The sequence below is a fragment of the Sprattus sprattus genome, assembly GCF_963457725.1.
Source record: "Sprattus sprattus genome assembly, chromosome: 1".
Taxonomy (NCBI): domain Eukaryota; kingdom Metazoa; phylum Chordata; class Actinopteri; order Clupeiformes; family Clupeidae; genus Sprattus; species Sprattus sprattus.
This window is the reverse complement of record NC_137920.1, coordinates 37,554,402-37,698,580: the sequence shown is the minus strand read 5'-3', so window position 1 is coordinate 37,698,580 and position 144,179 is coordinate 37,554,402. Positions and strand designations below refer to the sequence as shown.

At 42.3% G+C, this 144,179-nt stretch overlaps 6 protein-coding genes and 1 pseudogene across 10 annotated transcripts; 2 read left to right on the top strand and 5 right to left on the bottom strand.

The window, feature by feature from the left end:
- Positions 1–270: 270 nt before the first annotated feature.
- On the bottom strand, positions 271–20,672 carry tab1 (TGF-beta activated kinase 1/MAP3K7 binding protein 1). Of its 3 annotated transcripts, none has more exons than XM_080839919.1 (11): positions 20,628–20,672; positions 19,703–19,833; positions 15,482–15,632; positions 12,880–12,966; positions 12,422–12,560; positions 9,870–9,986; positions 9,014–9,173; positions 5,480–5,624; positions 3,888–4,101; positions 3,482–3,638; positions 271–1,685 (listed from the first exon to the last, which is right to left on the bottom strand). In XM_080839919.1, exons 1-11 carry the CDS (start codon positions 20,658–20,660, stop codon positions 1,463–1,465), a joined length of 1,557 nt encoding a protein of 518 aa, XP_080696045.1. In that variant the 5' UTR covers positions 20,661–20,672; the 3' UTR covers positions 271–1,462. The 3 variants fall into 3 exon arrangements, with proteins under 3 accessions (XP_080696045.1, XP_080696046.1, XP_080696047.1); XM_080839920.1 differs by having other exon boundaries at positions 9,014–9,125; XM_080839921.1 differs by lacking the exons at positions 19,703–19,833; positions 20,628–20,672 and adding an exon at positions 19,235–19,367.
- Positions 20,673–36,764: 16,092 nt separating this feature from the next.
- Positions 36,765–47,257, bottom strand: LOC308369534 (annotated as a pseudogene). The gene is made up of 6 exons: positions 47,230–47,257; positions 46,307–47,089; positions 45,671–46,051; positions 38,349–38,591; positions 37,830–38,069; positions 36,765–37,060 (listed from the first exon to the last, which is right to left on the bottom strand). The product of its transcript is annotated as an uncharacterized misc_RNA (transcript).
- A 7,529-nt stretch (positions 47,258–54,786) lies between these two features.
- ntan1 (N-terminal asparagine amidase) lies at positions 54,787–58,217 on the bottom strand. Its single transcript, XM_080837014.1, has 10 exons — positions 58,024–58,217; positions 57,728–57,830; positions 57,569–57,634; positions 57,372–57,480; positions 57,108–57,181; positions 56,935–56,988; positions 56,795–56,848; positions 56,191–56,288; positions 55,859–55,972; positions 54,787–55,357 (listed from the first exon to the last, which is right to left on the bottom strand). The coding sequence occupies exons 1-10, from the start codon at positions 58,102–58,104 to the stop codon at positions 55,184–55,186; spliced, it is 927 nt and encodes a 308-aa protein (XP_080693140.1). The 5' UTR covers positions 58,105–58,217; the 3' UTR covers positions 54,787–55,183.
- A 3,160-nt stretch (positions 58,218–61,377) lies between these two features.
- LOC308371697 (putative ATP-dependent RNA helicase DDX17) lies at positions 61,378–72,446 on the top strand. 2 transcript variants are annotated; one of them, XM_080846684.1, is made up of 13 exons: positions 61,378–61,741; positions 62,104–62,260; positions 62,375–62,471; positions 62,565–62,698; positions 62,801–62,866; positions 63,565–63,706; positions 65,633–65,793; positions 66,124–66,296; positions 66,416–66,526; positions 66,829–66,890; positions 67,070–67,129; positions 70,349–70,585; positions 71,317–72,446. In XM_080846684.1, the coding sequence occupies exons 1-13, from the start codon at positions 61,686–61,688 to the stop codon at positions 71,778–71,780; spliced, it is 1,920 nt and encodes a 639-aa protein (XP_080702810.1). In that variant the 5' UTR covers positions 61,378–61,685; the 3' UTR covers positions 71,781–72,446. The 2 variants fall into 2 exon arrangements, with proteins under 2 accessions (XP_080702810.1, XP_080702809.1); XM_080846683.1 differs by having other exon boundaries at positions 62,565–62,866.
- A 294-nt stretch (positions 72,447–72,740) lies between these two features.
- On the bottom strand, positions 72,741–85,004 carry gga1 (golgi-associated, gamma adaptin ear containing, ARF binding protein 1; the record flags this gene model as incomplete). Its single annotated transcript, XM_080860857.1, has 17 exons — positions 72,741–74,653; positions 75,069–75,179; positions 75,619–75,788; positions 76,117–76,352; positions 76,956–77,143; positions 77,399–77,475; positions 77,620–77,757; positions 78,012–78,122; positions 78,402–78,483; positions 79,639–79,773; positions 80,188–80,268; positions 81,385–81,485; positions 81,866–81,989; positions 82,562–82,660; positions 83,329–83,404; positions 83,832–83,916; positions 84,962–85,004. The coding sequence occupies 17 exons, from the start codon at positions 85,002–85,004 to the stop codon at positions 74,543–74,545; spliced, it is 1,968 nt and encodes a 655-aa protein (XP_080716983.1). The 3' UTR covers positions 72,741–74,542.
- Positions 85,005–85,882: 878 nt separating this feature from the next.
- On the top strand, positions 85,883–112,718 carry micall1a (MICAL-like 1a). Its single transcript, XM_080833478.1, has 16 exons — positions 85,883–86,571; positions 90,098–90,146; positions 95,319–95,460; positions 95,637–95,737; positions 97,175–97,299; positions 97,618–98,237; positions 98,929–98,992; positions 99,140–99,555; positions 99,937–100,271; positions 100,568–100,702; positions 101,034–101,160; positions 107,770–107,860; positions 107,985–108,058; positions 109,603–109,717; positions 110,064–110,110; positions 110,213–112,718. The coding sequence occupies exons 1-16, from the start codon at positions 86,429–86,431 to the stop codon at positions 110,338–110,340; spliced, it is 2,712 nt and encodes a 903-aa protein (XP_080689604.1). The 5' UTR covers positions 85,883–86,428; the 3' UTR covers positions 110,341–112,718.
- Positions 112,719–115,853: 3,135 nt separating this feature from the next.
- Positions 115,854–117,737, bottom strand: cUnh22orf23 (chromosome Un C22orf23 homolog; the record flags this gene model as incomplete). Its single annotated transcript, XM_080843999.1, has 6 exons — positions 115,854–115,964; positions 116,250–116,350; positions 116,894–117,025; positions 117,187–117,363; positions 117,496–117,558; positions 117,650–117,737. 6 exons carry the CDS (start codon positions 117,735–117,737, stop codon positions 115,854–115,856), a joined length of 672 nt encoding a protein of 223 aa, XP_080700125.1.
- Positions 117,738–144,179: the final 26,442 nt, after the last annotated feature.

The window sequence follows — 144,179 nt, the reverse complement described above, 5'->3', positions numbered from 1 at the left end:
GCAAAAAGCATGTATAAGTAAATGTATATATGCATCCAACGACAATGGTATTCGCCTTAACATGCATAAAACACACCATTCCTACCTGTAATTATAAGTGTGCACACATGCATGTGTGGCCTTTTTAAATAACAACACGCCATAACATCCTAATCACTAATCACAAATAACATCCTAATATCTGAGACTAAATACTCCTAAAGCAGTGAAATTCTTTGCTAAAGGCTTATCTATCTGAACAAGAAAAAAGAGAGAGACAGAACACAACACTTCCGGTTCTAATACTTTACTTTGGCAAGGCACTAATGCTCGCGATACATAGGAGCAAAAACGACACACACACATTAACACAAAAACAGATATACATGTGACATTCGCAGATATACCCCGGTGACGTCAGCATTAGCTAAGGTCACACAACCCCCTTCACGCTCCTAAACCTCTGACCTCATTCTCTTTCTTTAGCATGGGTCCACAGGGTGCCTGAAGTAATGATCAGCGACGTGGGTAGCGTGTCAGCCATCAACTCATTGACGGGGGCTGGCATTTTAAACTTCACCACCATCCACCCACCCACCCATTCTGTCGTCACCACATTATTAAAAGAAAAAGAATGGTCAGATATGCTCGTGTAGCTTACCACCACATAGCCTTTTAAAGAAAAAACAATAATAATAAAAACAGCTGTGATACGTGCTAAATGACAACAGTCAACCGAGTGGTGACAGTTTTGCACCCAGCATGTTTCCTGCTGCAGCAGGGAAGATTTTTTTAGTTTTTTTTAAATGCCCCTTAGCCGTCCATTTTTTTGGCTCACAACTCAGTGAAGGCAACGGTTAAAAATGCAGAGGAGTTCATGTTTTCAGTTGAAGGATCAAGTGCAACAGTTCCTTTTCTTCAAGGTCTGGGTGTTTGTACAGTCCCCTTTCTTATACCTCTTTCTACAGCTACTGAACATCCATGCCCTGTATGTATTCTAGATGTTGTGCATTGAGTTTCCCCCCCACTTTTGAACACACTACATTCACCTTCAGTGATGGAATGTGCCAATCACACTACATCCCATTACTCAAGACATTTTCAATAATAGACATATGTTGAGGAAAAAAAGTAAAAATAACAGGGTGCAATGGACAAAGATCCTACACACAGAGCGAGCACAATCCTGAGGTCTGCCTACCTTGTGTGCATGCCTCAAAAGAGATCATAAACTTAAAAAAAAAGCCTAAATGCACTGCAGCCAGTCTTGGCAGATTCAAGATCTGGGAATTTGCTGACATCTGTGAGTAGTAACCTGGAGTTACGCATTAACATTGTCACTTTGCTGAGTTCATCATGGAGTCTGCAGGAGTTCTTCCGCAGAAGCCCCTGGCTTCAGGCAACCCCATGTGACCGACCATGCCACCCCCTCCAACCCAAAGTCCATTCCCTCCAATCCCGTGGTCTTCTCCCCCCAGGCTCCTCACTGAGGTCCCAGGCCGCCTTGTGTGCTCTGACCGTCGTTGTGATCCGAGCCCCAGAGCTGGTAGAACTCGGTGAAGTCCACGTAGGGGGGCACCCGGCCCGTCTCGTCCGGCTGGGCTGCCTGACTCCCCCGCTGGCGGAAGAGGCTGCCGTCACCCGAGCTGGAGCTGGAACTCTGGGTCTGGGTGTTGGTGGATTGCAGGGTGGCCGTGGGGCTCTGGCTGTGGGGAGGGGTAGCAGGGGAAGCGGGGAGGAGAGAGACAGGGTCAGGGTCAAGGCTTGGGTCAGGAGAGCCAAACTCAGGAATAGCATCAGGAGGGTGGGGGGGTTCATTCGGAACAGGGAGGAGAGGAACAAGATCAGGGTTACAGTAATGCTCAGGACCAAGGAAATCAAAGTTAGGAGAAGGATCATAGTTACAGCCAGGGTTCAGACCCAGATCAACATTAGGAAAATGATTGGTGCCAAGAATAAAGTCAAAGTTAGCAAGAGAGTCAGAGTTTGCCGCAACGTTAGGGCCATAATTAGAAATTAGGTCAAGACTGAGAACAAGCTCAGTATAAGCAATAGGTGCAATGTTGCAGACTGTGTTAGGACCAAGATCATGGTCGGCGTTAGGGATAAGGTCAAGACCAATAGGATCAAGTTCAGCAATTGGGTCTAGGTCTGGACCAAGAAGGAAGTCAAGATCGGGTAGAGGGTTGGGACCGCAGCCAGTTTGAAGGTTGGGGTTAGGGTTATGTTTAGGAGGATGAACATGGGCAGGGATCTCACTTATAGGCTGCAAGACATCCACTGACACTGAGGGCCGAATGGTTGAGACCAGCACCATGCTGTGGTCGTGGCAGAGGAAATGCATAAGGAAGGGGAGGGAGTCGGACAGAGAATGGAGAATGTGTGAGCGAGAGTGGGAAAGACAGAAATGGTAGAAGGTGAAATGAACGGAACGACGGCGTGTATAAGCCATGCACACGCTGATAGGAAGTGTGTGTGAGTACAGGAAATCAGTACAATAGACAGACACTAATGTTCCCTTTCATATCAGAGATCAATTTCAACATGCTTGTTTTTTTTACTTCAAGGCAATTTTTCAGTTGAACTGGACAATTTTCACAGCTTGTGGAGCATTCCCAACCTCACGATCAACAACCAATCAATCAATCAACTCAAACTGGTAAATCAAACCCGGTGGTATGAAATCCATTTGTTGACATTTTCTTGAATATAGAAGTCATCCTGATTTCAGATGTTAGCAGCTATGAGCAAAACAAATGACTCAAAGTTTTTCCTAACGTTTGAGTTGACTATTCTAGTCTCGACTAGTCTTTACTAGTGCTATAAGGCAATCACTCTAAATTCCTATGGTTTCAACCAGGATGCTAGGTAGGGACACAGAAAATGTTGAAACATACTTCAGTTAGTTACACACATTTACATACAGATGACAATTAAGGTTGATAAGACTAGTGCTGACAGGCCTTGCTTTGCCTACATGTGTATATGTGACAAGACTAGTACACACAGGGACGAGAGAAACTTGATGGCCTTACATACCTTTTACTTATTTATGTATTACCACTGACGCACTGTAGCTAATCATAATGTGAGTCAACACTTTACATGTCAGTCACTTAGAACTTGTGTATGAGGCAAAGAGGTTTGTGTCTGAATTTTAATCTCACAATGGCTTTTCATTTGCGGATGAAGCGGACATTGCCCACCTTAAAAGGCAAACAGCCATTAATCATTTGAAAAGACACATCCCTTGTTGACTAGACTGGGTGGCGACCAAGTCAGTTCCTCTCTTGTTACAACTAGAATGTATCTTATTGGGCTATTTTAAGGTGCAAGGCCCTAACACAAGCTCTCTCTTTGGTGTTATTGTTTCCCGGTTTCTTTATTTTAGAACTTAAAGCTACAACAATGGTGTAGACACAATAATGGAGACAGAGAGTTATGAGGGACTTGATCAAATATCTCCACACGCCAACTCAAATTTGAGAGGGAAATACCATACCCAGGTGTGGGGGTGCCTCCATCCAGGGTGGAGGCGGTGTTGGTCCCGTTGGTAAGTGTGCCGCCCTGGGATGGCATGACCAGGGAGAGGGTCACGCTCGTCTTGCTGGTGTTCTGGCTGCTGGAGTACGGCACAGATACAGGGTAGATGCGCCCACCTGGTGTTGACAGATGGAGATGGAGAAAGGATTTAGAAAAGTTCCATCCAATCCAATTTTAAAATCTTTATGTCCCATTTTGGATTGTTGCCATTGGTGTAAGCCTGTGCTAATGTTCAAAGTTTCCGATTGCACCAGTTTAGGTTTTTTGGAAGAGATGGTTGTTCCAACAGCATTTTTTTGTCGAATTCTTATTTTAATTGGATATATAAGGGCAGACCCGAATGACGACAGCGAATGGTGCCTCACCTTGCGTGGGCGTGAGCGTGCCATCAGGGAGCGGGTAATTGATGAGGCGGACGAGAAGGGTCATATCCTCGTGCCGTGAGCAGTGCGATGCCCGCTGCCGCCCACTGACGAAGGCGTCGTGGTGCAGCCGCTTGACCCGCTCCACCACAGACTGGGCCGCCGCCTCCAGGGTGCTCTGCTGGGCCAGCTCCGCCGCCACCATGGCAACCATCTCCTGCAAAGAGGGACAGGTTAGGGAAGGGAAGGGCTTAGTCTGCGCTAGATGCTAGATCACTACACATGACTGGATATATGCTGGGAGAGGCCTAAACATGCGTGGACATATGCTGGGACTGGTCTAAACATGAGTGGACATATGCTTGGAAAGGCCTACAGAGTATTTGATCATTTCGCTTGTGTTTTCTGAAGCCTGTGGCTCAGCTAGAAGTTGATTTCTCTCAAAACACATGTTCAATTAAGCCTACGCATATGCTGAACTGCACGCCACGCTAATGGACAATGGATTCACATTTACTAGACACGTCAACAACCATAAAGCATAAGTGGACACATAGTAAGATGACTACGTTGCATGTTGTTACAGAATGAGTGGCCACTTCTCAAATAAAGCTGAGTTCAGCTGTATTTGTTGCACATATTGTTATCGCACACTAGATTTAAGGAGCATGTTAACCTGCTCTAAAGGTCTCTTATCTGCAATGTATGACCCTGAAGTGCACATGATTCCAAATATAAACTTGGTCTTAAGGTCTCTGATCTGCATTGTATCAACCTGAAGTGCACGTGATTCCAACTGTAAACTTGGTCTAAAGGTCTCCAATTGGCATTGTAGGACCTGACGTGCATGTGATTCCAACTGTAAACTTGGTCTAAAGGTCTCTAATTGGCATTGTAGGACCTGACGTGCATGTGATTCCTACTCTGGTCTAAAATGACATGATTCCTACTTCCCCCTAACATCGTTTCCTACTTCTTCTTTATGGTTACTTCAAGCATTTAGGTGGGAAAATCTATCTGTGGTTCAGCTGTGCTTTTTGTTTGTTTCCTTGTGACTGGTAACCAATGCCAATTTTTGTGTGTGTGTGTGTGTGTGTGTGTGCGCGCACATGCACCATTAAGTAAGTGAGAGAGCGACATCTGTGTGTTTGAAACTTACAATAGGTTGTGCGGCTACATGCCATTATGAATAATAATACACTGGTGTTAACTCAATTATCATATAAACTGTGACAATAACATCTTCAAAACGTACCTCTCATACACCAGTCATCAGCCTAATTGGAAATTGAATATAAAGAAGATCTCTGACTCATTTTCTCTTCACCATCAGGATCCCAAGACCTCCCAAAGCAATTTTCCAATGAAACTCATGATGACTGAGGCTGTCTGTATTCTTATGACCCATTTAATGAACTGATGGTTTGAAGTACATTTTGCACAGTTTCCCTTTGATGTGCACAGCCTCCAGTGGCCCGTGGCCACGGTCACAGCTGGAGTCACTAAAGCTGAAGGTCACTGCTCGGGCTAAACTGGGCTGGGCTTTCAACTGCCATTGGACAGGGGGAGATGATTGACAAGTGGTGAGGCTGTACCTGATTGGCCTGCTCAGGTCCGTGAGCGGATTCCAGAGCTTTGATAAGCCCCTCGGACATGAGCAACAGAAAGCCCGTTACTCCTTCCAACGATTGGCCTCCGTGGATTTCTGCCTCGGCGATGATTGGCTTATTCTTGGCAGCGCTAAACAGGGAAAGGGGAGAAAGTTGGAACTCATGATGACTGAGGATGAAGAGGCAGAAAACTTGGTTAGAGGGAGAAGGATATCGGTGGCAAAGAACAGAACAAGAGACAGCGAGGGAGAAAAAAACAAAAAACGAGTGATGACATGAAAATATCACCACAAATTTCTCATGGTTTGGTCCGATGATGTTGCTTGTGACTCTGCATGACTGAAATGCCAGAGTCGCTTCCACAAAGAGGAGCAATTCAATTAAGTGAGCTTAAATTTTTTCTACTTCTTCGTTTATTGTGTGTGTGTGTGGATAATTTGAATCACATTCAAAGCTTAATACCTATTTACTGCCCAGCAGGGACAGGAAATTGGAGTTCTTATGTGTGCAGGTTAATGTAATTTAAAAGGACTCAAAGTGGTAATGCCAGACTTGGACCGCTGTCAAGTGGTCAGCCTGGGGAGCAGACCACAGGAAACCAAACCGAAAGCTCACGGCTCTGGGGGAAGAGAGCGGGGGCCCTCCTGCCAAATGTGGGAATCACACCTCCCGGAAATACTGATCCAAGATCCCAGGAGCCCAAATTCCAGTTCTAATCGTCAAGTATTTTGTTCGAAACAGTTGAGTTTTTTTTGTATGTGCAGAGAGGAGCCATGATGGGCCAGCCATAGAAACAAAACACACAATGATGATGATGATGATGACGAACGACTGACTGACTGATGCACTCTTATGAGGTTTAAAGTGACAAATGACAAAATTGAGGCAAATGACCCCTGAAAAATCTGCTCAATAAGCAGGGCCTTCACCTACACCGAGATTGGACTGTGTCTTTGTAATGAATTTCAATGCGGCATCTTTGCTATACTAATTCAACGAGCATTCGTGATTTTTGAACATTTATTTCAGAATGGCAAAAGAGATTCTTGTTATCCTGCTGCTTTGAGAACAAAAAAAAGTGGCTATTAGACCAGATTAGATCTTGACACGGCTGTCCAAACCTGACTGTTCATGTTCGGTTCAAGCGTCCTTCATCAAATACCTTTTGGGTTCGGGTCAGGTTTACAGGTCATCGTGACCTAGTTTTACCACAGGCTCAGTGGCCCCCAAACCTTTATGTTGTTTTGTACTTATTTCATTTAAGCTTTAAGCCAGTCCCTCACTACCTTTATTACTTTGGACATTATTTAATCTGACATGCCAGGGTTACATAAATGCTTGGCACTGGGAAACACAACATTTTGGTTACCTAAATCAGGGGGAAGGGGTCTCATTTCAATCCCTGGTTCAGTAGTTAAGCCACTTCCAAGGCTGTCCCTCTGTCAAAAACATGCCAGTGCACTGACTAATTCTGTTCCCTCCAAAATCCCAAAATGCACCTCTACGCTCACTGGCCAGACCAAAGTGTAATATAAAAAAAAAAGTGTCCAGAAACCACAAACATTGACTAAACAGGGGGTGTGAGCTATCTAAGATATCAGTGGTTTTCAAGCTAACTGTAAAAGGATGTTTACATCATATGCTGCCTTGGTGACGTGTCTAGTGCCACCTACACACTAACATCCCATTGTTTACATACTGTAATCATAGCAATGTTTGGGTCATATATAAACAGGTCCACATCTTCTCCAAGTTGAGCTTATATCTTGTACATTCACAGCTGCAATGCACTTCTGACTGGATGGATTTACAATTCAGAGGTCTAAACAGGTGCAGCATCATGGCATGTCAGATTAAATAATGTCCAAAGTAATTAATATAGGTAGAAGGGACTGGCTTAAAGCTTAAAATAACAAAAGGACAAAATAACATAAATGTTTGGGGGCCACTGAGGTTGTGGTAAAACTAGGCCACGATGACATGTGAGCCTGACCTGAACCACACAGGTATTTGATGAATGACGCTTCAACCGAACATGAACAGTCAGGTTTGAACGGCCGTGTCAAGATATAATCTTGTCCACTAGCCACTTCTTCTTTTTTCTCTCTCAAAGCAGCAGGATAACAAGACCTTTTTCCCATTTAGACAAGAGGACATCATGGCATAATATGAGGACATCATGGCACACTATGAGGACACCATGGCACAATATGAGGACATCATGGCACACTATGAGGAGGACACCATGGCATAATATGAGGACACCATGGCACAATATGAGGAGGACACCATGGCATAATATGAGGACATCATGGCACACTATGAGGACACCATGGCACAATATGAGGACACCATGGCACAATATGAGGAGGACACCATGGCATAATATGAGGACACCATGGCACAATATGAGGAGGACACCATGGCATAATATGAGGACATCATGGCACACTATGAGGAGGACACCATGGCATAATAAGAGGACATCATGGCCAGAGGCGGAGATCCCATTTCTTTGTTGGGGGGGACAATACATGGTAACATTTCAGAGTAGTTCCTGGGGGGTGGGACATGAAAAAGTTGCTGTCTGGCCCTATTGCCCTGTCTCTCTGTATGCTTTCTTTGAACTGCGTTTGCTACCTTGCAGGACTAGACAGCTAGCTAACACAGCTAAGCTTCAAAGATGATGAATTTCAAGTCTTTTTTTCTCTTCAGATCTGCACCGCTGAATCCGGGGTATGTTCCACGTGCTTCGTTACTGCACTTCACTGGAATAAGTATTGCGCACTTTACCGGAAAAAAGATTGCGCACTTTACTGGAATAAAGACAGATTGCTGCATCAACCACAAAAGAAACTCCCTTTTTCTTACAAACACACAGATTGCTACATGATTCACAAAAGAAACCTCCTTTTTTCCAAAAAAGCGCTGGCGGGCCAGAATTGGTCCGGGGGCTGGCTGCTGACGACTCATGGTGTAGGCTACTGGGCTGATTGACTGAAACAGGGAGCTGACAGTAGCCCCGCCCGTTGGAAACAGCATGTGAACCAAAACACTTTGAGGAAAAGGGGATCATGATTTTTCAAAACTTAAAAAACACATTGTTGTATGCTTATAATTAGCACCGCTTGTGTTGTCGGGCTTTTATTTCATATTACTAAATTATTCAAAATAATTTATTTGTGTTTACAATGATTGTTGAAGGGGGGACAACTTTATAGTAGGGGGGGGACACGTCCCCCCTGTCCCCCCCGGGATCTCCGCCTATGATCATGGCACACTATGAGGACACCATGGCACACTATGAGAAGCCTTATTAAGTAGTTACATTCCAGTGTGCCCAGATGGAGGCGGCAAACCTTCATCTCCGAGTTACATCGACACATTCATTAAAAACTCAATTCAGGTCATCAAATGAGGGCTGAGGCATTGCTCTGGTCATTGAAACCACCCATGGCAGCTGTTTAAACACATGGAGCAACAAGTGTCATAGTTTAAACAAGTGGAGCAGGCGCTCACCTCAGCACATCGATGTCCGTGTAGTTGAACTTGACCTTGTAGTCCCCAATCCTGCGGGTGCTACTCTGTCCGGCGATGAGGCTAGTCTGGCGCAGCCGATTGGTGTCCAGACCTGCAGACGCACACACAAGAGGGGGAGGGGGGGTCACCTTCAGCGAGGCTTTAACGGCCCCATAAAATGACAACCATTAAAAACTCAATCATTAAACTACATGACACAAAGGGCTGCAATCACCCCCCTCTGGTCATCAGTGAGCTTAACGTGCAATGAAACCAGCGCATTAACTCAGTGAGAGAAATATATAGAAAATTATGACATGAGGTGCTTCAAGGACAAGCACAGTAGATATAGGCTGCATGGGCAACCATCCACCCATCCTCCCATTCCCAGAATGCCATCAATCAATTCTGTTATTAAAAACAGCACAGATGAGAGCAATTCAGCTACACACTCTTGAAGATGAAAACGATCCTTACTGCCTTGATACCACATACCTATATACACCTTAATACACTATTAGAAGATGGGAAACCTCTGTCTGCTTTTAAGAAAAATGGATGGCCATTTTCTTCTGACTTCATTCTGCTTCACAGATGTAACAGTAAGTAAAAGGCAACCATCGCCTCTACCCCCTCTGCCCCTGTAAACCCCCCTTACCGAGCTGTACCAGTCTGGTGAGCTTCTCACCTATACCCCCTCTACCCCTGTGAACCCCCCCACCCCTTACCGAGCTGTACCAGTCTGGTGAGCTCGTCACCTATACCACCTCTACCCCTGTGAACCCCCCTTAACGAGCTGTACCAGTCTGGTGAGCTCGTCACCTATACCCCCTCTGCCCCTGTGAACCCCCCTTACCGAGCTGTACCAGTCTGGTGAGCTCGTCGTCGTTGTCCGTGGTGTGGGCTCGGCCGATCTGGATCACCTGGTTCTGGCCATCACTTGTGGACTTGCACAGCAAGGCCCGATTGGTCCCTGTCAGCACAAGAGCACAGGAGGAAGAAACACTATTTAGCACGGCAATCTGTTTGCACTACAGCAGTGACTGCATTCTCACAGACATCATCAAGACAACCAGCCTTCTTGCCTAGCAGCACTATATACAGAAGACGTTAGGCCTAGATAGGCTTGGACACTAGGAAGTTAAAGTAAGCCTAAAAAGTTTATGGATTTTTAAAGGGCAATTTTGGTAAGCTCATCGGTAAGCCCTTATTTTTGCTAAACTGGCAATAAACATGTTAGAAATCTATATACAAATACCGAGCATACAGAGTCTATAAAAAATAATTAGAGACTAAATGACCATGTAATATTTATTAAATATATAAAAATAGACTATTGGATTCCACACAACCCAGTCCATCAAAGGGACCAACAATAATAATAAAATGGACCACAACCCCTGCTTGAGAGATATGGTAAGTAAAGCACAGAAAACTCCCTAGCTCTAAATCTTTGGATGTGAGCTGTCCTATCCCCATATCCACTCACTGCACAAGAACCTCTGGAGAACATGTGTCTGCCTAAGGCAGCGCTCAACAGGCAGAAGTGCTGGTTAACAACCAGATGAAGTAAAGGCAGAAATTCCTTAAAGCAGGCAAAAAGAAGGACAAGCGATATTAAAACATGAACGTGGGCCTGTCGTGTCATGGGTTCCCATGCAGGCAGGTTCATCTACCTGTCTGAAACACTTAGTGTAACAGCACAGCCTTCCGTGTGGAGGCCCACAAGCTTCCTGACACTTGCCTTAACAGTTAACATCTTGCAGCTGGCCGGGGTGCTTTTTCTCTGTAATATAAATGACTCTCCTTCTCTGCCCTTCTCTGGCCTACAAAGGAAACCCTGTGCCCCCCCCCCCCCCCCCCCCTCTTCTCTTCAATGTGTCTAGTCCTGACAGAGACCCTTCGCATGAACCCCCCCCCCCCCCCCCCCCCCTCTTCTCTTCACTTTGTCCAGTCCTGACAGACCCCCTTCGCATGACCCCCCCCCCCTTCTCTTCACTGTGTCCAGTCCTGACAGACACCCTTCGCATGAACCCCCCCCCCCCCCCCCCTCCCCTTCTCTTCACTGTATTCAGTCCTGACAGACACCCTTCGCATGAACCCCCCCCCTTCTCTTCACTGTGTCCAGTCCTGACAGACACCCTTCGCATGAACCCACCCTCCTCCTCCTTGTCTGTTCTGTTACCCAATTATCCAATAAGGGGTCGTTATGGGAATGGATTTGCCCTACATCGACCCAGACAAGTTTGGGGGCAAATGGGAAACCCATCTCTCTTAATGCCCCTCCACACACAGATACACAATTTATGTGTTTGAATGTCTAAAACAATGGATGGCAATCTATATTACAAGTGACACAATGGGTAGGGTAGGTCAGCTCCCTTGCATGCAATAGAAATACTTTATATTCTAGATATTCTCTAGAAATACTACGATACCCTATTATTTGATATTCTCTAGAAATACTTCAATACCCTATTATTGGATATTCTCTAGAAATACTTCAAAACCCTATTATTGGATATTCTCTAGAAATACATTACTACCCTATTATTGGATATTCTCCAATTACATAATGATTTTACTAAAATGAAACGTACGCTAACTATATAACCCTGCACAAAAAGTGTAAGGTTTTATCAATGACTGCAAAAAAGCATGGCATCACGCACTTACGTAAAGAAGCAATGAAGCCAATACTGGTCAGTCTGTGCATTGAAGGCTTTTAGCAGACAGATTACGCATAGTAAACAGAAAACTGGTCAGCTCCACCCATATTTGGTTAAACTGTTGCCATTATTTTAGTTCCTTCTGGTGGCTTCATTTTTCACTGTCAATTTAGTTTTTTGAGTCTGGTCTACAGTAACACACAGCATTCCATTACTGTGGTTTACCTTGTTATATTACAGGTTATCTGAATAAATGTACATGTATGTTAACAATGTGCTTCCATTAAACTGTTTAAAAACAAGCATTCAAATTGGTAACTAGTGCACCCGTTGTCTACAAAACTGCAGTCTGGCACAGCATGTAGAAATGGCTGCCTGGGGAGGGTTAAGGGTCTAATTATGTCTGCAGCCCGTCAACTGAAGCAGAACAGCAGTTTTTTTTTTTACCAAGAATAACAACTCCATCACAAAATTTGCATAGCAAACATTTTCAGCATTGCTTCCGAGGTGATTGGCATTTTACCAATACGGTTTAAGCTGGAACAATGCTGACTGTTACAAGGCTAAGAAGTGAAAGACTGAAAAAAAGTTAAACGCTCTAATGTGCAACAGAATACCAGAATGGCACTAAACACAGTTGTGTGTGTGTGTGTGTGTGTGTGTGTGTGTGTGTGTGTGTGTGTGTGTGTGTGTGTGTGTGTGTGTATGTGTGTGTGTGTGTGTGGTCCATGTCACTGACCAACATTGGCGATGTAGAGTTTGTTGTTGAGGATGAGGGCCACCACTGCAGTGGCGCCTCCATTCACCTCCTGCTCCAGGACTGCCAGCCGATCAGCCAGCTTCTGACTCTGAGGGGACAGCTGGTGGAAGATCGCACCCTAGAGGGGAGAGAGAGGGAGGGAACGGCAGAGACAGAGAAGGAAACAGAGGTTAAAAAAGAAAATTCAGAATATTGGAACCACAAGGAAGGAAAAGATATGAGAGCATAAAAAAAATCGTAATTGTGTGCATGAATACTTCTCTCTCTTTTGCAATTACTGTTAGAGAGCGGATATACGCACAGTAATTTGAGTCTTCTATATTCGTTATTACTTTTAATAAGCCAAAGCCAAAATCACTGGAGCACAACATTCATGAATATGTGTAATTTGTCCCTGGTGTAAGTGTGTCTGCCTACTGCTGCATGCTCATCCTTACCTCGGGGAGCTGGGACTGCAGGTTGGCCTTCTCGGCCAGTGCGTCCCCAATGGTTTCAAAGTAACTCTTCTCTACGGCATCAAAGGCCTGCGACACAAGTAACATCAAATCAGCCTCTCTGCCAGAGACACGGACATGCTCTGTTAATTCCCTGAGCCATTAAAGACCGCACACTGTACAAGTGAGGAGTCAAACTTCCATGCTCATCAATAGATGAGTGGGCAACATATTGTTTATGAACACAGGGGCACTAATATGCTGTATGAAATGCTACCCGAAACGATCAACACCACTAAACGCATGAGAATATTCCACATGGACCTAATGCCTATGAGAGTGTGTGTGCTGGGGTTCACGTGTTGTAGGAGGTCTAGGTTGAGCCTCAGAGTGTGTGTGCTGGGGTTCACGTGTTGTAGGAGGTCTAGGTTGAGCCCCAGAGTGTGTGTGCTGGGGTTCACTTGTTGTAGGAGGTCTAGGTTGAGCCCCAGAGTGTGTGTGCTGGGGTTCACGTGTTGTAGGAGGTCTAGGTTGAGCCCTAGAGTGTGTGTGCTGGGGTTCACGTGTTGTAGGAGGCCTAGGTTGAGCCTCAGAGTGTCACGCTCTCTTGTTCACGGATCAGTTAGACATTTCTTCAAACCCTGAGGACTGTTTTACTGAAAGAGTCGTATTTCCATGTGTTACACTAACACGTTCTATTGGCGGTTACAGTCAGGTAACCAATCGGTTTCCTTTTCAGTGACATTAGGTGCGGGCTGTCTACACTAGCCCAGTGGGTTTTTTTTTTTTGGAAACTCTTAAAAAAAAAACTGAAAATCTTTTTTTTTTTTAGAAAAGAAAGCCCACAGCTTAGTAACTGTAAATGTTTTACACCGATCCCTCTGCTTCATTTCAGGACAGATATTCTATTTGCCATCCATTGCTACCAGTACAGCAGCACAGTTTAACATGATTAAAAGGGTCTACTTTCAGTGTCAAAGTAAAAGTCTATATATACAATGGGCCTCATTCTCGAAAGCAGTTGAGAAGACTTTGAGAAGGACTTTCTTCTGATCTCCACTTCGGTGGATTTAGGAAAGGCCATTCTCCCAGTTCTCATCTGGGATTTCTTCTGAACTTCAGAAGACTTTCAGAACGTGAAATAGCAGTCGTAACTTGGCCGTTGTGGCCATCTTGTAGTTATTTGAGGAATCGCATTTTTAAAAACTGGGTTAATGGCTGAATTTGTGAGAAACCATTGGTGATTGCGTTCACGTCAACTCTACAGACATCATCGGATTAAAATAATTATAATAATAATAATAATAATAATAATAAATACGAAAATATTTGTATAATTAACAATTACGTTTCACATTTATAGTCATGATTCTACGAGGCATCGTGATGTCATTAAATAAATAAAAGGACTACACCAGAATGCTAATCCAGACTATTCTCATTTGTAGATCCACGTTGGTGGAATGAACTGCCTCGTTTTTCTATTTCTTATGTAAAGTAGTATTTATTGTTACACTAGGTCTCTATTGCTCGTAGCTTGACTGTTCTCTCCCTTGTACGTCGCTTTGGACAAAGGCGTCTGCTAAATGACTGAATGTGAATATAAATGTACACGAACACTGCACATGTAAGTGAATAAATAAATACACACTAAACCCAATTGCGTTTAAATAGCCATAGTGGAATAGAATGGACACATCCTGCAGTACCTCCATGTCTGCACCGGTTAAGTTAAATCTGCGCTCTTTGCTTGCTTTACGCTTAGACATGACTCGCAAGGTGCTTTCGTGGATTCGGGAGATTCCGACAGCAAACGTTTCTACGGTTGCGTGCCCTAATATGGAGCTGGCGGGGCATGTATGTATGCAAATCCACTTTCACGAGAACGTGCATCAAGTTAAGAAACTAATCCGGAGGAACACAGCTGAGAAGACTTCGGCTGTTTATGAACGCATTTTCAAGCATGCGGGAATGCAGCGGAAGCGTTTCCCTTACGTTGTTTTTACGAAGTCGCGTAAGTAACATTTCAGAAGAAGTTCAGAAAACGAACGAGAATGAGGCCCAATGTTCTTTACCACCTCTCATATCCAATCAAAATCACTGATCTGTTTGAAAAGAGCGTGAATAAGTGTTGGGATTCTGCATCAAACTAAAAAAACCTAAAGATTTTAAAAATTGTCAGCCAACAGCCGATCAACAAACACAATTAATTACCTCTCATCCCTATGTGCTGTCAACTACACTATGTTTCCAGTTTGCTTACTCAATCACAGATAATGGCTTTCAACCTAAATTATAAATATACATTCACTATATTTTATAAATATTCATCTTAAAACAAACTAGTCAGACCCTGGACAAACTTGAAAAGGTCTCTCATTGGCACACCATATTGCTTGGGAAGTGGAAGTATTAAGAAAACTATGAATAGAAGACTGACCTAGAGTATAACAGTATGGCAAGGAACTGAATAGCTTAGACAACACCTGTGCAAACCCCAGCAAAACAACAATTAGGATAATGACACTATTGCCCAATATTTCCCGAGTTTGCCTCCTAGGAGCCAACCCTGTAATAGTTCACCTAGTGGACAGAAGTGGCACACCTGGGAGAGTATCCGTCGGACGTCTGCGTCAGAGTGTGTGGAGTTGAGCTGGCCCAGTAAGAGCTCCGCAGTCAGGCACTGAGACATGAAGTTGGCCACCCTGCTGCCATCGTAGCCATTAAACACCCCATAGAGGGAGCAGTCTTCACTTCTGATCAGACAGAGAGGGGGGGGGGGATAAAACATGCATAAGATTATCTGCCTTTTGAATACAAAACGGATAAATGATGGGCAGTAAAAAGGCTAAATGGAGCAAGAAAACCCTAACACCACATGTCTAGGTCTGACATTAGTCACCTGTCGTATTTTAAAGATTGTCTGAAAAAATGTTTCGCAGATATAGGTTAATCCTAACTCGTCATACAAAATTTACAAGAATGCAAACCAAGTACTTATATGTGAACTCACCAATTGAGTGGACTGTACCTACATTTAGTTGACAAAGGTTGAGCTCATCAAATCTGTGAGCTCAGTAGCCTTTAAACTATCGAATTACCTGTTACTTAACACATCACAGCCGCCTAATTCCAATTAATAGACCCACACTGGTACAACCGGCTATTATTGATTTTACAAAATTATATGATTTGCTGTTCTATTGAAAATAAACAAATGTGCCAAGAGAATATCAGGACATAGCTGAGCCCCCTGTAAGAAGCTAAAGCTTCAAAATCCTGATAACAAGGGCTAACAACTACCAAATGTATTCTGATACTTTTAGATCTAAAATGTTCTGTTCATTGATGTGTGTTGACTGTTGCATAATGGTTTGCCCTAAAATACCTTATGAAACACCTTCAGAATGTATTCTTCTGAATACGTTTGATTTTTATAATTCTGAATGAGCAGCAATTACTGAATTAGCAACACAGCCTTATTTTGTCATTTCAATCTACAACCCGAATTCCGGAAAAGTTGGGACGTTTTTTAAATTTGAATAAAATGAAAACTAAAAGACTTTCAAATCACATGAGCCAATATGTTATTCACAATAGAACATAGATAACATAACAAATGTTTAAACTGACACATTTTACACTTTTATCCACTAAGTGAGGTCATTTCAAATTTTATTCCTGCTACAGGTCTCAAAAAAGTTGGGACGGGGGCAACAAATGGCTGAAAAAGCAAAAAAAAATAAGAAGATTCAGCTGGGAGAACATTTGGCAACTAATTAAGTTCATTGATATCAGGGGCCGTATTCACAAAGAATCTTAGGGCTAAAAGTAGGTCATAAGTGGCGAATTTAGGAGAAACTCCTAAAAATAATGGGCGTGTCAGTCTTAAATGTAGGACTCCTAATTTTTTTTTACTAAGAGCAATTCACAAAATATTTTATCCCTAAAAGTAGCACCTAAGTCTAGGACAGCTTAAAACTCCTCATGAGGACTCCTAAGTCACTAAGACCTATTCACAAAAAATCGTAAGATGGCTGCAGCCGACATGGAATTGATAAAAGACATTGCTTAAACCGTGAAGGTATTGATATTGTCGTAGAATTAGCGCGGGATGCAATGACGCCTTTAAACAACGATGTGTCCCGAAGTGAAATGTTTGGAAACATAAAGATAGCCTATTTGGCTTCGCTTAAAACATCATTCAGCCGTTTAATTCATCAAACTATCAACGCACTGTAGACCCCACATCATCCAACAGTTGGATGTACCGATGACTTGTGCATTTCAACGGAGAGCGGTCTGCAGCAGGTTTTTGAGAACTTACCAGCTGGATGCCGCTGGGGTAACAGTGGCTATTGGTCCTGGGACCAGTAGGCTTTCGCTTAGGCTATACGTTTCACGTTCGTTTCGCTTTGATCAATTAAGATTGGAGGGCTTAAAGGGCCGCATGTGCTGATATTTGAAGTGGTCAAGGGCTGGAAATATAATAGCCTTACAGTTTGCTGGGTGCTTTAATTATTACTGCCTTGATTACATGCAATTGCCATATTTTATATTGATCGCTTTATATTTCTCTTAACGTGCAAAGTGTCATTCCCGTTGGATGCACAAACTTGTCATCATGCGTGTGCATTCTGCTAACTGCACTGTCCATAATTATTTAATATGACTTAATTTGAAGCCTAGGTTATTCTCTTATTTTCAGTCGATATAGTGGGATTGTTAGAGAGACGTCACGAATGAGTTTTTAATGAGAGAGCCTGTCAACAACCAATCACCATCCTCACCCCTTCTAAACTCGTGCATGAGAAGCGACGTCATCCATAGCAACGGAGTTTTTATCTTAAGCTTGGGAGTTGGTATTATCCTTAGTATGAGTAGGTCTCAGAGCCGTTGTGAATCACTTTTAAGAAATTACTCCTACATAAAAGGTTTTAGCGCGAGTTAGGAGCACTCCTAGTGGTAAGATAAAAGGCTTTGTGAATACGGCCCCAGGTTTGTAATATGATACGCTTTAAAAGGGATGTCTTAGAGAGGCAGGGTCTCTCAGAAGTAAAGATGGGCAAAGGCTCTCCAATCGATGTAAGAGTGCGTAAAAAGATTGTGGAATACTTTAAAAACAATGTTTGTCAACGTCAAATTGCAAAGGCTTTGCAAATCTCATCATCTACAGTGCATAACATCATCAAAAGATTCAGAGAAACTGGAGAAATCACTGTGCGTAAGGGACAAGGCCGAAGACCTTTATTGGATGCCCGTGGTCTTCGGGCCCTCAGACGACACTGCATCACTCATGGGCATGATTGTGTCACTGACATTACTAAATGGACCCAGTAATACTTCCAGAAACCACTGTCGGTAAACACAATCAGCCGTGCCATCTGCAAACGCCAACTAACGCTCTATCATGCAAAAAGTAAGCCATTTGTGAACATGGTCCAGAAGGGCCTTCTTGTTCTGTGGGCCAAGGCCCATTTAAAATGGACTATTTCAAAGTGGAACAGTGTTCTATGGTCCAACGAGTCCACATTTGACATTCCTGTTGGAAATTATGGACGCCGTGTCCTCCTGGCAAAAGAGGAGGGAGACCTTCCATCGTGTTGTCAGCGTTCAGTTCAAAAGCCAGCACCTCTGATGGTATAGGGGTGCATAAGTGCATACGGTATGGGCAGCTTGCATGTTTTGAAAGGCACTATAAATGCTGAAAGGTATATAAAGGTTTAAGGGCAACATATGCTCCCCTCCAGACGACGTCTATTTCAGGGAAGGCCTTGTGAAGTTCAGCAGGACAATGCAAAACCACATATGCTATTACAACAGCATGGCTTCATCGTGGAAGAGTTTGGGTGCTGAATTGGCCTGCATGCAGTTCCAGATCTTTCACCTAGATAACATGTGGCGCATCATTAAACGAAAAAAATACGTCAAAGATGACCACGAACACTTCAGCAGCTGGAAACCTATATAAGGCAAGAATGGGACCAAATTCCAACACCAAAGCTCCAGACACTCATAACCTCGATGCCTGGACGTCTTCAAACTGTTTTAAAAAGAAGAGGAGATGTTACACCATGGTAAACATGCCCCTGTCCCAACTATTTTGAGACCTGTAGCAGGAACCAAATTTGAAATTAGCTCATTTTGTGCATAAAATTGTAAAATTTCTCTGTTTAAACATGTGTTTTGCTTGAACAAAATATTGGCTCATGTGATTTGAAAGTCATATAGTTTTCATTTTATTCAAATTTAAAAAACGTCCCAACTTTTCCGGAATTCGGGTTGTACTAAAATAAAGCAAAACGCATGTGGCTGCAACTATCAAGCAGTAAGTCTTGCACCTGGCATTCAAACCCACAGTCAGTGCAGCAGCTGGGACTTTCAGGAACCAGGTATTCATAGGAGGAAAGTAACTCATGAGGAGATGACAGTCTCATGAGAGTCGATAAGGAAACCCTGAACACCCACGGGTGCTGGGAACAGACACAAATGAGCGGCACTTCACTGAAACTCAAACAAACACCTGCATGTAACAGCAACGGCTTTTCCATAGAAGAGAGCACTTATAACATTGTTGACATGCCACAGGTTTCACATCTCAAGCTTTGTAAGGTCTGCTGACATATGAAAATGAAAATATGCAAATTTGGCTCTCATACACTATTCAACGACCAACTGTCAGTAGACAATATCGCCACTAACCAAAGGAGGTATTACGGAAAGCAGTAGTTTGAGAAGATGTTAGAACACGACTACGATCTAGAGATGTGCCTGTGATTACAATACCCGATTTCTGAGATCCCCTCTCATCAAATAAAACGATTACCTGAACCGGAAATGACCATCCTCATATGGGTGGCTCTGGGCGCCCTTGCCATCCTGTCCGTACACACAGTTTGGTGAATTGCCCACGCCACACAGCTGGCAGAGGGGCAGGTCGTCAGTCCAACTCTGATGCTAAAAGGAAAAAAGACTGCATCACCGTAGATCTACCACAGGAGTGGCTAACTGATGTGTATGCATTAGTAAAGTAACATATTGTAAAGGGATTTTTTTCTTTGGAGGTAGCTAGCAACACTGTATCGTACAATTGCAGCTCACTGTTAAATGTTTGCTGACCTGCAACAACAATAATGAAATGCGATGACTGTCAAGCTAGCGTTTCACTTGGTGCATAGCCTATGCCATGCTCATGTAATGTAAAACATATGCACCCATCTGTACAACACTCGAGAAACTCGAGACCGTGAAGAATGCATTGTTTGTCTTGGGCTTACGGTAATACTTAAGGCACAAGTTAATGTTAAAGGTGTGAGCTTAACAGCTAGCAAAGTAGCCAATTTAACCCATAATTGAACAGCTAATGTTAGCTACAATAACAGCACAAGTTGCTTGGTAGCTTACTAGACTTCAGACCATCTTGTGTCGGAGCACTACAGTAAATATTGAATCTCCTACATATTGATTTGTTCAAATACACATTTTGCACAGTAGAAAAGATACGACTGAAATAATGACTGTTAAGACTGACAAACTAAAGTAAGCTAAACGGGCAACAATCCTAGCTATGTTGGAACTCATTTTAGAGGCACTGTTGTGATGCAAAGCACGTATTAGCAAATCTGGTTCGTTCATATATCGAAAATCATGCATGGTTCTATATGATAATCAAACTGTCATCTATTCAGCTGGTTAACTATGCCATGTTCACGCAAAAATCACAGAGAAATATTGCTCAAACTATTTCTTACGCTCTGCATCAGATTCCTCCGCTGCGCCGCCATCTTGAGCGGAACAGGATAACTTTGGTCTCTTCATGACGTCAAAACGCACGCACGGACCTATTGAAACCGACAGTTCTTGGGTGCACTCACAACATCTTCATGCAGTGTGGTATTGCTAGGTTGTCTGCTGGTCAACGACAGCAATTGCACTGTATCTGTTTGCAAAGCTATGATTTGGGCTCTTCACAACCCTAAGCTCAAACTGCTTCTCTTTTACGACTATAGGCTACCCTCTTGTGGATACTGCATAGCAGTACTTTTATATTCACCTGTTGCTCATAGTAGCGTTGTTGGTTTACACTTTCAGCAGGGCAAGGCTATCATCTAACTTACTTGTTATGTTAAGCTGTGAATTAAATTGTAATCTTAAATTCTATCAACTCTGTAAAATGACCCAGGTTGTTCCAGTGCAGCAATAGTCATATTTATAAAGATGGTTGTGAGTTATAGGTTGGTCTTAATTATCAATACATAATAAAGAGTTTTTTAATTAATGTGGTCATAATTTCATTCTTCATCCATTCAAGGTGAGTTTTTAAGGCAATGTTTGACTGCTCTAACTTGGACTTGAATCAAAAGAGGAAATGAAAATTCAGACTGCTGTGCAGTTTTATAATTTTATGTTTTTAATTATAAAATTAGATGTGAATGGAAATTGTAAACTTTAATTTTAAATATACACAGGCAAGTCATCTGCAGTTCTTCCCCTCCTTATTCCCCATGTGCTCCCTGTGCTGCTCAAGACGTCTGCGCATCATCCTCGTTCAGCCACCACTTGGTGTTGCTCAGCTTGATCTGAAATCTGACTTTTTTCTTCTCTCCTCCTTTCCGCTGTGTTCTTTCAGCTCCCACGGTCTCACTGATGTAGGAGTCATCTGATCCCACTGGTAGAGGACTCCAGATCCTATTGGCCTCGTCAACTTTTCTTTGTCTCTCCTCTTGCTTCTTCTCCTTCTCTTTACGTCTCACGTCCATTTCATCCAAAAACGTTGTCATGTCATCATCCCTCTCTCGGACTCTCTGTGCACTCCTCAGCATCTCCTCCTCTTTCAGTCTCTCCTCCTCCATGTTTCTCTCCTCCTCTTTCAGTCTCTCTTCCTCCCTGTTTCTCTCCTCCTCTTTCAGTCTCTCTTCCTCCCTGTTTCTCTCCTCCTCTTTCAGTCTCTCTTCCTCCCTGTTTCTCTCCTCCTCTTTCAGTTTTTCTGCCTGGTCTTGTCTCCTAAAATCCATTTCTCTCACCTCTACATGCATTTTTCCTGCTTCCATCTCTTCTTGTTTGTCTTTTTGTGGTTGGAGTTCTTGAGTGTCTGTTACATCAATGGCTTTCTCAAACCACAAGACACTGTTCTGGTCACCTACTTCAATGGATGCTCTTCGCCTTCCCTCCTTTCTCTGTCTCTGCAGATTGGTAAACACTGTGTCATCAGTTTCCAGTGGGGACATTTTCCATTGACTGTTTGACTTGCACTCCTCCGTCGTCCTTGCCTCACCCCATCCCTCCAGCCATTTTGGCTTAGGCTGTCCCATTTTGACCTCAGGCACCTGTGGATTTGTATCATCATGTTTACTCGGCACATTAACCAACTTAGCGTTGTCTCGCTTTTTCCCCTCTTTGTCAGTTGTCTTGGTCAGCCTCACTCTGGCCTTACTGCTGTCATTCTCCTCCTCCATGTCTTTCAGATGCATTTCCACCTCTAAGAATAGGTCATCATTTTTCTCATTCTTTAATCTAACATTTTCCATTTTACCCCCAGTCACTAGTTTTCCCAGTTCTCTTGATTGTCTTGATTGATCCTCATTCTTTATTTCCTTTGGCACCCCCTCAGTACTCTCTCTTCCTTGTTTTTTAGCCTCCCTGGTCGGCATTACCTTAACCTCTCTCTCACTTCCCACATCCATATCTTTCAAAAGCATATCCACTTCAAGGAACAGACTGTCATTAGTCTTAATTGTTCCCCTTTTGACAGCTGGTGTATTTTTCTCCTCAGTGATTGGCTGTGGCTCCTGTTCTTTCCGTTTCTTTTGATTCTCCACCTTCTTTCTTCTTTCCATCATCACCTCAGTCTCTGGCTGCTGAAGTGTCTTGTACTCTTTCAGGTTCTCCTGATCCCTTGTCACTTCTTGCCGTGTGTTGATCTGATGGCTCAGTGTTAACATGGCCTGCTTCTTTCTAGTCTCCTTCTGTGTTTCTTTCAAAGGCACATATGCTCCCAGAGTTCCCTCTTGCATTTGTGCCACAGCATTCTTTTTCTCCTCTGTCACTTTTGGGGGGTCTACTTCTAGTGGTTTCTCCTGGGTCACCTTTAGGGGGTCTACTCTTAGTGGTTTGAGCACCTTCCCTTTGCTCACCTGTCCCACTAGCACCACATCATGTTCCTGAAGCTGAACACTTCCATGCACCTTCAGCACCCTCTTCTCCACAACCACTTTTCCGTTAGTCTGAGTCTGGTTTTTCAAATTCCCACGTTCATCCATTGCTTTCTTTCTGTTCTGTTCTTTGTCCTGTTTTATATTCTCTCCAAGCTTCTCATCAGGCTGTTCCTTCCTACACTTTCTTTCTTTTCTCACTTTCCTCACATCCTTCTCGCTCTCCTGTTTGGGCTTTGTCTCATTTGTCTGTGCCTCAGTAATGCTTTTCGTCGGCTCTTGCTCTATCTTCATAGTCCCTGCACTCTCATTCAGCTCCTGTATCTTTCTGAGTGGCTTCAATTCTCTCCTTTCGGTTGTTGTGGTCTTGAGCCTCTTCTCCACTCGGTTGCCGTCTCTGAGCTCCCCTCCTCCCTCAGCCTTCTTGGGGACAGCCTTGCATCCATCTTGTGGAGGCTGAATCTCCACATCCTGTCTCATCACTTTTAAAGGCTTGATCCCTCTCTGGTCCTCCGACACGTGGCTCTTCCTCCCTCTCTCGCGCGATTCAGCCTGCAGGAGCTCCTGCTGTATCTCCACTTCTCCATCCTTCTGTCTCCTCACGTCTTTGCTCTGCATGTGACTCTCCATCTCCATTTGTGTTATCTTTGAAGTTTTTCTCCCCTTCTTTGCCATTGGGATGTCTTTCTGTCCTATTTCTCTATTTCCCACCATTTTCAAAGAGCCCTTTTCCACAATATTGGGCATTCCTTCCGCCTCCTCATTCTCTGGCTCCAGCATGCTCTCATTGGCAGCCCTGTATCTCTCTTGGAGGAAACGAATCTCCATCTCCTGGTTCACAATTCGTATGAGGTCCTTTCTTCTCTCTTCCTCGGATGGATAGCTTGCTCTCCCTACTTCTCGCAGCTCAACCATCAGTAGCTCCAGTTTAAGCTGCCGTGTCTTCTCTCCATCTCTCTTCATTCTCTTATCTTTGTTTGTTGCAACTACCTGACGATTCTTCAGTGGAATCCATCTACTCACATTATCAGCACTCTCCTCATCACTCACTAATTCATTCATGTGTTCTTGCTGCATTGATAAGTTCCTGTCTCTCATGCTGCTGATCTGTCCTGCCTCTAGCTTTTTCTCCAGGTTGCAGACCTTGTCCCTGACCTGGGTCAATGCTCTAGTCAGCTCTTCAAACTTCTCCATGAAGAAGTCTCTGTCTAGGGGCTGCAATCTCTTCTCCCTGTTTCGATCTCCATTTTTGCTCTCCATTCTGTTAATCTGAATTGATGCTGCAATTTCTCTGACTTGCTCTGGGTTACAGATTTTCATTTGACATGTTTGTGTAACTAGTCTGGAATTGGAACTTGGAATTGTCCGTCAGTGACGCAGGCTGTATGACCTCAACAAATGCATTTGTGACTCGAATTTTTAACGTCGCAACCAGCGTTCTACGCAGCGCGCGCGGTGGCGGATGAGCCAATTATGACATAACCGTTTTCAGCATTTTTTTTTAATTTATCATCAGTTTAACGGTTTAGCTAAATGTTAAAATCAAAACGCGTCCAGTAGGCTCATGTTTAAACGAGAACTATTAAGAGTTTTGTATCGCCCACGGTCACTGGTAATTTCAGCATTGAAAAAACGCACACAAAACGCTTTTACGATTCTATCTTGTAAATGGGAAGAACAATTGAATGTTCTCATCTCAAGAGCTGTTAATGTATTGAAAGAAAGAAAGAAAAGCCTTTATTGTCATTGTAGCATACAACGACATTTGGAGTGCTGCTCCCTTTGGTGCGACGAGGGACAACATATAACACAGCAATAGTACAACTGGCTAAACAAAAATATATATTAAGAGTTTAACAAAGTGCGGTGGTATAGATTAGAGATCTTCCCTGAGGAACACTAAATACAGCAACAGGTCTTCCCTGAGGTGCTTTACAATAAATACAGCAACAGTTTTGTTTATGCACATGTGTAAGGTGACTAAGATGGCAAATGTGATTCATGGTTTTGGTTGGATAGGTCCTTGTACAGTCATGAATGTTCACGGAGTATAGCTAGTAGTGGGCTCAACACACCGCCTCGTGGAGAGCCAGTGCTGAGTGTGATGGTGGAGGAGAGGTGGGGGCCGATTTTCAGTTTGAGAGAAAGTCTTTTATTATCCAGGTGCAGATGGAGGGGGAGAGGCCTATGCAGTTGGTTTGCTGAATAGTATGTCAGGGATGATGGTATTGATTACTGAGCTGTAGTCTATGAAGAGCATTCTTACATTGGTTCCTCAGAGTTCCAGGTAAGTGCAGTGTGGAGGAATGGCCCCTTCTGAGCCAACACGGTGCTTATCAGGTAAAATGGGCCATGCATTCAACTCAAATGGACCAATATGCATAATTGTTTAACCTGCTTCTTTGATATTGCGCGTTCTTGCACAAATAAGGTGGGAATCAGCATTGTTAGCCTCTTTGCTAACAATATAAACAGTCAATACGCCATTCTTATTTAGGATACAGGGTGATAGTATTACAATATAGCTGCACAAAATCAAGTTAGTAAATTTAAGGTATTTGGCATCACTTTTGTCCAAAGCGACTTACAAGACATATTTCAAAACATAATAATACAATATTAACAACAGTGCAATAAAGCATGTGCACAACACAAAAAAAAAACACAGCAAAGGTCCATAAGTACTGGCCCTATACACCAGTGGTTCTCCATCTGCTGCTGAAAGCACGTCTGATTGAGATCAGTATAATTATAATGCCCTTGATTAGATGTTCATGACGAGTTCTAGCCTTTTAAGCAGGGTAAGATTGAAGACATGCAAAGGAGGCCCATAGAGAAAAACTAAAAACCACTGCTATGGAGGATATGTAGGTAGGTACTGTATTTATGTATGTAGGCTATGTACTGTATGTATGTATTTATGTATGTAGGCTATGTACTGTATGTATGTATTTATGTATGTAGGCTATGTACTGTATGCATGTATTTATGTATGTAGGCTATGTACTGTATGTCCTGTATTTATGTATGTAGGCTATGTACTGTATGTCCTGTATTTATGTATGTAGGCTATGTACTGTATGTCCTGTATTTATGTATGTAGGCTATGTACTGTATGTATGTATTTATGTATGTAGGCTATGTACTGTATGTATGTAGTTATGTATGTAGGCTATGTACTGTATGTCCTGTATTTATGTATGTAGGCTATGTACTGTATGTCCTGTATTTATGTATGTAGGCTATGTACTGTATGTCCTGTATTTATGTATGTAGGCTATGTACTGTATGTATGTGTGTGTATGTAAGGTGCAGTTTTTTTTTTTTTTTTTTTAGCATTCTTGAACTTGTCTGTGTGAGACAGCACCAATCTGGCCTTCTAGGATTGGTAAAGGTATTTTATGTGTGAGGACACTAGGCTACTATTGTGTCATGTTCATAGCTAACAATAAGAATATGACATATATAGGTTTAACTCTTATGATAAGATTTTTATGTTTTTAGATTTAAAAAAAATAATCTAATTGTGTACCTGAAATTTAACACGATTAAGCTAGAATGGGTAAACATTTATTTAGTTTTTTATTAAGAACATTTTGTATTTTGTTACTATTATCATTCTTATCAGTTTTAGTCTCTTTAGGTGGTTCACTGGTTCCTTTACAATATGTCAACCTATTAAATTACTCTACTGCATATGTCAAGGCACTTCCGTACATTTTCACCCATCAGTGAATGCATAAGGATATTCCACATCCCTCCCCCAGCTATTTTTGACCGATTCATTTTTTTTGATGCATGTCAAGAACTGTTGCGTTAAAACTGAATAATAATGAAAACAAAAACAAAACAAAAAAGTCTCTCTAATGTCAGTTGTGACCATAGCCGGTGAAATAATGGAACACATGTTGACGCAAATTAAGTATTACAGATGACTTATTGTGTGCTGTTCTGTGTAGCCTGATCTCAAACGAAGGAGATGGGAAAGAGCTGGGAGCTTTCTGTGACTTTGAGGTTAGAGTGTGGCTTTTTTCTGTAGATGTGTGTTTTGGATGCAATTCTAAAAAATAGAGTGTGGTTCTTGCTAGCCGTACAATTTATATTGAGATTATCTAAAACATGTACGTTTAATTGTGACATGTTTTAAATTAAAAACAAGTTAAATTAAACACTGAGAGTGAATTCCTGTGCTCTAATCACCTGCCATTTGTCCCCTGTGATCTAACCATATTGATAAATCTGTTGTGAACCAATACATTAATGTCATCTTAATGTCATACAGGAATGTGCATACATAAAAAAAAATGACTCTTTATTTGCATGTAAAAGTCAGCAATAAGCGATTGAAGAGAAATGGATGAGAAATGAACCGTGTGCACTGACAAAATTGGTCATCAATGCTGTCTAATGCTAAAGTCACATTACAACTCAAGCATGCAGCATTGAACTGTGGAACTACCTTTGGAGAACATCTTCTCCAGGATGTAACCACACACAGTTCCCTCAGTGTGTCATGCTTAATGGCATGTCATGCGTGGGTTTGTTTGGTGTGTCTTAACCCTGTTGTCTGTATTTACCATCCAGAAGACCAAGACCACAAGAGCCACAAGACCAAGTTCTCCCCAGCGACGACACTCTTTTAACCAAACGGCATCTTCCTGGGGGACAACCATGTCATCTTCTATGGCTCTGAGGTACAAAGAATGTGCATGTGGCCATATGTAGGCCATGAAGGACATGAAAAATGAATGGAATCATGACAAGCTGTAAGTTGCCTTACAGTCCCAAGTAGCCCCCCCCATATTTCAGATGATCTCTTCTGAAATGGATGTTGTTTTGTGTGTGTGTGTGTTTGTATGTTGTTTTGTGTGTGTGTGTGCGTGTATGTGTATGTTGTTTTGTGTGTTTGTGTTTGTGTGTTAGTGTGTGTTGGTGTGTGTGTGTTGTTTTGTGTGTTTTTATACATGTATGTGTGTGTGCTTAAGTATGGTCATCCTCAGACTTTTACCTTTGAGAAAATCTTCTATCTGTAAGCGGAGGTGGTGACTGATGTGCTGAGCTGTAACTACAGCTGTATGTTGGTGCTGCTGACCAATCAGGGGAGTTTTTACCTCGTGAAAGGAGGTTAGTCTCTCTCACACACACCCACACACACACACACACCACACCACACACACACACCCACACACCCACACACACACACAAACACACACACATACACCACACACACACACACACACACACCACACACACCACACACACACACACACACACACACACACACACACACACACACACACACACACACACACACACACACACACACACACACACACACACACACACACACACACACACACACACACACCAAAGGAGAAATGCTATTCAAGCAGCAGAAAAGCTGTTGTCCACACTTATTTTCTCCAGTTCCTTTCAGTATAGTGCGCCATGTTTCTGGAGTTATGTCCCAAATGTCATTCTCTGCTACTACAGTCTTTGGCTCATATACTTTTGCAATGCCGCTGCATTCCTGCAGTAACATTTCAGCATTTCTGTATTTCTAGATTGACAGTTCATGCACAAAACAATCTGTACCAGTTTTTTGTACTTGACTGTTGAAGATGAAGTTATTGAACTTCTGCCATTGATCTATCTATCAATCATCATCATTATGAGTTCTTTCATTATGAGTGTTTTATAAGAACGATTATTTCTGGCTCAAAAGCATCACATGCACCCTTGGGTGTACAGAGTCATCTTTCAAGTATTGGCATCAATTGCCACAGATCTACTTGAGGTGAGTTAGTTTGATTTGCATGACTTTGCTGCCCCCTGCAGGTCCGGAGAGGTTTGCCTGGTTGAATGAGACCTGGGGCCGTATTCACAAAGCCTTTTATCTTACCACTAGGAGTGCTCCTAACTCGCGGTAAAACCTTTTACGTAGGAGTAATTTCTTAAAAGTGATTCACAACGGCTCTGAGACCTACTCATACTAAGGATAAAACCAACTCCTAAGCTTAAGATAAAAACTCCGTTGCTATGGATGACGTCGATCCTCATGCACGAGTTTAGAAGTGGTGCGCACGGTGATTGGTTGCTGACAGGCGCTCTCATTCAAAACTCAGTCCTAACATCCCCCTAACGATCCCACTAAATCAACAGAAAATAAGAGAATAACCTAGGCTTCAAATAAAGTCATATTAAATAGTTATGGACAGTGCACTTAGCAGAATGCACACGCATGATGAAGTTTGTGCATCCAACGAGAATGACGCTTTGCACGTTAAGAGAAAGAGAAATTGCCGAAAAAAACACGGAAATTGCATGAAATCAAAGAAGTAATAATTAAAGCACCCTGCAAACTATGCGTGAGGCATGGGAGGACATATGTGTTAACATAAATGCTTCATTCCCTGCCGTGTGTCGCTCTGTCGATGACTGCGAGAAGCGGTGGTATGCGCTCCAGTCACAATGTAGGATGGAGATTGCGGAGTGGACTTTAAAAGAGCCGTCGCGGCTACAGGTATTGTGTCACCAAAATAGGCCTCATGCGTATACTTGCATGTTGTCGTTCAACTGTGCTCCCGGTTGTGGATTGAGGAAGGGTGTCAAAAGCCATGTCTTGCATGGATAACCACTGTCACCCAACAAGTGGCATTCAGCAGGTACATGGTGCCGCTCAAAAAGGCGCAGACCGCTCTCCATTAAAATGCGCGAATCGTGAGTAGATCCAGGCCACTTCGCAACAATATCCATGATTGTGAAAAATCCAAAAATCTTAATGTTATCAAACATTTAATTTCCGGACTGATTGGGTTGTTTCGGATAGTTGGAGACGTGATTGCATCCCGCACTAATTCTAGTAAAATGTTGATGCCTTCACGGTTTAAACGATATCTTCTCAACAATTCAGAGTCGTTCATTGTCTCCAACACCTTACGTCTGGCTTCAGCCATTTTAAGACTTTTTGTGAATAGGTCTTAGTGACTTAGGAGTCCTCACGAGGAGTTTTAAGCTGTCCTAGACTTAGGTGCTACTTTTAGGGATAAAATATTTTGTGAATTGCTCTTAGTAAAAAAAAATAGGAGTCCTTAATTTAAGACTGACACGCCCATTATTTTTAGGAGTTTCTCCTAAATTCGCCACTTATGAGCTACTTTTAGCCCTAAGATTCTTTGTGAATACGGCCCCTGATCTCCAACACCTTTCTGCTGTGCGATCACATGGGGATCCTCATGGCTGTTGAGCTGGATTCAACTAAACCCAGCAGCCTGAGATACAGGATCATCTCCATCAACAAACATATCCAGGTTGTCATCTTTCTCCCTCTCTCTTACACACAAACACACACGCACACACACACGCACACGCACACGCACACACACAGAACAAAAGGCCAGTCATCACAGGTGAGAAATTCAGCCTTCTCTGCCTTACATAATATAAGACACAACACTCTTGTATACATTTTTTTGTGGTGTGCACCCGCTTATTTGTAAGTCTGCTTGCGTGTGTTGGTGTGTGCGTTTGCGCTGTCATAGGAGCATGATATGGCCTTTGACAGGCTAGTAGCCATACAGTACTCCAAGCCCACGTCTGTCCTGCTTCATGAGTATGTGCATTGGCAGAGCAGTACAATCACAACTTCTCCCTAGGGAGCCTCCCTGGGCTCTTCTCCCTCTTCAGCCTGAGGTTATTGACATGACCGTTGTTTCGGGACCACCATAACTAGGGGGACCAAGTCAAGTAAAGGACCAACAATAACATAACAGACTTTTTTGTCCTTCAATTAAAATCTTTTTTTAATTTCAGACAATCTGTACCTAGCACAAAAATGATTTAAATGGATCAACGCTTATTTGGTGTATAAGGTGTAGCCTGCTCTACAGACCACTGTTTGGGAGCGAGGGAGGAAGTGATGGCTGAGGATAACAATCGTCCTGGAGGACAGTGGTGCGCCTCCATCCTCCTGTGTTGGTCATGTGGCGCTGGCTGCCTTTGCTGCCCCAGGGTTGATGTTCCTGAGCTGGGGGCACACCCATGTGATCTAGCAAACGCCTTGGAATAATGCTTTTAAGCAGTGACCCCAGCCTCCAGCCGATCTACCGTCTTCTCGAGGGTGGTCATCTTTAAATCCCACTGATACCAAGGTAGCAATCACACAGAGCCAGTGATATATTTGGCCTCTATGCCGTTTATTACGAACGGGTACAACAGTCAAACACTGATACAGAATTGATGGCATGAGCATTTATTTATGGACTCACAACAGAGATCAAGGGTAGACCAGACACCAACACTACAGACACTAATAGGGCACAAATCATAAACACACTGGCTCACAAACAGAAAAATACTCATTAACAAAGGAGGAGAACCACAGACATTTGAAATTAGAGCACAAACTGAACAAACTGAGAATTGAACAATACTCAATCTCGCATTCTCAAAGCATTCTTGCAGACAACTGCGTTAATCACAAAAAACACACAACATCAACACAACATCAACACAACATTCTCCCTGCACACTACAATATTAAGAACACATAACATCATCACAACATGCTCCCTACACACCACTATTTTAAGCATAGGGACAGAGCACAAATTAAAAAATAACCACAGTGTGGCAGCAATTAAACCAGATAGATTGTCAGAGTAATAGGTTATTTTACAAGCTGAAAAAAGTGCTTATAGCGCTGGCATACTGTGGGTATGGGTTTTAGCACATGTACTGATACCCCTTCATAATGATATTGTTAAAATGTCAATTTTTCCTTTATGGTATTCACAACAACGTTTGTCTAAGTGAAAGTTTACTATTACTTATATTTTCTTTGCACTGTTGGTCACTTCTTGATTATTTCATCTTTTACCTTACACCAAGCCCAAACCGTCTGGCAGACTGTGTGGCCCGGAAACTAGCATTACCAAGTACCAGAACCATGATGCCAAAGACAGCCCCTAAACAGGCTCCATGAAATACAAACTCTCCAGCAATTGATCCAAGTAGGGCCCCCAAGCCAACGATCAGCATCAGAACAGCTCCATTGATCAGGTAAGGCAGTAGGACGCCAATCACTGAGGTAAAGAACATGAGACAGAGGGCTTCATTAGATAGCAGATTTTTTACACTTTTACACTAATTTGTACTGTTTACTCAAAGTGACCAAGAATGTCACTGCATGAAAAGAAGGGTTTCCTGGGAATGTGAAAAAACACACAAGCAAACTGCGTGTTAATTTCTAGTTTGGTGGAAATTCATGGAGATCTAGAGAATTTAACATGGATTTACACCACAGTTCTAAGCTGATGGCAGAAAGGATTCCCCAGGAGATGTTCATTATTTTACAGAGTTCCCCCCAATATCCCAACCTAGAGAGGTCTTTTTTCATGCAATGTGTCCATTGGTGCTAATGGTGTCTTGCAGAAGTCTCAAATAAATGTACTTTCTTTTTAATGCCAAACTTAATTTATACAAATTCAATTTCATGGTATTTTATTAATTTTCATACTAATGTATCCAAAGTGACTTCAAGTCTTAACATTAAGCTACTGAATGTTAATTATTAACTTAAACATTTAATAATTCAAATATTCATCCAATGCTCTAAGTTCATAGTTTCCTCTGAGAAAATGACTCAAATGTTGACAATAATGAAAACACTCACTGTTTGGGCGATCAAACTGTAGACTTCCTCTGCGGCTTATCCTCTCAACCCTGTGCATTATTGTGTTGTGTATTGCATTTAAAATGAAACTACAGTCTTTGTTAACAACACCACTGAGATTACTTTACTTATCAGACACATCACCATCTTGTGCATTATTTTCTGTCACCTGTGAAGTCCATTATCCCACTATGGCTATCACACGCTACGTTGGGTTCATTTTGTTAAAGGTACAGTGTGTAGTTTAGTTTATAATCACCTGTAACTATGAATTGTTGCATTTTCGTTAGCTTAGAATGAGACCTTCATTTGGAGAGGGTCCTCTATCACAGAGTCCGCCATGTTGTGCCTCCATGTTCGTATGGTAGCCCAAAACGAACAAAACAAACACTTGCTCTACAGAGCGCATTTTATGTCTGAGTGGCAGCTTAGCCGGAAGAAGAAGAAGAAGAAAGAAGAGGAATAATAGTTGCTGGTGAAGTTTGAGAATTTTGTGAAATGGAGGATCATTATCACAAGATAAGCCAAGGGAGCATGAATCCTCGTCATCAGAGAAGCAAAAACATGAATCAAAATTAAATTGGGACATGCAATGGCAGAAAACGTAGATACACATTTGGTGTGGCCTGAAAGGTTTTCAAAGTGATGCCTGAGTTGCCTGTTTTCTGCTTGACAGGTAATTCAGCCTACCAATCTAAATGGACTTTGTTTATTAGTTTTAGCTGGCCATGGGTAAAAAGGTAACTTTTTTCTCTGTGTCAGTGTGACCCTGTGCAGTGCCTATTTTTTACTTGATCCATTTGTGTAGAAAAAAAAGCCCAGCTGAGTATATATATAATGAGATACGAGAACTATAGATACGTACTACAAATATCAATACAATACTGAGTGGCTTAATGAGTAACATTACATTTCATAATATATTCTAATGTCATCATTAATTACCTTGAATGCACACTTGGTAAGGGAGGGGTGAGAGAGCACTATTCAATTGGTTGCAATAGGCAACCTTACCACTAAGTGGCACTAAAAACTGCACACTGTATCTTTAAGTTATTTTACTAAGTGTGTTTTTTTCAAGGCAACTTGGCAAGATAACATGCTAGTTTCAGACCAAAACACCATACTATTACTAAAATCTTGAACTTCAAATTGACAGCCTGGAAGTACTTCATAGGTCTGCAGTTGTTATTGACATTCACAAAATGGAATTGACATCCAAAAGAAAGTGGCACAATAAGGAATTTAACCAAGCCGTGGTATAATGCAGATCTGATAAGCCTACAGTACTTTATTATAATGTGTATTTGACAGCATACATCGAAATAGCTTCAGACTTACATTGCTGCCACACGTGTACTCCTTTATTCCAGGAATGACAAGTTCTTGCTTGGTATCCTGGACAAAAACAGTGTATTCCGCAATAAGGAAAGGTGGAAGCATCTAGAAACGAGCAATCTCTTAATTGATTTGTGAAGGTTTGAGGAATCAGTATGGGTCTGAAAGGTTAATTGAAATGTGTAACACCTTATCTAGACCAATCAGATTTGTTAATTTAAAGTTTGAATGACTTCAGCACTTTAAATGGTCAAAACACATAAAAGGTTATTTCACAAATCAGTCTGGGTCTGAAACAGGTAAACATAGAACATTTAGTCTTAACTTTTATAATTAGGTTAGTTCCAATAACCATATTAACAGACTACCAGATGAGAATGTGTTGAGCTCTTTCTGTGTTCACATAGCCTATTACAAGTGATTTGTTAAAAAGTTTTTATAATAGCCTGGTAAAGATATGACCAATGTGTGTTTCGGGCCAATAGTCCATTTATACCGTATACGATTCATGTCTCATGTTTAAATGACACGTTTTTAAAGTTAACAAACCCCACTGCCATAGTTAAGAGCAACTCTGGATATCTTTTCATAGCGCGATTGGCCTCTTAAACATTTTCACAGGGCCCATCTATTGTTATGTCATTTGGCAAGTTATGCCGTAAAAGGGATTATAAATGCTTTCACAAAACTATCAGAATTTGACAATAAATAAATAATACATTCTGTGACACTTAAAATTGACATTTGTCTGATATTTTATTGATAGGTTCAACAGGATTATTCAAAACTTTTACACAAGTCATTGTATTCAATCAATCAATTTTCAACTGAAAAATTAATCCCTAAAGCATAACTGTCGGTTGGTTGCACCAACCACCGTTATATTTCTGTATGGGAACATAACTCCTGAATAAAAAAGATGGGTTTGAACAGATTTCTAAAGATTATTTAAATCAGATTTGATTGATTTGTTTATAGTGAAAATGATTTGATCTTTTTCAGTAGGCCAGCTGGTTAGACCAATAGTATCTTTCTGCAGCACCCCAGAACCATGGTGTCAGACTAGCAGCTTTTGACAGCTACCACTGTTTTGTGCAGCATTTGGTTCTCCCAGGGAGCGTTTGAATGAGGTTAATATAACTCCAAAAATGTATCGTTTTGGCTGTTTAATCATTTCCACTGAATGTGTGGTATAAATGTACAATAAAACAATACAAATATTGCAAACACGTCTGAATTTTTAAATGGTGTTTGCCTTAAAAGTCCTATCCCTAGAATCCATGCAACAAATGGCATTCATTAACGCACAAAGACATTTTGTCTTGGAAGAACTAGCAGCCAGGTTAAAGGTGCTGTCCAACATTCTAATCACTTTTTGTGAAAATACAGTGATTTGCTCCTCATGATCCACTGGTTGTCCGTTATGTAAGTGCATCAGACCAGACACAAATTCACATTTAGGGGGGTGGAGTTACTGTGATGTCAGAAGCCAGGTTCTGTGCCATCTGAAATCCCCATGTTATAAAACAATGAAAACTATTTAACAAAAATGGCTGGAAAGCTTTGAAACAATCCAACAAAACTGGCTTGTCCCAACCCACTTATGAGACACTTTAAAAAAGATAACTCTAGTGGAGTTTTCTTATGTGTTGTGCCATCCATGTCTCATCTCATGCCCCATGACCCGTCCGTTACCTTTTAGCAAACCTGCTGCATGAGTCAGACAATAAGCGCAATGCTCCAACCCGCCACACGGTGGCTTTAGTTCATTCACACCAGACTTTCCTTGGTGCTCCTGAATGAATTTGGGGTCTAGCCTTGAATACCAGAACCCCATTTATATGTGCAGTGGCCTGCAAAAGTATTTAACCCCCGGAAAATCACATCATTTCCCAAATTAGTATTTTTTTGTTGTTAACAATTATGCCTTAGTATAAGTATTTCAAATGCAAAATGTCTGATAACATTGAAAATAAAAAATGTATCAAACCAAAATATACTACTTGCAGAAGAACAGCATAAACACAACAACCTTGACCAGCTAATACAGTGTAATTTGTTTTATAAAAGATGTTGGAACGACATGATGGATATTGGGCTATGGTCTTCCATTTGACATGAAATGAATCTGCATCTTATAACGGGAGTACAAAATAGAGGTGCAAAGGCTCAAACAAGCAATGGAGAAGGATCGGAATGAAGACCCTCTCCAAACTAGGTGACAAACAAGGTGAGACCGTTAAACCTACTGCTTTTTAGGTTTTTCAGTTGTTTTAGAAGAAAAAGATGAATCTTTGTCTCCACCTTCAACGAAAAAATCTACTCTTCCACTGCCTTACAAAAACCTGGTTAATCTGATGTATAAAATGGCCAACACGACACCAATAGTACTTCCAAATATCACACCACCAGCCGATCCTTGTACCCCATCAGTTGCCCCCACAATTGCCCCCACAAGAGCTCCGAAGAAGGCCATCATTACGACCCAAAATGGCTCATTTAAAGTCAAATGCTGGACTGCAGCTCCACCCTGGCTAGTCTCAGCCACTGTAAGAGAGAAAAATGGTTCAATCGATTACACAATTCATCATTAATTCATCCAACAAATGTATAAATCCATGTTGACGATTGGAACTACACTTGCTATGGACTTCAAGAAAACACTTGCTATGGACTTCAAGAAAAAATATCACTTTTATATCATCATTATTTAGAGAAAATACATTTCACTCACTGGTTGGGGACGATAATTCACTGCTGGCACTCCTCTTCACTGTTCCACCCGTTTTATAGTCATTTATCTCCTGCTCCAGTTTCCGAAGTTCCTCTTTGAAATCCAGTTCCATCTTCTCAGATTCTGTTTTGTGCTGCTGCTTGAGTTCCTCCACTATCTTCTCATACATCTCAGTTTGCTCTGCAGCCCCACTTGGCATTCTCTTCTCAGGTTCCTCATTTTCTGCACCACACTTTTTAACAGAATCCTGAGGCTCGCCTGCAGCTCCATCCTGGCAAGTCTCAGCCACTGTAAGAGAGAGAAATGGTTAAAACAATTACACAATTCATCATTAATTCACCCAACAAATGTATAAATCCATGTGGACGATTGGAACTACACTTAAGTTTTGCAAGTATTAGACTGCTTTAGAAAGGTCAAATTCAGGGATGTGCACAGGAATTTTGGAGGGCAGTTGCTCTGCCCTGGAAAAAAGGGGCAACACGTTTATTTTCGTCACTGCCACGCCCCTGTCCCCGATCACAAATTTTGCCAATATAATTTTAAACTCTCACTAACTGCCGCTGCCACGCCACGTCCCCTGATCGCACATTTTGCCAATATAATTTTAAACTCTCACTACCCGCCGCTGCCACGCCACCGTCCCCTGATCGCATATTCCGCGATTATATTATCTCGGCATGCATGAAGTTCTGCAGCCGTAATACTATTTTTAAAATATATACTATATATATTTCCTTCAGAGGGACAACTTCAGTTGAGGGGGGCAAACAGGCAGTTGTACGAGCAACCTTAGCCCTCTCCTGTGCACGTCACTGGTCAAATTGTTTGAAATTAATTATTGTTCCAATACAATTTCAGCTAAACTTCCTCGCACTGGTTCCTCATGCCCAGACATAAAATGTATACACATGTCTGTTTCTGTGAGACCAGGGCCAATGCTATCGATCGACACAACAAAATCCATTATATCACTATTCACTATTTAAAGAAAAGACATTTCACTCACTGTCTGGATGTAAGAATTCATTGCTCCTCCTCCTCTTCCTTGTTCCACCTGTTTTGTAGTCATTTATCTCCTGCTCCAGTTTCCCAAGTTGTTCTTTGAAATCCAGTTCCATCTTCACGCATGTTCTCGTGTACAGCTGTTTGAGCTCCTCCTCTATCTTCTCATACATCTCAGTTTGCTCTGCAGTCCCACTTGGCATTCTGTTCTCAAATGCCTCATTTTCTGCACCAGTCTCTTTAACAGAATCCTCAGGCTCGCCTGCAGCTCCACCCTGGCAAGTCTCAGCCACTGTAAGAGAGAGAAATGGTTAAATCAATTACACAATTCATCATTAATTCATCCAACAAATGTAAAAAAAAATCCATTTGATGATTGGAGCCACACGTCCTCATAATGGCTTGTCATGTCCACACATAAAATGTATAAACATATCTGTTACTGTGAGACCAGGGCCCATGCTATGGACTTCAAGAAGATCTAAATCAGGATTGATTGAAACAAAAGAAAAGACATTTCACTCACTGTTTGGATGTAAGAATGCACTGCTGGCACTCCTCTTCATTGTACCCACTGTTTTGTAGTCATTTCTCTCCTGCTCCAGTTTCCCAAGTTGTTCATTGAAATCCTGTTCCATCTTCTCACATGTTCTCGTGTACAGCTGCTTGAGCTCTCCCTTTCTCTTCTCATACATCTCAGTTAGCTCTGCAGTCCCACTTTGCAATCTCTTCTCAGGTTCTTCATTTTCTGCACCGGCCTCTTTAACAGAATCCTGATGCTGGGCTGCAGCTCCACCCTGGCTAGTCTCAGCCACTGTAAGAGAGATAAATGGTTAAATCAATTACAAAAGTCATCATTAATTCATCCAACAAATGTAAAAAAAAAAAAAAAAAAAGTTTTGCAAGTATAAGATTTTGAACTTAAAATTGTTCCAAAACACAATTGTTCCAATGCAATCATCATCCAAACTTCCTCATAATGGCTCCTCATGTCCAGGCATAAAATGTATAAACTGTTTGTATCTGTTTCTGAGGCCAGGGCCCATGCTATGGTCATCTATTACAACTATTTGAATTTGGAAAATGTATGGTTATTAATCATACTGTATATGATTTTTAAACTAAACATCTTCATAAAATATGTTTGTTTCACTTTATTTCTTATACACACCCGGTGTAGAAGAGCCTTCAGTCGCCATGACCACGGGACTGAGGTGGAGTGTCCAAGGAACTCAAACATCCACCTGAAACCTGAAAGAAATGAAGGGCAAAACACAACAATTTGTAACATTTTGTTTATTGTGAAGTAAGCAATCTGATGTTAAACAATCCAGCCACCACTATTTATTAGTTGATCACCATCATTCACTGTTTAGAAACAGTAGGAGTAGGATCAGTTTTGTCCTGGTTTAACTTTAAGAAATGAATACTCATCCACTTATTGAACGCCAAAAGACGGGAAGTTATGGAGTTTATAGCTGCAGCATAATTTGGTTCAGCAGAGATGTACAGTTTCATGTCATTTATGGAAACTATGGAAACATACATTGTGTTCTCTAATGATATCCCCAAGTGGCAGCATGTATAGTGAGAATAATAATGGACCAAGTCAGCTCCCTTGTGCATCCCCAAAGCAGATGTCATGTTTCTTAGGTGCCATGTCAATGTTCCGAAAGCCCAGTATTCCGAAAACTCTGTATTCCGAAAATATGCTAATTTGCGTGAACCGCTATAGCCCACATGCACATCTCAATGAATTGATTACACAATCATAAACATATAAATGCATTAATTTCACAACCATAAACTTTAATTCAGAATATTATTATACACACATGGCATTTGCATTGCAATGATACAAAAAACCTTTATGAAAAAAAACACCATCATTCTAAATAGCCTAGGTTATTAAAGTGGCATTATGCAGTAATTGTACTTCAGGCTTAGGGTAAGGATGAGCAGTTTTACCTTAAAATAACAGCTAAAAAAAATTGGGGCACTACAATTACTTTTTTAATATGGAGAATCGCCATACCAGGGTCCGTAGGCATATTACTGGGTTATGTAGGTTTGCCTGAAGCAACGGTTTGTGCTGTCTACCTAACTAGTAAGTAGCTTATTTGCATCTTGCTTTGTCTTGTGTTGCACTTGCTTGATGTTTGACTGTGTAAGGAGGACAGTTGTTAACTAACTAGTTTGTCATAGTGTCAAAGTAAGCACATTTCAAGGGGTTTCGCTAGTTTTAGCTGCTAGCATCTTGTTAGGATTAGCAAATGTTCCGTTATGCTGCTTTAATAATAATTACAATGATGATAATAATAATAGGCCTGTCAGTGCTTGACAAGATCTGCGTAATGTCCTGCGACAATCTGCCGGTGATACCTTCGCACGACCCTATATTCCAAACCAGAGTAGGCTAAGTTAACAAATATTGCCTAGGAAAAGTTGTGAGATAGCCAAGGACAAGGATTGAGACCTTAATTGCATCCAAAGCCTGATTGAGCCTGTTCTAAAGCCTGAGGATTTAGTTTTCTTTAAGAAAGGAGTTTATTTGCACTAAGACTGTCTTTTCAAGTATTTTACAAATAAATGGAAAATTGGATATCGGCCTAGAGTTGGTCCGTGCATTACCGTCTAGCAACCATAACATAACAACCATAGCTTTCTTTAGTAAGGGTTTTACAACAGCTGTTTTGAAGGCATCTGGGGAGATACCTGTTTGAAGATATGTATTTTTTTTATAATCTTCAGGACATGACTGGGAACACTGTCGAACACCCACTTAAAAAATACTGTAGGTACGGGGTCAATGCATGAGGTGGAGGAGTTGCAGTCAGTAATTCTGTCTTATGATGTCTTGGTTTCGGATACTCTTTCCTGTACATATATAATACAGCTTGATGTTGTTGTTGGCGACACTCAGCCCATCTGCCAACGGTTTTATCGGGTTGCACTGCAAAAACTAAAGTTTTTAGGTTTTTGCAGCCCTATAACCTAAATATTCGCCATATCAAGGGTGCAGAAAATGTTATGGCCGATACCCTTTCCTGTGACCTGGTTGGGGGGTTGAAAAACTCCACTATAAGAAAGGCCAAGACGCAGGGTGCCAGAGGCTCCCTCTCCTCTACGCGTTGTTTGTTATTGTTTGTTTGGACATATGTACACCCATAGACACCCATAGACACAACATTTTTATTACTTGCAATTAGACTGACTTTTTATATTATTCTTTAATTGATATTCTTTATTTGATTAAACCTTGCGTGTGGAACTCCATTCATGTTCATGCATCGAGCGATGCATATAGCACAGTCTTACAAAGATCCATCAATGTGATGCAGGTGAAATACCCATGGTTGCATCTATTTTACAGTGTTTTCTGAGGCCAAAACTGGCTCTAATTGAAGTTATTTTGTTCTTGAAGAGCAGTGCCAGTGCTTCACATGTTGATGCGGAGGACTGCATAGGTGTTGATGGCAGTGTGGAGTAGCTGGTCGATAGTGGAGAATAATATTCTAGATTTTCCAGCATTCCAGCACACCTTGGAAAAGTATTCCTGTCTTTCCAGGCGTATTTCTTTGTTATAGGCAGTCATGGCCTCTTTGTATATATTGCAAGGAACTGTGAGCCTAGTTTTCCTTCATTTGCTTTCAGCTGCCCGACAGATTCTCTTAATCTCATTAACACTGTTATTGTTTAACCAAAAGGAGATTCTGTCAGTTTACCTCTTTTTAGCCTTTAGTGGAGCAACAGTATTTAAAGCAGATGTGCAGAGAAAATGGCTGCAATCCCTCCTCCCTTCCTGTTTTCTCTGACTGACTGATACACACTATAGTTTGGGGGACAAGCCTCTAGTGTTGCTACGTCATTACTGCTTTTAATCCAAGTTTTTACTAAGAATATACAATGCAACTTCTCGTCAATTATCAGATCATTAACCAGAAAGAATTTGTTAGCTAATGATTAAAAAAAGTACATTTCAGCAATACTTTTTGATAGTGATAATTATGATAAATATATCAATATAATCAGTAAGCACTAATTTATCATTCATTAACATGAAAGTGCACACCATAAGACAGATATACAACACATAACAACACCGCCTATGTTGAATGTTTGTCATTTACCTTTGGCTACTGAGAAACGTTGTTGGGTAACGATTCTTGTTTTTGGTCAAAGCTATCAAGAGCAAGTGAAGACACGGAAGCAATACATAGAAGGATCTCCAAGAATTGGAATTAGGAATCATCCCCATTTTAGCTAGAAACAGGACTAAAAAATGTGCCATTTGCGACTTACCTTCAAGTTGCAGTTTGATACCTACATTGACTTCCTGTAAATCATGAGATGGCTGCTGAATAAGTGTGACCGGTTAAGTGACATACAGAACTTAGGGTTAGGCACTTTATCCAGGCGCAGATACAACTGGTCAAACTAGTTACACAGCCTCAGGCATTTGGCTGTGAATCAGCAGTGAATGAAAGTTACTATAGAGAAGAGAGTTAGACGTGTAAATGTAAATGGAGAAAACATGGACCAACACAGATTCTCAGTTGTATTTATTTACTACAGACACATCTAGATGAACTGATCCAGGTATTTTTTAGTAAATCTGAATGGTCTTACTTTAAAAAACATTTTTCATTTGTAGGCATTTGAAGATGAAAATAATCCAGGAGTTGGAGTTTCTTTCTGCTTGGCTACACTACATTGTATGTGAAAATGGTTCAGGAATTTAACTGAGAAACACTTGAAATGTTCAACCATGCATATTCAGCATGCATGTTCAGCACTGTTCTATGAGTCAACTAAATGAAATCCACTTATTGTACAGAAGTAGAGCTGCTTGCATTACCATGTTGCCCTCATGAATTGGACATCCCTATACAGCAGTAATACATGAAATGTTTCACAAGGACTCAAACAGTTTCTTTGTTAAAGTACACATAATGTGTTGCTTATCATAAGCCTCCGATAAAGGTCAGATACATTTAATGGTGCATAATGCCCAGGATTCTCTATTTAGAATCTGGGATATCTGATGATTAATCATGTACAGGTCCTCCTGTATTCAGGCTCACAGAAATGGTGTAAGTGAATCAATATAGTCGACACAAAGCACTTCCATTTAGAATGCTGGTTGGTCTTAAGGCCCAAGTAGGTGTGACATAGATGACAAAAGCCCAGAATTGGACATTCTAGAGGGCTTGAACATCAAGATACATTACATTCACATATACCAACACCACCTGCTCGAGCTACACCTACGAAAATAACACATCACCTGCTGGACTTCCAATTTCCAATGTTCCTATTCAATAGTTTTGTTGCCATGTAGTAGGAAAGAAATATAGAAACACACAACAAAAAAGGGAAAAGAAAATGTCCAATGTAATTTGAAGGTAAAGGTAAAGTAACTGACACCTCCTGGGTTGACTTAGCAAAAATATTGAGCAGTACATTTTATATAAATTTATCTAGCCTTGTACTTACTTGACTACATTAAATAATGCTTAGTGAGGCATAGTACCCTAGTCTGGGAAGTCCCGCCCCACTTTTTCCGGCCAAATTGATTTTGCCTCTGCAGTGGGTCTGGTCAACTTAGGATAGCCGTTCATTTCAAGATTTCCAGAATCCTTGGAGCCAATCACAAACTGGCTTTTGGCTACCTGGCGCGCCATTGGCGGATTTAAACTTACCACGGCTACGTTACAAAATCTACTGCACGGAGAGTTTATAAACATTGGACATGGTGGCCGCCGAAGCACCGCAAAACTTCGATAAGGCAAGTTTTCTTTGAAAACAGAACAGAAACTTGCCCTGGAACAATTCATACAGAAAAAATATGTGTTTGCTTTATTACCGATCGTTGTATCGTTGTATAGTATCGTTGGTCTGATTGGTTAAAGGCGTGTCCAATTACGTGAGTGAAGTGGATCGCTAATGAGTAGTTGGCCAGACCAACTGAACAAATGGAATGCAGTGAAGGGGCAGGGAATTCCCAGACAAATAGTACCCTGCTGGGAGTGTAAAAAAGATTCATACAATAAAATCTGTGACATTTGAAACTGATATTTTATTGATACGTTTCATGAGGTTCAACAGGATTATTCAAGACTTTTATATGTGGCATTATATTTAATTAATCAGTTTTCAACGGAACAATTCATCCCTAAAGTATGACTGTTGGTCGGTTGGTCTTCTTGTTAAGTAGGACTGGTTTTGTGACATTTTGTAATCTAGATACACCCAGTCCTGGCGCCATGGGGAGGCATTGGGGGTCCTGTGCCATCTGAGATCCCCATCATATGAGAAAATGTTGGATAATAATTTTTCTCTAAGAGAAGATTGGCAATATGGTGTGGAGTTCTAGTGGAGTTTTATCTTATGTGCCATCCATGCCTCAACTCATGCCCCATGATCCGTCTGTTACCTTTGAGCAAACCTGCCCCATCAGTCAGACAATGGGCGCAATGCTCAAACACGCCACAAGATGGCTTTAGTTCAGGCACGAAAGACTTTACTTGGTGCTCCTCAATGAAATTAGGGTCCTTAGGCTCTAGAATAGTCGTGTACCAGAACCCCATTTATACTGTATACATACAAATGTACCTGCAAATGTATTTAACCCCCCTGAAAATCATTATCATCACATCATTTCCCTTATCAGTATGTTTTGTGCTAACATTTCTGCTATATTTTTCTAGTTTTGCCTGAATAGAACAAGGCAAAATAAGTGATTTGTCTGGTAACATTAAACACAAATTAAACAACGAAATATAGTACTTGTAGAAGTATTCAAACCCCTGTGGTTTTGAGTTTCAGATGAAGGCAGATAACAAGTTATTCACAAATGATACAGAGGAGCCACTTATTTCACCATAACTGGTCATAATTAGGTACGGCCTATGAGTGGGAAAGTAGACATCTCCTTCTGGATATAAATGTTCTCTGTCTAAGGGTCATCAGCCTGGTTGTGAAACAAAAGGAATGAGGACTAAAAAGGCAAGGTGGTTCAAATGCATAAGTTAGGAAAAGACTTAAAGTGTTTTGATGTCCAATTGAGCACCATTGGGTCCATATGACTAAAGTGGAAGTTGCATCACACCTCCCAGATGCTGCTTAGAGAAACCTGTCCCCCGAAACAAGCATCCAAGAAAGATATTAACTGGTGACGAAGGCCACCACAGTCCACACATCACCCATCAAGTTCAGTGGCTAGAATTGGGTGGCTGGTGTAGGAGTCCACAATCTTAAGAGCTATCCATAAATCTGGACTTTATTGGAAAGTAGCACAAAAAAATAACAAAAAAAACATAGAAGATTCTCATTCAAGCATGTTTGAAGGTTACCTATGATATGGGCCTATCAAAAGGTTTTCATGGTGATATGAGACCAAAATAGAGCTTTTTGGACAATCTTCAAAGTGTATGAGGTAACCTCATGCTATGGGGATATTTCTCAACTGCAGGAAGTGAAGGGAGGATGAAGGTTAACAAAATCTACATAATATCGCAAGAAAGTTGCAGTCTGTTGTGAAAATAAGCCTTGGAAGGGGTATTACCTACAGGTAGAGTAGGACAAGGCTAAAGCAACACTGAAGTGGCTCAAAGACAGTAAAGTGACATTAGTGTTATGCAAATATCCAAATCCTTTACTATATTTCTTTGAGAAACATGGTTTTTAAACATTTCAATTATTTGCTCACATATTTGTTAACAAACTGGCGATCCTCGCCAATCTTTGCTCTTAAAAGACTAGGCCTTTCCTGGATGCTGATTTTGTACCAAATCATAATTACAATGACCTGTTGACATCACTTCATTATTTAGTTATTATACCTCATTACTAACCCTCAGTCAATTAGCAGTGAGGCCTAATGCTTTTTACGTTTATCAGTTGATTTAGAAGAATGAGATAAATCACTCCGTATAGATGTTTGGTCTATACCTTCAACGACAAAAGCTACTCTCCCACTGCCCATCACAAACCTGGTTGCTCTGATGTATAATATGGCCAACAAGACACCAATCGTACTTCCAGATATCGCACCAACAGCTGATCCTTTTACCCCATCAGTTGCCCCCACAATTGCCCCTACAAGAGCCCCGAAGAAGGCCATCATAACGATCCCAAACGGCTTTGAGTAATATCTCAGAATTGGCATGACCTCATCCCTCCTCATTGTCTGTATCGCCTTATTTTCTGCAACCATCTCTTTAACAGAATCCTGATGCTGGGCTGCAGCTCCACCCTGGCTAGTCTCAGCCACTGTAAGAGAGAGAAATGGTTAAATAAATTATACTATTCATCCAACAAATGTATGAATCCATGTGATGATTGGATGCAATTTAAGCCAAACTTCCGCATACTGGCTCCTCATGTCCAGACATAAAATATATACACATGTCTGTTCCTGTGAGGCCAGGGGGCATTCTATGGACTTCAAGAATATCTAAATCAGGATTGACACAGAAGATCCATGATATCACTAATCACAATTCAGAGAAAATACTTTTCACTCACTGTTTGGAGGTAAGAATTCACTGCTGTCCCTCCTCTTCATTGTTTCCCCTGTTTTATAGTAATTTATCTTCTGCTCCAGTTTCCCAAGTTCCTCTCTGAAATCCAGTTCCATCTTCTCACATTTTCTTCTGTACTGCTGCTTGAGCTCCTCCTCTCTCTTCTCATACATCTCAATTTGCTCTGCAGTCCCACTTGGCATTCTCTTCTCAAATTCCTCATAGTAGACTTGGGGCATCAAGAAATCTCCACGATTCTCTTCCACCATATTCGATATCTTCTACAGTAGCGCCGTTACCTTTGATTCATTCTGGAAGACGAAGTACCTCCCTTCACATTTGCCAATGAGCTTCTTCGCACCCTGCACTTGCAGATCAATGGTAGACGTGTCCATCTCATCCTTACAGACAAACAGCACTATTGTGTGTCTCCATGCCCTGTTGGACAGCAGAGCTACATGATGGGAGGATGATTTAATCTCATTTGCTGAGGGAGGTTGGTCATCCATTGATATGGGAAGTACCAGGAGTAGTGCATGAGGTCCCGGTAGGCAAAGGGTGGCACTTCGTATGATCTCTTGTTTAATATTTTCAGGTGTGCGTAAAACAGACGTCCTGTTCCAGCCTGGTGTGTCCACCACAGTGAGTTTCCTACCAGCATGTTCTCCCTGTCTCCTCCTACATAGTCCTATTTCTTCTGTTTTGAAAATTGCATGACCCAGGATTTTGTTGGCCAAGGAGCTCTTCCCAGCTCCTATCTTTCCCAAAAGCACAATCCTCTGGTCATCTGTTAATAAAAATAATAATTTGGAAAATTAATGGAATGTATTCATATATTATATGTTAACTAAACACCTTCTTAAAATAATTATAACCTGCATTGGCTCCAACCATAAACATTTGTTTGACTTTATTTCTTGTACACACCCTGTGTAGAAGAGCCTCTAGTCGCCATGACCATAGGACTGAGGTGGAGTGTCCAAAGAACTCAAACATCCACCTGAAACCTGAAAGCAATGAAGGACAAAACATGATTTAGTAATATTTTGATTATTATGAGATCCAGCCACCACTATTTATTTGTTGATCATCATTATTCACTGTTTTGAAACCAAACGTTACAGTCTATGACTGTATGATGTGCCTTTATTTAGCCTTGAGGTTAACCCCTACTTGATGGCACCAGCAAACCTTTTTTCGGACTTTAGAGGTCTATAATTCCTAGTGGTTTATTTTATTTGAATGTGCAGTCTGTGTTAACACAGAGAACAAAGAACATGAAAAGCCTGGGTTTACCAGTACATGAATTTACCTTAAAAATTATGATGATGGTAATGATGAAACTGATAGTAATAATAATGATGAATATAATTAGTAAATACCAATTTCTAATTAATTTACATGAAAGTAAGTGCACACCATAAAACAGATACACAACACATAACAGCACCGCTTATGATGAATGTTTAACATTGACCTTTGGCTGCTGAGGAACATTGTTGGGCAATGCTAAAAAAAAGAGATCAAAACAAGCAACTTACCTTGAAGTTGCAGTTCAATACGTCCGTGGATTTCCTGTAAATCATAAGATTGCTGCTGAATCAGTGTCAGTTTGCCTGAAAAATCCTAAACAGACATACAGCTGTTAAGCCTGATCCAGATGGCTAACCCTTGACTTTAGGGCAATAGTGATGCAGGAGGGAGAGGAGTTTTTCAACAATCGGAAGGTTGCTGATTCTATTCCCAATCCCTGAACCGCTCCCAATGTGCAAGCACCTTAAAACTTTACAAGTAATAAAATATCTCCAGTTGAGTACAAAGTACAGTGCTGTATGCTGCACATTTAAACTAGTTACTTATTGAAAAACACCTCACAGTGTATTGTATTACAGTTAACTGATATAGATATAGAAAGAAATGTAGCGAATTAACAAACCAAACCATAACCAAGATATCTATGTATATGCTGGCTAGAAAGAGTAATGGAATGAAATGTTTTACAGCACAACCCCTTTTCCAAACTTACCTCTTCTCTTCAGGTAAATCAATTAATCTGAAAACTCACAGTTAAAACAAAAAAGGTAATTATTCATTATGTCCACATTTAGATAACATCCTCATATGTAATGCACACATCCTAAAACAAGAATAAAACACAACAAAATTGTAACAGTTCTCCACAGCAGCTGATTTACCTATGATTGCATGCTTAATTTTGCTTAAAAGCTATCAGAAGTAAGGAAAGATTAGCAATAGACTATAAAGTGCAGTTGACAGACTAAAGATTTAGAGCAAATTAAAAATAAGAATAACTTACCTTCAGCTCAGGGTGCATAGGGTTATAGAGGCAGTGGGCACGGGTGAATGCCTGTTTCCTGTCATACATAAAATGGGCGCTGGGTGCTTGAACATTCACGCAGTTGTAAAATGAATGTCACATGATCATGATGAATTGAACCATGTTGGTGATGGCCAATGTTTTTCTGTAGCAATATGTTAGTATGACTGTCACACATTCCTTACACACGCTTTAACCCAAAGACCTAAGCTCTTACCCTCTTCATATGCAAAGAGCATGTGAAAACTATGTTTGTTACAAGTGAGAATATTAAACATGTTGTGAACAATTCCTTTTATATCAGAAAAATAAAGGCACTTCTCATCCAAATGAAATAATACAAAATTTAAAAAAATGTATGTAATGCTGACACAAATAAGTTTTAATCTTCATAGTCTGTAACTAAAATATTTTAAAAAACGATATTGTAGGCATTTGAAGATGCAAATAATCAAGCAGTTTGAGTTTCTTTCTGGTTGGCTACACTATATTGTATGTGAAAATAGTTCAGGAGTTAAACTGAAAGACTTGAAACGTTCAACCATGCATCTGTGTTCAGCACTGGTCTCTGAGTCAACTAAATTAAATCCAGTTATTGTACAGCTGCTTGCATTACACTACTGGCTTCATGCATTGGACACCCCTATACAGCAGTAATAAATCAAAATTTGCACAAGCACTCAAAATGTTTCTCTGTTAAAGTACACATAATATGTTGTTTATCATTTGCCTCCGATAAAGGTCAGATGAACTTAATGGTACATAATGCCCATGATTCTCTATTTAGAATCTGGGACATCTGGTGATTAATCATTTACAGGTCCTCCTTTATTCAGGCTCACAGAAATGGTGTAAGTGAATCAATATAGTCGACACAAAGCACTTCCATTTAGAATGCTAGTTGGTCTTAAGGCCCAAGTAGGTGTAACAGACATGACAAAAGCCTAGAATTGAATATTCTTGAGGGCTTGGACATCAAGACACATTACATACACATATACTAACACCACCTACCTTACACATACAAGTCAAAGCCCTGATCAGAATCCTAGAATCTGTGGCACTACAGTCCAGGGCCGCCATCCCATCAACCTAGATGTTCTTTATAAATTCTACTAAGAATAATGGGTAAAAACAAACATGAACAATGTGCAGAGCTGGTTCTGACTCAATTCAGAAGACACAGGCTGCTAATGCAGCAAGGGGTTCTGTACCAACTGTTAATATATAGAGGTTGAATACTTTCTCTTCCACTTAACAAAACACTATGAGATTGATACATTTGAGATCATTACTGCAGCATGTTTTGATTCATACTGTAACATGACAGTGTTCATTGACGGATAGAAAATAGAAAAATAAAACACTAATTGAGGCTCTTTTTATAAGGCTGGTTTGCTACTGCCTCAAATCAAATGGTGTTCGCAGTAGGAGCACAACTACATTGATTTAAAATCAACAACCTTGAGTAGCCCTTGGGTCAATACAGTGTAACATGTTTTATAAACGATCCTATGTAAACTCGAGAATATTGGGATATGCTCTTCCATTTGATATTAAATAAATCATGGTCTTATAACAGGCTGAGTACAAAATGGAGGTGCAAGCGCTCAAACAAACGATGGAGAAAGATCAGAATGAAGAGCCTGCACTCCAAATTAAGGGAAAAATACAGAAAAAAGGCTGACTAGTGAACGTTTGTAGTGTATAGATTAATTGCACTTTTCGCATGACTTGCAGACATTAAAAGTGTTCTTTTGTTGACTTTATATGTTGAATTGTTAAGCCCATTAGCAGTTAGACCTACTGCTCTTTAGGTTTTTCAGCTGTTTTAGAAGGACAAGATAAATCACTCCTTACAGAATGCTGGTCTCCACCTTCAATGACAAAAACTTCTTTCCCACTGCCCAACACAAACCTGGTTAGTCTGATGTATGATATGGCCAACAAGACCCCGATTATACTTCCATATATCAAATTAGGTAAAAAACACTGAAAAAATGTTGACAAGTGGACATTTATAGTGTACAGGTTAATTGCACTTTCAGCACTTTTTGCATGACTTGCAGACATTAAAAGTCTTCTATTTCTGACTTTATAGATGGAAATGTTCAGTCCATTAGGAGTTAGAGCTACTGCTTTTTACGTTTTTCAGTTGATTTAGAAGAATTAGATGAATCACTCCGTACAGGTGTTTGGTCTCCACCTTCAACAACAAAAGCTGCTCTCCCACTGCCCATCATAAACCTGGTTGCTCTGTTGTATAATAGGGCCAACAAGACACCAGGAATTCCAGACATTGCACCAACAGATGATCCTTGTATCCCATCAGTTGCCCCAACAATTGCCCCTACAAGAGCTCCGATGAAGGCCATCATTACGACCCCTAATGGCTTTGAGTAATATCTCAGAAATGTCATAGTCTCTTTCTGGTAACCACGCCTCATTGTCTGCATCGCCTTTTTTTCTGTACCCATCTCTTTAACAGAATCCTGATGGTGGAATGCAGCTCCACCCTGGCTAGTCTCAGCCACTGTAAGAGAAAGAAATGGTTAAAACAATTACACAATTCAATAATTCATCCAACAATGTATTAATCCATGGTTTATTAGAATCACACTGAAGTTTTGCTAGCATTAGATTGGTTTAGAAATTCAGATTGTTCCAATGCAATTTCAGCCAAACTTCCTCATACTGGTTTCTGATGCCCAGAGAGAAAATGCATACACTTGTCTGTTCCTGTGAGACCAGGCCCCATGTTATGGACTTCAAGAAGATCTAAATGAGGATTGACACAAATAAAAAATAACTACGTCACTTTTCCCTATTCAGAGAAAGGACTTTTCACTCACTGTTTGGAGGTAAGAATTCACTGCTGTCACTCTTCTTCATTGTTCCCCCTGTGTTATCGTCATTTATCTCCTTCTCCAGTTTCCCAAGTCGTTCCCTCGAACCCAGTTCCATCTTCTCCCATTTTATATATGATATATTTTGATAATTGTAAAAGAAGAAAATTTGATGTTAAACAATGCAGCCATCTCTATTTATCTCTTTAATGTATGATGTGCCTTTATTTAACCTAGTTTATTATATCAACTGTGGCAATCATTTTGGAGGAATTTGTAAAACATGATTATGAAATGTATCGACACAGATGATCTTACATTGCATCACACACATGATGTGACAGAAGTAAATAGATTATACTGTAACCATACTGATACATGCCAACTAGCGAAATGCTCTTTTCGCTTTGAGTGGGCGTGTCGTGGCATGTGGAAATAGTATAAAGACAGTTAGAAAGCTAGCCAGTCACTTGTCTTTATATCATAACACAGAATTACACATCTAGTAGGGTACCAGGAACAACACCCCCTTACAGGAGCCTCCAATCTCTTTGTTTAGCAAATTAAACGACCAAATTAAGTCATAATCCAGCAATTGTCAAATTGTCAGAGACAACAACAAACAATTTGACAACTTGATTGGCCGCTGCTAGCGAAATTCGCTCCTTGTTTGCATAGGATTAAACTTCTACAAACTTTTTGGGTTCACTTAGCCCAACTTATTAATGGGATAGAGAATATCGCTTGGCTGGAATTTGTCAGTAGGCCCCTAAGGGTTACATAAGGGTAACAATGACGTGATGGCACTGGGCCACTGGCAAGCTTTTAGGACTTTTGAAGCCTAAAATTCCTAGAGTTCCGCGCCAGATATCAGAATAAAACTCTACTCACGCTTGCCTCACGGGTGCAATACCATATGCCGTGTCATCATATTTGGTAGAATGAAGGACAAATAAGTTGTGAATAGTATCACCGTTTTTTAAATGTATTGGTCTGTTAATAGCCGTATAACAGCTGATTTCCAAGGTGAAGTTGGCAATTTTTTTCAATATGCCAAAAAAACGTCATTAGAGGAACTAGTCTTTGCTAGCCTGACGATGTCATACTCATAATTCTAGTCAGAATATGAGTCTGATACTGAACCATTGGGCTGTGATTATGGGGCGTGTTTCAACGAACCAGGGGGAAAAAATGCCTATTCGCTCAATTGGATACCTAGAACCAATCAGAGCAACGTAGTATAACCATCTGATACATTAAAACTTTAACCTGATCCCGTAGGAAGGAACGCAAAAACATCTTTTCGATCGACAAATGCCTTGATTGCGTTTCTCTGTTCCTCTTTCAAAATGAATGCGCTGTCAATATCTGTTGAGATATGCCTGCTCACGTTACTAATTAGCAGCAAGGCTAGCTAGCTACTATGTGTTTCAATGGATTTTTGGTGTAAGCGCGTTAGCAATGACCTAACAATAATGGTATAGAGCACTTCAGTTAAGACATACAATCCTCGGCAACATTTGTGTTGCACACATACAACTAACGGAGTCAATGTAGACATAAAAAAAGGCATAATTTACATAAAATATGTCCCACTTACAAGCTCCCGATACGCCGCCATCTTGGGAGGATTTCGAATCTACCGCTTGATCATCTGTCCATCATCGTATAAAGTCCGCCCTGACAATTTGATTGGTACGGCGTAATCCGACCGATGATACTCTCTCCCAACTAGCTCAAAGCCAGACCGAATCTCCCAGACCAAACATTTTGTGGGCGGAGTTCGGGCTGGTATCCAGGCTAGAGAAACATTGTAGGGCAATGCTTCTAATTGTTGGTCAAAGCCAAAGGATCTCCAAGAGTAGGAATTAAGAACGATTACAATTAAAACAAGATATAGGACTAAGACTTGCCATTTGCAAAGAATAGAAAAAGATTAGACAACTCACCTTGAAGTTTTAGTTCGATACGTACATCATTTTCCTGTACATTTTAAAATGGCTGATGAAAAAGTTTGACTGGTTTTGTTTCATTTCTTAAAGGGACATGCAGAAGGTAAGCCTGATCTAGGTACCTAACCCCAACCCTTGTATTTTATATGGTCATTGTTTTCAGTATGCATCTGTACTATGATTTACTACGAATGTCATGTTTATTTTGAACCATGTTGGTGATGGCCAGTTTTTCTGTATCAATTACTATGACTGTCACACATTCCTTGCACTTTAACCCAAAGACTTTTAACTCGTACCCTCTTCATATGCTTAAGCAAAACTGACACATGTAACAAGTGAGAATATTACAAATGTTGTGTACAGTTCCTATGAAAAATAAAGGAACTTCTAACTCAAATTAAATAAAGTGTTATTAAATTAATTTCATAATTGAATGTAATTCTGCCACAAACAAGTTTTTAAAAAGCTCAAAACCTCTCTTGTGCAAATATATTTAGTTTGAGGCACCTAAAGTGGGTGTGCCCTGATACAGCTTGTCAATCTAGCTACTCAGCGTCAGACATTTGGCTTTGAATTAGCAGTGAAGGAGAGTTACTATAGAGAAGAGAGTGAGACATGTAAATGTTAATGGAGAAAACATGGGCCGACACAGACCACCAACACAGATTCTCAGTTGTATTTATTTACTACAGACACATCTAGATGAACTGATCCGGATATTCTTTAGTAAATCTGAATGGTCTCACTTTAAATGTATTTTTTTCTGCCTTTGTAGGCATTTGAAGATGAAGAGTTTGAGTTTCTTTCTGGTTGGCTACACTATATTGTATGTGAAAATAGTTCAGCCATTTAACTGAGACTTGAAATCTTCAACCATGCATCAGTGTTCAGCACTGGTCAACAAAATGAAATCCAGTTATTGTACAGAATTCATGTACAGTTGCTTACATTACCATACTGCCCTCATGGATTGGACACCCTATAAAGCAGTAATCAGTCACACTGTATTGCACAAGCACTCAAAAAGTGTATCTGTTAAAGTACACATAATGTGTTGCTTATCATTAGCCTCCGATAAAGGTCAGATGAACTTAATGGTGCATAATGCCCAGGATTCTCTATTTAGAATCGGGGATATCTGGATATCTGGTGATTAATCATTTACAGGTCCTCCTGTATTCCGCCTCACATAAATGGTTTAAGTGAAACAATATAGTCGACACAAAGCACTTCCATTTAGAATGCTGGTTGGTCTTAAGGCCCAAGTAGGTGTAACATACATGACAAAAGCCCAGAATTGGATATTCTTGAGGGCTTGAACATCAAGACAAATTATACGTCTATATTGTTCCTTTTTTATCTGTTTATTTTTGTAGGAAGATCCTTTGATCTGTATTCTTTTAACCCCATTTTGAAAAACAAAGAATCTTGCCATCTTTTCACTGGCTTTAAAGGGGAGCTCAGGGAAGAATTTTGCATGTCATTCTAGTCGCGTTTTAAATGAAGCCCCTTTCCGGGCACATTATGGTCCAAGGGGGCACACTCTTTCAGAGCAATGGTCAGCTTAGAAATGCATTCAATAGAACATGTTCAAAAGACCCATGCTTGTCCATTCGAAAACAATAAGTCCAATCAGAAGTCCCCACTGAGGCGTTTGGGGGGGTGGTGGGGGTCACAGTGATTTCCATGGATTAAGGAGTGAATAAGAATTCCATAGTTCCTCCAAAGGGGGCGACACACTCCTACTGCTGCGGAGGAGTGCGGTCCCACCCTCCCTGTGCTGTACGCTTGAAGATCTGGGGCTGGCCCCCGGGGAAGAGGCTGTCTGCGGTGGGGTGGTCCAGGAGGAACTGGATAGTGGACTTGATGTGCTGCACGAAGTGTGGAGGCTCAGCCATCGGGGATGTAGACAGGTACTGGCAAGACAGAAGAATAAAGGCCGTAACTTTTCAATGTGCATGTGCAGGAAAATAACGATCAATGCCACAAACAAAACAACTGTCTAAAATGGCTTCTTTCACATATGAAATCTGCAACTGTAAGATTATCAATAACGCAATCTTTAATGAACTGCCATTCCCACTTAAGGGGCAGGTATACTACCGCACAGCTTCACACAATGTGGACACGGACACGCGCATCTATACAGTGTAATCAAGTATACTTAGTATTAACCAAGTGTAAACTCAATCACAGTGTTTGAAATAACATCTCTACGTTGTGTGAATCTACAGCAAGACTTCATTTTTATTTTTCCATAACCATTTGCATGTCTAGCTGGTCTGTTAACATTCCTATGATGTGGAGTCATGTGGATTGGTTGTGTAATGGTGTTGACACATACAAAAAGAAAATGAACACCACAAAGATACCACAGTAGGTTTCAGTGAAAACCTTTTTCTGCGTCTTCTTCCTACCTGTAAGATGGTATCGTCATCCTGCGCCAACCAGAAGGCAATGTCCCTGTTGGGTGACCACTTGCATGAGCCTATTTCCACTTGCTCTTTGCTTGAGTCATAGATCTCAGCCATCTGAAAACCACAACATATCAAACCAACATTAAATTCAAAACCAAGTAGTTACCCTCTATTCATGCCCCTACGATGCAAAAAGCAAAACAAGCCAAAGACCCAAGTAATGATACAGCAGGAGTGGTCAGCCATCTAGTCTTGTGTCTCAAGTCCTGGCGCTGTGGCGTTTTGTGCTTGTGTTTAAAGTTCTGGCGCTGTGGCAAATGGTGCTTGATTACCTGTCCCCCGGTAAAGGTGCGTGCTGAGCGCAGGTCCTCTGCTGGTCCTCGGGTTGGGAACGTGGCTGGGAACACCTCCCCTGTTTTTACATTCACACCTGCAGAAAGAACCAGATGTGCGGTGAGATACACAGTTCATGAGGAAACTGGACTGCACCAAGGCATCGCAGCGCAAACACTAAACTGCACAGCATGACTTACATTTTTGTCTACTTATACATTTCTGGTTTTGACAAACAAAGGGAGCATTTCAAGAACACTGGAAAGACGAGGGAAGTGAATTAATGCTGGACGTGGCTATTCATTTTTCAGCACAATACTCAGGTGAAACTCTCCTGTTTCTCCTTGTGCAGAGTGCTGACTGGAATTTCCGTGATTATGTGTGGATTACAGGAGCTAACTACCTTCCCATTCCACGTCTTCTTAGCCAGATCATCACCTACTTTTTTGGGCCTTGGACTTTGCACAAATAACAATAGCATTTCTTAATCTTCTCTAATAAGCATAATGCTAGAGCGGTTTTGCGCAGTGGCATTTCAACAAGGCCCTGCATCGAGCTTGGCATTTTCTTTTGAGCGTTAATGGTAGAAAAGTAGAGCCATACCTATTCCATACACCACTGGCCGATGAACCCCTTCCACAACCTCATCATTCATTTCTGAAAGAGATGCCATGTGAAACTGACTAAGAACCAGAGACAACCAAGACATGAAGGTCAATGTAATGTGCAGAAACACTGCTAACCTGTGATGCAACATGTCTCTAGGTGTATCTCCTCCTGCTGTTTCTGAAAGGCCGCTATGATAAAGAGTAAAATTCACATAAACACACACGTATAGACACTCAAAGGTGACAGGAGTAAATCTGGCTTGTTTTTTTTTCTAATCAAAGGACTGTTAGAAGCAGAGGTGACGCACCCAAAAGATTAAGGCTGAGTTTGTGGGACGTTTGTGATTCATCATCAAATCCCCCAACTAGGTGAAGCTCAAGTCTAAAACAATAGAGAGATAACACAATGTCAGGGACACGCAAACGCCACTGGAGGCAATCTTGAGAAAAAAAAAAATCTACTTTCAGTCTGGAGAATACAGTTTTGGTTGGTGTCTAAATAGTGAATTGCAGTCTCTGCCATTAAATTGGGATAATTAATGCTAGTTCTCCAAACTGCCCGGGTAGAATACCTGCCATCCTTCACATCACCGGTTAAGGAGGTGACAGCCTTCACTATGAGAGGCACCTCAGACCACGTTCTTGACCCATCACAGTGGGCCAGGCATGCGGCTCCACTCCCTATATTAAAACAAAAACGCAGATTACAAATGTATCCGTCAGCGTTATATTCTAAAGTGCAAGTTATTGTTTTCATGTAGTTTCTTACCTGTGTGTCGCAACAGAACTAAGTGACAGGTGGTTGCATCCGCAGACCCAATGACGGTGACAGATTCTGTGGACACACACACATTGTTCGTTGCATCTGCCTGTCTTTGATGAACTGGATTCAATTCAGACATTATTGGAACATGGTTGTATAACTCACGGTCTGATGGAGTTGTGGCTGCAAACTCCCGTTGCTGCACATATAACAGGCACTTCGGGTCAATAGTAGCCGGTTTCTCACTACGGAACACTCGAGCGTTCTCCTACAGGATTACAACACAGCTTTAGGTACAATATAGTAATGTAACAGTTATGTACCCCGAGAATATATACATACACAATCTTTGTAACGACCAAAATAACTGATAGAGCCATCACTATGAACCTTATCTAACAAATAAACCAACTTCTTTCGTAACGTTAGCTTCACAAACGTCAGCGAGCTAATGGTTGTACCTGCAAGTGTGAATGCTTGCTGAATAACTCTGCTGTTGTGCTCACGCGGTCAATTTTACGATTCTGTGAGAATAGTGGCATGTCTTCGTAGATTATATCCAAGCTGTCTCATATTATTTTTCGACACCGCTAAGTGTTTACTAAAATAGGTACTACTAGCTTAGATAAAACTATCCTTTGCATCCTAATGCCACTTCCTGGTTGTTACGCCTTTATTGAGGTATGTTTGTCTTCATTTTACGGTAGTGCGGCCACGATTAGGGACCATGCTGCTATTGGTCAATCTGCGATTTCGACTTCCGGCTCGCAAAAAATATGCGCATTTTCAGCGCTTGCATGTCAAGAAACACAATTACTAGGTTTCACTCGATTCACTCGATAAAATGGTACACAATTAGCATTTTCAGCGCTTGCATGTCAAGAAACACAATTGGTATGTTTCACTCGATAAAATGGTACACAATTAGCAGTTAGGTTTCAGTCGATAAAATAATAAATAAACTTTTTTTCATTTAGGAGACAAACTGCCACACAACTAGTAGGGAAGTTTCAGTCTTGCTTCAGCAGGGAGACGAACCTACAATCTTCTCGTTTCTAGACTGCTTCTAATTACTAAACTGCTTCTCTACCTCCTAGACCACTGTCGGTTGATAGTGAAGGGATTATTTATTTGGTATTTGTGCGGCCCATAAAATTAATTATTATTTATTATTATTAGTTAAGGCACTGGTAATATTGGCATGGCCCATACATACACGTACCAGTTTAGGCAATGTACAGCTAATATTGGCATGGCCCTTACATGTACGGACCAGTTTAGGCACTGTACAGCTAATGTTGGCATGGCCCTTACATGAACGGACCAGTTTAGGCACTGTACAGCTAAAATTGGCATGGCCCTTACATACACGGACCAGTTTAGGCACTGTACAGCTAATATTGGCATGGTCCTTACATACACGGACCAGTTTAGGCACTGTACAGCTAATATTGGCATGGCCCTTACATGTACCGACCAGTTTAGGCACTGTACAGCTAATATTGGCATGGCCCTTACATGTACCGACCAGTTTAGGCACTGTACAGCTAATATTGGCATGGCCCTTACATGAACGGACCAGTTTAAGCACTGTACAGGTAATATTGGCATGGCCCTAGTTAGCAGGTAGATTTCAATCGATAAAATAATAAGTAAGAATCATTCCTTGACATTTACATATTGATTTAGCAGACGCATCAGCAGGGACACTAATTGACACACAAGTAGTAGTGGAGTTTTAGGCGTCGAAGTAGATGCTTCAGCAGGGAGACGAACCTACAATCTTCTCATTACTAGACTGCTTCTTATTACTAAACTGCTACTCTACCTCCTGGACCACTGTCGATTGATAGTGACAGGATCATTTATTAGGTATTTATTACGCCCATAAAATTAATTATTATGTATTATTAGTTAAGGCACTGTACAGGTAATATTGGCATGGCCCTTACATCTAGGGAGCAGTTAAGGCACTGTACAGGTAATATTGGCATGGCCCTTACATGTACGGGTCATGCCAATATTAGCTGTACAGTGCCTAAACTGGTCCGTGTAAGGGCCATGCCAACATTAGCTGTACAGTGCCTAAACTGGTCCGTGTATGTAAGGGCCATGCCAATATTAGCTGTACAGTGCCTAAACTAGTCCGTACATGTAAGGGCCATGCCAATATTAGCTGTACAGTGCCTTAACTAATAATAATAAATAATAATTAATTTTATGGGCGTCACAAATTCCTAATAAATGATTCTGTCACTATCAACTGACAGTGGTCCAGGAGGTAGAGAAACAGTTTAGTAATAAGAAGCAGTCTAGTAATGAGAAGATTGTAGGTTCGTCTCCCTGCTGAAGCATCTACTTCGACGCCTAAAACTCCACTACTACTTGTGTGTCAATTAGTGTCCCTGCTGATGCGTCTGCTAAATCAATATGTAAATGTCAAGGAATGATTCTTACTTATTATTTTATCGATTGAAATCTACCTGCTAACTAGGGCCATGCCAATATTACCTGTACAGTGCTTAAACTGGTCCGTTCATGTAAGGGCCATGCCAATATTAGCTGTACAGTGCCTAAACTGGTCGGTACATGTAAGGGCCATGCCAATATTAGCTGTACAGTGCCTAAACTGGTCGGTACATGTAAGGGCCATGCCAATATTAGCTGTACAGTGCCTAAACTGGTCCGTGTATGTAAGGACCATGCCAATATTAGCTGTACAGTGCCTAAACTGGTCCGTGTATGTAAGGGCCATGCCAATTTTAGCTGTACAGTGCCTAAACTGGTCCGTTCATGTAAGGGCCATGCCAACATTAGCTGTACAGTGCCTAAACTGGTCCGTACATGTAAGGGCCATGCCAATATTAGCTGTACATTGCCTAAACTGGTACGTGTATGTATGGGCCATGCCAATATTACCAGTGCCTTAACTAATAATAATAAATAATAATTAATTTTATGGGCCGCACAAATACCAAATAAATAATCCCTTCACTATCAACCGACAGTGGTCTAGGAGGTAGAGAAGCAGTTTAGTAATTAGAAGCAGTCTAGAAACGAGAAGATTGTAGGTTCGTCTCCCTGCTGAAGCAAGACTGAAACTTCCCTACTAGTTGTGTGGCAGTTTGTCTCCTAAATGAAAAAAAGTTTATTTATTATTTTATCGACTGAAACCTAACTGCTAATTGTGTACCATTTTATCGAGTGAAACATACCAATTGTGTTTCTTGACATGCAAGCGCTGAAAATGCTAATTGTGTACCATTTTATCGAGTGAATCGAGTGAAACCTAGTAATTGTGTTTCTTGACATGCAAGCGCTGAAAATGCGCATATTTTTTGCGAGCCGGAAGTCGAAATCGCAGATTGACCAATAGCAGCATGGTCCCTAATCGTGGCCGCACTACCGTAAAATGAAGACAAACATACCTCCTTTATTTCGTCGTCCTGTTTACGTACATGTGATACACCACCGCTGTTTTGATTGGTTACTTGACCGTTCCTTTAAGGTGCATGGCTGAAAAGCTATACCGAGGTCTTGTTACTTAAAATGTTTCTTAAACTACTCTCCTGCTAGTATGACACACTCCAGATCATATCACATCGCTACACTCAGATATGACACAAATGTTTAAACTGGCATTATGGTTACATACCTTTGTTACTAACATTGAGCCCACGAAAGTATGTGAATTCCACAACACAGTTTTGCATTTTCACTGCGCTGTTCACTTAACAGCAGAGTACATGCTACGCAAAATGCACAACGTTAAGGGATACAGCCTCTACAGTTCCTCCATTTTCAAATGACGTGATCAGTGTCTGGGAGTGGATCTTCGAACTCAACAACATTAATCTAGTTCTTGCTTATTAAAGAGAATATACGATAAAGGGCGAGATTAACAATATTATCGTAACAATTCAATTAATAGCATTAGGTAAGGCTTGCAGAATGCAAAAGTCAGACAGCTAATAATCTCATTCCTTGATCAGTTGTTTGCAAGTTTACAAGTTTTGCAAACTAGCCAGAACGATCACCGTCAGGAATTTCCTTCTCCTCAACCAATACTATTACTCAAGTAAGAAATACAAAAATATATCCACAGACAAAATATACTCCAAGCATGAGAGGAGGCTCTTCATATGGGGACAGAGACAGGGACCGTGGACGAGACAGAGGGTAAGAAGCAAATGATACCAAGTTAACGTGCGTAAAATAGATGACTAGTGAAAGTTTGGCGAGTCGCTGAAGAATTCAACTCAGCTAGTCAAAGTAAGCGGATTTCTCGTTGAATACATCTACCTGATGCAACTCCGTATTCAAATAGTAGACTACCAACTAAGTACTGCATTAAGTTGTTTTGTCCCAACTATTCACGTTATTATCATAGTATGCTTTTTTTGGTAAGATGGTAAGTATACCTCACGATAGTAAATCATTTAGCGTTGAAGCTAAATAATATCATCTACAGCGGTTCTAAAGAGATTTAGCTACGTGACAAGTTGTTGTACTGGGCGTTACTGTAGTCTTCTCTCCACTAGGCCACGCTTTGGGTCCAGCAGCCGAAGGAGCCCCCCACCTTCAAAGTTTGGCAATCCTGGCGATAGGCTGCGGAAGAAGAAATGGAACCTGGATGAGCTACCCAAGTTTGAGAAGAACTTTTATAGCGAACACCAGGAGGTCCAGCGAATGACACAGGTGCTAACCTAATGGGAAATACACTTGTGGAATAATTAATGAAATAATGTATTTCTTCTTGTTCCGTGAATTTAAACTGCCTCTGGTTTTATTTGGTGCGTTTTTTATTTTCAGTATGATTTGGAAGAGTTCCGCCGCAAGAAAGAGATCACAATCAGAGGCTCTGGCTGCCCCAAACCCGTCATGCACTTCCATCAGGCCCAGTTCCCCCGTTGAGTATAAAGCATTGCACCCTCAATACTACACTCCAATTAACCCAGCCTTCCTCGTATTGACAGAAGCTGTTATATGTCCTTTGTTTTAGAGTATGTAATAGATGTGCTGTTGCACCACAACTTCAAGGAGCCCACTCCTATCCAGGCACAGGGGTTCCCCCTGGCTCTGAGTGGCAGAGACATGGTGGGCATTGCCCAGACGGGATCTGGAAAGACCCTGGCAGTAAGCAGTCAATCCTCCTCATACAAGTGGTCAGTTGGGTTTTCTCCGAGTCATCGGCCTATTCATGACATTGATGCATCTCATGTTGTCTCTGCATTGCAGTATCTCCTCCCAGCCATTGTACACATCAACCATCAGCCTTATTTGGAGAGAGGCGATGGACCTATTGTGAGTTACAACTACCTTGTGCAAATTCAGTCACGGCTGACGGTCCATTGTGTAGCTTTTAGTGGCATCTAGTGGTGAGGTTGCTGAATTGAAGCCAGCTGAACCCCTTCTTTTTATAAGCGTGTGCAGTACCTATGGTGGCCGCCAAATGCCATAAAAATGCGAAAAGCCCTATCTCTAGCCATTGTTTTGGTTTGTCCGTTATGGGTTATTGTAGAAACATGGCGGCACAACATGATAGACTCTGGAAGAGGACACGCTCCCTATGTAGATATGAAGGGCTTATTGTAAGTTAATGAAAACACAATGGTTCGTAGTTACAGGTACATTTATGAAAACATAATTATGAATACTGTATTCCATTTCTACCAATAAGTGCCACTAAAAACTACACACTGTGCCTTTAAGTGCTATTTGCCATCTCAAGATCAGCTCTTAGATCTCACTTACATCATGGCTTCTTAATCTGACACTAAAATCTGTAATCTAATGACATATGCAAGGAACCACCATTCTCTGTGTCAACGTCTTTGGTTTAGAGTAATCCCCTGTAGATTATGGGTATGGAAACTTCCTTGTTGTTTTGTGTTACTCGGGTTCCCTCTCTCTCTTTCCCTCTCTCGCCTTGGGGTCCACTCTCTCACCCTTGGGATTCACTCTCTCGCACCTCTGGGTTCACTCTCTCGCCCTTGCTCCAGTGTCTTGTCCTGGCTCCCACTCGAGAGCTGGCCCAGCAGGTGCAGCAGGTGGCCTATGACTATGGGAAGTCGTCCCGCACCAAGAGCACCTGTGTGTACGGAGGGGCCCCCAAAGGGCCACAGATACGGGACCTGGAGAGAGGTGAGTTGAGATGGCCATACATCTTTTATACATCTCATGTGTTCTTTAGTTGAAATGACATTCCTTGTCTATGTTTTGTATCGTTTTACAAACAAACAAGGCTGACTTCAGTCTTTTTTTTTATGTGCACAAACGACACACAGTAACACACACGTGCATATATAGTGGCGATACATTGAGTCATTTAGCAGACCAAGGGAGTAACCACGCATTCTTTGGCGGGGTCGTGTCCCCCCCAATATTGAGAAAATACCAACCTGTCCCCCCCAATATACAGCAGAAAATAAGTAAACTATGTGTTCTCCTTCTATGAACCCTGCAATGGATCGGCCTCTTGTCATGTCTTATTTATTTTCAATTTATTTCCGTTTGTTTAGAAAAACTAAAGTGTGTGAATCCCCCCTCCTAATTGTACACATGTGATTTCGTTTGAAACCACCTCACGTCATTCTGCGTTGGCATCGTTAGAGGATTTGAGGTTTCCTAAAAAGCAGAGAAAACTAGACCAGCAGCCAAGCATACGCATTTTTTTTCAGACAGTAAGTAACTTGATACCGAGCTAAACATGTAAGCAAATAAAACGAGTTTGTTATTGTTGTCAATATGCCTTTTGAGCTCCGCGAGTTTTTGTCCTAGCTTTATAAAAAGAACATCCCCAGAAATCTTGAATCTTCTTCTTTCAATAGTTCCATTTACATAAAATGATATTAAATGATATCAAATTATAATGGAAAAAGGTAGAAACCCTCAGGATGCCTGTGCAACTTTGTATGAACAAGTTCATATTCATGAGTTCATATTGACACATATTAACAAGAAGAGGTCAGCGCATGTATTCCCTTATAATTGATGGCACACAGGATGCAGCAGGGGTTGAGCAAGAGTCCTTCTGTCTGCGCTTTGTTGATAAAAACTTGCAGCCCAGAGATAAATTCATAGGCCTGTATCAGGTCACATCCACTACTGGAGAAAACATAGCTAGTGTAGCTTAAGATGTTTTGATTCGCCTAAATCTCCCACTTTCACAAACAAGGTCAAAACTACAATGGGGTAGCCAATATGTCTGGTAGGATGCAAGGTGTGCAAGCTGAAGCTCATCTCAAGAAAGAGCAGCCTCTTGCAGTATATATGTTCATTAAGGAGAAAGTCTGTCATTTGTTCAAGTACAGCATTAGTTGTTCTAATTAAAATATTTACATAAACATGCTTTGGGTATGTAGTCTTTTTCCATTGGAAGCTATCATATTTGCTACAGTAGGCTACTACTGGAAAAGCATAATTGTAATTGGTAGGTGTGTTTAAGGTCAGTAAACAGTAAGCAACTCACCAAAACAAAGTCGAGGGGCAGACACTGTCTCGGAGAAATTACACAATTCCTTTATTCAGGCAGTAGGCAATGCACTTAACACATTTTTTTTGTGGACCCCCCCAATGTCTAAACCATGGTTACGCCCTTGTAGCAGACGCTTTTATCCAATGCGATGTACAAAGGAGAGAACAATCAAGATACGAGCAATAGAGACCTAGTGTAACGATAAATACTATTTTACATAAGAAATAAAAAAGTGCAGGAGTCTAACTACTGTAAGTGCAAGTGTAAGTACTAGTTAGAGGAGATAGCATTAGAGGAAGGATAAGGAAAGGTAGAAAAAGGAAGGGTTAGGGAGAGGAAGTTAGGAAAAGAGGTGCTCTCTGAAGAGTTAGCTATCACACAACTTAAGACAACTTATCACAATATGATCAATAAAATAATGATCTCCTGATTTGTATTTGGTCAACTGGTTAATACAAGTATTTGTCAAAGGCATCATGCTTGGCTGTACCTGGTGAATAGAGCGACTAGTGTGCAAATCATGCATAAACATTCAGCAGACTCATGGCATCAGACTCATGACAGCAGACTCATGGCACTGCTGTGTTCTGTAGGTGTGGAGATCTGCATTGCAACGCCAGGTCGTCTCATTGACTTCCTCGAAGTCGGGAAGACCAACCTGCGGCGCTGCACGTACCTGGTGCTGGACGAGGCTGACCGCATGCTGGACATGGGCTTCGAGCCCCAGATCCGCAAGATCGTGGACCAAATCCGTGTAAGATGAAAGTGAAGGCCTTCTATAGCTACAGGTCAAAGTGTTATCTTAGCACTCAGAAAAAAATTATATGTTTTTGAGAATTTTGAAGCAGACTAGCATGTATCAATATCAGACATGGAAAACAACAATGCCTTTCAACAATGATTTCTTCATTCAAATCCAAGTACAATCAGAAAAAAAAACAAAGACTGAAAGAAAAGGCTGAGCAGACATCACACAGTTCAAAGTTCACAGTTCTGAATGTGTTGACATGTGTTCGAGGGCAAAGTACCAGAACATGCTTTTCAAAATGTCTCCTTCACCCACCATCCTTTCTCCCGTTCTCAGCCGGACCGACAGACTCTGATGTGGAGTGCCACGTGGCCCAAAGACGTGCGTCAGCTGGCGGAGGACTTCCTCCGGGACTCCGTGCAGATCAACGTGGGCGCCCTGGAGCTGAGCGCCAACCACAACATCCTGCAGATAGTGGATGTGTGCATGGAGACGGAGAAAGACAACAAGTGAGGCAGTCCAACTTTTTACAAATAACGTTTTTATTGTCTTCATGGCAACCATGAGTCATAAATGGCACAGAGTTAACATTGACAGGGGATTGGCTGTTGCCTTTGTTCCCCTAAAGGCTGATCCAGCTAATGGAGGAGATAATGGCTGAGAAGGAAAACAAAACCATCATCTTTGTGGAGACTAAGAAGCGCTGCGATGAACTGACTCGCCGCATGCGGAGGGATGGGTGAATTATCATATAGGCTACCCCTTACACTCATACACACACACATACTCATACACGCACACACACACACTAACCCTAACCCCTTACACTCATACACACACATACTCATACAGGCACACACACACACACACTAACCCTAACCCCTTACACTCATACACGCACACACACACACACACACACACACACACACACACACACACACACACACACACACACACACACACACACACACACACACACACACACACACACACTTACACATATCCCAAAGGCCTCTTTCACTACAGGTGTTTTCTCTACAGGTGGCCTGCCATGTGTATCCATGGAGATAAGACTCAGCCAGAGAGAGACTGGGTTTTGACAGGTCAGGAATGTGGTCCATAAAAGAGAAGATGATGCAATGATACAATAATGCACTATATCCAATACATCCGCATATGATCTACTGACATGGGTTACTATGGAAAGTGAAGTTAGGCATAGCAGCTGTTCTCTGTGCCACTCCTTTTCATTTTTACTGTTCTTTTTCTGTTGCACTTGCAGAGTTCCGTAGTGGCAAAGCTCCTATCCTCATTGCGACGGATGTGGCCTCTCGTGGGCTGGGTATGTCCTTGGCGGTGCCTGTGCTGTGCTAACATCATCTCTTTAACTGTCTTCCCACGTTACCACTACTCTCTTTTACCTTTTCACTCCTAGGCAAATGCACACACACACAAACATATACAGAAGACCTTCACTCTGTTACATTGACATGTAAACCATAGCATTATATTTATGCAGATGATCAAAATAATCTTAAATATGACATTCTCTCTGTTACTTCCAGTTAATGGACAGGAAAGTGGCATCTTATACTCATGTCATGTTTTATCTATGTTCTGCCCATGTGCTTGTTAACTCATCTCTTTAGTATGTGGCCTAGTTTAAGGAACCTGGTTATCTGCAGCAGTACCAAGACATAAAGAATAATTCGACCCAAGGCCATGGGAAAAGGGACTGGGGTGGGCATACTTTAAGGTGGGGGTCATTTTAATCAGCAAAGCACATCAACACTCAAATAAAACCAAACCCCTTCAAAACATTTGCATCCTCAAGCTACCGACTGAAGGAATATTTAGGAGGGGGATAAGGATCTTATGAGCGCTAATAACAGCACCAGTAACAGCAGCAGGGGGAGACTGAACCCCTGTGTTCATCGCCCTTACACCTTTCCCATTACCTCTGATCCCATCTTGGCCTCTCCACACCCGAACCTTGTTATGCCTTATCCTCCCTTGCAGAGCACTTTGGGAGCCACAGTTATACATATTTTGTCCATTACCTTTCTCTGTCCCTGATACATGTCCTTTTTGTCACACACACACACACACACACACACACACACACACACACTCACACACACACACTCACACACACACACTCCCTTCCTGTTTGTTTCCTATCCTGTCTGTTTGAGCCAATGCTTTATCATACAGCGCACAGCAATTCATGCTTTCATGCCCGCTATTCATGTCCAGCACTACCATTATATGAACATCTCAATATGTTGAGTCTCCAGGCCTCTATGACCAGTGATGGCCTCCTTCCTTCCTTTTTTACCCCCAGTCAAAACGCCACCCCCCTCCCCCCCAAACCCACATAGGAAGGGGACTGTCTGTTTCTTGTTACTTCCCTAAAAAAATCTTGTTACCTGACCAATGGGGTTCTCTCAGGGCTCACTGCTGGCCCAATCAGAGGTCAGAGGTCCCACTCCTCACCTGCCTCTGGTCCTCGTGTCTCTCACGTCTCCTTCAGCTCCCTCTGCCTAGAGCCTCTCCAGTCAGCAGCAACATTCCTGTTTGTGTAGAAGTGCCAGTAAGCTAACCAGCAGGAAAAAAACTCTGGATGTACAGTTACTTGAGAAGGAGCCATTGCAACAGGCTCATATTGCTGTTGAAAGGTCAGAGAGAGGCCAGAACTGTAAGTGGGTCTGTTGTCATGGAGCTGGCCAGAAAACAGAGGAGGAGGAGGGGGGTAGTGATGGATTGTGGACTCTACAAAGCCACAGCCTGACTGTATCATTGTTCTTTCTCCCCCCTCAGGCTTATCGAACGTCCCCAAACGACAGGCAGAGCAGCCGGGCACCATTTTGGGTGCCAAGACTGCCCCGTCCCTCTGCCACCCACCCAGAGCTTAGTGACTAGAATATGGTTGCCGTCTAAGCTATTCCCGAGTTCCTCCCCAAAGGTTTTGAGTTATACCAGAGCAGCAGAGATATTCAGACCTGCTGTCCTAGTTTGTTGGCGGTGACTGGTTATTGTTGCACTTGGATGTTAGAGTCCATGATTGCACAGGGTACTAGGGTTGACATGAAGTTAGGAAGACCATGTGCAGACCCCCAAAGACTTTTTACAGAATATGGAAGGTGACCACAAAAACCATATATCACAGTAGCCCCATAGGACCCATGTACGGTCTGTCTAGAAGCCCAGTGTGCGAAGGCCTCGGACAGACAGACAGACAGAGAGGGAGGGCTAAGAGTGCTGGTTCCGGTCCGCTCCGGATTGTGGAGGTCCTGCAACCTGGCGAGAGACGGGAAACTGGTGGGGTGCCGGTTCCGCTCGCGCCCGGAGTTGCTGGTGTTCGCCAAGGGTGAAGGGGGAGGTTCTTTAAAGGGCGGGATGTGGATCGGACCTCCCTCCTCCATCTTTGGCCCCTCCACGTGACCCAGCACAGAGCGGGGGGGGTGACTACCCGTGTAAAAGCATCCCAAACTCGGGTAAGTACTGAACTGGCCCCCTCCCTACTTTACCTCCCTCCCTCCCTCCCTCGTGTGTAGCACATTAGAATAAGCCTAGAAATGTAGTTCACGCTAAGTAGACATATTTATAGAAAAAAAGGAGACATTTTCTGTCCTGGGTCACAGCAGTATTGTGGGAGCCCCATATCCCATGTAATGAGAAACAGACTTTATGGCTTGTTTGTTTTTTTCTCCCCGTAGCTAAAAGGAAATGGTTGCGAATCCACAATGAATATTTGTCATTTTCACTTCAGCAACTGAGTTCTTGTAATTTTAGCTGTGGTATGTTTTTGAAACGCTTGTACTGTCTGTAGTTTTTTTAGAGACAGTGTGGAACAATGACCAAATCTGAAAAATAACTATTTAAATGTATTGCTTACATAAATGCCAGGACATTGGCAAGTTTTAATGGTTGCACAGTTGCCTCTGCAAAATTTTCCTTGGCAGAAAATCATGCTGGAATCAGTTTTTTGAGTGTTAAAGGTCTATGTGAAAGTCTTGATCTGCAAGATAGATTCATCCAGCCTTTTTTGGGGTATTGTTGAACTAATTTGCGTTCTCTTCAAGTGAAGATACTTTGGGCTAGATTCATTTCTGTAGGAGTATTTTCAACTTGGCCAGATATTACATGTATCTTGTATTTTGAAGTCGTTAACCATTTTTCACGTAAGTATTGCCAGAAATTTTGGACTTAGTTAATCATTTTTATAGTAATTTGTGGTTTGACCACAGAGATGAATTATTAAAATTTTCACTAAGTAGATTTTACTATCCAATTTAGCCTTAATAGTTTCAGTGATAAAAGGACAATGTGATTATACTCTAGATATTAGATTGATACAACTTTGCTACATAGCAACAGCTAAATCGCACTACCTGATTTACTTCCTTGCCATGGGGCAAAATGTTTTGTCTCCTCTTTGACTGTTTCTCTCTCTCTTCTTCTGTACCCCTCAAAACGGTGCCACCTCTTCGCCTCCACTCTTGGTTCCACCTCTTACCTTTACACTCACCTTTACCCCACCCTCCTTCCCTTCCTGAAGATGTGGAGGACATCAAGTTCGTCATCAACTACGACTACCCCAACTCGTCCGAGGACTACGTGCATCGCATCGGCCGCACGGCCCGCAGCACCAACAAGGGCACGGCCTACACCTTCTTCACCCCAGGCAACCTGCGTCAGGTGCGGGACCTGGTGCGCGTGCTGGAGGAGGCACACCAGCCCATCAACCCAAAGCTGCTGCAGCTGGCCGACTCTGGCCGTGGAGGAGGAGGTGGAGGTGAGGAGGGCTCAAGCTAAATTAATGCTACTTGGAGCCCTCTCCGAGCAAACCTAGGAGAGGCTCTCGTACGGGAAGTAAGAAAAATTAGTAGGTGCACGACAGCCTCTCCGAGGTGCTCGGAGAGAGTGGTTATAATCGGAGAGGCGTTCCCTGTGTCCGACTCTGTGAAATCGGAGGAGAATAAATTAGGCATCAGACTCGCGGGAAGAAAGATGAGGGAGTCAGGGTTGAGCATTTGGGTTTTGGCTTTAATATAATGGGTTTACAAACAGTGTTTTAGAAGCAGTGGGGTTTACAAAAGGGCTGTGGTTGGGGATTGTACACTACTGCAGTGGTGAAAGAGAAGAACATCAGAAAGCTCAGAATGAGTGTTTAGAGTAATAATTGAATCCATCAATACCAGTGTTATCATGGATGGCTGCAGTATTGGGACAAGTAGATAAAGGAGGGGTGAGTTGGATGCAGGGTGTGATCTTAAGTGTTCAGTGAAGAGGACTGATTGGTCTTAAGAGGTTCGGGGCAGAAAATGCTGACTGGCTAGGAGATGGGATTTCACTTCAGCCAGGGGGTCAAATGAAAAAGTTGGCTGAAGACTTGGGAAGAGGTCAGGCCTCAAGTGTGAATATGAGCCCTTCGGTTGATTTTGTTTCGAAGGACATTGTGATTAGGTCCATTCTATCAGGTTTTAATACCCCCACTAACCGTTTCCTCTTGTGCTTCTCCCACAGGTGGTAGGATGCGCTACCGTAGCAGTTTCTCCAACTCGGACAACCCCAACATGATGTTCCAAGATACATGTGAGCGGCGAATGCTCGGCGGCGCTAAGGACAGCCGTGGAAACAGCTCAAATTTCAGCCGTGATGGACGCTCTGGTGGCGGCAGTAGCCGCGGCTCCGACCGCTCCTCTTCCTCATCTTACAGGGGCCGGGGCAGCGGCTACAACGACCAGTTCCAGGGTTACGGCTCCAGGGGGGGTGGCTCCCAGTCCGGTGGAGGTGGAGGAGGCGGGCAGGAGCCCTCAGGGCCACCTCAGGGTCCCTTAGGCCAGCCCCCTCCCCCACCTGCCCAGGGCGGGTCTGGGCCCCAGCCCCTCATGGCGCGGCAGTTCCCCCCACTCCCCCAGCCCATGATGGGGTTCATAGGTCAGGGCCCTTACCCATTTGCACCACCTCCCCCTCCACCCAGGAAGTAAAGAATTCTTAACTAATGACAGATCACCCTAACCTGTTCCCACAGTTAGCAGGTTCCCCTCGTCCTCCCTCTTAGTGTTTATATGTGTGGACATGCTAACCGCGTACTCTCATTTCTTTTTTTCTTGATAATTCTGGCAAACAGTGGAGGACCAGAGGAGGTAAAGGCTTCTGTTTTAGACTTTAAACTATTAGGATGTGTTGTGTGAATGTGCTGACCAGTAAAGAAGCTTAAGTGTCTCTCCTTTGAGAGTGGGTTCTGTTCTCCTGAGCAACACCTAAGACGGTCAGACATGTTGTGTGAAAACTGTGAGTCAAAGAGGGAGTGGATCCTTTTGAATATTGTGAATTAAGTTGCTACATCTTGATCTTTTGTAATTTCTCAAAAAATGGCAAAATCATGTTTTTTTTCTTCTCTCTCTCCCAGTATCAAACCACCTGCATCCATTGTCTGTAGTGTGAGGTTGATCTCTCCATTTATTTAGTCTTTTATCATTTTATGACGTTAATCTGGGATTGAATAGGGTGTGTGACCCATTTTAGTGCCTGAGATTCGCTTGGAATCTTGATATTGTCTAAGCAGAGCTGCACTTGTCAAGCCTGCATTTTTTTTTCTTTTATACTGTTGTGCTTCTGAATTACAGGGTTAAATAAAGACTTTGAACCCATTCAGTGTCTTGAATAGTTATTTTGTATGTTCTTAAGTCTTAAATGTGAGACTGCTCCTAACAACACATGAGTTTCCATCATATTATTACAACAAATGTCATTTCAGTAGCAGGAATAAGAGGATGGATATGACCATCCAGACACTTGGAAAGTCCACCAGAGGCTTCTCTCTCCATCTGAATCTTGCATGCATAGAACACAAGGCTGCTTGTTTTAAACCCCCGAGAAAAAGAATAACTTTTATTTCCCTTAAATACATATTTGCACTACATTCTCTCCATTTTCCCTCCATAATGAATTTGCATCTTTGTATTTTTTTTTTTGGCAAATGTACATAATTGCAATACCGATACTATTTACAAAGTCAGAACCGTGATGAGATGGTGAGGGAGGGTGGTGAAGTGGGCGGGCTGTGTGCGTGTTGAAGGGGTGCAGGTGGGCGTATGGGGGTATTTGGAATGTGTTAGGTTGACTGCAAGAACGCCACATTGCTATGGCAACCAAGTGCCTTGGCATTCCTCCTCAAGCGGAAGCCATTCTACTCCCATTTACAGAGTACTTCAACTGTTCAGTCTCTCCTGGAGGGAAATCATTCATTCTCAGCCTCCCCAAGGCTGGGAAGACAGGCTCAACCAGACAAGGACAGGGAGGGGGGTGGGGGTACAGTCAGAAGTGCATCATTACAATAGAATTCTCATAAGAATATTCAAGGGGAAGATCCAGAGAGCCAGCACATGTAGGATGGTTTGTTTTCCGAGGGTGATGAGAGTTCCAAGTACTGTGGAGGTTATTTTTCTATTCTTTAGGATCTGGTATATTTACACACAGAATCTCAACCTTTTTTCCCTGGCCACGGGGCGCTGTATGATTAGTGTGTGAACACAAATACTTTCCCAACCAGAAATTACTAGGGAAGAAAAAAACAGACTGCAAACAGCTCTCTTCAAACTGGAATTCCAAACTCGAAGACTAAATGTGCGGCTTGTATCTATAAAAAAAAATTAAATAAAAGAAAAGGACATGAAACCGAATCAGACTGAACCTAGAAATGTGAAAGAAACGTGTCAGATCAGGCACATACGGTAGATTTTCAAACAAGAATTCAAAATTGACGGCTTGCCTGGTCGAGCCCCAAGAGGGGGGGGGGGCTTCCTTTGGGTGTCAACAAGGGACGTGCAGGAGGTCAAAGGTTAGAACACAAAAAGGTTTGCATGATTCCCCCTTAATGTTCCTTCTGAAGACCCGGTGAGATACTGCTGTGTTTTGTCTTTAAGGTGAATACAACATAATGTAGAAGAGTAACAAGAAGTCAGTATTTGGGAGGTCATGTGCAAAACAAAGTGCATAACAGACAGAACAAAAGAAGAAAAAAAGAAAAACAAATGAATAAAACACACAACAGCTGAAAACAATATGCTTAACTTCAAGTCCTTGGTAAAGGGATAGTTTGGATTTCCTTTGTAGAAGACTGGATGCATGTTATATCACAGTAACAGAGACATTATCCACTCACGGTTGTGTACTACGAAACCTCACTGGCTCCACTATGCATGTCTGCCACTATGCAACTGGTAAAACTGAGACGACTGAAGCCTTCATTTCATTCTATAGTAGATGACGACACGGATGAGTAAATGCTGGACATAAATGCAAACAATCTCACACACACACACACACACACACACACACACACACACACACAACTTCATGCATGCACACACACGTTCTGTTTAAAAAGGCCCAACTTAATTGCGCGGAAGTCAAAGCAATGGGGTTGTTGTTGTTGTAGTCGGTTACATTTCCACACAGCTAAATCAAGTACAGTGTTCAAGCAGAGGAACATGGCTGATTTCATGACCGTCAATCATTTGGAATGAGTATAAAAAAAAAAAAAGAAAGAAAACAGACACACTAGATAGACTCAGACAGATAGGCAAGAGGCAGAGCCAAAGAGACCGCTGTGGGCAATGAAAACGGGCTGCAGATTCAAAAAGCAGGACCATCGACAAGAATATTGTATCAAGTTCACGCCATCAGGCAAGAGCAGTAGGAAGCAGAAGGGGTCGTAGGTCAAACAGGAAGCAGGTCTGTCCTTCTAAAGGTCGCCCCAGTTCTCCGGGGGTGGAAACTGTTCAACGTCCCCAGACTCATCATGTGATTCTTCTCCTAGATCGAAGGTGAGCTTGTACCGCAATCGAACTTTCTCCTGCAAGATAAAACCAGATACATCACTGTAAACGCATCACGATAAAGAGGCCCATGAATTATTTCACATCTGACACTGGTAAACAAATGCTTTAAATTAGAAGTAATGTCAATAACAAAATGGGAGATATACACACACACACACACACACACACACACACACACACACACACACACAGGAGACTGCTATGACAGCTATGCCCCTCAGAATCTGATGTCTTCAAACTGGACGTCAACATAAGAAACAGCTCCGACAGGGCAACTAGCTTTGGCAGGCAGCATACTGGCAGACACACAAATAGATAATTCCATTCCTTCTCTGAGTCACCGGTTGTGCCGTTATGACGGGTCATGTGCCAGACAGTCATTCCAACCTGTGGTAAGTGTGCCCCCCTTGAGCCCCAGCACTGCCCTACCTTGTGGGGGTTCGCCAGCAGCAGGACTTGGGTGACGGCGGCGGGGGGGAGGATGGGGTTGAAGGCGGGGAGCTCTGTGCCCGACGGGGGCTGCAGCTTCACCCTCATAGTCTGTGGAATGAGAGCGAGAGAGAGAACATTGATGAACACCTGGGTCCCCGTCACACCCTCACCCTCAAGGCGACAGTATTGGTCCTGGAAATGGTGCTTCAGGAAAAGCAGGATTGAAGCGGGAGTGTGACTTACAGAACCAGAAAGACGAGGCAAAATACTAGTCACTTCCAGGATGTGAGAGAGAGAGATAGTTACACACTGCATTCCAAATCAAGCTCACTATGCTCACTCTTACGTTCGTCTAATGCTTTGATGTGCCTGCCACCTTTAGCAAACAAAACATGATTGGCTAAATAAATGCCCAATGGGCGTACCTTTGATTGAAATCCAGCTAGAAATAGCCTGGTGTTTTTTTGTTTGTTTTTGTACCCCTCACTCGTCTTTTTGCCTACAATGCTACATTTCAGTACCGAACACTTTCTTCTGGTAGTCATACCTTGGGCACGGCCGACTGGAGGCGAATGTTGGTGATGGGTATGGGGGCGGAGGATAGCATTGAGATGATGACCACTAGCACGTCCGGCCGTGACGGGGGACTGTCTCGCGCGTAGTGAAACAACACCCGCAAACTGTGTTTGTCAAATATCGTCACAGGCAACACGCTACCTAAAAGCATACAAGAACGTGAGAGAGAGAGAGAGAGAGAGAGAGAGAGGGAGGGAGGGGGGGGGGGGGGGGGGGGGAGAGAGAGAGAGAGAGACAGTTCAGTTTTACTTACAGCAATAGGTTTAAGTTTGCATTAAGTTGACAATAATTAAGTGACAAAAATAAGTAACTGACACAATAACCAACTGACACAATAACTAACTGACAACAATAACCAACTGACAAAATTCGATCCATCTGAGCCTGACAGTCCACTTGTATTGTATTGTAACATTGATACCATCCACACAAGACCCACAGTGCAAATGCTTTAGATAGATCATCTTACTGGGTTTGATGGACTCCAAGGGTACATTCACATTAGCTAAGGAAATATCATTCTGGGGTGAAGAGCTAGTGGTCAAGCCTAGCGAGGGAGCTCCAATGCCAGCCTGAGAGTCCAGGAGAGTCCCAGGCTGCTCGGAGGCCAGGGTCAGGATGGGACTGGGCGTTGGGCTGGGGTTCGTGATGGTCTTGGTCTGAAGGTCGCGGAGTGTGGGTCTGGAGTGAGACTGAAGTTTGTCCCTTTTAGAAAAAGACAAAAGAAACATCTCTTAATTTGATTCATTTAAATTTAAATATACATACAGTGGGGAAAATAAGTATTTGAACCCCTGCCTATTTCGCAAGTTTGCCCACTTGAAAAGAAATGTGTGATCTATAATTGTAATGGTAGGTCTATTTTAACAGTGAGAGACAGAATATCAACAAAAACATCCAGAAAACTGGATTTTATAACAGTTATGAATTGATTTGCATTTGTTGCGGCAAATAAGTATTTGAACCCCTAAGCAAAACATGACTTAATAATACATATACACATACACATACACACAACACCTAACTGAGAAGATTTGCAATGCCCTGCTAATCTATGAAGACAAATCAAGCAATTCTGGTCAGAGAGGCAGATACTCCTCCTGAGAATGGCATCTGTGCTTCACTTTAGTTTGTAGCCCTAATCTGATCTGCAAATGCCTACAAGGCTTGGCTAGCTGCATCTGGTATTATTTTAAGGCTAAGAGTACCAAACAACACTGCAGCCAGGACAAAGGGCCTTGAAGACCAGCACTAAGACTAGACAGAGGTTCTCCTGCTCTACGATAACAGATGCACAGGAGCCATTACCATTTCACCTGCTGGCTCTCTGGGGGAAGGGACTGCTGCAGCAGCGTCTTGCCCAGCAGGTCCAGCTCATCCAGGGCCCTCGAGGCAAGCGGGGCCACGGTCGCTGGGGCCGCAGGTGCTGCCGTCACCGATGGCAACAGCACCGCTGCGGGCGCCACTGGGGCAGGTGTTTCGACACTATCGGAGGACTGAAGAATGGTAAAAGCCATCTGGTTATGGTGAAATTCTTCTGAAAGTACATTTATATTCAGCAGCACAAACTATATGCTTTCCTGACAATGTACAAATGTACTCCTTTTCCGCTATAACAACATAAATCCATTGATATTTATCAGGTATTTATCAGGTAAAAATCAGATGTATCCTTTAAAAGTGTTATGTACAACGTTTGATGCATACTACACCGCATTACTTCTGTATTGTGTGTGTATCTGTGTCCTCACCTGAAAGGAGTTCCATGTTGTGGCATCCCCAGACTGGGAGGCCAGGTTAGAGCTTGAAGGGGCAACATCAGTCAAACCTGATGAAACAAAGTGGACAACCCATTTAAGAAATAAGTCAAACCCTGGTGCAATTTAATGCTGAGTGTAAACTACACATGTTGTTGTATCTGTCTGGTGTGTCTGGCAGGGAAACGGGTCAGCCAGAGGTCGATGGCGGTTACCTAGCGACATGAGCTCATCATCCAGCAGACTCATGCCAATTTCCTGTGAGGGGGTGGGCTGAGAGGGGAATTCTGGGACAGTCGGAGCAGAGGGTGAAGTGTCCAGGCCTGACAGGTCCAGCAGAGCAGTGCTACTTCCTGTATGTGTGTTTGGGGGGGGGGGGGCAACAAGATCCTCAGGGTCACTACTATTTTAACAGAATAAAATGATCTGTAGATCACCAAACCCATGATCATCAACAGAGACAAAACCAGATACTTCATTGCTGGGTATTTAGGATATAATATGGGGTATAATTAATATAAACATTAAATGTATTATATATTTAAGGGTCAACACAGATCTCAATAGCTTTGGCAGGCTCAGGCTAAATGAGAGATGGCACCCTGACCTGTGAGCTGAGGCATGGTGGAGCTGTCCCCGTTGACCTCCTCACCCTTCACCAGCTGCCTGTAGAGGTTGATCACCTGGGTCAGGCTGTCATTGGCCTGCAGGATCTCCGCTACAGAGGACCACCAGTGCAGTCAGATACTAACAGTCACCTCATCTTAGCATTCAGATACACCTCATCATAGCATTCAGATACACCTCATCACAGATACAGCTCTTCTTAATCAGGTCATGATGAAGGGACTTTTAACATTTCATAATTTCCAATAATAATTCTTAATACTTCTTTAATTCTCTTTAATTCTCTCAGCACCTCTTACCTCTTACTTACTCTTACTTTTTTTTCAAAATGTCTTTTTAGACCCAGAGAGTTAGGAATGGTGGTCCTTACCTAAGGCCTCGTCGTTGTCCTCTGTGTCGCTGGCTAGACGGAACAGTGTGGGCCTCATCTTCTCACAGCGCTGGTACAAGTCCTACACACAGACACACAGACACACACACACACACACACACACACACACACACATTAGACATGCACTTTCATCCTGTTCACACTGACAGAGGCAGTTGCATCATGGGAATTCACTTGCTCAAGCCACCACTCTCTACTGAGGGGGCAAGATCATAAATTAAACAACTTTGTCATATTTAAACACAAGCACAAAAACAGGATACCACATACATCCATTGAAAACGTGCCTTTTCTGTGTGTCAGCACAAACAAGTTACAGCCGCTGGCGAGCGTCAACAGCTCCGTTTGGCGCCCTCTTTTTAACAAGCAAATCATGACTTTTAACGACATAATAAAAGGAGTCGAGTCGCTACAGGAGAGCTTTAATGATGGAGCTGCCTTGGCTTTGATTTCACTTGTCGCTAATTATCTGGTGGCTTCACACAAAAGATTACAAACCGTTTCCATGGGAACTCTGACCCCAGGGCCACTGTTAAGCGCACTGCGGATGCGAGTAGCTGTTGGTGTTGAGGTAATTGGTACCGATGTGTGTTTAGATGTATGCGTGGCGTGCGTTGGCACAGCGTGTCGACAGCATGTAATGTCTGAGGGATTTTTTGTTTGTGGGAGAGTTGTGAGTGTGTGTGTGTGTGTGCGCTTGTGTGTGTTGTCTGATATGTGTTTGTAAGAGATTGCTGCGAGTTTGTGTGTGTGATGTTCAGTCCATGCAATTTCTGTGTGTGTGTGTGTGTGTGTGTGTGTGTGTGTGTCGTCTAAGTAATTTGTGTGTGTGTGTGTGTGTGTGTGTTGTCTGATATTTGTTTGTAAGAGATTGCTGCGAGTTTGTGTGTGTGATGTCCAGTCCATGCAATTTGTGTGTGTGTGTGTGTGTCGTCTATGTAATTTGTGTGTGTGTGTGTTGTCTATGTAATGTGCTTGTGTGTGTGTGTGTGTGTGTGTGTGTTTGTTTTGTTTGATATTTGTTTGTAAGAGATTGCTGCGAGTTTGTGTGTGTGATGTCCAGTCCATGCAATTTGTGTGTGTGTGTGTGTGTGTGTGTGTCGTTTATGTAATTTGTGTGTGTGTGTGTGTTGTCTATGTAATGTGTGTGTGTGTGTGTGTGTGTGTGTGTGTGTGTGAGTGAGTGTGTATGTGGCCATCATGAGCCCCTGCCAACCTTGATGAGCTCCTCGTTGTTCTCCACGCTGTCCTTGCTGTAGTCTCCCAGGAGCTGAGTCAGCAGCCCCACGCTCTCCTTCACCTCCTGGATGGCGTTGACCCGCTTGGACACCTTCTCCATCCGCTTCTGGTCCTGAGCAGGGCCAAAACAATGAATGAACACACATGCCGACAGGAAGTGAACCGGATGCTCTAGCTAACATTTACACATGCACTTAATGCTGTGCCAACACCACAAATAAACAAGTTCTATCACAAAACAAACGTAAGCAGTCACGCATGTTTAGTCCTTGGGGTGAAACATCATTGTACTAATTGCCATGCACTGCGCACAAACATCCTGGACTGGGCAGCTTTAATGTAAGAATCAGAGGGTGACCATTCTTAAAGACAATACAACAATGTAACAAGGACCAGGGGGGGGCAACAATGAGTTAACACACACACACACACACACACACACACACACACACACACACACACACACCTATGCACAAACACACAGCATGGGGCCCACACAGAATAAGCAGTAGCTACAGCCACTTACTTCCTGCACCATTTCCTTGATGAGTTTGTTGGCGGCCCGCAGGTCCTCGGGGTGAGTGCTGTTCAGCAGACGTGCCAGCATCTACAGAGAAGGGGGGCAAGCAGGAAATGAGTGGGGTCGGGATCGAGGGGTCAAAAATTAGGTTCCCAGCAACACGAGGTTGGTGACCTCGTCTCAGCACAAGAATACATTTAAATGACACCCTTGAACTGCGAGTACTCTTGTTCCGACACTGAGGTAGAAGGTAGAGCTGGAATACACAAAACAGGGCTTAAACAATAACCACTGTTCATATACAGTACATCCGAACATAAACCAGACGGCTCGACGAAAACCGCTGGTCTTTATCTGTTCCCAATACAAAGTAACTGGTGATCGGGTTAAGATACGTGATGAAGAGAGTGCCTGAAACACTGACACTTTGTAGATCAAATCAAGATCAGGTCAGGTGTCAGATTACAGCCACACTGCCTCAGTACCCGGCCTGCCTATTGGGATTTCTTAAGGCAAATGCAGCCAGCAGAATGCGAGTTAAAATAACGTCCAGGTCTATAATGAAGGTAGAGGAAACAAAAGGATGCTTGTCATATTGTATCAAATGTCATTGGTCGATTCCATTATCAAATTAGCCATGTATTCAATGAGCTTCAAACCTACAGGGAGGCTGTTAATGAAATCAAATGCTTTTCAGGCATACAGTATGGCACTAAAGACCTTGGTAAGACGTTTACATCTTCCACTAACACTTTTGACGTATTACAACTTTAAAAACTTGCACTAGAAACAGTCACGGCATAGTACTGTGAGGCCTTAAAGCCACACTATAAAGGAATGTACCATATGTTGAGGTGTGTTTTTGTAGACAACTGGAGTATGGTCATGTGAAGGGCAGATAAACACCATCCGCCCACACTATGCCCTATGTAGTTCTGTGGTCCAGGATGGACCACCCTGCGAAAATGTAACTGGTTGCATCACCAACTACATCGCCAAAAGACCTCAGCTTGCACAACAGCAAGTGTATATCAGTGCCAACTCTGCTGTTGTTGCCGCTTGCCATGTTTCTGCATGCCTTTTGGCTAGTTAGCCCACTAGTTGTCGACCAAAACTCCTTTCTGCTGCTTTAAGTGATTCCCAAGACATACTGTTGGCAAATGAGAAGTCTCAACCTGTTTCCAGTGCTTGAGCTCCCCTTACCTTTGACTTCTCCTCATCCTCAAAGATGGCGTTCTTGGGTCTGGCTGTTGGTAGTGGGAGGGGTCCATCATCAGGAAGTGCAGGGTCCTGCTTCACAATGCCTGGAAAGGAAAATGGGTTTCCAGCCACTTAGAGCACGCTGGTAACATATCCATATTTTCTACCCGCCAGCAGTTCACCATGGGAGCTTCTGCAAGTCTTTGTTCCCATTCAGGTATGTTACATGTACACATAAATGCATACACACATGCACATACGCATAGACATATGTACATTCATTCAAATACTTCAATCGAGTTGCAAACATTTCACTTTTCTAACTGAAACGTGCTTCTAAACATTTTTCCATCTAATACAGAGGCAGATTTTTGTCAGCCCATCTGCAGTACTGGCCTTTTACTCTGCAGTACTGGCCTTTTACTCGGTTCTGCTGACCTTCTTATCGCACACTCTCAGTTAATTACCACAGCGCTAAGCTCACCTTGCTTCTTCAGCATCTGATAAGCATCAGAGATTTTAGTCTCCTCTGGCAGTGCCAAGGTCCAGCTGAACATGACCTCCAGCACTTTCTTCTTCACGGGTTCTGGGGCACGAGAGCCTAAATACTAAACAGTTGGAAACAAAACAAAAGACTTCAAGCTAAGATATAGGCACAGGGGCCATATGGCGCATCACTATATAATTTTGTCATTTGATATCCACCATTTCCTTGGCTAGGAAAGTAGCTGAACTAGAGCTGTATCAAAAGAGCCTTTTTCATATGAAGAACTGCACTGAGATGGAATATAAACATCAGCAGTCAGACACAAATTCTCCTCATTGGCAATGAATGCACAAAGTGCCATGATTGGATAACATGACTGATGCTGGCAGCACACCTCCTTCATGACCTCTGATTGTTGCAATGATCATCCCTCATGTAAGCTCAACTGCAAAATGATCATCGAGGGATTCTCTGTATCTTCATTGCATTTTCAAATTCAAGGCTTGTCAGCTGAGAGCCAAGTGTCTTCTGGTGTAAAACCTCACGTCATATGACTAAATGAACAACGCTCATTTCGACTTGCAGACTGGTTAAGAAACACTGGAGATAGGTAACCCTTGACAACCAAGCACAAGGAGAGAGGACCATGTTTTCATGTGAACATTAAGCCAAAGAGGATGCAGAGGTGGGTACCTTGGGAGAGACTACTTTGATGAGTTCGTTCAGGAAGCGGAACTTCCCCACCTCACTATGGAACCTTTTCCCACAGCTCTTCATGCATGTTTCTAGAACCTATGGGAATAAAGTTGCAGATTAAGAAGTGTATTCCAGAATGATGTTGGCCTTACTGCTTTTAACACATGACTTGTCGTAGAAAGTGCTGCGTTATACCTCATTAGAAACTAAACTATAGTATATTATTGACTAAATCAGACCACAAATAGCAGTATGGGAACATTAAAGTATAAGTTTTTTAAGGACTAATTAAATTAAATATACAAAAGACAATGAGGGTAGCACAATAAGAAAAACAAAATATCTTTAATAATATTAAACACATGAAAAAAACGAACTAACAGAAAATAAACATGTAATAAACTTAAGAACCAAAGCAGTGCATATTAGTTAGTAAGAAAATAATAGAGAGAAGAGCTTTTCAAAATGTGCCAAGAGACTCTTTGAGCCTAAAATAAATCTGACTCCCTCAGCACACCACAGCTAAAAGTTGACATTCTGCATTTTAGTTGAGCTGACCAGTTGAGTCACTTCCATGTCACTTCCGCCTCAGGGGCAGTACGTTTTCCATTAGAAAAAAAAAACTGTCACACTAGGTTGGCCAAATTGTCGTTGTCAAAAAACAAAAGACCTTCAACTCCTTCTGATATGACTCCATAGAGACAATAATGATAATCTATGAAACACTACTGCACAGCTTCTAGGTCCAGCCATAAAAATCTTACCATAAGTGCTTGCATGGCTTCCCACTCCTGAGGCGACTGGATCTTGTGGGCCAGAAGCCTGGTGGCCAGCTGAGGACTGTAGAAAAAGCAGGAGTCACGCAAAGGACACTGGGTGAAGAGTGGGTCTGAGGCTGCACTGTATCTGCTTGTGGGTTACACTCAAAGCCACTTTAAATCCCCTTTTATACTTGCTGTATGCAAGGCCAAGAGGAGTCTCTCCACAGCATTCGACAGAGAGGACTCTTTGATAAAACTTTAAAATGCTTGGTGACAATCTAGGTCGTTTCCTTGCCTGTGGCCTTGTACAACTAATTCTGTACAGTAAACAAAACAGATTACGGCATGCACCATACCAGCCACTTAACTCGCATATCTTCTACAGACAGCAACATCTGCATTGTCATAATGCCAACTATGACTGATTTCAGCCTGGCAGGATTCCCAATATGATTATTGGTGCTATAGATGAAAGCATTGCTCTCACTGAATATACGCAGACTCACCCGTCAGGTTCATTATTCAGTCGTTCACAGAAAGCTTGAATGCTCTCCCAGTCAGTCTCTCTGTTGAGTGGGTTCGTAGCTTTGTCTAAAAAATGTTTGATACATAAGAACAACAAAACTAATGTGAAACAGGTAACATGCAGTGTGAACTGGAGAAGCATCGGCCTGCTTGTTCAGTTTTTATAACATGAAAAGGTGACTATGACAGTAAAGCCAAAACGCTTTCACAAGAAAACTGGGCTGTATTTGTGTTTGTTAACCGAGTAAATTATGTTAGACCTGGGAACTACAGCTTTTCCGTTTGCAGATCCTATGATACCAGTGTAGCGAAAACGGTCGTGAATGCAGTACTCAAGTTTATAACAACGGAATAGCTTACTAGAAGAAGAGATTAGAAAATAAAAACGCTAATACTGTCAGAAAGTAAATGTTTACATTATTGACCATTGGAACATTAAAGAGCTCTGTGCCAATGGTACAATGCTAACCATACGACTTTAAAGGAACTGGAATAACGCATCTTTAAATCAACACCTAGAGTGGTTCATTCAGGATCCTCATATTAGCATATACGACCATTAATCAGATGTTATTTTCCGTCACACAATTGTACTGTTAGTATTGTATTTCCAACCAATTTTAATGATTAGCGTTGCTGTTAGCATTATCTAGTCAACTTTAGCTACAAGTGACTCCTCCCAATTCTCCACACTGACACATAAGCTAGACACTGGCTAAGCATTTAACGTTAGCTAAACGGCTAGCTGTCCTCCACGGTTACTTGCAACGGTCTACCCGGTACTGCTTGAGTAATGCCACGTAATATAAATTAGAGGACTTTCTAAACAAGGTGCATTTCAGACGTTGGTAACATGCGATTAACTGTACTCCTACGAATTTCAATTTGTGGAGAGGTGATGGTGTTGTTTGACAACACAGCTCGCTAGCATTACCGATGAATGTAACGTTAACTTAGCACTTTGAGGTTGCATGCGACTATGGAGGAAGTAACCTGTCTGTAGACAGACTAACACAGACACAACACAGCCCTAACGTGTCGGTAAAGTTAATGTCAATCATGAGAAAAGTTTTTTGTGCAATCGCAAGGGTAAAAACTCCGTATGACTCACTGATGCGAGACTCCAAGCTCCCCTCGTCTGGCGGCGCCGCCATCTTTCGGGGATTCCTTCGGCAGATCGACAGTCTCGCGATGATTGCTAGACTCGGATCTTACGCAATGGTGGTTTCATGAACTTTCTTTGGATGATAAAAAGAAAACTGTTACAGACAAGATATATTATGTGTTGATAAAGACACATGTCGTCAAGAGGATAATTGTTCCGAGAGAAAATTGTCTGTATCCTACATTGAAAATATTTGCTGTCACCTCTTGCATACGTCATCATGACACACTGGCATATTTATATCAATTTATGTTTCATTGTAGATTAAGTGCACAGTATATTAAGGGTATCAGTTATGCCATTATCAGGCTTGAACGCATTGGTTTGAAAGCATTTATAATTTTTGGTATAGTGTAAGCAGGCCTATATGGTCCTCATTAACAAATGAACGTTACTAGACCATTCAATCATTAATTTGGCTTAATTGCTCCGTTTACAGATAATTTAAGGAACGAGTCTAGGGTCTAGCTTCAAACAGTCATGGTCTATAATATTCACTACAGTGGTAGTAATACACAAACAATAATCCCCCGTTCAAAGAGATTACTGCCGCTATCGTCTGTCATTGAGTTCACTCGGCCAGTCACGATTGCACGACAGCCAAGGCGGCACGTTGCAGTGACGTTGTAACGTTAGTTCCCAATGCCTATTCTTCAGAACATAGGGGAAGGTATCCACGGATTGGGACAAAGATTTATTCTGCTAAAGACTCTCTGAAGGATGACAAACTGGCGAATTTGGATTTACTGTATTTGGAACCAAGTCAACCTTAACCAGGCTGTTGTGTTGAGCTAACACAGCTAGTGCTAGCAAGCTAAGAAATGTTACCTTGTCCCTAGCAACTCGAGTTTGGCTCAAAGTTGTCCACATACGAGTGCAGGCATTTACAACAAAGGCAACTGCATATCATTACGTACACTGCGCTCATATTAAGTTCTGAGCTATGCGTTCTGCAGTCTGAAACTTTCAATTTTGTTTTTGCTATACGTTTGAATTGACGCAACCATGGGTAATTGCTTGGGTTGGCCAGTTCGCTACGTTAACTCAACGTTAATCTGACATTGCTAGCTGAGTCTTTTCAAGCCTGAGCCAGAAATGGTCGATGCTAGATGGCAGCAAGAACGGGCTGTTTTTTTTCTTCTTTTGAATACATATCATGTTTTTGGGTGGATGTTTCTCACGTCGCCTAAATGACCATCTTCAGATTACATGAACGAACATGATTTGGTGACCTGCATTTGTCGACCGGCTAACGTTAAATTACCCAACCTTGTGCGAAGTCTTAGAAGTGATATCGGGTGTTGGCTCACCAACACGCTCTGTGTAACTTTGATTTTGCCTTGCTGAATCTGGATCGTGCGACACCGCTAAACAAAGAGACTTTCTTTCTTCTTTGTAAGTGCATTTTTAATAATGGGGTCTCTTAAAGCTCTTCAAGAGTGGTGTAAGATACAATGCGAGAGTTACAACGATGTGGACATAAGGGATATGACGACGTCCTTCAGAGATGGCCTGGCGTTTTGTGCCATTATCCACAGACACAGACCGGATTTGATGTAAGTGTATACAACATTGTGTTTAAAAATATTACATTTGTAGCATATCCTCAAAGCTGTCAGGGTGGTGACACCTTGCGATGTCCAGCCTGTCTGTGATCTAGGCAATGTTATGTGAGGCAATGACGTTGTACACAGATGTGAATCACAGCCAGCACATTGTCCCATGTCGATATTCAGGTGGGGAGACAACAAATTCTAGGGTGCAATGTTGGGTATAGTGACATGTAAAAAGAACGATCTACGTACGTGCTCTGCATGAAACAAATTCAAATCAAATCAATTCCATGCGTTAATGCCAGTGTGGACATGGCCTGCGTGCCAATATCTGATAGATGTTTGATCTAGCTTGACTCACCCAAGACCATAGTTGACTAACAGCTAGACTTCTCTTTATCTGTATATACTAGAAATCATGTTACCTTGATACAGAATGTTTTGGAGCAGAAATTCATACAATATAAGTTCTTGGCCTGTATACGCAAATATCCCCTCTTACGTAAAGTTAAGGTTAATCCTGACATGGCCAGCGAACAGACACATTGCGATAAGATAATTATTTATTTAGTGAGGGGAACCTGTTGGCAAAGCATAGGCTGTTCTCAAGATGTCTACAGGATTAGCTCTCTAAATCGTGTGACCTGCCGGTTGGGCTGGTTCACTGTAGACTTTAGGATGCGAGAGTTGACTTAAACTTGACACCACGTAGCCGGATAAGCCACTCTATTTGGAGTTCTTGGCTCATGCATTGTCTGGAAAACGTGGTGCTGTCTTGGGTTGTCTTGCCCTGCTGCGCTTATTTGTAAGTTCCAAATGAGCTTAAAACGAAGACCGTGTGCTTGTCATTTAGGGGCGACCCAACTAGTCTGCTAACCTTGATACCCGAACGGGAGTCCATTCCCCAGAGCCTTGTTAGCCTTGAACAAGTTTACGAAACTTGAGGTACTTGCACTCGCTCCTAATGGTAAGGCGGGAAAACTCAATGTACCGTGTATAATCTTCTGTGATGTCCACATCCCTACTGTAACAACACCGCCAGCGCCCTGTGTACTCAACTAGCCCCATCCCAGACTGCGGCAGTCAGGCAGTCATGTACCACAAGGGCACAGAGTTGCTGTATCAACAGTACAGTACAGCCCAGATTTGACAGCAGACAAACCGATGTGACCAGAGGATTTCTCCCAGGCTGTTCACTGCTGTTTTTTGGGTTTTCTGTCAATGTATTTCATTGAACGTGCCAGTCAGTTGCTGAACAATTTACATTTTTATAGAATCCAAAGTGTATGATCAGCTCTACTGTACCAGAGTGGTGTATGAGGGGAGAGGGTCCACAAAGAGAGTAAGACAGAGAGAGAGAGAGATGGAAGTGAAGCCATCAAGGCAGGAGTTAAACAGCATCATTATACGTGAAAGGGAGACATGCGTAGGCCTTGTCCCCTAAGACTGATCTAGATCGACAGTTCGTCAGGGTAATCCACAGTCAGGGCCTCAGCCTGTCACTTTACATTTGGCTCCTTGCCCTATTTAATCCTGCACCACAGAGTGCACTGCACCCAGCAGTCAGCGTCGTCATGTCCGACAGAACATTAGTACTCCACTGTAGTGCTTTGAGAAATGGCACCATGAATGAATGCTTTTCGTAGGCAGGAATGGATTGATTTCTGGCAGATAACTTGTCCCTGTTGACATTCTTTTTTTTATTTGTATTTTTTTTTACATCTGTTCAAGTATGTACTGCATTACAGTATTCAGCTTTTCTGCAGCTTATGTTATAACCATTTCCACAATACAGAGGATGTGTAGCTTGCCCTCTCTTATTGAGTCTGTGTCAGTGTTATTTTGACTCAGCCATAATTGTGGAGTGCAGGAATTGGGCCACCTCTTTAAAGGGGTGTCATGGCCTGCCATATATTACAGTCACAACATAACAGTTGTGTTTGATAGATCTGAGTTTTTTTTACCGGTCTTCTCTACCTTTCCGGTAGCAACTTCACATGCACTGAAACTCTCTCTCACTCAGGCCTCTCGCTGTTTCCTTATTTAACCTTTCCGTTCCGTTTTAAGCGTTCTGTTTTCTCTGAGTTGTGTCTCATCAGTTGTAAGGCTGTCTCCCTGTTTCTCATTTTTCACTCCTTTTCCCTTGCCAGCACAATCCTTTGCTGCTGATGATGTGTGCAGCCACAATAACAAAAAAAGAATGATTAACCTCAATACAACTAGTAGTATTTTGCTGAGCTGTGGCACCGTCGACCGCACACCATCTCTCCCCAAACACTGTGTCATGGCGCCAGCCTGCTCAGCTTTAAATCATGTGGCTGCTGCTGCTGGACGGGGCTGGCAGATCTGAGCAAAGGGAACAGCTGACACGTGAAGTCAGGGGCCTGTTGGGGCCTGTCATAGTTCCAGTTTCACCCCACCTTCCTATGACACCCCACACATACACGGCGTCCTCAAACTCTTCACTGTATCTGCACTGCAGTCTGACTCTGACTCTGACTCATGCTCGCAGTGTTTACTCTAATGCTCTTAGCAGACGCTGTGTCTGCTAATCTCCTGTCCTTCAGCAGTGCGACAGTCACAACCACTCACCAAGGATGAGGTGGAGGAGGAGTAGGAGTAGGAGGTTTACGTGTTGTTGAATTATGATGGTGGCAGGCTTCGCCAACTTTAGTGCAGAAAGGTGCTTTTTTGCAGGCTGGCCGTGTAACCTGGCCAAGTTTAGCCGGGTTTGGCTCAATGCATTTATGGACACGGGAGTTAGATTAGCCACTGCTTACAGAGGGCGCTTTGTTCCGCAAAGAAGCCAGTGGAAGCTTCCGTGGGCCCACACAGCAGCATGCGAGAGCTCCTTTACCGTGGGTCAGATTTCCCCCCCTGTTACGGAACCTCTTGCTGGGTATTATTGTGCTGCCGGCCGCCTTGTCGCCGTTTGAATGAATGAATGACTGTATTTGTGTGAAGGGTGACTGTAAGATTTCCATCTTGGGCTGTGGAGAGGACAGGCGTGGTCAGAGAAAGTTGCATCTTCTGTATTCAGCTCTAAGACAGCTGCGGGGGCTGGCCGTGCAGCTGTTTATGTGGTAGTTGGCTTATGGTTGATGGTAATGACCCTTCATGAATAAACTGCAAATTGCAAATCTTGTAGTATGCCAACTTCAAATAGTATGATAATACTATCTCTTTCCCATTATATTTGGGATCATGCTGTAGAATTTAGTTGAAAGAATTAAATGATAAATCAGACTAGTGTTGGTCTGATATTCACTACCTCAAAACATATTGAACAATTGATTATTAATTCTGAATTAAAGCTCTGTTTGATGGGGGGGGGGGGTTGGCTAAGCTTAATATGTGATGGTCCCTGCTAGATGTTCCATTTGATTTTTGAAGGGCAAATTCAGTCCTGATGCCTGTCAGACAACAATAATTGTGGCTCAGCACATACATCTAATCTAGTGCAAATGTTGACGTGAAGTCTTGTCATGTAATTCTGTCTCCCTCATTTCTGTCTGCCTTCTCCCTCTAGTGACTTTGACTCCCTCTCCAGAGAAAATGTCTACGAGAACAACCGTCTGGTGAGTCATATCTGCTCTCTGCGCTGTTGGTGCTTCTGCCGTGTCTAGTCTAGCTGATGACACCGTGTAAAATTGGGTGTGAGCCCGTAAGTGGTGACCTCAACTTTTTAACACGTTCATTAGAGACTCCCCGTAAGCTCTGTGTCCCAGCTTCACCACCTCGTGTTTTGAAGCTTGTGTGTGTGTGAAGAACATGAAGCAAGAGCAGTTAGTCATCAGGTGTGGAATGTCACATACTATCAGTAGATGCTGTTGCATGACACTTAGGTGCAATGCACACGAAGTCTAGGGCCTCCGAATCGGATTTACTTTTCACACCAATCGAATCTTTTAATTTCGTACATACGGAGGCTGGCAACGACAGATTTGCGTAAACACGGAGGCAGCAGATTGTGGTGAACCGACTGTAGTACATACCTCACGCCTGTGGGTGGCGCTTTAGCGCTTTATTTACACAACTGAAAAAACGTGAAAAACCTAGAAGAAGAGACTCAAAAGCACAAGGTAAAGGAAGCAGCAAACGGATAAACAAATTACACAAGACATTCAAGCTCCAATTAACAACATTACATTATGATGGTTAATAAAATCAGTGGTCAGACTAAAGGATATGCGAAAATGAATTCTTTTTTCTATTGATAATAAAGAGTTTGGAACAGTAACATGACATGTCTGTCATCCCATCTCCCATGATGCATTGCTCCGAGCATTTTACATACATTTATGAATAAAAAAGCAAATTAAATCGCTGGCCAATTTATATTTGTGGTCATGAAAGTTATGTTACGTCTGAATAAGAAGAATTAGATCAAGATAGGGGGCTAATCAAAAATCAGAAGACTGGGTTAATGTTAGTGAATTCGAGGCCCACCATGAGTGAGATTTTGAGGGAGAACAAGTTATTTTTATACTGGTTGGAGATGGCGGAAAAGATCACGTGGGGCAGTGACGTCATGAGGTTGCGTGAAACCGTGCAGACGAACACCAGCCCCCGTACCGATTCAAATCTACTCACTTTCTACCCCGGACTGCGATCGTTGCAGAAACGAGGTGCGGATAGAGAGTGTTCGTATGGATGATAGGGCTATCTGTATTAGCTATCCGTATCAGTTTGACAAACTAGGCTCCATGTAAACGACACTACAGCCTGGGAGTGTAAATGTGTGTGTTTAGCTTGAGTTGTATACTCTATACATACCATCTTTCGCTATCTGAAATAGGTCTAAGTTTAGAGGGAGCTGGAGAAGAGAGAAGAAAAGATTCCGTTACAATGATCCATTTTCCTGTTTGTAAATCTCTGTGTTCAGTGCGGCCTATGTGACGTAGTTTTTATTTTCTCAGTAGTTGGTCATAGCATAGAAAGGTAGTTTAGTTTCAGAGAATGGTGAAGTGAATAATTTAAGCTTTAGCTTGAAACTATTTTAGAGAAATTGTACAGATTTGTGTGTAGCCTAAAATCACAAGGATTCGAGATTAAATTATGAATAAATAAAGAAAAAAATGAAAGAGGAGCTGAAAAAAAATGAAAGAGGATATTTTAAAATGGACATTGAGGATGTAAAAAAATTAAAATAAAAAATGTCTCTGTTAGTGAATCATAACTCGTGCTGCATAAACTTTGAAGGCGTTAATAATTGTATTCAATTCAATTCAATTTTATTTATATAGCGCCAGAACAATTAAAATGGTCTCAAGGCGCTTTACACAGCCCAGAGCCTGGACCCCCTTAGTGCAAGCACAATGGCAACAGGGGCAAGGAAAAACTCCCTGTTAGTCAGGAAGGAACCTTAAGCAGAACCACGGCACATAAGGGGGGACCCATCTGCATGAGGTCGGCCGGGTGTATAGGAAGGGGATGATGGGGGAAGGGTTGTGTGGCAGAAGGGGAAGGGAAACAACAAGTGTTGTATACAGCATGCATTTGGTAGATTCACAATATATATACACAGGTGGTATACATGAAACAAAAAAAGCTTAGTGGGTATACACTGTGCTCATAGGGTAACTGTTACAGGTAGGGGTGGGGAAAAATGTATTCTTCGATTTCTCTCTAGAACCATTTTTGTCTCAATTCAGAAAAGTTCATAATTTGAATATTTAAAAAATCGAGATGCATCGTTAACCGTTTTATCGGTTAAGAATTAATCATCTATAATCGGTTTAGAATCAAATTGTTGACCTGAATCGGAATCGAATCGTGAGGTGCCAAGAGATTCCCACCGCTAGTTACAGGGGTAAGGAGAGTAGGAACAGAAAAACATGACTGTGGTGGCAATAATATATATTGCATATAAATGCTAGCATAGAGTATGGGGTAGAGTAAGAATACGGTGGTGATGGGTGCAGTGGGCAGAGGGTTTCTATGGGTATATTGGCTGAAGAGACTACAGCGGCGTCCCATAGCAAAGATAGTCTAGACTAGGAGAGAAAGAAAAGACAGAGTGAAATGGGTAGAGTTTGGCTGTCCATATGCGTAGATGAGGAGGAGGAGTAGTGGTGGTGAGGAGCAACATTTCCACATCCATCAGCAATTGGATCATGCTATAAGGGAGAGAGAACATTTTTGTTATGTTCTATTACAATGTACAGCTTCCCTTTTAGTCTCAGACAATTATGGGAAACTGGAAGGTGCCCTTTACATGATCCGCGACCATTTTCTTTGCGATGCTGTGATTTGCAAATTCAATGCAAAATCAACTAATTACAACATTATTTTGTGAAGCTACATACCTACTAGTTTCTTATTTCTTGCAGAACATTTCTGAAAATAAGCCTCTCTGGTCTCCTGATGATAACCTTAATATCTCACTCGTTTGGTGTCTCATGATGTGTGATTGATTGACAACCGCAGTGAAGTTAACTTGGTATTAGAAATTCGCTTGCTGACCGTGACGTTGACTTGTAACTTTGTGACAACATCAACTGATTCAAGGTAAAAGTAAAGTATTCAGCAGATGTCTGAGGCAATGAAGATATAATGGGAAATAAACCCAGGTTGACTTTTTGTGGAGGCAAAAGTTGTATTCACTGCTCTAATCCGTACTCTTATCCAGTCTTTTCTCCGCAGAAGTCCATAGTCCACAAAAATATGAGAATATCTGTGATTTTCGATCGTTCATTCATATTTTTTCTAGTATATTTGGATATATTTTTGGTTTAAGTGCAGACACTAAATTCCTCAAAATATCTCACACAATTTTAGAAATAATGGGGGGAAAATCCTGTAGGGACTGATTTACCAGTGAAAGACACCAAAGACTCCAACTGCTCGTACTAGCAGGAGATGATCCTAATGGACAGTGAACATAAGTCATGCCTCTGTCCCATTAAAGTTGCTATTTGAGGTGATCTAAAATGATTCATAATAAACCTATAATCTGTACTAAGTGGGTCTCTGAAATGTGTGAGTCATCTGGAAAAGGGTTCGATGTACCCTAGTCAAAGAACTTATAAACAAGTCTCACCATCCGGCAGCCATCTTGGCAATTATTTTAGACAAGCAAGATTTATGTCTGGAGAGACTCCACAAGGAATGGTCAAACAAACTGTAAAAGTGCATACCTAGAATTGTCCTTTAAATTTAAACAGCATAAACTATGTTTCAGTAAAAAATACTTTTGGGGGGGTTGATTTGCTTACTGTGCATGCGCCATATTTCGCTTTGTGGCTATTGCTATAGTGACGGTGGAAATAAACAGAATGTTCAGGGGTCATTTATGTCTTTTCTGAGAACCTGATTGGCTCTTTATAATACAGCGCAGGACTTCCAATTACGGATCTGCCATCTATGTCCGACACCCAGGGCCGGATTAAGACATTTTGAGGCCTAGGGCTAATTACCAGGATGAGGCCCCTATCGCCCTGGCGCACATCATGACACGCACACAAACCCACGCCAGGTGCACTGTCACATCAGTGCTTTAAAGTCCACAGAACCACTCTATAAATATGATCAGTTTAAAGCCAAGGATAAAATGTATGTGTGTAGTAGACTACACTGTAGACAATAATAAACCAATAATGTAAATGTATACATATTTCTATTCATTCAAAAGCAAAAACAAGGCTAAATAGCCAGGGAATGAAATAACGAATTGATTAAGCATATGCCTATTAGTGAAGCAACAGCTTGGCTCCGCGACCACGTTTCTATGCGAGAGCACGGACGTGTGGTCAGGGGAGGCAGAGCATCATCATCATTAAAGTAAAAAAACAAATAACGACAAATAACAAAGGAAATAAATATTTTCTACTGGTCTGTGATATAAATTTATTTTCTGCATGATTCCAATCATTTCGAGCAGTTTTATAATCAAAATTTGCGCATGTCCTGTTCAAACAGACAGAAGACAGCAAGACGATGAGGCAACGACGAGCTGTGTCTCATCTCAGATTGCTCAATACCTCACAAACTGGATTGAGCATAGAACCTATTTAGTCCTGCTGATCTGACAAAAAACCTTTACACTTATATTTGACCATGACTGTGAAAATGGAAGATTCTATAGCTAAGCTCAAACATTTCACTTAGCTATGTCTAACTGGCTTGCAAATAATTTGTCTACAATTTTCAATGAATTAGCCTAATCTGCAGCGATATGCGTGAGGATAAGAACTCATATGCCTACATCTTCAATTGCTGAGAGAATTTACGTTTTATTAGGCCTATTTAGATGGAACCGGGAAGCCTGGCTTGTTACCTGCATCATCGTATTTGAAAGCACGTTATTAAAAGCGTTTATCCCTGTCCTAATGCGATGTGGTGCGAACCAAAGCAAAGTTTAGAAATGTGTATTTATCTTCTTCAGTCTTACTTTGCACTTGAGGCCTTTTGCGATAAGAGGGTCACGGTCCACGGACCAGTTTTTTTGGCCCCACTCTCGTGCTTTCTTTGACCGTGCATTATAATTTGTTTCACTCTGAATGTTTCTAATATTATGCGTGGTGCCATTGACTCACTCGACATCGGGCAACCTGAGGCCCCCCTGGTGGCGAGGCCCAGGGCTGCAGCCCCTAAAGCCCATTGTCTTAATCCGGCCCTGCCGACACCTCATGATGTTTGTCCTTTTCCAAATAACTAAGATCACCACCATGATGACTCAGCCCCCTGTAGGAATGAGAACATTGTCTACTGGTCATGTCTGTATTTAATCCCACCGTTTGTCTCCTCAGGCATTTGAGGTGGCTGAGTTAGAGCTTGGTATTCCTGCTTTGCTGGACCCGGAAGACATGGTGTCCATGAAAGTGCCTGACCGGTTAAGCATCATCACTTACGTGTCTCAGTACTACAACTTCTTCACCAACAAGACACATGGTGAGTGCAAAAAAATCACAAAGAATAGCTAATCTGTTCGCCACTGTCGGTACATGCTTCAAACCTTGTGTACTTTTTCAATCACCTGTCAGACCACCTTGTCAGACCACCTTCTCAGACCTTATTTAGTGTAAAGGCTCTTGAGAAATCACGGCCATCCTTGATTATGTTCCCAGCCAATCCCCCCTCCCAGAAGAGACCCAGTGGTACTGGCCAAATAGAACCAGCTCTGAAGAGACTGGTCGCCCCTCTTGGAGACAGAGTGGTAGAGCCGGAGGTAAGCAGAACTTCAGTCTCGTAACGCCGCTTGCAGACGGTGTTGTTACACGCAGTCACTTGCAGTCAGACCTCATTTGACCTCACTAACTATCTGCTTGCATGGTTTCAAAGCATGCCCTCAATTTCTCGACACAAACTGAAATAACACGCGTGGGCTGCTATTCAGCATGGAGAATTCTGTTGATCGGCCCTGTTTGCCTGGAAAACATTCCACTACCCAGAGAAATAAATGGCCTTAGTTCTTAAGTATGAGCTATCCATACTGGCATGTACTCCCTCGTGATGTGTAGCCCTAGTGGTCAGCACTGACTATGAAAACCCATCTGCCTTTAGTTATAAGCCAAGGATTAAATGAGGTATTTCACTGTCAGCTGCATATGTGGTTACATCGATTTTGAAGAAAGGAAACCAACGCAGGAGCCAGTTTCAGTGGATATTTTGCCTGGGTGACATTTGACTGATTCGAGCCCTCTGCCACACTAAAATATCTTGATGTTCCTGGCACTGGTTGCTTGGAAAGGGAGCAGCACTGCTCAGCCTCACATGTCGGCCATGACGTGCATCCGACCTTTGGGGCGGGAGAGAGCAACGACTAGATTGCATGTGGTGGCCATATCTGTGTGGCGTGACATGACGTGAATGCTCTGGTGATAATTCCTGTCACACTTTCAAATCTGTAAAGAGACTCTTCCTCATTCTCTCTCTCTCTCTCTCTCTGTCTCTGTCTCTTCCGTCTTCTGTTCCGCATGCACCCCCCCCTCCCCATCTCTCCTGTCCTCTGACTTAATCCTCTCCCTAGCAGAAGATCCGCTCCTCTCCCTCCTCCTCTTCCTCTTCCTACTCTTCCTCTTCTTCATCTTCCTCGTCTCTGATTTCCCCGCCTCTCTGTGATCCTGTACCTAGACAGTAGGAATGGGGGGTTGCTGTAGGGGGGTGTCAAATCAGTTAGGTCAGTTCATTTTTTTTAACTCTTTACCTCCACACTTTAACTCTTTCTGCCACACTAACCTTAATTTTTATAGTGTTCTGTTTTAGTCTTGTGTGCTTTAGTTTTGGAATCGTGCTACTAACTCTACCGAATGAGCACACAGCAAAGCTGCAGCTTACCCAGCTAATTTCTGACGGATGTCATTTCAGTAGGGATACTTCTCACCAAGCCAATGACATTGTATTGAATCAAAACAAACACAAGAGGCAACAGGCTTGTTTTTCAAATGCCCTGTCACTGACGGTAACAGATAATAAACAACAACAACAACAAAAAAGAGTTCCAAACAAATAAACATGATATGACATTACCAATCGGTTCCGGTTGTTTGATCCTGACTCTCCATTTGATCTCCCCGCCCTCCCTACCATAAAACAACCCACCTCCTCCTCCACCTCCTACTCCGCCTCCCTCCTCCTGTCTGGTCTCCTGGCTGCGTCTGCACAGACGGGCGCAACCGGCTCCTCCAGACGCAGCACTCTGAGCAGCACCTGCGCTGCCTGTGGGAAGCACGTGCACCTGGTGCAGAGGTTCCTGGTCGACGGCAAGCTCTACCACCGTAACTGTTTCAGGTGAATGGTCAGCTTGTTTCAAACACCCCCATCGAAGACTGCACCCAGCAGACAGATTTAAATGAACCGAGACCTGCACTGATCTGCCGTGTTTTAAATGTGTGTGTTTAACTGTTTATGTCTTTGAGCCAAATCAGTTTTTAGACAGTTAAGATGTAAAAGACAAACAAAACTGAACCAAAAACTAAACAAAAATGAAAACTCATGTAATTGTTCAAGTTTCATAATGTTCATATTAGATGATCTGAATTTATTGAAATTAAGAGTTTCTTTTAGATGAACTGCTTACAACATTATCAACTCTGATTACATTTTCAGATGCAAGGAGTGTAGCAGCACCTTGCTCCCAGGATCTTACAAACCAGGAAGTGATGCAGGTTCCCTGGTCTGCACACATCACTTCTCCCGGTCCTCCTCAGCCAATCAGAATGGCAGACCGGATCTTAGTAAAAAGCCAGGAATTCCTTCAAGGTTTTATCCAAAAATACCTGAAACCCCTCCCAGTGGGAGGAGCTTGGAGAGACCAGCACCCACTGAGAGTGTTGATAGTCCTCAGGCCACACCCCTACCAGACTCAGCCAGCAAATCAGACTCTATGGAGACAGTGAAAGAAAAGAATGCTGAGGGAGGAGGAGAAACGCACCAAAGTGCAAAGGAAGAGGCGAAGCCGGAGCCTTCCACTCCCCCCAATCCCTTCGACGACACTGACAACGAGGAGGAGGAGGAAGAAGAGGAGGAGAGGAGGGCACAGGAGGAAGATGCACCGAAGCCAGTAGAACATGCATCAAATGGTGACCTTCCCCCTGCTCCCCTGGACCGAGGCGTCCCTGAGAGCAAGCCTGTGCCCACCCCACGACGGGCGGCTGAACTCACCCCTCCTCCACGCCCGGCCCCGAGGAACATCCAGCCTCGGGTGGCACACAGTCCAGCAGTAAACGGTTAGCGGGATTATTGTCATTTAATCACACAGATTCTGCAGCTAGGTCCAGATGTTGAGTGAATGTTAACACGTTGGGTAAAGTGCAGTGTAATTTGATTATAAAGGGAAATGAAGAATATGGTGATCAAATTCCCAACTAGTGATATTGTTTTGCCATAAGTATTTAATTCATTATTGTGATCATGTGCTAAACTGACCTATGACAAGGTGAAAGAAGTAATTTGGCAGACTCAGATGTATGTCTTTAGGATGGGCCTACCAGACACGACTGCCAGGCATTTACATTAAATCACACACACGGCACTGATTTACATTAAATCTCACACACGGCACTGGTTTCCATTAAATCCCACACAAGGCACTGGTTTGATGTGTTGTCAAATACCTTTGCTATGGCCATAACTATCCTTGCCTGTTAGCTGCAGTAGAATTTTGTCTGAACTGTCAACTATAATCAGAGAATATACAGTAGAGCATCTTGTCTCTGAATTAGTTATCTTATCTTTATTATATCCTTGCCCTTCCTCTGGTAACTCTACTGGTTGTGTAACCGACAAGCAGATAATCAGCATCATCACCCTTTGGACATTGTCCATTGTCTGTATTGTCTTGGGTGGTTAGATAGTTCTACTTAGTTAAAGGTCTGGATGTTAGTTGGTGGTCATGACCTGCTTTGCTTTCTCCACCAGGGGACCCAGGCGATCGCAGGCGATCAGTCCCTGTCCCCCGTGAGCGATCACACTCCCCTGGAAGGTAAGAAAGGCTGACACCCAGCATACTGTGGGCTTCCCTCACCTCGTTCATCCGTCCCGATGTACGTCTGATTGCCTCTGTATGTTTGTTCTCGTGGCCTCATACATCTGGTCATGTCTGCTGCCCATTTGTCTCACCCCATACCAGCTCCAGCCAATCCAGTGTCACTCCCAAACCCAAAGACCCGCCCTGGCTGGCCCTCGTCCAGTCAGAGCCCAAGAGGAAGCCGCCCCCTCCCCCTCGTCCTGGTCTCGGTGTATCTCAGCCCGCTGGCTCCGTTCCTTCCCTCAAAGACGAAGGTTCTAGGCTGGCCACGCCCCAACAGTCCACCAACCCCTTTGACGATGATGAGGATGAGGAAGAGGAGTTGGCAGAGGAGCAGGCAGAGAGCTTGGCGCCGCCCTCTGTTGTGACCAACCATCCCTGGTACAGCATCACCCAGGCAACAGAGGGCTCTGGCACAGACACACCTCCACGCAGACCTAGCCCCACCCCCTCAGTCAGTCCAGGAAGTGGCAGGAAGAAGCGACCCGCCCCCCGCCCACCACGGCCCTCCCCTACAGGTCAGTTGCACACACTGGCTGCACTCCCAGAGCTGAAAGCAGTCAGCCATACTCGGCTTGGTGCTTGGTCCTAAAGGCATAGGGAGTTTTTGCACTAGCTAATTACTAGTCAGTTACCAGTTACCATATGTAGTGGAGCTTCATAACCATTATGTGGATCACTCCATTGGTCTGTATTCACCTAATTGTTTTTCTCCCGCTTGTCTCTCCATCTTGCTGTTCTTTTTTTCCGACCTTCCTTCACATCCTGCGTTTTTCTTTTCCTCTTTTTGTTGAACGTAAAAAAAAATGGTTCCTATCCTTCCACCTGCTTCCCCTTCTTCTAACCCCCCTTCTCAGCTACCCCCTTGTCTCAGCCCTCCTCTGCCTCTCCCTCCCCAGCCCTGAGCACAGAGAGCCTCTGCTCGTCCTCCTCTGACCACGTCCCCTCCAAACCACTGCCCTCCGTGCCGCTGCAGGAGCACCCCTTCACCAAGAGCGTCTCCGAGCCCTCCATCAGCGGCCCCTCTCCGCCCTCCTCAGACTTGCAGCAGCGCCTCTCCCCAAGCCCCTCCCCGCCCCCCACGTCCGCGTCCCCGACCAATACCAGCTCAGCCCCGGCCACGCCACAGACCAATCGGAGTGCAGGGGCCAAGGCACCAAGGCCCCCACCCCCTCGGCCCCCTACTGCACCCAGTACTCTATCTGCTGGGGCCTCTCCAGCAGCCACCCCCAAGGTGAGAGGGATCAGAGTCTACTCACAAGCTATCTGAATCAATTCAGCTTGATCATTGGATCATTAGATCATAAGATTCATTAGTATGCTTTATTGTAGATGTATTAATAGCATGCCATATAATATATGATGAGCTTGTGTAATATGATGGGTAATATCATGATTGTAAGCTTGTGTAATGTTGGAGGCGGTTGTCTATTAGCCTGTAAATGATGGTCATGGGGTATGAGGTTGAAGTGTACTTCCTGTAGAAGTTCTTGCTGTTGCTCACCCCCTCCCTCTCCACTTCTCATCCAGCGCACCTGTAAGGAGAACCCCTTCAACAGGAAGGCCTCCCCCTCCCATGCCTCCCCCACCTCCAGGCCCCCAAAGGGTCCTCGCCCTGCTAGGCCCCCGGCTCCTGGGCACGGGTTCCCCCTCATCAAACGCAAGGTCAGGAACCAGGAGGGATCAGTGTCTTAGGGTTCTTTGAAGGATAATGTAACATGGTGTGAATTGCAGGTCTATAAGGTTGTGTGATAAAGATGTAGTGGACATTTTAAGACACTACATGTATTTAGTATGATAAATTGAATGCACATAGTATGTTTTTTGTGGTTTTATATATGTATATATATATATATATATATATATAAAATCCTGCATAAGAAATATCAGGACTGTGACTTAAAACTTCTTCTTTTTTTTTTTATAATAAAACAGTAAAAAAAAAACGGAAGAGTCAAACGGCTGATGTGATGTGATGTGATGTGGGTGTGTTCAGGTGCAGTCAGACCAGTACATCCCAGTGGAGGACATTCATGGGGAGATGGGCGAGCTGGAAAGACAGCTGGACGAGCTGGAGCAGAGAGGCGTGGAGCTGGAGAAGAGACTCAGGGACTGTGGCAATGGTGAGAGTGAGGGAGGGATGGATGGTGAGGGCGAAGGATGGATGGATGGTGAGAGTGAGGGATGGATGGATGGATGGTGAGAGTGAGGGATGGATGGAGGGCTGGTGAGAGTGAGGGATGGTGAGGAGTGGATGGTGGATGGTGGATGGTGAGGGGTGGATGGTGAGGGGTGGAGGAGTGGATGGTGAGGGGTGGAGGAGTGGATGTAAGCAAGCGTAAAGGCCAACGCCCACTGGCACCGTTTGATGCCCGTCAACTTCAGTATTTAGAACATGGTTCTATTTCTTGAGCGTCGGGTCCATAGAAATTGATTGGATGTCAAATAACTGCATGTATTCGTACCATCTTCAACTATTCATTTCAAGGTGCTGTGGGTTAAAAGTATGATTCTTCTTTCCTTAGCAACCGTTGCCACTAGTAAACAAATCTACACTACCCAGCTTATGTATCAAGTAGTCAACTGATGAGAAAGCTGACTTAATGGCATATTAATATATAGCTAGCTTTGTCAGTTAAAATTGCATTGAAATGCTGTGTTTCATTGTTATACCTGAAACTATTGCAGAGAGAGAGAGAGAGAGAGAGAGGAGAGAGAGAGAGAGAGAGAGAGAGAGAAGAGAGAGAGAGAGAGAGAGAGAGAGAGAGAGAGAGAGAGAGAGAGAGAGAGAGAGAGAGAGAGAGAGAGAGAGAGAGAGAGAGAGAGAGAGAGAGAGAGAGAGAGAGAGAGAGAGAGAGAGAGAGAGAGAGAGAGAGAGAGAGAGAGAGAGAGAGAGAGAGAGAGAGAGAGAGAGAGAGAGAGAGAGAGAGAAATAGAGAGAGACAAAGTGGGATGAGGTCGAACAGGAATGAAGCTGAGGAACTGAGCTGAGTGCCGGAGGAACTACAGGAAGCTTGGTGTGAGAGGATGCAATCCATACCCAGTTGTTTTTTCCTGTTGAAGGTTATATTTTTGAGAATTTTTTTTTTGATTTTTTAAAAAAAAACCTTTATTGGGCAAACAGAGTTTTACACATTATCCAAAACAATGGGAAACAAAAAACTCAAAAACAAAAAACTAAATCATCGTTATCAACTGAGCACACAGCAGTTTCGCAGCACCACTGCTCAACAAAACTATCCAAATTATCCATGGCTTTATAAAAACTAAAATCAAGTGAGACTCTTGACATTATCAGATTCCTCAAAATAGGTACCACATGGCAATCCAACATTTGACGCATTTAGTTTTTCCTACTCAAGTATATGGCAAGCTTTGCTTGCCCAACAATAAAATTGATCAGCTGACATTTAGCTCTTCGCCTCTGACTGTAAGGGAAACCAAGTACAAAGCTCTGCATAGAGCACACCACCCCTAAAGGGTTAAGTAAACTGTTAAGAAAAATAAACATAGGCATAAGTCTGGTACATTCCATAAAGCAATGAAAGATAGTTTCCCTTTCGTTACAGAATAAACACTTGTCATTCAGCTCAGGGTTCATGACTGCCGTAACAGCATTAACTGCTATGGCCCCATGCAATATCCTCCATTGAAGATCCCCTGTCCTTTTGGTCAATGGTGGCTTGTAGAAAACTCTCCAAACAGGTCTAGTTTTACCATCAATCCCTAACTTCTCCCTCCATACTGTATCAGTGCGCCCCTTTAGATTGTTTTTGTTAAAGGCTTTCACCATGACCTTGTACACTGCCTTCCCATTTGCAGTGGCCAAATTCAGGTTTTCATCAATTCCCAGATTAAGCAGGGGACTAGTGTAACCAGGCTCCAGCCAATCTGTACTTAAGACACAATCAGGAAAGGGATCATCTTCATTTGGCAACATGTTACCCGAACAGTAACCCTCTAAAAGGGCTCCCTCTCGATCATTCAAAAAAACACGCAGTTTCGCAAGTACTCTGCTTGCATACCTCAAAGACCTCACCCCTAAAGCAGAGGCCAAGGCCCCAGCATTCTTGAAATCATGTCCTGCTTTTTCAATAACATTTCTTAATTGAAAACAATTACAGTCACACAGAATGTTCGTTAGTCCTGGGGTATCCTCCCCACACAAGTCAAACCGAGCTCCGAGAGTAACAGGTTCTTCAAGCAGCCAGTGTAGTGATGTTGCGGTTGCCGACCAGCTTTGCCCAAAGAGTCCAAAGGCCTTGAAGCAGCTCTGATAAAAGGATGACAGTTCAATCAGGTTGAGTCTCTTATGGTCCATCAAGAACAGTGCATTGTCTATCAGCATTCCATTCACCCTGCGTAGCATTGCCAGGGCGAGAGGTCTCCAGACCAGGTCCCTCGGCCCCCACAAAAGTTTCTGGACAAACTGCAGACGGTAAGTCGCTTGTCTGCTGATTAGGTTGATGAGACCCTGCCCGCCCTCATCCTTGGGCAGAAAGAGCACACTTTGAGGGACCCAGTGGAACTTATCCCAGAAGAAGTCCACTAAATGTCTTTGAATTTGGGCCAAAAGCCCAGCAGGAGGGTCCACACAGGCAAGCTTGTGCCACAGAGAAGAGGCCACCAGGTTGTTTATTATTAGTGTCCGCCCCCTATATGACAGTTGAGGCAGGATCCACCTCCATTTTTGAAGACGACCCTGGACCTTTTCCACAACACATTCCCAATTCTTCTTTAAAAAAACATCATTACCCAAAAACACACCAAGATACTTTAACCCATCCTTTCTCCAAACCAGCCCACCAGGTAAACTGGGAGGCTGCCCACCCCAGTTCCCCATTAGCAAAGCTTCACTTTTGGCCCAGTTTACTGCAGCTGATGAAAACTTTTTAAAATCATGCACAATACATTCAAGCTTATTTACATCTTCATTTCCATTCACAACAACAATTAAATCATCTGCATATGCAGACAGACACAGTTTGCTATTACAATGAGGTATTGAAAAACCTTGTAACTCAGTTCGAAGCTTATGCAGTAAAGGCTCGATAGCAAGGGAGTACAGCATTCCTGACATGGCACACCCCTGTCTGATTCCTCTGCTTACTTTAAAGGGAGCACTTAACCCCCCATTGATTTTCAACACACTTTCAATGCCTCTGTACATGGTCTCAATCATGGCCCTGAATCCAGGACCAAAACCAAAGGCTTCAAGAGTTTGCCAAAGAAAAGAATGTTCAACCCTATCAAAGGCTTTCTGTTGGTCTAGAGATATTAGACCCGCCTTAATGCCAGTTAAGCGTGAAAAGTCCAGGAAATCACGTATTAGTGCAACATTGTCAAAAATTGATCTTTGAGGTATGCAGTAAGTCTGATCAATATGAACTACTTGACCAATTACATTACGCATTCTTGTAGCCAGGGTTTTAGACAAAATTTTAAAATCCACACACAAAAGTGAGACGGGACGTACAAGAGCCCCTTGGGCCCTGACATTTAATAAATCGTCAAGCATTTTCTTTTTACACCTGAGAGCATTAATATGCTCTTCATTATGAGAGGATGCTACTAAGTCTTGTAGGCCCAGAATTTCCTTTTCAAGAGTCCTCAATGACTGAGATACGTCTTTTGTCACATTTAGAGTGTACTGCTGACAAAGCTGCCTTATTAAGACTTTTCCACAGTCCCACCACAGTTGCAGGGAGGAGTATGTTCTTTTCTGTTTTTTAAAGTTCTCCCAAAATAAAGTGAAAATTCCTAAAAAAGTTTGTCCTCTACAAGAGTTGCGTTGAAATGCCAATAGGCACTGCGAGGCTTAAAGGGTGTTAGACTTGCACAGCAGATAACTGCACAGTGATCTGAGAAACTAACTGGAAAAATTCTACAGGACTTTACAGAGCTATTCTGATGAGTAAAGACATAGACTCTATCCAACCTTGCCAGGGACATGTGATTGTCTCTGCAGTGTGTCCGTGTAAACTGTTTTACGTCTGGGTGGAGATTCCTCCAGACATCACACAGGTCATGAGCTTCAATTATCTGTTTGAGAGCCTTCTTAGAAGCAGAATGTGGCTCCAAATGATTCCTGTCCAAGTAGTCATTCTCAGTACAATTAAAGTCACCAGCTAAAAAAAGCAAACAGTCAGCATTTAGCTTACTCAAAGAGTCAGAAACTGCATTAAGGAACAAAAGCCTGTCTGCCCCTACTGTGGGCGCGTATATATTCAAAAAGGACATAGTAGTAGCCTCAAACTTGGCCACAACCTTTAAGCAGTGTCCTTTGACAATCTCATCTACTTCAAAGTGAAGTGGCATGAAATGCTTAGAAAATAAGATGGCCACACCGCCACTTGTCGAAGATTTGTGACTTAAAACAGACAAACCATCCCACTCCCTTTTCCAATCAATCTAATTTTTCCCGTCGCTGTGCGTTTCTTGCGCAAACAGCACGTCTATGCGCTTTAACCTCATTAGGTCGTAAAGCAACATCCTTTTTTTTATGTCCCTTGCACCATTTACATTAATAGTACTAAAAGAAAAAGTCATCATCTTGACTGTTTAGTTGAGCTCGCAGCATTAGGGACAGCTTCAAAAAAAAGAACAGCCAAGTCAGCTGGCAACATTCCCGCTACGCAACTCTTTCCGCACTTCACCGACTTTTTTCCGAAGCCGAAAATACTCTGGCTTAGGGATCTCGCCCTCTCTCAACCAGAACGTGCCATCCCTAACAAAATGCTCCTTATTCGGAAAATAGTCCACAACACGGACCTCTCTATGCCCCTTAGTTTTTATGAGAAACTGCATGAATTCTTCCGCTGTATAAACCACCGTTGATAAATCCGTTTGAGAGCAACCCGACCAGCTAGAGTCAGAGGTGTAGTCCTCAGCCTCAGCTGCGCCTTCAAATCCACCTTCTCCCTTTTTAACCTTTACTTGCTCGTTTTCTTCAACTTTCGATTTTCTTTTGCATGCCGGTTTCTTAAAATCAGTCTCCATTTCAGCGACTTCCTTATGTATCAACTCATCAAGAGGCTGCGCAATCTGACCACCAGAGATAGGTACAGATACGGCCTCGGCTGACTCAGGTTTATCAGCAGTCTCCACCCCAGCACCCTCCTCCCCTAACCCGGTTTCAACAGGTGTCTCAGGGCTATGCCCTACGGGAGGCGCAGGCACTTCGGCCGCAAGTGAGTCCGATTTTAATGACTCGGTTGCGGAAGGAGGAGGCACATTAGGACCAGTCATGAGAGTCTCAGTATCACCAGGCATTGTGGCAGTAGTGTCGTCAGTATATGAACCATTTGTGGATGCTTTGGGAGAGCTAACCGGGGAATCAGCCGTAGTAGGCTCTGGTGTTGTAGCCTCGCTCGTAGGCTTCGCAGAATCTGCTGCAGGTGCAGCTTCTTCTTGCGCATTTCCCTGTCCAGCCTGGCCTTTGTTCCCACCCCTGTCACAGTCCTGCCTCTGATGTCCGTCTTTCCCACATCGGAAGCACTTAATTGTCACGTTTGAAGTTACAAACACAAGGTAGCTGAAACCACCAACATTGAAACTTATTTTAACATCTAGGTCGCTCCTATTACCAGTGAGCACCATGTAAACCTGCCTACGGAAAGACAGGAGATGTTTTAATTTATCCGATTTACAGCCAACGGGTAACTTCCTTATCGGCGACACCACTTTTCCAAAACGAGACAATTCTTTAATTATCTGCTCATCACTGAGGAAGGGGGGAACATTAGAAAGAAGTATCTTTCGGGAGGGACTACTTAGGGGATAAACGGGAATCAGAGAATCCCTAATTACCACGCCATGCTGGATAGCCAAGTCAGCGTTTGCAATTGACCTTAAAAACAGCACAATGGCTTTATTCATGCGTGAACCCGAAAACACATGCTCATATCCAATAATTTCACCAATAGCTAAGGAACATTCTTCCACTCCGACCGGGGATTCAATTCTAATTGCGTGAGACCTCGTCAAACACGCGAAAGACTCCATTGTTCGCTAACGCGGTGCAGGTGGTCGCCCAGCAAGCGCTGAAGCGCACCCCGCAACTTAAGTAATACAGCGCACAAAAACTTTTTTGACAAATAATTATACTATATACAAACAAATAAACAAATGCAACGCACAGAAGATGAAGTTAGAAGAAAAGTCTCTGTCACAGACAACAGTTTCACTCACGCGTCTCTCGCAGCTCACATTCGCACGTCCACTCAGCTCGAGAGAGAGAGAGAGAGAGAGAGAGAGAGAGAGAGAGAGAGACAAATAGAGAGAGACAAATAGAGAGAGACAAATAGAGAGAGACAAATAGAGAGAGACAAATAGAGAGAGACAAAGTGGGATGAGGTCGAACAGGAATGAAGCTGAGGAACTGAGCTGAGTGCCGGAGGAACTACAGGAAGCTTGGTGTGAGAGGATGCAATCCATACCCAGTTGTTTTTTCCTGTTGAAGGTTATATTTAGAGCAAATTAATTCTAAGTTATACATTATATGAACAATGTGCCCTTGATGTCAGTATATGTATGAATGTGTATGAACGTGTATTTTACTCTTAAAAAACTAAAAAGATAAAAAGAAAGAAGAGCTATATGTGAACAAATGCCAACAGAGCCTGATATATTATTTGTATTGAGCAAACATACACAGCGTCCAATTGACTAGTTGTAGATGTACTCTGTAGGTGGACTGAGTTTGAATAATGTTGATTTCTGAATGGTTTCAGATGAGGATGAGGAGCACCTGCTGGTAGACTGGTTCACACTGATCCATGAGAAACACCAGCTGGTGCGCAGGGAGGCTGAGCTGGTCTACACGTGAGTGGGCAGCACAAGGATACTAATCATGCTTCACTGGAGAACCTTGAAATGGGTGGATTTTGAGTGTAGCAGATCTGTTAAGAGTGTGTGTGTGTGTGTGTGTCTTTGTGTGTCTTTTCAGGGCCAAACAGCAGAATCTGGAGGAAAGACAGGCAGACGTGGAGTATGAACTGCGTTGTCTCCTCAACAAGCCAGGTGTGCATGTTGACATTGACTCGTACACAGCCAGGACACCGGGTGGTTGAGGTTTCTTGCCATTCGGGTGTCCAGAAGCAAATCATTTTACTGTAGCAATTTTAATCTTACAGGTCACATTTCAATAACAGTCTATTTTACAAACGCAAATATAATGAACACTTTGATGAAAGAATGATAAGTCACCCCCTACTAACCTACAAAAAGGACTGTAGGTTGTTAATGGCCTGTTAATAGGCAACAATTTTGTCCATTAAGTTTTTGAGTTATTTGTGTTTTTAAAATAAATGTTACCAGGCAAAAAAACAGAAACCCTGAGTGTGGTAAACCATGTTTACCATTCCATCAGTCTGACCGCATTACAGGGTTCCCACGGTCATGGAAAACACTTTGGTGGCTAAAAAGTAAATCCCAGACCTAGCGATAGCATCTCATCTGATCATTTGTCCAGCGATTTGTTTGGTATGAAATTTGGCCCAGTTTATTTACCAGGTGTTGAATTATCCACTTTTCTAAAACTGATTGTTCAAATCCTTGATTGTGATTGGCTAAAAGCCGTTGTAAAATCCAGCGTAACCTTACAATTTGACCTCATAACATTATATGATAACATTCCATATTACTGCGCAGCGTATTCATATAGCGCATTTCATACACAGTGTTCCATCTCGGCTGTTGCGTTGCTTCAAGGGTTGCTAGGCACGATTTATGTAGGAACTATATTTTTTTTAGTGGCGGAAGAATGACGGTTTATCATTAAACTATTGTTTCTTAAATTGAATTGTCTTTATTTATGAACCCCAATCAAATATTTGTAGTAGCAGTTTTAGAAAAGCAATAAGCCCCGCGAGTCCGTGGTTTGCGCTGATTTTAGAACAGGTAAGGGGGTTTTAAGCACTCCGCTTCGCGTCGTGCCTAACAACTCCCCTTACCTGTTCTAAAATCGGCGCAAACCACGGCCTCTTGGGGCTTATTGCTTAAGAAGAGCTTTGTTTGAGTTTTTTTTTTTTGTAGCCGTGCACCATCAATCAGTGCAGGCCTATGGCATTGTGCAGTACTACAGCTAAATATGAAAAAAAAAATAACTTATAAAAAAAATATTTCTAAGCAATGAAGATGAAATATGTTAATTTATTTATATAATGTATAAACATGACATGCATTGGCTACTGCTAAAAAAGTAAAAAATATTCTATGAAGAAAAGTACTGAGGGTCCAGCATCACAGGCTCATGAGGTTCACGCACACATGGGCACCGCTGCTGATTAAAACCACTCGGGGAATCACTGCCGTATGTAGGTCTAATGAAATCAATTATTGTATTGTGTTCTGCAGTGTGATACAGTTTCCACTTGTTTTGGCTAACTAACCCATTTGAAACAATGAGGCCCAACCTGTGGAGTAATGGACCCAATTTTCTGTATGTGTTGTGAAAGGTCATGGGAATGTTATTTAGGTTCCTTGAAAAAAAAAAAAAAAACGTTTTGAAATCTTGTCAATGAAAATGGCTGGGAACCCTGACTCCATCCCCTGCCTCTCCACAGAAAAAGAGTGGACAGACGAGGACAAGAACCGAGAGAAGGAGCTGATGGCAGAGCTTGTCACCATCATTGAGCAGAGGAACCAGATTATTAACAACATGGATCAGGACAGGCAGAGGTAATCAATGCCCCCACACCCACACCCACCCACATCAACTCCCTTGATCATTAATAACATGGATCAGGACAGGCAGAGGTAATCAATGCCTCCACACCCACCCACCCACATCAACTCCCAACTATTAACCTTGAGTGAGAAGACATGCTGTGTGCCCATGTTAGCTGCTACTCATAACCATCTGAGGACCTTACGTTAGCTGGCTGGCTGCATCCGTCACGTCTTTGGTAGTGTTACAGAGCTAGAATGTCCAGTGCTGTAATCGCATGTCTTACCCTTGGGCCGTATTGCAGTTGGTGTTGAAGGTTTGTCTCCGCTTGACCTTTGCGTGACCTTTGTTTCATAGGGAGGAGGAAGAGGACAAGCTGTTGGCGGCCATGTTGAAGAAAAAAGGTGAGCCAACCAGGAGAACATTATTTCTTTTTTGGTTCTCTGTTTGGAGATTGTTTCCCTTTTGTGCTTGTGCCAACACCTCTCCCACCTCTGCCTTTTCAGACTTCCACAAAGATGGAGACGAGCATAAGAAGAAGGGGGCAAAGTTCAAGCCCATGAAGGTGCTGAAGAGACTGAGTCACAAGAGTGAGGGGCCGAAGGGGGGCAGCCCGCGCAAGGAGAAGAGCTGAGCTGAGCTGAAGGCCTCCTCAGCATTGCAGAAGGGATGCCACAGGTGACTGGAAGAGTGAAAGAGAGACTGTGTTCAAGAGACAGGAACGTTCAGCTTGAATAGAAGTGGAGAAGTTGGAAAGAAATGGAGGACAACCAACCAAAAAGCGCTCTAGTGTCTGATTATGTTATTCTTCATCCAAAACACAGCCACACAATAAGTGAAAGATAGTTTGATTTTTAGGTTTTTTTTTACGTTGCCTTTGTGTAATGTGTGAGGGAGGGGGGGGGGAAACAAGAACAATATTGTCTCAAATACAAAAGAGCTAAAAACGAACCCTAACCTAGTCCTGAAGAATCAGGCAGTCGAGCAGAGGTGTGGGTAATCTTCCAAAGTGCTGTACTACCTTGTGATTGTATGTCACAGACTTTACTTAAGAAGGAGAAGCTGGCAAACGCCATCAGAACCACTTAGGAAGAAAAATGTATATATTTATGAAAAGTAAGTCGGGAGTTATTGTTACCTGCTTGTAGTCGCACCTTCTAATACTATGCTTATTCACCTCGGTTGTAACACAAGGCTTGGGCCACATATTTACTTTAAGGAACAGATTGAAAATGATGGTATCAATTGCATCATGATGGACGTTTTATTTTTAACGCACCCAGTTATTTTAAAATCTCTTCCTAACGTTCATGTTTTTATCTAGTTGCAGTAGTAATGGGGTATTTTTCAGTGGCAGCATGTGAAACGTCAGCCAGCTGGCAAAGTGCTGTGCAGTGAGTAAACCTCAATCCCAGACACCCAGAAACGAGTTGGCACCCGTGGGTTTAAGCCTCCTTGCTAGTGCGCCCGCCTCCCAGTGGTGCGTTGCGGGACTGTGCTTGTCTACACATCACCGGTTACAAGTTATTGTAGAGCAGTGGTCAGTCTATTGTCATATCAGCAGCAAAATCTTATTTGGGAAGTGGTTTTGCACATTTAAGGTGTAATATGATTGTGTATTTGTATTAGTGCTATGAGAATGAACGTGTTCATTTTTGCGATTAATTTGAACGCCTGCTGCGTCGGTTTTGTTATTTCTGTTAGTGCATTGAAATGATAAAAAAATATCTAACGGCGTCCAAAGTACATCTGAGACGGAGCTTAGTTGAATTCACAAGCCTGCAAGTTAATGGAGAACTTCGATTTACAACTTACCCAATGGGCTGTACACCTTGTTTTAACTACCGACCGGCTTATCTAGTCACTAGTTTCCTCCTAAGTATCTCCCCCCTCAAATGTCCGTCTCTCTTCTCTGTTTATCCACGTTTTCATCTCAATCCCAGTTTCAGAATAAAAGTCCCTTCACAGTTTACATTCTACGCATATAACAAATATGCCTTTCAAGCTGACAGTCAATTGATGGCCTTGATGGTTTCAGTGGAAATCTGCAGTTCACAGAAGAAAACGTGTTCAAAGTTAAAAAAAGACGCTATGAAACACTAGTATTTGAATTTAAATATGCAAACTTTGTGTTAATTCTACATTTAAGTCAGTGATTTTACATTTAAATATCCTTTAGTACAAGCTTCAGTCTTAAGAAAGCAAGTGACGAATTGAAAAACAGAAACTGTTTGTTTGTTTTAAATCAATTAACAGCACTAATTTTGAGCATGTGATGTTGGAGAATCAGAATGTCAGCTCTAGAAACGCTAGTCACCCAAACACTGTCAGCAATGTTTGTTTAGTTCAGATCTGGATGTAACAAAATACCCTGTTTGTTTGCAGACAGAATAGGAAATGAGTGACGCCGAATTTGCAACATTGTGTAAAAATCTGCATTATCAGGGAAAAAAACCCTAAAGACCCTAAAATGGCTGCCCACGGAAGCTTTTGATGAATTTGATCATGTTTAAGTGTAGATATGTTTATTAATGTATGCATTATGTCGTGTGGGAAAACCCTTTAGTACAGTTTCTGCAATATTGTCTTTAATTTATATATTACACTGCCTTTTGGTTTGTTTTTAATTTATATACTACACTGCAGTTTTTACTTCGTAACTCTTGTCTGTTATTAACTGCCAGTGTGTTTTGGCCTTAAGAGAGAAGTAGATGGTGATGAGGTTTCCTGAGGGAGTGCCCTTATTTTACTGTATTTATAGAGGAGTGAGGGGTTACATGTTGTTGTTGTTGTCTTTCTGTTGTTTTGTCTGATTCATTTTGTTTAGGTCTCATTTGTCTGGGTCAACATGCTTGTGTGTCTGTAGTCTGTCTATCTCTCACTCCACCAGACTGATTCTCCCCTCTGGAATGTGATATCATGGATCACATGTGTCTGAAGTCTGTCTGTCACTCTCATACCAGCAGGGGCTTTTGTTGCATTTAAATACTGACGTGCTCCACTGCAGAACAACAAGCCCAAATACAGACCAGAGAGGCTGAGAAATAAAACGCATTAATGAAACGAAGCGGTGTGTCGTCCTTTCACTTTTTATGAAGATGCATTAAAGAGAAGAGAATGAGACATAGTCTAACAGACCACATGGACCGGTACCAAAGAAACCATGCCCTCTAGGGAAATTAAAACAATCCAAAAATTAGTAAAGCTGAACATTCTGCCTGCATGTCAGAGCAGTTTCAAATGACCAACCAGAACAAACAGGTACATGTACTGTATGTGTGATTATTTTTGATTGTTCTCTAGATGGAGAAAGCTTCACAGAATATGTTATCATTTGGCGCTTAATGACTTAACATCAATGGACGTCTTTGTTACACCTCTACATGTCAGCATAACTACTTTACAATTACTTCCACAGTGGCGTTTAAGATATGTCTACCCGAGGGGTTATCCGATTAACTAAACAGGACAAGAGCGCTTTGTTTCAGGAAGTGCACACATTCGAAAATAGAGTAACGGTAACTGGAGCCTCTTCTGAGGTGAAGTTGTTGACCTGCATGCAACAAAGTTCTGCAAAATCCTTTTGCTGAGGTTGATACAGACAGCACAGAATGCCAAAAGTTATTATGATAGTTTGAATCTTGGAATTCAAATAGAAGGTGCACCTTGACCTAAACGGACAGAAATAAGACACCACAAAACATCACAAACAATCAATCATACAAATGTGACAAATAAATCATACTAGTGTGTTTTCTTTATTGGAGGCATTCATCACTCTCCATACTTTCATCTTTGATATCATTTTCATTCTTTTTGGGCAGATTTGATTCATGCATATAGTTACAAAGAGATATATTAACCTGCAAAGTCATTCAAAGTGGCATGGTTTACATAAGTGTAGGTTATTAGTATGACAATCACGGCAAGAACACATGTCTTCCAGATGATTCTGCTGGTCACATTCCTCTCTGCCTCAGCAACAGCTTGGGCTCAAAGTCTCTCTTCCTCTGCCTGGTGACCTCTGGGATCCCGGTTTAATTACAGTGCATGAAATGCCCTGTATTGTTATTCCTAGGCTTCTTCTTCTTCTTATTCTTGTTACCTTTTTCTGCGATTAATTCAGCCCGAACTGCTTAACGTAGAAACTTCATTCAAACTTTGTCGCGTAGGTCTTGTAAACGACACTTATGCTATGTATTTTTCACTTTTCTAAACTTTATACTTTTTAAGATATTAAAGAAAAACGAATATAAATTTCTCCCATTGACTTACATTGGGCCATTATGACATCATAATAGGGTCTTTAAACTGGCTTGCACCTGTGCTTTACTGACACCTGTGCCAAATCAAAGGACCCTCTTCTCTCTCTGTCCCTCTCAATTTAACTGTAACTAGGAACATTAAGACACCATCCATTCTCTATTTTTTTTTCTCCATCTCTCCATCTTTCTCTCTCAGTCAACTTTCTCTCACACTCAATCTCTCTTCTTCACTCCATTTTTATCTCCTTTTTTCAATATTTTCACTCTCTCTTTATCTCTTCATCCAGAGCCACTCTTGTTCACTCTTCTTTCCTTCTTCCACTCTTCTTTCCTTTCTTATTTTCTTCTTCCATTTTTCTTTCCTTCTTCCACTCTTCTTGCCTTTCTTTTTTCCTTCATCCACTCTTCTTTCCTTCTTCCACTTTTCTTTCCTTTCTTCACTCTTCTTTCCTTCTTACACTCTTCTTTCCTTTATTCTTTCCTTCTTTCACTCTTCTTTCTTTTCTTATTTCCTTCTTCCACTCTTCTTTCCTTCCTTCACTCTTCTTTCCTTTCTTCTTTCATTATTTCACTCTTCTTTCTTTTCTTCTTTCCTTCTTCCACTCTTCTTTCCTTTCTTCACTCTTCTTTCTTTTCTTCTTTCCTTCTTTCACTCTTCTTTCCTTTCTTCTTTCCTTCTTCCACTCTGCTCTCCTTTCTTCACTCTTATTTCCTTTTGTCTTTCCTTCTTCCACTCTTCTTTCCTTTCTTTTTTCCTTCTTTCACTCTTCTTTCTTTTCTTCTTCCTTTCTGAACCTTTGCATTTCATGCACTGGTATTTCCTTCAGGAAATGCATTTTCTAGTTTTGTATTCCATGTTTCAGAGTGCTGTCAAGATCCTTTTGTGCTTAAGGGTCCCCACCATTTTCAGCTGTGTTTCTTGTGGCCATCTTATTCTTCTTACTCTTTTTTTTCTCTTAGCAACTCACTTTCATCATCTTTTTCTTTCTTATGTCTTTTAACCATCTCTTTAATACACTTTTATATCCCCAAATACATTCATCAGTGTCTTGCCATCAAATTGACCTGTCATTCTACTGTCTTTGATTTTTTTACAATCAATGTTGTTTCTTGTTCAGTGTGCTTTCGTGTCTATATTTCACCTCATGTGAGAGGGGCTAGACTACAACTTCTGTTAAATGAAAATGTACTAGAGTGTCAACTATCGCATCACTATGAATTATTTATTTCCAACCAAATAAGTGGATGAGGGAAAAGCACTTGTTTTTTGTGGTGGACTAGAGTTGGAGGTGTTATTTACCATTTAGTTTTGACCAAAAACAAACAGATTGATAGAATGGGCTCTGGCTTGTATACACATTGTAGATGTATGACTGGGTCCAGTAGTGGTGATCTAAGAGAGTCTGAAATTTGGTATACGTTCAAAAATTGTGGTAGCGATGCAGTGTGACAAATTTTGTGAATTTTGACCCTTCACATCAGAAGATATTGGCTAGATTTTAGCATTGAACATTATCCACTAGGTGGAGCCACTCCACAAATGAGTCGTAATGATCTGGGGTCATGCACCTCCTCGTGCTAACCTCCCAGCAGCTGCGGTCAACTTTGGGCCTATAGCATTATGATGTGTTTAAACAAAACTGACCAAATAACACTCAAGTACAACATAGGAAATGAAATACTTATTTGAATAATGCTCTTAATCATAAATACTGGTAAGTAGGATAATATCTGGGGGGGTTTCTGAATCCTAGTCTATATGTCCATACTGAAAGCTTTTAAATTGGCTCCATGATATTTTAAGTTTTGTGTCAGTAATAGCACGAAACGAAAAGAGGCAGTGTGTCTTTTTCATGTAGTGAATAAGCTGTTGCCAAAAGTGTCAGACGGGGTGAGTGTCATTGCCGAAGTTCTCTTCTTTCTTCTTCTCTTTTAAGAGGGACTTTAATGAAGCACTGCGAGCCTTGTCGATCAACTCCAGCTCCCGAATTTTCTGTGAAAAGGCAGCCAGGTCAAATGCAATAAGTTAGTTGGTGCATGATGGACATTTACATAATTCTAACAGTGAGCTACTGACAGTGACGTACTTTATAATTAAGTATGGCATTGGTTACAATTACGTATCCAGTTATCTGATTGGTTAATTGCTATCGTATCCAGTTATCTGATTGGTTGATTGTTATCATATCCAGTTAAAACTTAACAATGCAATAAAATCATCATTATCTGGTTAATCACATCCTAATTGAATCATTTGATTAAGGTTTAACTGGGTCACCTGTGAGATCTCAGTATTGATGACATTCTGGTAATGATGACCCATCCCAACTGAGGTCATCTCCTCTAAGAACTGTTTCCGGTCTTCAATCTCCTCCAGAACTATGATATAAAAATATACAAACGTTGATACTCAAACACAACATACAAATCTCAGTGACAAGAGACTGTATATGTACTTAATGTATGCTTCATGATTATGCCTGTTCAATTTAAATTGGATTTGCCTATCATGTAGTTTATTGGTGATAAGACATCCTGATAGCAATGCTATTTCTAAACATAACCTCATATCTTCACTTTTAACTCCTTTCCATAGATTAGACTAAGATTTTCAAGATTAAAGATTAAAAGATTAAAATCCAATCAACTTTTTGTCAAATTCAGCAAATTTCTCCTCATGGTCCTCTGAGTCTGCACTCAAAATAGTTCCAGTGTTTGATCGTACTGCCTATGTAAATGGGAAACAAACACAGTGGCTTGGACCGAGCCATACGCAATTCCAGCCTGTCCCCACACTGTTTCAGAAGCATGGAAGGGAATTTAATTGGCAATTGGGCTCAAATATTAACAACTTTTCACCAGAATCACAGAATTCTTTTTTGGATTTTAAATAATCAATCTTTTATATTGTAATTTTCTCACCCTCTTCAAATCTATCCTTCTCCTCTTCTACAGACTTCTCCTTTGCTAGATTCCTAGACCCTTTGGGTTTGGGGTCCTCTTGGACACCCGCCAAGATGTTCTGCAATCTCTTCTTCTCTTTTTCCAGATCCCCTGAAAGAGTGAACACAATACAGACTCTCAGAGAACATGATCAGAGTGCACCATTTTTTTTAAGAGCATTCATCCCAGATAATTAATAAACTAATGTTCCACCGCATATGATTAGAAAAATAGGACAACAGAATGTTAGCACCAGATGGCGCACCACATACGTGTCGCACTGGGGCGGAACATCTCCCTTTTGTAGTTGTCTCCCGCTTTGCACGTTTCAGCCTGCCGTCTCAGTGGTTTGGCCGCAAGGGGCGCTGATGTCTTGATGGCCTTAGGTTTTGGCTGAGGAGGAGGCGCCGATGTGGTAGGGTTACAGTTGAGTGGAAGGGCTTCCCCCTCTGGAGAAAAGGTGTTGTAAGGGTTTGAGTCTGAGATTAATCACATACGACTTAAAAATAGTGCATACGCTCCTGACTATCCTACAGCTGGGATGCACTTAAATAATACAAATAACTGGACCCTGTGCGTACTCCTTAGATGACCGCTGAGTTTTCTCTGCTGGAAGTTGTTGAGCTGTGACTCTTGCATCATCACTGTTGGCCCCAGGGAGAAACGGATATTTGTGGAAAAGTTAGTCTAATGTAGGCAAAGTTATCATAAACGTATGCACAGGCATTCACCTACATTTCAGCATTTCCTGAGTTTCCTTGCTGTACTGGGACGCTCGTGGACAGTTCCAGAGTCCCCCGGGTCCATTTCTGAGATGCTCCATCTGACACACCAGACAGGGTTATTTTCAGGAAACAATGTAACTTGGCTTGCTATCATAAGCGAAGAACATAATTTTGCTTATAGCCTAACGTTAGCCAGCAGGACAAGAAACCAGAAGTAGCTGGCTAGGACGGTTATCGTACGACAATCGGGAAATACAAGACACAACTGATCAAATAATTAGATTTTAAATGTACATAATTACAAAAATGGGATACCGTACCGTTACTGGTTTTACCCTCAAATCATTTACGAACGAGTTAGCTAGCTTGCTACCAGGCAGCTTCAGCTTGTCACAAGTTGTGTCAAGTTGCTGTGGTAACAAGTAAGCGGGGTGTGTTCGCAAAGACAGTCAGATGCGCAGTAATGAGGAAAAGGCTGAAACGTTTTCTACCGCACAGACACAAAGATTACAATCAGTTTGTTCTTTTATCATTTCATTTTTGCAGTGACAACCCACCACTAGAATGATAGACACTATGAGCACAACATTTCAAAAGACCATAACAGTAAGGCAGCTAACTTAATTACTTTCTAGTCGAAGGTATAAATAATAAACCTTTTTTTTATTATTGCATCAATTTTTTTTTTAATTATTAGATGCGAGGTTAACCCATAAAGCACACGTGATTGACAGCAAGATTTTGCAATATTCATGAATTAATTAATTAGTAATTCATTTAGTAATTAAGTTGGCCTTTATCTACATTTACAGAATGCACGTGGGGAGCCTAATAACCTAGCCAAAAGTATTCAGACTAGGATAGAAAAGACAAAATGGAAAATAATGAAATATAATAAACACAATGAAATAAAGATACAACATGGTTATGTTAAACAAAATACACTTTAGACATTTTTGCTATTTTGATATTAAAACAGCTTATGGAGTAAAAAAAAAAAAAAAAACTATTTGGAACTGCAATAAGCTGTCACCCGGATAATGATGGACATACGTAGTAAGGACATGATGGATGTACTAAGGACATACTACTAGATGTTTTGTTGATAGGGTTGAAGACTGGCCATTTAAAGATGTTGGGTTGTGGAGTTTTGTGTGAGGTTGCTGTGCAAGAAATCAAAAAAAAATTATCGTATTGCTCTTTTCTATATTGCAAAATGACTGGCAGGCATATACTGAATTTCATATGGCTGATCAAAGAGCCCTGGATTTTAATTTGTTGTTGGTTGCTATTAGAATATGATGACTGGCTATTCATTTAAGTTTTACTACAGCTTTAATAAGTAATGACCTGCTATGATATGTTTTTGTAGTGGACATATCTGTCTACCAAACTGTGAGGAGGAAAGGCCAAGAGTACTCAAGGTGAAGAACAGGGGCTTAAATACATTACTCAGGCACTTGGTGTCAGTCAGTGATAACCAGGGTTATCATAATGCTATGGATATGGCTTTTGAAAGTCTATAAATGACCCATCTTTATCCCGAAGTTGTGAAGAACACATAGGAGAGTTGAACATTGTTACGTAGCTTTTCTGACTAAAATAATTCATAGCGCACATTCACACACATTTTTAAAATTTGAATTGCCTCCAAATATGCCCTGTAGGCTAGCCCCAAGTTGTCATATATCTACCTCAGATTAAAATTAAGTGGTCAGATCGGCCCTTATGGGTAATTTCTTGCATTTTACAGAAAGTATATCCCCAGTTTCTAACTGTAGTTTTAGTATTTTCTGCTAAAGTTCCTCAATGCCAAAATACAATCCTTAGGGAGCCTAATGTTTCAGATTTAATTGTGTTTTGTCTTTTGTGGGCCTGTCGTTCCACTTGATGTGCTCCCGGTGTGAGTCTCATACTGGTTTAATACCAAGGTGGAAGTGGTGGTCCGCCCACACTCCTTAGATGGACTCGCTTTCTGCCACCAAAGTTTATACTGACGCCGCACCTGGGAAGAGCAAGAGAACATGGCTTGTGTTATGCATTCAAATTAGTTCTTAGTTATTACTTAGTCCATATCACTCACATACGTTACTGCCAATACCAGAGTTTGACTTTTGCACAACATTTCAACTAACTGTTACATAATGTTACTAAATGTTACATGCCAGTGACACCATTACTGTTCAAAATTAGGTAGAGGCGAAAACTATAAAGAAAATGACGGTAACAATGAGCCTCTTATAAACCTTTTGACAGCAACATAGGGCTGGAGAGAGAAGGAAGGGAAGAAAGGGGAGGTGTTTAGAGAGGAAACAATGAGCATTGTGGAATTCGTAACAAAAGAAGTCATGGATCTGATACAGATACACTGGGATTTGATCAAATATATATTTAATATACAGCCTTCTGAGCAGATGTTTGAGGCTAACTTACCTCATCATTGAGGAGACAGTGGACAAGAAAGATGAAAGTCCCTTGTTGCGAGGTGAGAATTATGAAGGGAATTTCCAAGACCTTGCTTCTTGCTGTGAACAGGCCAAGTATCCAGGGGCAACCGAGGATCACAAACTGAGCCATGACTTTGAACAGCAGGACTCTGGAGTGGAGGGTGACATGTTTTGTTAAAGTAGATCACTAATACCTCCACAGACCTCACACAAAGCTGTGTGAATATCAAGAAGCCTTTAAATGCAGTGTGACCTTTATTTACTATGAGCTATGATCTTGTTTGTTGTTTGTGTGTATGTTGTCTAGCACTAGATGTGTGTGTGTGTGTGTGTGTGTGTGTGTCTGTAAATGTGTGTGTGTGTCAGTGGTTATTTCCCCTATACACAAAAATATTACACATTTGCATCTTACCTGGTGTATTTCACCGTAGACACATCACTGCTTGCCTCTTTTAGGGTGAAGTGGAGAGTGACCGTGATGACAACGAAGAGTATGATGTTGCCCTGGTAAAAGAGGCAAACAGACAGCAGTTTCAGTTACATCACATTCTCAAGTGTATTTCTTTTGCCAGTTTTATTCATTTTTCATACGTACCGTAATAATGACGCAAACAGGACCAAGGAAACTCCATATAAACCCATCATTTGTCTGGAGCCAGCACCTACGCAGAAGACAAATACAGTAAATATACATCTACTAAGTTCAACATCTTCAAACAGTAGTATTGCAATTGCTGTTCCCATCTTTTTACTCACTGCTGACTTCCGTATCCATCTGGCATCACCCCAGCAGACACTGCCACAATGACCAGTGGAATTCCATAGCCAATCAGGAGCTTGTACCTCCAGTGTGGCCCCGCCCGATCATTGGGTTTGACCTGTCTGAGCTTCCTGACAGACAGGAGGAGCAGCAGGGCCTCCATGGACATCCACACGAAGCAGCACAGGAAGAGGAAGTGCAAGACCCCTGAGAGCACCTTACACAGCACCTGAGGGGACACTGAGGCTGTGATTGGCGTTCCGTGTATAGCTAGTATACTGAAAGGGCTGGATAGTGTACCACTGCACCCTTTCAGATAGGCAGCTTTCACAGGGTTGCGAGTTGACATTTTTTTCGTGATATGATGCCAGACAAAAACACCAAAACAAGCTTCTTTTTCCCATCTTTGTATTGCAAACTTGCAATTGTTGTCTAAGTCTACCCTATATTAGACGGGTAGGTAGGATAGTGCTTCCAAAGCAAAGCACTTTATTGGTCTTCCTAGGTTTCTTATTCTTCTAAGCGAATTTCTGCAAATAATCCACCTTGAACTGCTTAACGTCTGCTGAGTTATTTACATTTTTCTACACTTAAAGTGGCATTATCCAAAAATTGTACTTCAGGGTTAGGGTAAGGATCATCAGTATTACCTTAAAATGACAGCTTAAAAAACATTGGGTCGCTACATTGACTTTTAATATGGAGAATCCCACCTATATTTCAGAATGAGATTATATTTTAATTCAAACGACTTAGCATCAAGTGATATTATCTACTAGCCTAGTCTACTAGCTTAACTAAGCAAGTACCTTCTGCTTGGCCCTGCTTGCTTGCTGTTAGCACTGATGGCTGAGAAGATGCCCATCCAACATGGATTTCAACTACCAATCTTCTTTGTATAAAACTAGACCAATGTTTAGGGTTGTTTACAACATTATAGGATTGAAGTCTTTGTTGACTCCAGATGTGCTACATTTTAGTTATTATTAGGCTAGTCCTTTAAAATACAGTTCTCAATTGTAAGGAAGGGAATATATATTAATGGTTTAAAAGCACTGTATGAAAAACGCTTATGTATACCAAATAATCTACTTATCCCTTTCAATACTGAAGTTTGATTTAAGGTCATTTTGGTAACCGCAGGTAATAGGTGATAATTCAAATGAAGGCCCAACATGGCTGATTGCAAATAATAACCACCTGGTAGGGCTGGATAAGATGCAGGTAGTTCTGGATGCACAGGAACATGAAATGAGCTAGCAGCAGGCAGATGCAGAGGTTCAGACGACCTGCGTTAGTCACTCTGGGGTTGAAACGGCAGAGGGCAAAGGTCAACAAAGCCACGATCAGGAACAGCAACCCGATGGACACCAAGACGGTATTCAGCACCTCCAAGATTAAATATCCCTGAAAATCAAATGATAATAATTTGTCAATAAAAATTATAATATTTTTAGTATAAATGAGAAATCACTATAATACTGTAAAAATGTGGATAACAACCTTGTTATATGTTATGTGGTGATTATTTTCTGTTTGCATGATCAAAGCAAAGGTGGACAGGTGGACACAGGTGCACACAGTGAATCCGGTGTTGGTTTGGCTGACTTGGCATCCGTCTTCTAGCCAAGAACTGACATTCCAGTAAACGCAAGACACCTCCCCCATTGGACCTGAGGGCTAGATGAATAAGAGATGTGTTCATTTCACTTGGAGGAAATATAAAAAATAATGAAACTGGATTCGATCACATTCTAAAATCAGACCATTAACAGCATCTGTTGGGACTGTGGTGCAAGTGATGCGTAGAGTATGTGTTGATGATATTGTAATTGCAGCTCGAGTGAAACAAAGATTCGAACATTGTTTAAACTGGCATATGAAACAAACTGGAGTCTCACTCTGACGTGTTGGAAGGTGATGTTGACTCCATCAGTTAGTGTCTTGTCCTGAGTTCTTGGTAAGATGATGGATACTACTTTGGACAACATGGTCTTCATTGTATCATGTTCTGTTTTGAAGAGGCTGGCCTTAAGGACATCCTGCATATTGTTGTAGGACATCAGCACCACAGATGCAGAACCTAGGCGACAGGTGAGGAAAGTTTATTCCACTTGTGAAAGACAGGGCAAAGCCATCTGGGAAGAGGAGGTAGCAGGATATAAATCCAGAGGTGGAGAAGTTAGAAGCTAAACAGACAGTGGGTCCGTTTTATGGAGGAGCCTGGCATCCCAAAGCAACTTTCAAAATGTTTTATGCTAGATATGTCTTTGCTACACACGTGATATGGAGAAGTACTGACAGAATAGATCAGGACTTAATGCACACCAGTTAATGGGAATTGTGTGTGTGGCATGAGTGTACCATTGTTATTCTGGGCGATTCCAAGGAGGTCAATGTCTAAAAGAGCATCAGAAGTCCTCAGTTTAGAGGGTCCTGTTAGAGAGGCATTCGGTCCAATGCTCACAATTTGTAACTCTGTAACAAAAAAAAAGTTATCAATCACACAGCCCAGTCATCCCATCTATGGTTGGAGGGAAAAAACTGGTCAGACACACACCTGTGGCGCTTGTGGTAATGGTCTTGTTGGTGAGACTCGGTCGCACCAGTGTAGACGCCAGCCACTCGGCAGATTGAACCAGAGCACCCCCATAAAATGTCAGATTCCCTTGGTTAGTATTCAGTAAATTATCCAGTGCGTTTATCACTACCTGTGGGCAAAAGAACAACAAAATGGAAAATCCCAAACTGTTACCTAAAAGAGGAATACATTTGTAATCTTGTGTAGGCTGTGATGAAACATGACCACAAGTTTGAGTTAGGGCCTAAGTATCAAAACAAGCGTCCCTGACCTCACACAGGTCCAGTACCCATGAGGACCCAGGCTCATTTCTAAAGCCCACTCCCCATCTCCCTCTCCCACTCATTTTCTGTCCTGGCGAATAATGCCATTTTATTGTCCATATATTCTCTGCACCATTAAAAAAAAATGTGAAACAAGCAGGGACAGAATGACAGCACTTTGAGGCGAGACTCACCTGCTCTGGTAGCACGGTGGACACATATGACTCACCTGCTCTGGTAGCACGGTGGACACATATGACTCACCTGCTCTGGTAGCACGGTGGACACATATGACTCACCTGCTCTGGTAGCACGGTGGACACATATGACTCACCTGCTCTGGTAGCACGGTGGACACATATGATTTCTCCTGCAGTTCAAGCAGAAACTGGAGTTTACACTTCAGATCCTACAACACCAGCAACAACACAATGTCAATTTTAACAATCATGTGCAATCACAAATTCTATAACCTGAAATTTTCGATCAATTAGAAACTGTTCAACTGTTATAGATCATTTAATATAGAAACAGATTTTTTTTTTTTTTTTTGTGAAAATAGTGTTAGTTACTGCTTTGGTCATAGAGACGTGTATTGCAATATGGGACTCCCCTTGCTTTTGAAACAGACTTCCCCTTACTGAATGTCACACTGCTAATGTTCGGTTGACAGAACATAATGAATGGCCCAATTCATATGGTTTGTAAACATTATGACCGTTGTTCCAGGCTTACCTTGCATTCTATCTATGAAAACAGAGAGATTTTATTTCAGTCACCTGAAACATTTGTTTGAGATCTAATTTATGAAGGATTCTATTGTAACTTACCTGTACAAATGACCCCAGCATCTTGATGATGACTACAGTTATGGGTCCCCAGAGGTAAATGACCACAGCTCATCAGCGAGGACTCGTTCCCAGAGCATAACACATCATCCAGCCAAATCTTCCCTGTTCCCCTCCCAAAATGAGCGGAATGTGGCGCTGCAATAGCTCCCCCACAGCCCAACTCTTTACAGACCACCTCAGCATCAGTCATGTCCCAGAAGTCATGGCACACTGTTCCCCACTCTCCATTGTGGATAACCTCCACTCTGCCTGCACATCGGTTGGGCCCATTCAGTCTCACAGCTAAGACAGAATCACATGAACACCATTCAGCACGAACAGACAATGAGAGACGGCTGGGGAGAGAGAGTTTAATAATACAAGAATGCCAACAATTTCATTGTTAAGAACTGAATGTGGAAAGTAGCCCATCACAGTAAAAAATAAAAAAAAATGTAAATGTATACTGTCAAAACTTAAGGCCAGTGGGAGATGTGATGTGTTTTGCATTTTGTGTTTGCAGTTTGGCTAATTGTGTGTAGTTTTGACAAAATTACACCTAGTTTCGGAAAATGTGTGTCAGCACTTGTAAAAACCACTGTCATAAAAGGAAGTCGCAGGTAGCCTTAGCCAAAACGCATGCTAACACCAGTAGTCATCACAGTGTGATACATTTTTACAGAGCTACACCCAAGAAATTTAGCATATTACAACTGAAAAATGTCCTGTGTATAACCTCCCAAGTTCTCTGGCCACATACATGGCATAAGACATAAGATTTTATAGCCTGACGATGTCATACTCATAATTCTAGTCAGAATATGAGTCTGATACTGCTCCATTGGGTGATAATTAGGCGTGTTTCAACCAAACCAGTGAATAAAATGCCTCTTCGCTCAATTTGATAGACCTACAACCAATAAGCCAATCAGCTTTCCAGCGGCAGCCATGTTTGTTGAAAACAAATTCAACCCAACGGCTCTTTGCTGACGTGGTTGATTACGTTACTGTAGATCATCTGTCCATCATCGTATTGAGCACGCCCTGACAATTTGATTGGTCTGTAGTCTCTGTACAGTTTTTGGTCGGGCATAATTTATCCCCAACAGAATAATGCCAGACCGAACTTCCCGACCTCAAATGTTGTGGGCGGGGCTAAGTTCAGTCTGGCACCCAGGCTAAAGATTTTATGTACTTAAAGTCCAATAACATTGAACAAAAATCACTGCAGTAACAACTACCTGTAATATACACACTTTACACAGACACAAGACTGAGTCATTGTAGAGGAAAAGGTTAATTAAAATACACTGATATGCAGACACCTTCTCATTTCTTAATTCGTGGTCATAAGATGTAACCCCCCTGTATAAAAGGAGGGTTACAGTAGATCAGGAGCAGAGTGTCATCACCTACCTGAGCAGACAACCCCAGCGTCTTCAGCATGTCCACAGTCATGAGTTCCCCAACCCCTATGACTACAGTTCTTCAGTGTGGGCTCCTCTCCATTGCATTTCACCTCATCTAACCAGATCTTCCCTGATCCATGTCCAAACCGTGCAGATCTGGATGCTTCGAGGGCATAGCCACAGCTCAGCTCTCGGCAAACCACATCAGCATCGGTGATATCCCAGTTATGATCACACACGGCGCCCCACTGTCCCTCGTGATAAACCTCCACCTGGCCACCACAGCCATCAGGCCCGTGCACCAGCCTCACTGCCTTAGCTGAATAGGGGGTGTCTGAAAATGAGGAGGCGGAGAGTCGAGGTGTTACTGAGTATTGCAAACTAAATTGTTGTTGACTTAGACAGTTATTACCGTTTACAGAATAGCAGAACTTTTCAAGAAGTGTCCTTGATTTACTGAACTAAGGGCTATGACCAGCTCTGAGACAGTGGCTAGCTAGGATGACGCACTTGTAGGTTGTACTGTTGCTGTTTCACATAAATAATATTCATAAATACTTGAGTCATCAACCTCATTGCAGATACAGAATGTAACATGAATCCATGCTTGGTACCGGAAGAGCCACAGTGATGATTAGCAACGATGCACACAGTATGTTTTAGGTATCTATGGAAACTTTTTGTTACAATAATAGGCCTGAGTAGAATGTAATTTGAGTTAAGTCAGAAGCCATCCATGTTCACTTACCTGAGCAGAGAACCCTTGCATTGCTGTGTTCACAGCCAGCATCATGGAACCCCCAAGGCCCGTGGCCGCAGTTCCTCAGTGTGGACTCCTCTCCATCACATTCAACCTGGTCAAGCCAAACAAGCTGAGATACCTCTCTGGTAGAACGTTGTGTCGTAAGAGCTCTCCCACAGCCAAGCTCTTTGCAGACCACTTCAGGATTCTTGCCCCTCCAGGCTCGACCTCCACAAATTGTACCCCACCGACCATCATGAAGAACTTCAACTCTTCCAGCACACCGATGAGTCCCATTCATGAGCCTAATGTTGGCTAAGGCTAGAGAAACTGCTTAGAGATATTGAGAGGTAAAGAGGGGGCAAGAAATAGAGTAACATGGATGACAGATCTTTCAGACTTTCAGACTTATTTATAGGAGTGTTTCTACATCCTTACCAAACAACAGAGTGAAGGCCAGACTGCATTTCAGGTTCACTGTATTGTAAAAATATAGTAACATAAATTAAATTAAAGAGTTATATTCCATCAATGTAATACCAAGCATTTCATAGTACGAACCTCATAATATTAAATTGCATATTCAGACAAACAGGGAAAATTATATTAAATGTGGATAGTCAAAAACAGTGGGGTGACTAGATACACACATTCACACCATACAACCTTAAATCACTTCTAAACATACTGAGACATGATTTATTTATACAGATACAATGTTTTGCTGTAAGTAAATCTTCTGGGTGTGCATTTTTTCAAATGAATAACCATCACCAAGATGTCAAAACAACTTCTAGGTTTCATTTCCAGAAATCGACTCGGCACAATTCCAACAACAGAGAAGGAGCGTACTGTATATGCTTACTATCAGAGAGAAAATATTACATGATCCTAATCGCCTGAAACACTGAAGCACCAAGAGACACTCATGATATCAACATGAACAGCCCAAAGGCCCAACATGTCAATTGATTCTTGAATCTTATTTCTGAATTTTCTGAAAAGTTGGGAAAGAAAAGCCAGTAGCCTTGCCCAGTCAAGTCATCTAAGGTAATTCAATTCTACATTCTTGTTGAATATTTGTTTTGTCATTTCTTTTTCTCAGAAGCTTGATGTTTCAATTGTTTTCTAATGAAAAGCATCACAATAGGTAAGAGTCAGTTCTTCGTTCAGAATACTTTAACAGCTAAAATAAAAATTACACCACTGTTTATATTTGTCTGCCATGATAACTATAGACGAGGTAGTCACAGGAGTATGGTAATACAGTAACCCACCTGGAAGGTAGATGTCATTCATGATGAAGAATATATCCTCAGACAGAGAGACAACATGAGACCTACGTATCTCTATATCTTTAACCTCCAGTGGGCTTCCAGTACTGATAATGCCCCGGTTCACAGTGCTACTGGTGCCCTCACTGACTGATCTTTATGGGGTTATTTAGCCTCTGTGGCAGTCATCAGGGCGGACAAATACAAAAGAAACTTTAGCCTGGTGGTGATAATTACTTCAACATAAAACAAAGAGGAAGTCAGCTAACCCTTGTATCACTGCTATCCTCACTGCACAACCACCCTCTCATCCTGTCCTTTCAAACGGCGCATTCCTCTTTTGCAGATCACAGTAGAGTCCTCATTATTAACAAACATATTTCAAATATTCATAGCAATACCAGATGAACTTTCTGTTCTAGTTTCGAAGTTATACCCAACATGATTCTGGAGAATCTCAAGAACGAGCACTTGTGTGGAGTCAGTGAGTTTGCTAGTGTCACATTTTCCTCATTCTTCATTCCTTTCACATGCTCAGTACAAGACCTAATGTAAAGCATGTCAGTGGACTTACAAAAACATAGAGGAAGTAGCTGGACAAAGAGATTTATATGGCAGAGGAAAGTTGATTCGTGAAAGTTTGATTTGCCAAAGTTGCCTGAGAGAAACGTCCGTCACAGGAAAACGATGAAAACTGATTAAATTATTTGATAAAATTGACATAAAGCATCGTTTTCCTGTGACGGACGTTTCTCTCAGTCAACTTTGGCAAATAAAACTTTCGCGAATCAAACAGGTAGACCCTTATGGAAAGCCAAAAATGACATAATTAAAATTAAATACATATGTAAAAATGTGAGTCATAAATAAATAAAATGACTAAAAATGCACCAAAGAAAAGCATTAGAAAAAATATATCATGCAGTTATGTGAATGGAAATGGAAAATGAGTCCTTTTTATTTACTGTTACATTTATTTACGCTTACATTTATTCCCAAATACATTTCTTCCTCCTTTTATTTTTCTATTTATTTACACATTTTTTACCGTACTATTTCCCGTACCGTATTTATTTCTTCTCGCGCCTTTTTACATTTCTTTCTCCTACATTTACATTTCTGGCTGCATTTATTTCTGGCTGCATTTATTTCCGTATTCATTCTTGTCTCAGTATGCAAATGAGGTGGGCTATCATTGGCCAGCGCACCGTCTCTCTCATTGGTCGAGCTGCTTACCCCACTCTCCCCTAGCTCTGTATTCTTATAACCAAAGCTATGCAAGCTAACCAGCTAACTCACGTTAGTCACCTTCACACACACATATCACCTTCACACACACTGATCATACCCAAGCTGTCAACCTTAACGTATGAGGTTTATCGTTTTGCTTGCCATGGTTCAGTTTGTTTAGCTAACGGAAGCTAAGCAGTGCACAGTTAGTTTAGCTAACGGAAGCTAACCAAGTTAAACAGTGCACCGTTAGTTTAGCTAACAGAAGCTAAGCAAGTTAACCACAACCAGTGCACATCAGCAGTTGAGATCCTTGTCCGCTCTCGTCAGCTCGGTTGTAACGTGAACTGCAGGACGTGATAGCTTTTGCAGAGCTTTGTCAACACAATATTCCCCCTAATGACAAGTGAGAAAAAAATCGCTGGATGTGTCACCCAAACCCATGAAATCAGGCCACACATAACGTGAGGATTGTAATAACTCTAAGGCAATGTGTGCAGCTCTTTAACTTTCTCAAAAAGTTGATAGATAGTCTCTTTATTGATCCCTCGTGGAAATGAACTGTCGTGCATCTACAATGAAAGTACTATACACCAAAGCTATAAAATTAGACGTTTGCGTCCCCTATTTTGTTGCTACATCCCACTGCACAACAGGTAGCGGGCATCTTCGTTTGAGTATGGCGTATTGTAGCGAGCGAGCAGGGTAAGAAATCTGGAGTCAAGGTCTCAGCCACATAGACATCCTATTACGCTCAGCCATCTCTGCGAAGCCTCGAAGCTCCCTCGCCACCATACTCCAAGTGATCGGTGGATTCATTAAAAAAAAATTGTGATTCAAATTGCATCAAAATAGCTTTCAATCTCTTCCGATCTCTCCATACAGCTTCTCAGTTCTCACCAACACTTAGGCCAGAGGCCTAGCGAGACCAATGAGCGACACGGTGCGCTGGCCAATGATAGCCCACCTCATTTGCATACTGAGACAAGAATGAATACGGAAATAAATGCAGCCAGAAATAAATGCAGCCAGAAATGTAAATGTAGGAGAAAGAAATGTAAAAAGGCGCGAGAAGAAATAAATACGGTACGGGAAATAGTACGGTAAAAAATGTGTAAATAAATAGAAAAATAAAAGGAGGAAGAAATGTATTTGGGAATAAATGTAAGCGTAAATAAATGCAACAGTAAATAAAAAGGACTCATTTTCCATTTCCATTCACATAACTGCATGATATATTTTTTCTAATGCTTTTCTTTGGTGCATTTTTAGTCATTTTATTTATTTATGACTCACATTTTTACATATGTATTTATTTTTAATTATGTCATTTTTGGCTTTCCATAGACCCTAGCTGTGAGGTTGCAGTATCGCGGACAGGACGCTGCGGTCGGTAAGTCAGCGTGATTGCATGACACTGGTGATGGATGCCATACAGATTCATGTCAAAAATCCCGAACTATCCCTTTAATAAGCATGGTTTGTGGTTGATATCAGAGCTGAAGATAATCCCACAGAATATGTTGCTGTTAGAGTGTCAAGGCATCTGGCAAACAGTTTAATTAATTTTTTCAAAGTATTGCATATATTCGTTTGAAGGTGGATTTAAGAGACCCAGTCATGCATGATGGTGAGGAGGGAGGGTCAGAAGTCAGAAGATGCCAAATCCAGGGTCATAAATGTGCTATGAACATGTCCTTGAATGGTTAGTTGTTGTGAACATCATATTCTTAAGAAATGTATCTATGCAACAGCTTCTATATTACTTTATTTTGCAACCATCATTTCTAAACAAAATAATGTTTATCCAATCGTGGGATCTTGTGTCTTTGGGTGTCCAAACGCTACTTTCACTATTCATATTTAACTCCAGATGGAGATGAAGCCTGCAGGGATAAGCTGACAGAGGTGGGAGCGGTGACAGGCCTGTCTTTGCTGAATGGACTCAAGCGGTGCCACCACTGCACGTTCTGCCGTCGTACGTGCGCAGAGCAAGCAAGCACAGGACGATTAGAGGTCTGACTGATTCTACACGTTTGAGGCAAAGCAAGGTAAATGCTTTGAGGAGCACAATAAACAATGTGCCTTTCGCTTAGATAGATAGTACTGCAGGGACGGACTGGCCGTCGGGCATACCAGGCGTTTTCCCGGTGGGCCGAGGTGCAATATGGGCCGATAGTCCCGAATTTATTTTTTTATTTTAATTTTTTTGAATTTTTAATTTTAATTTTAAATTTTTTTTTCATATAATGGTTTGACTGGCTGGCCCACGAAAGTAGTTCATCAGCGGCCCTACTGACACTGGGCTGGCCCAATCACATCCCCTGGGCTGACCCAACACAAACCCCTTTCGATTTGGACCTGCCTACATAATGCCTTGACATGCTTGACACGCGCACGCTAGTCTGCGGCCCATTGGCTGTCTTCTTGAGTGACTAGGGGCTCGTCCAATCATATCAGCAAACACCTTCTACCTTTAGCTAAATGTTTGCCACAGCAGTGGATGACACAGTGCTGGTGGCTACAGCCAGGGAGATACGATACAACGACCTACGGTAAGCTTACTGATCATTAATTAAAACGTCTCTAAAATATGTTTGACTTAGGACCTATGTTCTATAACCAAGTTCGTTTGCATTGTAAATACAAGACAAGTCTGTAGCTGTTGCTAGCCCTCAGCCTACTGTACTCTGAAACAGCCAGCCGTTAGCCTACACTCTATGTTGTGTGTTTGAGTGGTGCGCGGTGCCATGTCAACTGTTCCGAAAGCCCAGTATTCCCAAACCCTGGTATTCCGAAAATATGCCAATTTGTCCAGATACCGATAGCCTGTTATACGCTCCAGTTTTCCCGTTCAAACGTTAATGACACCTCATCAAGCGCGTTTCCTACAGGAGGAAATAGACTCCCTTCTAGAAAAGGGAGCAATACAGCCTGTCCTCTCGAGAACAGGGGGTTCTTCAGTCGCTATTTTCGTGGAAAATATCGACCGATCTTATACCTCCGTATTCTGAACAAAGCTTTAAAGTGTATGATGTATATTGTATTGCATTTAGATTAATTAAGACCACCACCTTAACACACAAACTCTTGTTGAACTCATTAAGTAGTAGGTTCAGTGACGTGCGGTGAGACAGCTGTCTTCTGGAGCTTCTGCGAGCCCGTGAATCAATGTTTCGTTGGAATCATGATGTAATGTTGTTGTAGCGGGAATACAGCAATGCTATTTTCTAATTGGCAGGTCATATGTATGATTCTAGACTTCGCTAAGCACTGAAGCGACTGAAACGGTGAATTTTGATAACATTCAGCGAAGTTAACAGGTAAAACGGTAGAAAAATAGGGCGTCTTTAGGCCGTCCTGCCTAAAAGTATGGCGTCCCGTTTCTTCCTTTTTTTTTGTAGACTATAGGGCAGATGCCCTGCTAGCTATAAGCCTGGCTGGTGTAGACATTCGAGAGACCAAAAAGACTGAAAAGGTGTGTTATCGAATTTAGTGGGCCGGTCTGGTTCAAAATGCCCGGGCCGATTTTTTGTCCCAGTCCGCCCCTGTAGTACTGTGACTCATATGTGTGTAATAATTTACACCACCAGGGTACTATTCGCTGACGCTCGCTAAGCGGTTTAGCGAGCTAAATTCCAGGCTAAAGAAAGACAACACCGCTTTAGCGGATTCGCGGAAGCAACTTTTTATCAATCACCATGGTAATTAATCGCTTAGCACTAACCTGCTCCAGGGCAGGCTAAGCAAAGTTTTGCTGGCTAAAATTGCCACACCCACGCCAAAAGGAGGGATCCCACACAGCAGGAGACTCAAACGCGGATCCGCATTCGAATCGCCAAACCCGCGTGACTGTCACATTCGTTTTGATGCCGTAGGACGGATCAGCGCCGCCTCCGGCCGGCGAAGTAAATGCTGCTATCGAACAGCAGCTCCTGAGCGGACCCACATCTGATCCGGGGGCCGGACGCGCCTTTGAGGACCGTTTTGGCTTCGCCAAGAGGATCAGGATCGGATCCACGAACGCGGACGCGCCTTAACGGCTGTAACGGCCGTGGCTACATATCAGAGCCCATATCAGTGGAATTTTTATTTGCCGCCTCTCATTGCTTCCAGATTTTCTTTGAAGTAGCCTATACCATTGAGCTGAGCCCTCTTAAGTAAGTGTATTGATTTATTGATATATTGCGAGATTCACAGTAAACATTTTCCTTTGTGTTTTTTTTTAATCATCATGTATATTAATGCTGTGTAAATAATATTGTTTGATATTGTATCATACCATTTATGCATCAGACTATTAGCTGATGTGATGATCATGTGAGGCTGAAGCTATTTAATTTAAAATGGGATAGCAATTTCGGCAGAATATGTTATGGTAGAGTGATTAAAAAAAACACATTGTTATTAGGTCTGGTCTGTTTTAATGAGTTACTCATATGTAGCCTATGGTAGCGGCATGTAGCTGCTAGGTGCGATTGCAACATTTTGCAAGTTATTGCTAGTGAATGTGTTAATGTTCACGTTTGCAATGCAAACTATACATCAAGCTGATAATTTCGCTTGTACTGGTTTTTCGGTCAATAAAGTAGGGTGAATATTAGTCAATGAGCTTGTATGCTATGGTAGTAGTAGTTAGGCTACAATTTTAGCGTATTCACTCGAGGGAATTAGCATTATAATCTAGATGCATCTGGCGGCGATTTAATGCGCCCCGCATTGCGTGTCTTTCAAGCGAGATGGACAGCAGATTACTTAGGGGCCGATCACACAGGAGGGTCCAGGGTCTACACTTATACATTATTATTGTGGTGGTGACTTGTTTAATTCGTTGCATATTATATATTAGTTTTAGTTTACTATTGTCACATGGTATAGGATAAGCCTGTGGCTAGTTAACTTGGGGGCTAAGAGGTTGGTAATGACTAGCATTGTAATGTATTGATATTTATGTATGCTATTGTTATTTATTGTACGTTAGGATTCTCAGTGCCTTGTCAACTGCTGTCTTCCAGGTGTGTCATTGTTTCGTTTATATTCCTATTTGTTTGTACACTCATTTTGTTTAGTTAGCTTGTCATGCTAGGTTTCGCTAGCATTTATGGTATGGTTTTGGTGTGGGGCTAGGCTACTCCCCTAGCCTTGTGTAACGGAAGTTCGCGAGTTTTCGTGAAGGACTTTTTGAGGGCAGACTGTTAAGTTTGTATTTGCTGTTCGTGGCTTGTGTGGTTGTATGCCCTGTCTCTTAATTCTAAGGAAGAGGGTAGGATTCTCACTGCCTTGTCAACTGCTGTCTTCCAGAACAATAAATATTCAAAACAGAGTCGTGTGTCCGCTTGCCAGCACAACACAACGCAGAGTGAACAAGCCACCGGTTACACTTGGGACAGGACCCGCCTAATGTGCTGTAACCATGTGAGTTATCTAGTGTAGTGTTGATTTTGGAATGTTTTATGTGTAAGTCGTCTTTTTTTGTTTTCATAAACATACAATCTGTCTGTTTGATTACAGGTGCAGTCAGAAAAAACGCTCTGACACGGTCCGCTACGGAGGCTGAGGTCACGCGACACATTATAAGGTGGTTCAATCTGACTGGGGATCGGGCCACGAGAAGACGTGCCGTGCCGTCCGCACTTGAGTCCCCACACACGGAATAGCCTATTAAATCGAATCGCCTGACTAAATCAACTGTTGAATAAACTTTTTTATTGCACTTCTCGTCATTCATCAGTTATTCATTTTATGATAGTTAAGCTGTGCTTATGGACAGATATAATGCAAATTGTAGAAACAGGGCAAAGTAGAATAAGGAGACAACTTAGACTGTTTGTGGCGCAGCATTTCATTGAAGTTGAATAGGCAAGCTATTTGATGTCTGCAACGTCCTAGGCCTATTATTATTATTATTACTATTATTATTATTATTATTATTATTATATAGCACTAAATATAGGCTATTTCGATGCTGTTTGAAGATGAGGGTATAATATAAACAAATATTCCTACTTTCATTATCTACATTAGGCTACAGGGTTCTCTAGGAATAGGTTTTGACATAATCTCACAATGAATGTAGGCTAGGCTACTAAACAAAAGAATATGTACAATATACCTCCACCTCCGCGGAGGTAATAAGGTGTTAAGCGCGGATGCGGATCGGATTCAGTGCAGTGCCACGACGGGTCCGCGAGGTATGCACGGATGCGGACCGGATACAGTGCGGAGCCACGGCGGGTCCGCGAGGTATGCACGGATGCGGACCGAATTCAGTGCGGAGCCACGGCGGGTCCTCGAGGTAAGCACGGATGCGGACCGGATACAGTGCGGAGCCAATGCGGGCTCCACTACCGCCTCCGTACCGGATCTGTTAGACTGTGCAAGTGGACCCCGATACGGGTCTGTTTCGCGGGTCCGTTGCGGAACCCGCGACACCTCCGCGGCGGATCCGCTGCGGTGTCCTTTTGCTGTGTGGGATCCCATTGACAAGGAGTCATATTGTAGTTTGATTAGCGTAGGAAAAGTTCTTTGCGATCGCCAAGAAGATCAATTTTTCCATCATGATGAATTCTTGTATGAGCGCTACCGATCCACCCGACAAAGAATAATTCATTTAGAAGACCTTCTCGAGTCATTTATTGCATAGCCCACCACCGTAGAACATTGAATGTCTTCACTTTCTTGCGAGTCGTTGCTTTTATTTTTGCAATGTCGGCGATGCAGAGAACAAAGCACTCATAATTCTATGACAGTGGTAGCCTATTAGTACAGTTGAGACATTGGTACAGTTGATAAACCCGAAATAACTTCCATGCTCAGCCTGAAACGTGATTTTTAGTTTGCACATGAATACTAACGTTTTCTTTGATCCCAGGAAATTTGAGCTCATAACCCATCTCCATTACGGAGATATTGGCTAAAGTTGTTTTACCTACTTTAACTTACATCATTGCAAACGTTTAGTTTTGCAAACGTGTCTAGTTTTTGTGCAGTGGTGGATGGTGGATGTGGATGGTAAGGTGGTTTCATGATAAGAAGAGAGAAAGAAACACAATTTATTTGCATTGCTTCAATTTATTGAATTTCTTATTAATACATTTTCATTTAGTCATTTAGCAGACGGTTTTATTCAAAGCGATTTAAAACTACAATTCTTACGGAAGTGAAGGGAATCGATCCTGCAATTAACTGCATGCAAGCCCTACGCTCTGCCCGCTGCACCAAAGTCACATGTTTGGGCCTAGAAAAGATATCACTACTTAGACAGCCTATGGACAGTTTCTTTAATGCTGTTGCAGTCGCGACAGGGATGAATTTTGACATGATTATGGTCTTGAATTCTTCATAACGCGTTCATGGTCATATCCCGCCGTAGCGGAGAAAAAAATTAGTCTTTTTCTTTGAGTTTAGACTATAATGCCGTTCAAAAAATCCTGGTTTTGGTTATCGACCTTTCATGCCTTTTAAAGCAGGACGTGCACGCGCAATTTAGCCGATGATTTTAGCCTAGGATAAATTAACGAGAGGTTAAAATAAATTAGCGCCCGTCGCCAGACGGGCTTGGCCTGTTCTCAATTAGCGAGCTAGTTAATCTCCAGTTGCGAGCTAAATTAATTATCTTAGCTTCAGTTGTACGCCGAACAGGGCCCAGGCTCTTTTCCTGATACTCAGCTCAAAGCAAGGCAGCTTCATTTTTGTTGGTCACCGTGTCCTCAATGATGAGGTGAGTTTGCATCTGCCCAGTCTGATGCTCCGTTAGAACATGTGACATGTATGTATGTATGTATGTATGTATGTATGTATGCATGTATACGCCTTATGTACTGTATGTATTTAGTGATCTACTTTTACATTTATTTTTGTTTATGATCCCAACTCTATACGTTTCTATGATGTATCTATAATAACATCTGATGATACTGATGAAAACTAATGTTAACAGGAACCAATTCAGGTAGGGTTGAATAAATATTTAATCAATCAATAATACATAATCAATCAATAAATCAATCAACAATTAATCAACAAATGATTTACAATAAATCATTCAAGTCTCTGCCACTAGGCCTCTCTCTTCATGGCCCCTCTCCCTGCTCTCCATGGGGGGGCAGTAGGCTTAGAGACCTTGCGGTGGTGGGAAACACAAGATGCCCCAGGAGGAGCTTGCTGAGGACCCTGGGTATGAGGTGGTGCCCTGGGCCCCTCACGCTTTAAGTGGGTGCGTTGTGTGGCCGTAGTGTGGGGGTTGGTGCTGCCATGGTGGGCTCGGGTTCGTTGCATGGGTCCTTTCTGATCAGAATGGGTTGAGTAATTCTGAAGTCTTTTACCTGGCTTGTTTACTGAACACTGGGGATGGCAGAGCGGGTTCAGGTTTGCACTCTGGACAGCAGACCTCACGGGTGCAGGAACCAGACCAGCGTTGGGTTTATGAGGCCCATGAACCAGAACAGCATTGGGTTTATGAGGCCCAGGATTCCTACCGCATGCTCTGGTTGGGTTGGTATTGCGCTGCATCGCCATGCTACCTGTAGGGGGCATCTTTTGCCCTACTCTTTGGCCACGGGTCAGTGTCCTGGGATTAGCTGCCTGCAGTTCTTTTGATGTCAGCACTGCAGCCTTTTGGTGTGGTCCATGGTTCCCTGTCTCAGCTCTTTTCGTTTTTTCATCCTTGTTCCCAAGCTTGTGGGAGACCTGATCAAGGGGAGCCTTGCGCCTGCCTGGGGCACATCTGGGGTAAGGGGCGCAGGTGAAGGGAGCCACTTTGGCCGTCTTCCGCGTGAGCTTTCTGCGTGGGGCACCGGAAGTGGGTACTATCAGCTGCTTATAGACGTGTTCTTTTCTGCTGGTATCCAACTTGTCTCTATCACCAACTTCAGGTTGTGCTGTGATGTCTGCAAGGCACTTAGTTTTCTTGAGAGGATTCTCCCTGCACACCTCTTCATCTCTTTCAGGTCCACGTTTTCTTTTTCTGTCTTTCACTTTGCTACAATTGTTATCATGGCTTTTCGTGGACAGGTTGGCATTAGATTTGTTCTTGCCATCAGGCATCAGCGCTTGTTTCCTGACAATGGGAATTTGAAGTCGGCATGCTGGTCTCAAACTGGTGGTAGGTTTCACCAGAGCGGTTGCTTTCCATCCAAAATATGGTTTCTTGGTTTGATTCTTGTAATCTTGACCTTTGACCCTGAGATCCTCATAGAGGGTATTTGCAGAGCTGCTCGTTTCTGGAGGCTGGGAGATGCTGTTGGCCTCTAACTGGCCAAGTTGGTCACCTTTGGCCACAAGGTCTTCCATGGCTGTGGTTAGTTGTAGCTCAACAGGCCACTGAACCAGAAGATGTTCACGTTCAGCCAGCACACTACAGTCCATGCCATTCCTAGTAATGCTGGCAGCCTGCTCTCTTTGTCGCTGTGCCTCTCTCCTCATGGCCTCCCTGTCTGCTCTCTGTGAGGGAGCGATGGGCACAGAGGACTCTGGGCAGTAGAAAGCAAGGGGCACACGTGGCACAGCAGTGTCACCGCTGCTCTGAATGTGGCTCCTGGCTTCCTGTCTGCCATGTTGTCCTCCTGTGGCCACCAGATCCGCCACAGTGGTGGTTATCGGTGACTCCAGAGGCCAAATAATGGGCAGGTGTTTGCGTTCAGCCAGCACACTGCAGTTAATGCCGTTTCTGGTGATTCTGGCAGCCTGCTCTCTTTGCCGCTGGGCATCTCTCTTCATGGCCTCCCTCTCTGCTCTCTGTGAGCGGGTGATGGGCTTAGACACCTCCCTACAATGGAAGGCACGAGACACCCCAGGAAGAGTTGGATGAGCGGCATTGATATGAGGTGGTGACTCGGGGCCTCCCGACATGCCAGCATGGAGATTGGCAATGCCATGGTGGGGTCTCTTTGGAGACACTGGATTGACCAATGAACCGTCAGCATCACCGCTGCCCATTATCAGGCTTGGTTTACATGCTGCCACCTCAGAGAGACTCTTCATCTCCAGCAGGTCTTGGACTCTTGGCTGGCCTATGGCCACCAGATCCTTCAGAGGGGTGGTGATTGGTGACTCCAGAGGCCAACTAATGGGCAGGTGTTTGAGTTCAGCCAGCACATTGCAGTCCATGCTGTTCTTGGTGATCCTGACAGCCTGCTCTCTTTGCCGCTGGGCCTCTCTCTTCATGGCCTCCCTGTCTGCTCTCTGTGAGGGAGCGATGGGCACAGAGGACTCTTGGCAGTGGAAAGCAAGGGGCACACGTGGCACAGCAGTGTCACCGCTGCTCTGAATGTGGCTCCTGGCTTCCTGTCTGCCATGTTGTCCTCCTGTGGCCACCAGATCCACCACAGTGGTGGTTATCGGTGACTCCAGAGGCCAACTAATGGGCAGGTGTTTGAGTTCAGGCAGCACACTGCAGTTAGTGACATTCCTGGTGATCCTGGCTGCCTGCTGTCTTTGCAGCTGGGCCTCTCTCTTCATGGCCTCCCTGTCTGCCCTCTGTGAGCCGGTGATGGGCTTAGACACCTCCCTACAATGGAAGGCACGGGATACTCCAGGGAGAGATGGTTGTGGGGCGTGGGTGTGAGGCGGTGACCTCTGGCAGTCAGGCCTCTTAAAGGAACCGCTGAGGTCCTCATCCAGCAGGCTATTAGGGGAGCTGCTTGATTCTGGCCACTGAACTGGTATGTGCTCACGTTCAGCCAGCACACTACAGTCCACACCATAGCTAGTGATCCTGGCAGCCTGCTCTCTTTGCCGCTGGGCCTCTCTCCTCATGGCCTCTCTCTCTGCTCTCTGTGAGGGAGCGATGGGCACGGAGACTTCTTGGCTCGCTGAGGATGCTGCCTCTGCAGGGAGGCTATTAACCTCCTGCAGGTCTTGGAGGCCTGATCCAGCACAGTCAGTCACAAGCAGGAACTGCGGCTGAGCAGCGTTGACTAGGTAGATGTAGTAGCCAGAGAGGTCCTCATGTGGCTGGGATCCATTGTCATTTGGCAAGTTAATGGCTTCAAAACCAGGTATGAAGGCTGTTGTAGAAAAAGACAAACATATTACTGAAGATGAAGTTCTGTGTTCAGAATTTTTCAGGTATAAAAATGGTTATTCAAAGATCGAAAATTAAGGAAAACACTTACCCATGCCATGAACAAAGGTGCCAAGGGTCTGCAGTGGCAATACTTGCTGTACCCCTAAAGAAAGAAGAGGTATTCATGAATACATCGAATGAATTAAGGGAATTTGACAATTATGGTCTACATTTAGGAACTCAACATACCTTCATCGCAGTAGAAGTGGTACTTGAGATCACAAGGATGAAAAATCATCGCCATCCTGTTCTCCAAAATAAGCTAAATATATCTCTCAAAAGTGAATTGTGGGTTGCAGTCTCTCTGAAAATGTCAGTAATGGATCTCTTGAACACAAACATTCTACTTTGGCAGAAGTAGAACTCTGGCGCATTCCACTTTGAAAATGGCTTCATCGATGATGTCACAACATTCTGAATTTGGCCATCTCATTGTTGGCCCCTCCCCTTATTATTTGAATTGTGAAATTGATCAGAAAACCTTTTTAAAAGCATTTACTATATGTTATTCTTGAACAGAGAAGTGTTCAGTGTTTGGAAGTTTGTAGGGCCACTTAATTCCCCATAAATGTCATGTCCTGTCAGATATTTAATGATCAATATCTTAAAGTGAAGCTATTATGAGGCATAGTATCTTACCTTTCCTGAAACCAATACATGTCTAGTTTCACTGCTTATTACTTTGGAAATGCTTGAAACACACCACACATTCGAAGAAATATGAAAATATTAAATTACATCATATTGATCTCATCTATTTGTGTTGAATAGGTTTGAGAGAATTTAGGTCACATCTAAATTTTTACTAAAAAATAAACAGAAACCTGTGGGATGTGACCATAAACATGCGTTTGCCTACGTAACATGGCTGTCTGAGTAAACAATAAGTGCCAGAGTCTGCACTCTGAAAAAAATGGTGGATTGAAAATAACCCAAATTACAAGAAATGCTATAACCGTATCAACTAAATAAATAACTAATAACTAAATAAATTACGTAATGGCTCTATTAATTTAATCATTGTTTTTTTCCCTCTCCTTTCTCTCTCTTGTCGTAAGACATTGACCATGACATCTCTGATTTTCCTTTCTCTTGTTTGCAGGTCTCTTGAAAACAAACTGGCTTAACATACTGAACGAACCTCTTCTGTCTCAAAAATCATATGTGCTTTGGCTCTCTCTCTATTGTATGTAGATGAGGGGATGATGGTCCTGGTGTTCCAAATCATCAAACGCTGTCCAGCCTGGCTCAAAAGCAGGCATCAGAGGTGCTGGAGCCGCAAGGCAGCGCACCACTTTTCCCCCAAAGATTGGAAGCACAACAACTGGGCACATCTAGCTGAAATAGGATAATCGCTACATGGCTTAGCTTTGGATGACATATGTTTTGCCAATGTTTATTTGTTGATTTGGTTTGTTAACTGGATATTACTGTTGTGGTATTGTTGTTCATAGTTTCGCCAAACCGCTACATTGATGTTAGTTATAGTTATAGCACACCAACACAGGGTCATGCAGGCAAACTAACTATCTTTTGTTCTTACCAGGCACCAATATCGTATATACAGGGATGTATTACCAAACGGGCCTACCAGGCCCAGGGGCCCATGAGCTCAGTGGGCCCCTAAACCAGAGCCTCTGGGTGAAGTCGCTGTTATGTATCTCTTATTTGTGGCTGAAAGAGGTGTATTTTGTTCATTTGCTGTTGGCTTTAATTGATTGTACCTGTGCTGTGTTAGAAAGTATGCATGTGCGCCAGGGGCGTAACTATAGACAATGCAGCAAAGGAGGCTCTTATAGTCCTTATGACACATTATGCCATAAATTCCCTCGACATAAAAGTGGTGATGCATGATTTGCTTTTTAAATGGACAGAGTACCCAGCCCATTCAGCCTCTTCTGCCCCTCAGGTAGGTCTAAATGAGTTTCAATTTAGAAAAGGATCACTCGGCTGTTGCCCAGTCACATGTCATGTCAGAAACAATAGCAGGGCAGTGCACACCTCAACGAAGGTGGATGTTACGGAGTAGACTTTGACCTGTATACTTTCCCAATACAATAGCCGAATATCTAATTCGACCGTAAAATCCAACCCATTGTTGGTAAAATATATATATATATACGCCTAATGGTGTTTGTGAGTGCGTCAGCATGCTTTGCAAGCACACATTTTTTTCCGCAAAAAATGCGAGGGGGGCGGGGGGCTTTTACATGTCCAGGCCCAGGGGCCCATGGTTACATAATCCATCCCTGCATATACTTTATTGTAGTAGTATATTGACTTTTGTGATGTCTGGATGATGACATCATGTTGAATAATTTCATGGAAAACATTAGTTCTCTCTGGCATTATGTATGGTTGTATGTATATGTTTGTATGTATGTATGTATGTATGTATGTATGTATGTATGTATTTGATTTTTTTTATTTGATTTTTATTCGGATCCCCATTAGCTGATGCCAAAGACACCAGCTACTCTTCCTGGGGTCCACACAAGAAAACAACGTACCAAACAACAGATAAAGAAAGGAAAAGCATATAACAAAGAAGACATCAACATACAAACAACAGATAAAGGAAAGGGGAAAAGACACATAACAAAGAAGAAATCAACATACAAAACCCAGATAAAAGAAAGAAAAAAAAAAAAAAAAAAAAAAACTAAATAACCTCACCATCTCACACAAAAACAACAGATGACAAATAGGAAAAAAAGGATAAGTGAGTAGATAAATAAAAATTAGTAATAGCCTACATACTAACAGCCATGAGGTGTTGCTTCACCTGCTTTTTGAATCCAGCTTTGTTCTGTTTTTTTTTATGTGATCTGGAAGGGAGTTCCATTCTACCATAGCCCTGCATAATACTGCACGTTGTTTTGAGTTTGTTTTTATTGTTGGAATTGTGTAGTTACCACTGGTGGCATGTCTGGTGGGGTATGTGTGTACATTAGAGCTGAGTGTGAGCTGCCTAAACAAACAGTCAGGGGTTTTTAATGTGTTAATATTTTTAATGAAAGACATAAGTGATGCTTTTAGCCTCTCATCAATTTTCAGCCAGAAGAGTCAGTCATGCAGGTTTTTCACGTTTGCTCTTGGTGTGCACTTAAGGGCAAGCCTAGCTGCTCTGTTTTGTACCCGTTGAAGCTTCCCTAGATTTGTTTTTGTGGTACCTGACCAGACTACCGAGCAATAATCAAGTTGAGACAATACCAGGGTCTGCAGAACCTGTTTGATCAGATGAGGTGTTAAAAAAGAAGAGCATCTTCTAACCACAGATATATTTCTACCCATCTTTTGCACCAGTAAATCTATATGTTTTGACCATGATATTTTTGAGTCTAAAGTTACCCCCAGAAGCTTTGTTTCCTGTACTTGCTCAACAGCAACATTGTTTAGTACCAGGTTCAGCTGAGGTTTAGAGCTAAGTGAGTGCTTTGTCCCAAATACAATGCTCTTAGTTTTGGAAATGTTAAAATCTAATTCGACTGTAAAATCCAACCCATTGTTGGTAAAATATATATATATACGTATATGCCTAATGGTGTTTGGGAGTGCGTGTGCATGTATGTATGTATGTATGTATGTATGTATGTATGTATGTATGTACATATGTATGTATGTATGTATACACCTTATGTACTGTATGTATTTTAGTGATCTACTTTTTAATTTATTTTTGTTTATGATTCCAACTCTCTATACGTATCTATGATGTATCTATGACAACAACTGATAATACTGATGAAAACTAATGTAAACAGTAACCAATTCAGGTAGGGTTTAATAAATATTTAATCAATCAATAATACACAATCAATCAATAAATCAATCAACAATTTATCAACACATGATTTACAATAAATCATTCAAGTCTCTGCCACTAGGCCTCTCTCTTCATGGCCCCTCTCCCTGCTCTCCATGGGGGGGCGGTAGGCT

What these genes read in the sequence shown, in the direction of transcription:
- tab1 (XM_080839919.1), bottom strand. Translation starts at nt 20,660, where the DNA reads ATGGCGGCGCAGCGGAGGAATCTGATGCAGAGC. An exon ending in ACGGACATCGATGTGCTGAG is followed by an intron (nt 5,625 to 9,013) that starts GTGAGCGCCTGC and finishes TTCCCTGTTTAG; the next exon opens with CGCTGCCAAGAATAAGCCAA. An exon ending in CACGCTCACGCCCACGCAAG is followed by an intron (nt 3,639 to 3,887) that starts GTGAGGCACCAT and finishes TGTCAACACCAG; the next exon opens with GTGGGCGCATCTACCCTGTA.
- ntan1 (XM_080837014.1), bottom strand. Translation starts at nt 58,104, where the DNA reads ATGCCACTATTCTCACAGAATCGTAAAATTGACCGCGTGAGCACAACA. An exon ending in GCAAGCATTCACACTTGCAG is followed by an intron (nt 57,831 to 58,023) that starts GTACAACCATTA and finishes GTAATCCTGTAG; the next exon opens with GAGAACGCTCGAGTGTTCCG. An exon ending in AGTTCTGTTGCGACACACAG is followed by an intron (nt 57,481 to 57,568) that starts GTAAGAAACTAC and finishes GTTTTAATATAG; the next exon opens with GGAGTGGAGCCGCATGCCTG.
- LOC308371697 (XM_080846683.1), top strand. Translation starts at nt 61,686, where the DNA reads ATGAGAGGAGGCTCTTCATATGGGGACAGAGACAGGGACCGTGGACGA. An exon ending in GAGAGACTGGGTTTTGACAG is followed by an intron (nt 66,891 to 67,069) that starts GTCAGGAATGTG and finishes TTGCACTTGCAG; the next exon opens with AGTTCCGTAGTGGCAAAGCT. An exon ending in TGTGGCCTCTCGTGGGCTGG is followed by an intron (nt 67,130 to 70,348) that starts GTATGTCCTTGG and finishes CCCTTCCTGAAG; the next exon opens with ATGTGGAGGACATCAAGTTC.
- micall1a (XM_080833478.1), top strand. Translation starts at nt 86,429, where the DNA reads ATGGGGTCTCTTAAAGCTCTTCAAGAGTGGTGTAAGATACAATGCGAG. An exon ending in TACCACCGTAACTGTTTCAG is followed by an intron (nt 97,300 to 97,617) that starts GTGAATGGTCAG and finishes TTACATTTTCAG; the next exon opens with ATGCAAGGAGTGTAGCAGCA. An exon ending in CTCCAGCAGCCACCCCCAAG is followed by an intron (nt 100,272 to 100,567) that starts GTGAGAGGGATC and finishes CTTCTCATCCAG; the next exon opens with CGCACCTGTAAGGAGAACCC.